General features: G+C 42.4%; 3 protein-coding genes across 7 annotated transcripts; 2 read left to right on the top strand and 1 right to left on the bottom strand.

Annotated features, from left to right (window-relative positions):
* The first annotated feature begins 55,090 nt into the window (after nt 1-55,090).
* On the top strand, nt 55,091-94,902 carry myt1b (myelin transcription factor 1b). Of its 2 annotated transcripts, XM_062392541.1 has the most exons (22): nt 55,091-55,338; nt 60,632-60,738; nt 66,832-66,886; nt 68,574-68,604; nt 70,904-71,334; nt 72,296-73,483; nt 75,077-75,211; nt 76,098-76,188; nt 76,431-76,547; nt 78,929-79,143; nt 79,738-79,925; nt 82,361-82,618; nt 83,186-83,340; nt 84,603-84,665; nt 85,048-85,116; nt 85,586-85,648; nt 85,967-86,047; nt 86,677-86,898; nt 87,902-87,993; nt 88,080-88,183; nt 89,387-89,530; nt 89,647-94,902. In XM_062392541.1, the coding sequence occupies exons 2-22, from the start codon at nt 60,736-60,738 to the stop codon at nt 89,788-89,790; spliced, it is 3,849 nt and encodes a 1,282-aa protein (XP_062248525.1). In that variant the 5' UTR covers nt 55,091-55,338; nt 60,632-60,735; the 3' UTR covers nt 89,791-94,902. The 2 variants fall into 2 exon arrangements, with proteins under 2 accessions (XP_062248525.1, XP_062248526.1); XM_062392542.1 differs by lacking the exon at nt 85,967-86,047.
* Nucleotides 94,903-100,460: 5,558 nt separating this feature from the next.
* Nucleotides 100,461-109,604, top strand: LOC133956707 (protein-L-isoaspartate O-methyltransferase domain-containing protein 2). The gene is made up of 7 exons (XM_062391972.1): nt 100,461-100,657; nt 102,428-102,588; nt 102,768-102,918; nt 105,031-105,133; nt 105,222-105,393; nt 106,926-107,049; nt 107,166-109,604. The coding sequence occupies exons 2-7, from the start codon at nt 102,433-102,435 to the stop codon at nt 107,681-107,683; spliced, it is 1,224 nt and encodes a 407-aa protein (XP_062247956.1). The 5' UTR covers nt 100,461-100,657; nt 102,428-102,432; the 3' UTR covers nt 107,684-109,604.
* Nucleotides 109,605-111,834: 2,230 nt separating this feature from the next.
* On the bottom strand, nt 111,835-118,627 carry LOC133957157 (kinesin-like protein KIF3B). 4 transcript variants are annotated; one of them, XR_009921189.1, is made up of 10 exons: nt 118,416-118,627; nt 116,340-117,821; nt 116,047-116,148; nt 115,292-115,414; nt 114,695-114,813; nt 114,455-114,571; nt 114,218-114,323; nt 113,569-113,777; nt 113,203-113,284; nt 111,835-112,670 (listed from the first exon to the last, which is right to left on the bottom strand). XR_009921189.1 is itself a non-coding variant. In XM_062392616.1 (9 exons), the coding sequence occupies exons 2-9, from the start codon at nt 117,738-117,740 to the stop codon at nt 113,278-113,280; spliced, it is 2,184 nt and encodes a 727-aa protein (XP_062248600.1). In that variant the 5' UTR covers nt 117,741-117,821; nt 118,416-118,627; the 3' UTR covers nt 111,835-113,277. The 4 variants fall into 4 exon arrangements, 3 of the variants coding, with proteins under 3 accessions (XP_062248600.1, XP_062248599.1, XP_062248598.1); XM_062392616.1 differs by having other exon boundaries at nt 111,835-113,284; XM_062392615.1 differs by lacking the exon at nt 113,203-113,284 and having other exon boundaries at nt 116,340-117,818; nt 118,416-118,626.
* Nucleotides 118,628-121,896: the final 3,269 nt, after the last annotated feature.

The following is a 121,896-nucleotide window of genomic DNA, read 5'->3' on the forward strand; positions in this document are numbered from 1 at the left end:
ATGAACAAAAGCGGTTTCAGAATTCATATGGACACCTGACCTAAAATATTGCAAACCTATATTTTTTATGACATTCCAGCCGACTGCCTGCCTGCCTACCTGGCTTATTTAAAACTCCATCATAAGATAGTTCATCACGAGAGGCCATCAGACTGTAACACATTTAGCTTCCAGCACAATGATGAGCTAACTGATACAGTGCTGCCATGCTGATCAGCAGGTTTGTTAATGTTAATGTTTACCATGGGCTGCATCTTAGTGTGTTAACATGCTTACATTTGCTAATTATCACGAAATAGAAAGTGCAGCTGAGGCTGGTGGTCCTTTGTTCACTTTGCTTGTGAGATGAAGAGCTGGATGAATTTGAAGTTTGACCCGATGACGAACAGTTAAATGAGACTACGCTGACATAAAATTAGATAGGTGAATGAATGTGAGAAAAAAATCACATTGACAGCTCTGGTATTAATTCATTTTAACATACTTGACAGTTACATTAATATAACAAGAGTATTCTGGTGTATAGTTTTTTCCCTTTTATATTTAATTGTAAGTTTCCTCGCTGTGAAACAAAGTGAACAAAACAAACAAGAAGTATTTTCCTAATGTGCCAGCATTAAAGATCCTGCACATGCTGACTCCACTGAGGCCTGCAGCTTTTCAAGGCTCATTCAGCAAAACACAGAAAACCTTTCTTCGACACACAAACAAAACACTGGAGTCCAATGAAAGCAGTAACAAGGTATTTAAACGCAGTGTTACATGAGGGAGACGGTTGTCTTTTAAAGCTGAGAGATAAGAGGGGTTTCTTGTGTAGGAGCACAGTCTCTCCTTTATGCAACGCTTTGGGTAAAAGTATTGTTGCCCATCTTTCCCAAAGTCTCACTGAGTCGACAAAGTTTGTTTATCTCCTCATTATGGATGTGAGATGTATCTCCCACCATGCAGCACACAGTGTCTTAACAGCCGCTTTGTTTGAGCTCAGGTGTCACACAAAGTTGTCTCATACATGCAACAGAGCGCCGCTTGTGACAAAGTGCAAACTTTTCAAGCAAGTTAGAGAATAGGCACTTTGATAGTTGGTTCTTTAGCTTGGCGCCTTCCTTTCTCAGACCAGGTGGGCGCCATTGAGAGGGAAATCTCTTCTCGGAGGGTGTAAGTTTGGGGTTGTAACTCATGAACGGGGCCGCTTTGAAAACACACAGGCTGCTGAGTGAGTGAGTTTTGCAGACACTGAGCTCTTTGCTGCCACGTTCTTCAGCCCTCATGAATAATTCTGCAGCACTGCTTGTCACTGTCGTTGTTGTTGTTGTTGTTGTTGTCGGCTGTGGTGTCACTCCTGTCTGAGAGAGACGGGGGAGACAGAGGAGTCTTTACACTTCAGTCTCCTCTGCACTTCCTCTTTCATTCACAGGCAGAGGAAGCGGTCGGGCTGTGTGCTGTATGGGAGAGAGAGACAGAGAGAAATCATGTCTGCCGGTGTGACATAATGGCCTGTTTGTGCCCCCGGTGCTGGTTTGAAGGAAGGAGGAGACACCGGAGAGGCAGGCAGGGAACGAGCAACAGAGGCTCTAAGTAAATAAAAAACTCTTTCCCACTTGTTTTTCTATCTTTATGTCCAACAAAAATGTGATTATTTGACAATTTGGGAAACAGACTAGTTAATTTTCTCTTTGAGATTTAATTAATGAAGAGTGAAACCTCTCGTTTGGGTCTTTTCAATGTGAAGCTGAAGCCAGTGGCTGGATATCTTAGCTTTGCATAATTAATGGAAACAGGGAGATACAGTTAGGCTATATCCACAGATGAAAATGCATCAACCCTGCTGTGGATATTCCTGGCGTCCACACTAATCTGTAGTTTTAGAGCTGCTGAAACAGAGAAGTTTGGAAATGCAATAGACACTGACGTAGACACGCACCACAGCTTGGATCTTTCGGTCACAACTTAACTCTTGCTGATTCGTCAGGTTCCTATCACATTTCCCCTTCTATCAATAAGATGAGTGGTTTGTGATATATATGCGCTCCACATGCAGACAGACAGATGTTTGCTTCCAGACATGCACGGAGCTCACGAGATTCTCAGGAGCATTGAGGAGCTTCGAACACGCAAAAGACACAAAAATGACTTATATTATTATGTGTGCAGTAATGCATTGCATTGCACATATATTATTATTCTCCATTCTTCTTCTTCTTCTTCTTCTTCTTCTTCTTCTTCTTCTTCTTCTTCTTCTTCTTCTTCTTCTTCTTCTTCGTCTTCTTCTTCTTCGTCTTCTTCTTCTTCTCTCATGCTCCTCCCGCAGTTTTTGTCGCACATGCACATCTCTTTTTTCATCTCTAATTTCCTCAAATGCGACTTCTAGCTTTGGACATGTGTTCAATTTGTGTTTTTCTCAACCTTTTTCTCCACCTTCCAGATATTACCTTACCCACTCATATTTAGAATATTTGTTGGCCCTTTAATTTTGGGCTGATTAGTGTAAATTATTGAACACCTAAAAATATCATTATATTGCACAAAACTACATTATAATGTGTGTAAAGTATGATGAGCTGATTTGGGGTGTGTTGTGACTGATAAGCCTTCAGACCCATTGATCTAGTTCTCAAAGTGCACTTCCTGTATCGTGTTTCATGTCTCACTGGTACCAACTTCAATCTGTTGGTTCTGATTAAGTTATAAGGACCAGTGTCTACCAGCAGAAAATGAGCTCACTATTCCCAATAATGTTTGCATCAGTGTGTGATCACCTGGAGCTGAGAATGGTGATGTTGTTGTATTTACTTGAGGAAAAGCTTTCGATGTTTATATCACGAGCAGATCCTCCTCCACAGTCAGCCGTGATGCACCACCATGTTTCTACAGTTGCCTGGAATGGAGTAACCAAACAGAAGCCTTTTACTTTCCAAAGTTACCTGGTTTGGGTTGTACCCAGTATTTGAATCAAATGAGGACCTCTGCAAAGTATAAAATAAACAGAAAATAGAATGAATAAAGAGATTAAAGTATTCATTTTGTTTTTGATAAGTTTGTAATTCAAAAAATAGGTTAAGTGTAAGTTAACTGCCATTATTAGTCACAGTAGAAAAGTTAAAGTAACTTTGATTAAAAATGTAATAATTAAAAATCATAAGTAATAAAATGTATATAATTTGCAAAAAGGACAGTGGTCAAGATCTTTAATAATTTACTTCTTAAAGTATAATAATACACATGTTGTAATGTGGAAAGTGTAGGGTTGTCTCATCACTCATTGCAGTGTATTGTGTGGTTGCAGTCAGGGGGAACCCTTTAATACAACCCCCCCTCCAAACATCACTCACTCTCACTCACAAACACACACACGTTCGATCAGCCCTCTCTCATTCATTTTGTCCGGCGTTGTGTTCACTTTATTTCAGTGGTGTACTCACTGCAGTGTGTGTATTTGTGTGTGTGTGTGTGTCTGAGAGAGAGAGTGTCTGTCTTGTGTGCGGGATAGAAAGGGGGTTGAGCCTCTATTTGCATGTAAATAGCTAAACGCGCCCGTCCTCCGCTGCGGGGATGACAAAGAGCATTCTGGGATTGCCTGGGCTTGTTTGTCATCTGTCAGTGGAGAGGAGGAGAGGACGACGGTCAGCATGGTCAATACAACCAGAGAGAGAGACAGAGAGAGAGAGAGAGAGAGAGAGAGAGAGAGTTGTAAATGGATTCTCCATCTACAACAACTAAACAAATCAAGGACAGAGGATAGACAGCAAACTCACTCTCACTTCCTCTCCCTCTGTTTATACACCTCTCTCTCTCTCTCTCTCTCTCTCTCTCTCTCTCTCTCTCTATCCCCCCTCTGTCTTTCTCACCTCTTAATTCAAATTTTAATTCTTTCCTTGACCCTTTGCCCTTCTTGACTTACTGTCTCTGTCATTGCTTTATGCCCCTCACTCACCAGCTCACTCTACGGCCCCCTCCCTCCCTCCCTTACATCCACACTCACACTTGCACTCACTCCCTCCATCATTCACTCTCTCCCTGGCTCCCACACCCCATGTTCTTCCATCGCTCCCGCCTCTATCTTCCCCATCTTTGTAAATACTTTGCCTTCCATCTCTGCTATTTCCCATAACTCGCCTCTACACCCCCCTCACTTTTCTCTTTCTGTCTCTTCTTCGATTTCCCTGGTGGACTCTTACAGTAAACTGCCTGCGTAATTTAAATGCAGTGCCTTCCTTTCAAATGCATGGAGTGCAGGACAGGAGGAGGGATGGCAGATAAAAAGGGGAAAGGGGAGGGGGAAGCAATGAATTCCATTATTGCATATATCGAAACGGCTTAGAGCACAGGCTCTATGCATAGAGGCCTCAATAAGCCAAACTGGCTGACATGAATCATACCATCTAACATTTTAAAACGTCTTAAATGTTGTTTTTGAAAAGTTTCTGTTTGTTCATTATTTTGTGCTGTGTTTACATCGCCTGGGCAAGAGGACTCACACTGTGTTAATGGTTTTCAATATGTTTGTGTTGGGGCCATTTCAAGAATAAACACACAGGACCAGTAGACCTTAGCACTTCCCTTCTGGAAGGGAACCTAAAGCCTTTTCCTTACGAGGTAAAACTCACTACTGAGGTCCAGGTTAAGGTTAGTGGTGAGGTGTTTAGTGGTTATGATTAAGGTTATGGTAAGGGTTTTAGTTAGGTCGTTCACAGTCAATGGATGGTGACCCCCCCCCCCCCCCCCCCCGCACATAATTTCTAACTATATATTATTGGCACTATCACCAATCTCTGCACCTTAAAACCGCACGTAACTCTCTTACTGTATATATATTGTTGTTCGATATCGTTGTTGTTTTTATAATGTTGTTTTTATATTGTTGTTTGTACAGTGCACCAACCGCACCAAGGCAATTTCCTGTATGTGCAAATATACATGGCAAAAAATTCTGATTCTGATTCTGGTTAATCCTAATAAGGATAGCTACGGAAACTGAGTGTGTTTGTGGGATCAAGCGACCCCTCTCCCATTATTGATCTGGATTCTCTATCTTGTCTCAACAAATCTGTTTCTCTTTGCATCTGTTTTCTCTTTGATGTACACGCTGCCCCTAAATAACACACATCCAGCAAATGAAGAGGACTTTGCCGTTTACTGTAAATAACTAGATGATTTTGTTTTTTCCCCCGCCGACGAGCATTGGCTACTGTTGCATCTTGTGTTGTTTTGATCACTTCTCTCGAACCTTCTTCCTCCTGTCTTACCACTGCATTGTGGCATGGTTTTGAGTTTCACTCTGCTCATTCATCCTTTCCTTCATTCAGTCCACCTGTCTGCCTTCCCCACCAGCTGCTGCTGCCTCCTCACCTTCTCACCTGTTCCCTCATTAGATCCCTATAGTATACACCTCATTAGCTCCCTTTAGTTTACAGGTATGGCCAGTCCACTTCTAGCTGCTCTCCACTACGTTGTCTTTGTGCCTTAGCTTCCTCTGCCTGTTAGGATCCTGATCATGTTTTGGAATTTACCTGTGTTTTTAGGATTATGTCTCATCCTGAGCCTTTGTACTTTGTTTGTCTGCTTGGATTTTTTATCCTCGTTTTATTTCTCGGCAAAGACTCTCTACTTGTACTACTGAGTCGTGCTCTTGGGTCCCTTTCTGAGAACCGTGACAGCAATGTATTAGTGCAGGATCATTCATTTTCTTCTCAAAATGTGTTTTTCTCCCTTAAGGACTAATTAGCCTTGTTGCAACTGCAGGGCTGAACAGGCATAGCCGAGGTTTACTCATTATTTATGACACTAACTTTTCCTGCAAAACACTGTTTCTTGTCGAACCATATCTTTTTTGCCAAAGGAGCTGATGTATCAGTGGGACTGTGGCTGCAAATGAGCAAACTCTTGTACCGTACGAGTGCAGGTGTAGATCAACAACAGCTTGTGATTCAACCCTCTTTCTTCGCAGACGCAGAATACATAATATCACACAATCTGGGTTCATTTTTCTGTTCTCATAGGTTTTTGTCAATCAGACATGGATTCCGAGAACTGGTCGATTATTCAGACTTGCTAGGACAGAGAGAGACACAATGCTAAATTAATCATATGAAGTAAGAGGAGTGCAGAATCATATAATCCATCATTGATGGCTTTTCAAATTTAATTAATTAATTAAATCATTTATTAGGCTGAAAGTTCTGCCGGCTCTTTTATAAGCACACAATCCCAAGAAGTTTATAAGTGAACTCCAGCCAGACAATAGTTAAGCCTACTCCCAAAAAGCCATTTTATACATGTTCAGCCAACATTCTTCATATGAACACAAATGTCAGTTTTCTTCTTAACAACCTTCTTCTGTGAATTCTGTAAGAGCTGCAAGTGAATAAATGACATAAAATTAGCTCCTACATGCTTTAACATAAACCATCAATAGAATAACTGCACATATAATCATTCAGAAGCATACGAAAAGCTAAATAACTAACATTAACACAACATTTACTTTAGCCATATTGATTTACTGAGAAAGCTAGCTAACGGGTTTCTACTTCCATATGAAGCAGGTATGCTGTAACAGTAACTTTGATTTGATTTGGAGCCATGTTTTTGACCTTACAGATGTATGTAGTGTTTATATTCTGAACTCTCATTTCAGTTTTTGGTAAAAGTGACTAAAGGCGTTTTCAGACATTACCGAGCCCCATCATATCATGTTTGATTCTTTATCAACTGCTAAATGAGGTTTAATAATCATTCATGTTTAACCCATTAAAGCTATTCATGTCTGACTCCATCATGAACATAGACTCTTAAGCTACATTCAAACATGTACCGAAGGTGAAGGTGAAAAATGAAAAAACTTAAGGAAAACAAATAGCTCCCTGTGAAAAAGCAGTGTCATACACGTAGAAGACTATGACGTAGATGTCAATAGAGTTGTCGCGGTGCTGTAAACATGATCACGTGATGTCTGCAGTGGAGTTAATACGTCACTTCCTGCCTCTGTCTGCTGCACTCGGCAGCTCCAGCTCTTCCATGAATAATGCGTAGGATTTAATGCTGTGGCGAATGTGTCTATGCAGAAAACCTCCGACTGTGTTCTGCGTTTGTGAAAAGCAAACTTTGGGTTAAGTCAGTGGCCATTCTCCGGATTCTACCCGGACTTCATGTCTGAAATCGGACGAAATGAGAAGTATGTCAGGTTAATATGCCCCCTGATGGCATCATCACATGGTCATATTTACATGATCTCACCTCAGTAACACTCATCTTGTATGAGCAAGCCAAAGTTCCTGCAAGTCTCTCTCTCTCGCGCTCTCCCTCTCTCTCTCTCTCTCCCTCTCTCTCTCTGTGTGTGTGTGTGTGTGTGTGTGTGTGTGTTCACCCCACAGTGCCATGTGTAAGCCACAGTTGCCCCAACAAGCCATATGGTCCGGTCCTAATCTGAGCCTCTTCATGCTGATAGCACTGAGATTGACTTTTGTAATTAGATCCGATTTTAGGACACTGCTCACATTGACAGAGACCAAATGGGGCTGGGGGTGTATTAAAAACACATTTTGGTCAAAGCAGAATTTAAGGATAATTGGCAATGGAAAAATCCAATGTGTCCAAAAGAATGTTTTCATTGAGCATCAGCCTTTTGAGTGACATTTTGAAGTCACTGTCAAATTGGTCTTTTTGTTTCAGCAGCCTCATTTAAAGCATCGCTTGTGAATGAGTATTGACAGATGAAGCCCATTGTTGAAACTCAACAGCTCTCAGTCAGATCCAATAATCTAATGCCTAACAGCTCGGTAGCAGTAAACCTTCCCTCTCACGTGTCATGACCGCGGAGTGATCTCTTCCTGCCCTCCAGCCATCTTTTCATTGTATCTCCACCTTGATTGTTCCCCCATCTTTACAACCTCTGCAGTGAATGGATAGAGTTATATAGGGGTCTCTTCTCTTCTCTATCTACCTCTCTTTCATTATTTTTCTATCTTTCTGCTTCAGAATCACTTTCTCCAGCTATCTTACAGCTCAACTCGGCTGCCAGTCTCTTTGTCACTCTTTTTTACATCTACCTCCCCCTCTCCCCCCCTCCATCCTGTACTCTCAGCCCACCCGTCTCCCTCCTCCTTTTCTTCCCAGTATTTCTTCCAGAAGGGAAGTGCCTTTCTAATTACTCTAACCCTATTGTTGTAAACTTTAGCTAGAACCTCTCCGAGGGGGGTCTGTTGTCCCTGGATGGAGTAGCTTTCAGGGGCTGTAATAGCTTTTACCTCTGTGTGTGTGTGACTGCCACAGATTGATCAGACAACACACACAACACATTACTTGGCAGGGGCTGTCCACACAGGGCAGGCGCACAGGGAGCACGGGGAAGTGGAGGGGTGGGTGTCTGAGCTGCTGAACTGAATGAAGGGGAGAGAGGTGCTTGTGGTTGGGGGGTAAAGGCAAGGGTATCTGCACTTATCTCCTCGGCCTGCCTCTCTTTTTCTGTCCCCTAGGGGTGGGTGAGGAGGGTGAGTGTCGCCTGATCTTTGTGTGTGTCTTCGGGGGTATGATATGTTGCTGTCCATGTCAAAAGTCACTTCACCCCCCCGGGGTCTTCTCACAGTAATCCCCCGCGTCCTTCTGGAAGTTTTGCGTGTGCAGCGGTGCGTGCGTATGTGCATTGTTAGAAGTCGAGTCTTGGTTTCACCCTGTGTTTGAGAGATAACGACCCCTGGGCCATAAAACCAGTGCAAGAGAAAAGAAAACACACAAAAAACTACCCACAACAACAAGAGAAAAAACTTTGCATCTCATTTTTCTGGGCTGGCCCTAACAAGAGCAGACCCTCGGAGAGTTGTGGGCTTTGGCACTTGTCTTTATTGTTTTTAGGGCTGTGTGAGTGTCCCTCAATCTCGGGGGTTTTGTCCATCACCGATTCTCTAATACAATCAGCTGAACCACAGCTGCACCACCATGATGGCTAATTGCATCATGGAGTCAGTGATAAAGTCTGGAGTGGCCTGCTGTTCCTTTCTGGGAAGATGAGCCACTTTTTGTGCAACCCCCCCACCCCCATCTTTAAGTTTGGCAGGAAAGCCGGTAATGGGTTTACAGTCAGTATGTAGGGCAAAGTAAGATGTGGTGAAGACAAAAGGATGATGTCTTTTAAATACAGATGTCCAATGTTGAGCTGCCATGATGATTCCATGAACCGATACTGGACAATAAATAAAATAAACAATTTTCAGAAGCTGTTTTAACTTTTTAGTGATTTGTAAGTAATAATCAAATCAATTCTAATCTAATCTAGAAATATATAATATAATATAGTGGAAGTAATATCTTTTCTGTTTTGGATTGTTGCTCATACAAAACACGATTTTTGAAGAAAATAATATTTTGGTGCGAGTCTTATTATCTGTTTATTTCATTTATAATCTATGTTAAGAATGATATTTTTCTGAAGGTCTATCACTGCACTGTGAAGTGATAGAATTAAGTGGTAGAGAAAGAAACAGACTCAGCTCTAACGTTAAAATAGACTTTCTGTCAAGAATAATTATTCCTTACTGCTTGAGCCAATGGTTTCCAATCTTTTTGGCTAAAGCTAATTAAAGTCCACTTGAGAACCTTTGTCAGATGTTATAGCCTTAAAATGTAAATGAGTTGTGAGTAGGTAGGAGTAATAATTCCTTTTCAGATCGAATGTTTTAATGGGCGTCAGGAGGTGGAGATGTCTGGTATTTGACATGGAAATGCACAACTGTATCATTTGGTGAAACAGAAATATATCTTGACATGCAAATGTGTGTTTCAGAGTTTTACACTGTCTAACCATGTGAACCATCTTATAGGAGCTGTTGTGTAAAATTATCTTTTAAGATTATGCAACCGTGCCCTATATGTGTCATCGTCACAGCCAGTGTGTTGACTGCTGCATTATTACTGGAGCGTTAATGTGTAGGCAGAGTTCTGCTGTTGTACATGGTTGAGGTGGAGCTAAGTGTTACTACTTTGTAGACTCATGGGTTGTGTAATCTATATTGCTACATTTCCCCCATTTACACCTTGTATTAAAACGTGTTTTGGATGATCAGGTCAGAGTCCTGCACAGCTCCGTTTTGCACAACAGCCTCCACAGAGCTACTCACCGAAGGCAACCCGTTACCTGAAATTATCTTCAGGTAGTTGTAACCGGACCTACCCAGACCCGTTAAAACATTCAGCGATGACATGTCTAGCTTGTGGCACTTTTTTACAGCAGCAATTTAATTTCTGATTTCTCCAGGTTGCTATCAGATAGATTTGACCACATGAAAGTCCAGTTACACTGGGCGAGAGCGAGGTACATCCTGGACAAGTCGCCAGAGTACTGCTGGGCTAATCTTCCCCATTTTCAGACACGACTTTCGCAGAATGTTCGCACAATTGGAGTTTATCTTTCACTCTTGAACAAAACAGGAGATTTTACAATGTGTTCACAACAAGTCCCCAGAGTGTTCAGGTGAAGGGTGTTGCAGCAGGCAGAGGCAGAATTTAACATTATTGCGAAAATTGCGAAAATTGCAAAAACACTCTAGGGCTAGGGTGACACGTCGACACAATCAAGGTCATTGATTATGTAAAAACGTAGATTTGCGTAACATGCGTGACACCTCGCAAGGAGTGTTGCTGCACAACTGAAGTGTTTTATGGTTAATCGATTAATCTAACGATACATTTTTCGAGTTTGTTTTTTTAACATCTGAAAAACATCTCTCCGTGCTTTGTATGCAGCTTCTCTGATGGCTACCACCTTTTCTATTTGTCTTGCTCTATCTTATACATTTTTAGGTTGGTGATTTGAACTAGACAGAGTTATCCCAATTGGATCTCAATGTGGACAGTGAAGGGACATTAATACTAGGTGTAAATATAATCTGGTTAAAGTAATCTGGAAACCAGATTATTGCTAGGTTTAAATGCTGTCATACAGCACAAAGGTCTCATACCACTCTAGAATCTGCACTGCAGGATGCGTAGTGAAAGCAGGATGTGTGTCATTTCATAGCAGATTGTTTAACCGTCAAACAAGTTAAAAAAAATCAATTTCTGACTGACATGGTGAATTTGAGGAAATCATTGTGAAATATATTTTCGACAAAACAATGAATGTTTGGTAGACATTGTATTGACACATTCTCTGACACATTCTACTTCTCTGAGCACATATATTTTATTTGCCAAGTTATTCGAGTTATGCATTGTCACATAGCAACAGTAATGAATAATTCATGAATTTCTTTTCGGATCAATAAATAATATATATCTATTTAATATATAGTATTACAGCAATGATAATGAATGTTTGATGTAAAATATCCTTAATCTTCTGAAAAAATAAGTCGTGGTAGTAATGATAGTTTGATTGTAGGTGGATAGTGATAGTGATGAATAGTGAGCATGAGATGAGTTATAGATGGTGATATTCCATCCTGAGCAACTGGATGCTAACAGGCAGAATCAAATCAGGAGATGTATTGATTTGGTCAGGAGGGACAGGATCTGGTCTCCTTCTAATCATTGAGAAAGGAGAGCTCTTTGGCCTGTAGCATTTTTAATGGGGAGAATGGCCAATCGAATGGGGCACAGCCTCATGTGAAATTCATCCTTAATCTTTATGAATTATGAATTGAATTCTGTGGTCGCAGGAAAAAATGCATTTACATGACCCCTCTGATCAGTATTTCATGTTTTATGTGTTCCGTGTTTTTTTTTTTATATCTCTCTTCTCCCTTTTTATCACAGGCATTTACCTTTCTGTCCTCCTGCATACAGAATCAATACAATGCATACAACAGCTATATATATATAGGGTGCAGTAAAGACCTTACGCGTATGATTGTTTCATACATTTATATTGATATGTATTGTGATATTTTCTCTATATAATTTATGTGTTGCCATATTCGAAGTGTGTACAAATACTCCATGTATGCACATGTGTGTCTTCCATTATAGTCGCTCATCCCTGTTGAATCATGCAAGTCGGCAGGGGGAACTGAAGCCCTCTCCCTTTGGGCAGTATTTATGGCAGCGCGTGTAAAGGTATTTTCAGACACAAAAAAGGTGCTTTAAATTTCAAATGGGATTCTAGAGAGGGGTTGAAAAGGAGAAGAAGCAAATCTGTGAAGGGCTTCACACTCTCCACTCCTCCTCCTCCTTCACCTTTTTTCTTCATCCCCCCCCCCTCTCTCTCTCTCTCTTCCTCTCTCTCTCTCTTCCTCTCTGTCTCTCTCAACCTTTTCAAAAAGCATCTATATTCTCATACCAGGCTGTAGGGGCATGTTGTCATGTTGCTATGCTACCTGAATGTCAAACAGAATGTCAGAGTGATGGCACAGTGTGAATGTACAATAAAGATGGAGCTTCTTCTGACCAGAGTCTACTGGAAGGGAAAAAAATGGACGGCAAGAATGGCCATGCTAGTTTCAATTAATATAAGCAACTGTGTGGCTTGTTGTGAAATCAAATCATCTTTCTTTAATTTAAAAAATGTAATAGCAAATTTGTGTGTTTTTCCATTTAAGGGTTTTTGAAGCGGTCTGATAAAAAACTTGAGTTTTCAGTGATCAGTTTAAGCAACTTGTTTTCAGTTCTTCTTTAAATATTCGACAAAACAAAGCTAACAACAAACATCAGTGTTTCATTAATTTTTTTACTACATTTCATTTCATTTAGCTGACGCTTTTATCCAAAGCGACTTACAATAAGTGCATTCAAACCCGAGGGTACATACCAAGGACGACAAGAATCAAGAAAGTACAATTTCTTCAAAATAAAGCAAAACTACAAAGTGCTATAAGTAAGTGCCATTTAAGTGATACTAAAGTGTTAGTTTAAAAAGTTGTTAGTAGTTTCTTTTATTTTTTATTTTTTTTATTCAAGGTAAAGTCGGAAGAGATATGTTTTTAGTGTTCGGCGGAAGATGTGTAAACTTTCTTATTTCCGGATGTCAATGGGGAGCTCATTCCACCATTTAGGAGCCAGGACGGTGGTGTTTTTGATGAGTGTTTAGCTCGCAGTGAGGGAGCAACGAGATGATTAGCCGAAGCAGAGCGGAGTGAACAGGGTGGGGTGTAACGTTTGACCATGTCCTGGATGTAGACTGGACCGGATCCATTCACAGCATGGTACGCAAGTACTAGTGTTTTGAACCGGATGCGAACAGCCACTGGTAACCAGTGAAGGGAGCGGAGGAGAGGAGTAGTGTGAGTGAATTTAGGTTGGTTAAAAACCAGTCGAGCTGCTGCATTCTGTATGAGCTGCAAAGGTCGGATGGCAGTAGCAGGTAGACCTGCCAGGAGGGAGTTACAGTAATCTAGGCGTGAGATGACCAGAGCCTGGACCAGAACCTGCACTGCCTTCTGAGTGAGAAGGGGGCGTATTCTCCTGATGTTGTACAGCATGAATCTACAGGACCGTGTTGTTGCATTAATGTTGGCAGTAAGGGAGAGTTGGCTATCGAGTGTCACACCCAGGTTCCTAGCCGTCTGAGTGGGGGTTAACACAGAGTTGTCAAAGTTAATAGTCAGGTCGTGGATGGGAGAGTCTTTCCTTGGAAGGAAAAGTAGTTCAGTCTTGTCAAAGATAATCTTCAGGTGGTCATGAGAAATCCACTGAGAGATGTCGGTCAGACAGGCAGTGATTCGTGCTGCTACCTGTGTTTCTGATCGGGGAAAAGACAGGATTAGTTGGGTGTCATCAGCATAGCTATGGTAGGAAAAGCCGTGTGAGTGAATGACAGAGCCGAGGGAGTTGGTGTACAAAGAGAAGAGGAGAGCACCAAGGACAGAACCTTGAGGGACCCCAGTAGTGAGGGGACATGGTTCAGACACAGATCCTCTCCAAGTTACCCTATAAGTGCGTTTATTGAGGTAGGAAGAGAGCAGGGAGAGAGCAGAGCCTGAGACACCGAGGTCCTGAAGGGAGGAAATGAGGATCTGGTGGTTCACTGTGTCAAATGCAGCAGAGAGGTCTAGAAGGATGAGGACAGAGGAGAGAGAGGCTGCTCTAGCAGTGTGAAGCTGCTTACTATAATGTTTGACCTTCTTACTCTGACATGAACTGATCTTTCACTCTTTAGTCGGAGTCTGTTGCCTGTGAGAGTGACTTTCATGTGTGTGCACACGCAAATATTAGAATCTTAGATTTCATTAATTCTTGTTGAAACACTGAAACATCAACTCCAACTTGAACAACCCTCTGGAAAGGAAAAATAGATCTTCAATCCATATAAGGTCAGGTAGATTGATTTCCAAAATGTATTTTGTTTAGAGTTTCTAATATTCTGCCACCATCATCTATGTATATTGGAGAAAGTACAACCCCCCCCCTTTAACTTTGACCTCATTGATAAAACTCTTAAGTGTTTGAAATATACAAACAAACAAATAAAGATTATAAACATTTATAGTAAATGCGTTTCAATATCAATTCAGTAGTATAAAGATTTCAACATTAAGATTCAACAGCAGTGAAATTATGGTATTTCTTGCCAAGAGAATCGGAGGTGCTGCTGCTGCTCTGTTTAGTTACATACAAACTAAAAAAGACAAAGAGGACATGAAGCGTCTGGAATAATGGTTAATTATGTTCAAATTACATCCCAGCTTTCCATCGAAATACCTTATAACTGGAGATAATTTGATGGTGATGAGGATGATACTGATTACCTTAACATTAAGGATGATGGTTATTACCATTACCGTTATTTATATCCCTGATTCTCTTTATAAGTCCATTGAGCTCCTCACCCTACAAACCAATGCAGCTCCTATAACATTAGCCACATTTCATTTGGAATAATTGAAAAATTACCATAACCCATGGCTACTGCAGTTATTACAGTTTGGTGAAATGGCCTACAGAGGGGTTTGGGTGTTTAAACCTTCCTCAACCCATCGTCACATCCCATTTTACTCTTTCACCCCTTTCCTCCCAGCAGCTTGCCCTTTTCTCACCCTCCCCCAGCTCCTCTCCCAGCTACTATAACTGCCCAGGCTGGACCAGAGCAAAGGCTTCACTAAGAGAGATGGGATAGGAAGATGTTGAAATGTAGTACATGAACAGCTAGATGACAGGAAAGGTTTACTGATGGAGGTACAGACTGATAGAGATAAGGAGAGGTGGGTTGGTGGAGAGAAGGCTTGACAGTTAAAATGATAGAGGGAGCGATAGCTGAGATATTGGTGGGAGTTGGCTGTGGAGTCAGTGATGGAGTGGTGAGATAGGACGGTGTCTAGCCACTGGTTGTCGACATTTGTGTGGAGGGTGAGGAGACAAGATATTGTAGCGCATTTGGAATATATTTGACCTCTCTAAACGCACACAACATTTATAGAACGGCAGATTTATTGAGACTCTTCATAATGTTGTGGCTTTAAGATGGCCTCCTTTGTCACACTCCTTTTCTAAAAGAACCAGTATGAATTGGAACATCATGATGTACTACACTGGAGCGGTGCCCTAAATCCCCAAAGCAAAGTGTAGAATCCTGCAAAATGGATTCATGGCACCATTTTTCACATCCATGCCTCCTGAAGTAACATAAGCTGTTACAGTACTGCTCTGCACTATAGGCCCCAGTAGCTGCGTTAAATCGGACCACTAGAGGAATGGACTGAAAGCTTATTCTTCTCTGTGTGTGTAACATCTCCCTCTTACCCCAGACTAATTACCAACTCCTATTTCACTTCATGGACAAAATTAGAAATTTGTTTTTCAATCTTGTCTCAGCCATGGCATCATTGTTGTTGTTTTTTTATTTGTGGGGGAGGGGATGTGTGTTTTTTCTGTTGCATCAAGGTTCTCAATCTCATTTTCTGCTCTGAATTACTGTCTAATGAATGTAAGGTTTTGGATTTGGAGACAGGCAGACCAGCTAATGGGTTTGTTAGTTTGTTGAGTAGCATGCCACACTCATTATTGCTTTCAATGCTGTGATTAACTTGATTTGCAGAGTAAATCCATCGGAGAGAAGATGATGTGCTCACATATATAAATGCACGCATGCCTCTAATGAAATTATCCGATTTAATAAGTTATTAATATAGTTTGGGGCCCAGTTGGAAATAGAAAAGTGGATGGCTGAAAACACTAAGGCAACTGATGATCATGTTGTGATTGATTTAATTTCATTTAGTAAGGGAACATGATGTTACAACAGGGACTAACAGGATAAGAAAGTCAGTCAGGGACACCTCTGAGTTATATTATGCCACTGTCTTTCCTTTTCAAAAGCCTCCATACGATTTCCCATTACTTTTTTAAAGATTATTTTATGGAATTTCTTCTTTACTGGACTTGCTATAAAAGAGGTAGGAAGCAGTGATGGAGAAAGGAAAAAAATATTTGTTGCAGGATTTCACCTTATAGCTTTTACTGAACCTCAAGGCTATCACATATTGTATAATTATTCTATGACACAATTCTCTGTTTTTGGAGCTTTAAAAGTGAGAGAGTCACATAACAAAAGCTCCTGAGAGACAATTGAAGCATGCGTCCACAGAAAGTCTATTCTGGGCTGAGGTTTTGGTGTCGAAGAGAAACATCTGAAGTGAGTAAGATATGAGTAAAGGAAAGGATGAAGTCATTCTTTAATGTGTTTCCGAGAAAGAGACACCACACAATGACTATCACACCAGTAAAAAGACAGTGATGTTACGGTTACCAGCACGCTGTCAGGGACCAGGAGGAAGTGACAGTTAGCCGCTGAGATGAAACGATGATGTGGGCTTTGGACTCCTCTCTTTCATCTTCAGAGATACATCGGAGGGAGGTCCCTAAACGTCGCCTTAATGGTGACACCATGGCGATTATCAAGCGTCTCTGCTTCTTCGTCAGCCTCGAGGCTCTCATCAAAAATGTCAGATGCCTCCCGTGTTACTAGTCATCAAGAGAGTTACGGCAGAGAGGACAGCTGTAGAGAGAGTACCGCCCTTAAGGTTAGCCATCTGGATAGAGTCCAAGCCACTCTGCCTGCTCCTGCATTAATGTGTGTGTCTGTGTGTGTGTGTGTGTGTGTGTGTTTGTGTGTGTGTGTGTGTGTGCGCATGGGTCAAACAACTTACCATCATAACCAGATGAGATCAACCCACTCTACTGACATCATTTAGAAATCAGCTAGCTTAACTTTCCAAAGCTTTTGTTTTTCCCATCTGAGCATTACTGTGTCTGAGTCATGTTTATCTACCCCAGGGATTCTTCAAAATTTTCAGCAGACAGGCTATAGAAAAAATGATCTTTTGCTTTTTTCCCTGGGGTCATTTAAGTATCTGTACTTACGCTTTGTCCTTTCTCCCCAGAGACAAGGCTTCTGTATTTCTGTCTGTGTGTGGAAGGCATTTGTCGTGAACCATTTTGCTGACAACTGGCGCGTCAAAACTGGCCAAATTTTTTTTTCACCATATCAGACTGACGCAGATATTAACGGAGATATTAACGTATTAACGAGTAGTGGATGCTGATCTCAATCACAGCAACAAAATTAAAAGAATCACTTTGTGTTTAGCAAATACTAAAATCACAACTTTAATTTCTTTGCTTAAATGCTGTATTACAGAGCTATTACTTTGAAAAGTTATGAACTTGGGTCTGAAAATGTTGTTGATTAACCAAACCTTGAGGAAGCTGAAACATGCAAACACCATAACCACAGACCAAGCAAACAGCCCATTATAAACAGCTGGTTTAGAATCTAAACAGCGGGTTTAGAATGGGCACTGCACTAGTTTCTAAAAAGCTGTTTAACCCTTCAAAGATTCTATATGCAAATTTGACTGAAATTTTGGTTTTCAAACTGAAAAAATCTCTGTTCACAAGAGCATTTTAGCTCAGTTCCACCCTTACACGCCTGAAAACGCATATCATGGGACCATTCACGTACATTGGGCATGCGTGTTCCAGTATAGAAAGGAAGACATGCAGGTCCTGCAGATTGCTCAAATAATAGCTTGTCTCTTAATCATGTTGAATCATTGTAACGGCAGAATTTACCTGCACAACAGTTGTAAGCAAAGACAATATAGTATACATTTCTAATTGATTATCCATGTGTCATTCTTCACTGGTAATTATAAAAGACAATTAATACATTAAGAGACTCTGACAACATTATAAATCTCCAAAAGAGATGACGCACAATATCAGTTAGGCTTAATTGAATCCCCCCCAAAAAACATGGCACATACTATCAATATCTATATTGGAAAAAGAGCCAAAGCTGAAACAGTGTGTGTTCTGAGTTACCTGCAGCGATTCATCTTGCTGGACATGCTGATAAATAACACAGCATCATCTCCTGTTGGCTACTCAACTCAGCCCCTACAGCCTTAACACCTGCCTACCAGGAAGTACATGAAGGTCAGAGGGAGGTTCTGTGTGTGTGTGTGTGTGTGTGTGTGTGTGTTTGTGCATGTATACAGTATCTGATATGTTTGGATTTGGTTATGATTCAGAAACACATGTGTGCACCCACGGCAACATACAAACACTCCCTAAAAATTCAAGTTTAATGGGTAAAGTCTGGAGTGTATCCTCTCACCTGTCACCTCTCATTAGACTGCGACATGGCGACTGACCTTGTTCGTCTTTCCTTGGGCCGCTGTGCTGGGCTATGTGTGTGTGTGTGTGTGTGTGTGTGTGTGTGTGTTCATTCAGGGACCGGGGCCGTCTCACCCTAATGATGTGGCTGTGAAATCGGGCCGGAGCCCAGTGCCGTCTCTCATTACGCCCCTCCAAATTCATTTGCTACATCAGTTCTGCCTGCTCATGCATGCACCGCACGCCGCTCCGCCCATGTGGCTTTACTTGTACCTGCTGTTAGTCTACATCCAAGGCATGAGCCAAAACAGTTTGTGTGACACGGATAGGAACAAAATTACATGTTTAATTACACCTGATTGAACCTTAAGTCAGATTTTTAATTTTGACCCCTATGTATAGGTTATCCATGTTACACAGTTTCTGTTGGGTTGTATTAGGATATCATATCTATAGTATAGGGGTGTATCAATGTTAATGACCAAGTAAACTATCTCATTACATGGGTTTAATGTAGAGCTTCCGGGTCTGTGTGTTTCCTAGTAAAAACTGTGAAGACTTATGGACCAGACCTCTTCGTGATCTTGCCCAGTTGCTAGGTAACCAATGAAGACTCCAGGAAGTAACCTTTCTCTACCAAGAACTTGTCCACAACATAACCACCATAACATGTGAAATTGTTGCTCCAAGAGTTGGTAAGTCATCACCTTCAGAGGTGTATTCCATTTTGACTTTGGGACGGTGGACAAGTGGCAGAAACTTGGACTATGTGCAGAAAAGGTCTCTGGTTCGACTCTTGCTCGACTCCACGGAGTGAAAAAAAAAGACGAACCTGGATTGATCTGTCCAAAAATCCAAGAGTATTCTCCCTACCCTGTCTAGTGCCCCGGAGCAAGGCACCTTACTCCTTCAACATCTGCTCCCTGGGCGCTGTACATGGCTGCTCACTGCTCTGTGTGTCCTGCACCAGATGGGTCAAAGCAGAGGTTAAATTTCCTAAAGTGTGTAAGTGCATGTCTGTGCATAAATAAATGGATCTTAATCTTAATCTTAATCTTACAACTAGTAACTACCCTACTTGGCGCAGATGCTCCTGCACAATATGACTTAGATAAAATATCTGAACACTGCATATATCTATATCTGATGACTTTCTCAAACTGCAATGTAAATTGTGTAAATGGATTTCAAGAAGTGTCCACTGATCTTAGCTGGCTGGTGGTAGCTTCCCTTCTCCTCTGTCACATGTAGGATCCAGCCCTCGCTTTCCTCAACAACAAATGATAAAAGGTGTAAAAATTGTAGGAGAAGGAAGGCAGTGTCCTTGTCTTGATGGGGGATGGGATTGACAGACATACATATCAAGCATCTCCCCTTGTGACCTTGACAGGAGTGGTATTTTACTGGTAGTTACTGCATGTAGTCAAAGGAAAGTGTTCTGTCCTGCAGGGAGGCAGAACCTAGCAGGAGTCTGGATTCTGAGATATAAAGATGCCTGTGATGTGTCAACAATCACCTTTACTCTTTGCAAAAATACATTAAACATGCAGCAGGAATCTGACATGTGTTTGGTTGATATACAGTACGCTGTGCAAATGTCATAGGTTCTCTCCCTGTATGTGTTATCTGATCCACGTCTATCTTCTGCGAGTGTGTGTGTGTGTGTGTTTGGGTGCACGTTGCATCTGCCATTGCAGCAAACAGATGGTATCATAATGACATCATTGCACACTGGGGTTATGTTCTGCTAGGTTCGGAGCAGGGGGAAGAAATTAGGAGGAGGCATCAGATGAGTGTTTGTCAATTAATCTGAAAGGGACAAAATAAGAAGAAAAAACCCAAAGAGATTTTCAAAACACTTAGATTCAGTTTATTATACTGAACACCAAAGCGGCTTTTCACCTTGCCTGCCCGGCTGTTACAAATGTCAGCGCTCTGTTAACTGGACTCAAACCCCCCCCCCCCCCCCCCCGCTCTTTCTCTCCCTCTCCCTGTCATGTTTTCATTCATTTGTTAAGGGTGCCCTGAGCACCTGAGTTTCTCCTTAAGAGCATCTCTCTTTCCCCTCCTTTTTTCTCCCCCCTCTGTTCTCGAGCTCTCTCATCTTTCCGAGCAGGGAAGAACCTGTCACCGCAGCATTAGTATGCTCTTTTCATATTTGTGCCTCTCTTCCCCCCCCTCTCCTCTCTTTCCTCTCTCCTTTCCTCCCCGTCCTTCTTTTTTCTCCCCTGCAAACATAAAACTAGTTTATGCCTCTGACAAGAAGATGCCTCTAATCCTGAGGTTTGTTGGAGAGCAAACAGACGCAATTGGCCACTTATTATTCTGTGTAGAATTTTCTATGTGGGGTGTTTGTGGTATCCATGGCAACAAAGTAGGGTGCACATATCCCCTCTGTCACTGAGCAAAATGGGAGGGGAGAGGATGAAAAGAGGCGATAAAATAACACACTTACTGCGATGCACGGGGCAGGCTATAACCTGTTAGTTTAGTGCCTGTTGTGTGTTGTAAATGTGTGCCGCACAGTGCTTCACTGTGAGTGTGTGTGCCACTGATTGTCAAGTATATGAGGGTATATGCGAACCTGCATATAGCTGTTAGCCTTCACACAATCATATTTGCATTTCTCTGATTGCATACTTGTTTGAGTGCGTGGCGCCCGTGAGAAGGGCGAGTGAAAGGGAGAACGACACAGGTGTATGTTTGTGTCTTAATGCATGTGTAACCACATATAGATTCAGGTGCCGTTACAGCCGAAGCTCCTCTCCAGCTGTGTTGGATGGCCTGTGTCACGGGGAGATAATCGTCGCCATAACGAGTCTTTTCACATGCTCACCTTCTTTTTCATTGGCCCGCACAGGCCCTGCCACTCCATATAACACCATGGAAATCAATGAGAGCCAGTCGGAGTGGTGTGAAGATTGAGCTGCGGTCAAAATAGTTTACAATGCAAAAAAAACAAACACAAAAGTGAGGGGCACGGGGGGGGGGTGTTGTGTTGCTGGGGAGGTACTGCATCATGATTTCATATATTCGAATATATATCATCTGTGGCTGTAAAGATGTTCACACATTCAGATTCATGTTTAAGTGACTTCCTGCTTCTGTTCCGCTTGTTTTTTCTTATTAACATCTTCTCTTCTCTTCTCTTCTCTTCTCTTCTCTTCTCTTCTTCACTTCTCTTCTCTTCTCTTCTCTCCTTCTCTTCTCCTCTCTTCTCTTCTCTTCTCTTATCTTCTCTTCTCTTCCCTTCTCTTCTTCCTTTACTCTTGTTCATGGTTGATGTGTTGAGTTTTTATTAACCCAACAGTGCCTTTGCCTATGTTTCTTGAAGAGAAAACAGGGTTATTATTTTGAAAACAACCACAACATTTTCTCAATATCTATCCTAATCAATCAATCACAATCCTATCAATCTGACCTTTCTGCACATGCTTGATCAATAACCTGATGACTGGGAAAGGTTGGACTGGGGTGAGAGATCACAGGGTTCAGAGGTCATGAAGTGTGTGTGTGCGTGAGTACCAAGTGTCACCTCGCCCTGCTGGACGCCGACCTGGAGGTGTTACTTTTATTTTAAAGCCTCCAAACGCACACATTATCAAAGATATCAAGAGGTAGAAGTGTGGTGTGAGGACCCTCAGATCATAAAACTAAGTATATGAACAAGTCTCAATATCTGTTGGAGTCATTTCCAATTTCCAATTTTATCTCCGATTTGGGAGTTGTTACAGCTCCATTATGATTTTTTTGCCACAGTAGAAAAGTTTACGTAACTGTTGTGGGACATGCATTTTATGGGAGAACAGAAACAGTGATGAAAAGAAAGACAGAATCCTAAATATGACAACATGTCCACAAACAGCAAATCCTTAAGAAAACCACCTACAACCAGTATATATTACTGCAGGTTAAACAAAGTGCATCAAATTTCAAATTTCCACTTTTGAAGTAAAGTCGCAGTAAGAGTGAAACCTCTCTGTTTTATTTTCTGAACACAGGTGCCAACAGACTAAAGGCTGTGGAGAGACGCTGGGGAGTGTGTGTGAGCCGAGTCTTTTGATGAATATCAACGTGTGTGATAATAACCTCACCTAATAACCTAATCTGTTCATTTTAAAAGCTGTCTTATACATTCAGAACTCTGTAGGTGATGCTGGGTCAAATACAAACAGAAAGCAGGGATCTGGGCTTTAGCGCCTGTCTGATGTCGCTGCTGCGATTAGAGAGCACATCACATAGCCTTTGAATATGAAGTGTGACATGGTGAAAAATCTGACGGCAGCATTGTCGATGCTCCCCGGTGATTTCCTCAGCTGTCTCTCTTATCCACTCACTGCACAGCATGTTCCTCTCTATTTCTTGCTGTTCTTCTATTCTGTCATCCTCTCAGCATTGTAATTGGAGATTAATAGAACCATAAATCCTGCATTGAATGAATAGTAAATACCTGAGATTATTAATCATTAATTTGAATGAACATGCACACTGTAGTTTATTTTGATTCCTCAAACACCATCTCTTGAAGTGTCTCTTTTAGTCTCTTTTAGTTCACACAGACACAGTTGTCGTTGTCCCGTTCAAGGACCACGTTGTTTAAATAGGAAATGCACCTGTGCTAATGTTGGACAACAAACATTTGCTGTCTCCTATGTAGAGAAGGGTCCTCCGCAATAGCGATCTACCAAGGTTTCAACCCAGGCTTTTAAAGGCAATAGCATTTAGACTGGTTTATTGCATGTACTGTAAGGCCAAAACACACTCATTCTGGGAACTGTTCTGTTTCTCAAAAAATGTTAAGGTCTTCACCTTCTATGTAAAGTGCCTTGAGATAATGAACATTATGATTTGGTGCTATACAAATACAATTTAATTGAATTATTAATTAAAAGACTAAATCTAACCAAAACCCGATAAATGCTCTTGCACCATGTGCTTAAAAGTGCAAAGGTGTTGAGAATAGCTCAGCGTTACTGTATGTGTGATAGTCTGAACGTGGGTGTGTGTACATCACCTCCATCGGCAGTGAGGACGTGGCTACGATACTGTATAATCTTATGGGTCAGCTGTGACAGTTCACGAAAAGTCCTAACCTCTTTTACTCACTTTTGCACCTTCATTTTTCTTCAACAACCCAACATGAGAGTTAGCCTCTTTCATTCAATAAAGAGTAATTTATGTACTGAGAAATAACAAGTGTGTTGTTAAGAGAGATTAAGATAGATTATTCAAAAGAAATCATTATATTTGACTCCTGTCTACAAAACACTCCAACAGAGGAGGTTAAATAAAGCTGAATACTGCAACACAGCTAACAAGCTACATCAGGATCATGCCTGACTCCCAGCCTAACTTTACCCCAAATGTTCTCTCTGTCATCTCCGCGTGTCAAAGTTCAGCAGAGTTGAGAGAATCCACTGATCTTGGTGTAATTCATTGGAATAAATGAATGTGTGACCTGACCCTAACATATTGATCGGTCTTTTTGGTCCTTTAGGGCAGTAAGAAAGCTACAACCTACTACCGTTGCAGCTCTTAATTCTCTTTCTAGGTTAATGTTTAACAAGAATTACAAGAAATATATTGCTTCACTTTCTAACCTTAAGCTTTTCCCCTCCTGACTTGTAGCTGTGAAATACACAAGCAGCTGATCCAGTTTTGTCATTATACATCAAACACAGAATCTGAATCATTAGAGCTCAGAGCTCAGGAAACAATGCAAACTCATTTCCCCCAACCTGCGATCGTTGCATCTGGTGGCCCCATACCCTTATTTTCACCCCTGTCCTCTGCCCAAAACCACCCACTGATTAAAGCTGTGAAGTATCCTCCAACTCAGGACAGGAATCAATAAGTGAATTAGACTCCACTTTCAGCTTCCTCTCTAGCCGGCCGGCCCCGAAACCAGCTGCCTGGGATAATGGGCCTGGACATGGGGGAGTGTGGGTGTGAGCGGAGGGGGCTGGGGGACAAAGAGGCTTGAAAGTAGTGTGATATACTGCGGTGACGCGTAAGCACTACACAGTCAATATCTGACAGTGTGCAACACCAGCAGCGATGCACTACTTTAAAGCTCATTCATCTTTCAGATTTCTCTGTAAATAGAAGAAGATACTATAGACAAGCTAAACATCAGACTCTCAGCGACTCACTCACTAGTAAGAACACCACATTCCATGTTTTATGTGTGTTTTTTTTTTTATTTACTGTGGTGACATATTTCCCGCGAAGCACTTAATACTGCCGATCTTCCGAGAAATAATTTGTCCAGCAGCATCATAAGCGCTATGATGTCACTATCCTCTGTCCTCTGTCTGTTCACCAATTGAGTTTTTTTTTATTCTAAATGCCCGTTCTCTTCTGTCTGATCCAAAATGTCTGGAAAGACAATTATGGCTCACTTACCGCATGCTGCGGAACCCCTTCCAGAAAGCGTCTGATTTGGTTTTGTATAGTTACTTATCGGTAAAGCCTCTCCCCACACAATATTTACTTTACACTGAGTCCAGGGATTTTATTGTACTGATATTTTAACCACACATGTAAATTTGTTTTGGAGGGTGTATTTATTTATTTATTTAAAACCCTTGTCCCCCTCCAATCCTCAATGAAAATGTAAATTACAATTAAAGTATAGAAATACATCATAATTATATTACTAATAGTTATGATACAACCATTATTGTTATTGTTGTCGTTATTATTAATACTTTTTTAAAGATGGATATCCACAATGCAACTCCCCCTCCCCTTGCAGCTTTAAGGTCGCAGGAGAAATGAGGAGTGGGCTGCAGAGGTCTGGTGAGCTCACATTTTTTTAACTCCACGCCCCCTCATATCCTTTCTTCTCAATCTTGTCGTAGTCCGACCCAACCAAAGGTGACTCAGGTGACATCACTTGAGGACTTTTAACACACCTCACACAGCTCCCTCTGTTGGTCACTTTATTCATCCTTTTGTCCCCACAGGTGTGTTCCACAACACCGGGAAGTACACTGTCGTATAAAATCAGTCCCTGTAGGGTTTTCAGCCTTTAGACTCAGTGTGATTCCCCCGCAGAAGTAGCAGAATATCTCAATTAATTCAGAAAACCTTTTAGATTTGTGGGAAGGATGTAATGGTTAGATTTTTCTTCTGAAATGGCAACAACTATATCTGTGTCAGCTGACTCATTCTGAGAAGGGAGTACCTAAAAATAATACTTAGAAATGAAAACAATAGATCTAGTTGTAGGCTTGCTGGTTAAATTGTCCTTCTACTCAGTCTCTCACTTCAGCACATTTAACCATCAGGAAATTAAATATTTGCAGACAATGACTCCTCTCTGCTCTCCATCCCTCTCATATCGCCAGGACCTTTGTGTTTGTGTTAGCGCAGTGTCTTTCCCTCTGTTTGGCACCAGACCACTTGTGTTTGTGCCATACTCTTAGCGGGGGTGTGATGTCATATCGCAGTACCATGTTCTGCTGCCACGATGATGCATCTGCTGTTGATCTTGGGTTAACTAAGGAGCATGTTGCCAAGTCAGGCCTGAACAAATGGGATCATCACCATCATATAAACTGAGGGTGGGTTGTTTTTTTTGCACCTCACTGTTGTCACGAAAAGATATCATATCTCCTGAGTCAGATTTACAGCCTCTTTTTGAGCAATGACATTAATCCCATGTGCCTTTTTGGAATATGGCATTTTGTAATCACTTTTTTGGTACTTTATAACTAAGATGAACGCATCTTCATAAATATCCTCTGTAGCTCAGGGCTGAGCCGAGCTCTGACACAGTTGTCAGGTCGCACACTTTGTGTTTCGCAGCGCAGCGGAAAGGGGAGAATGCGCACAGCACACTTGAAGCTCTGTTGTCTTTCATCCTGCCAGTCAGTTTGTTGAGTCATTTCTTTTCATTCAATCCTGACTTCACAGTGATGAGATATAAAAGCTTCAGTGGGGCTGACATTCTGAAACATGCAAGCTGCTGATATTCTTGTGATCTCTCCGGCAACAAATGCAAAACATTGAGATGAGGCTGTGAATAGATGTCGATCAGCCAGCAGCTAGTGAACAGGTTACTCTGCAGTATGTCAGTTGGTGTCGGGCATTTCTCCACCGCTCAAAGCCTGATGTTTTTACACACATGTATTATATATGAAGAGAGATTCTTGAAGGCGAAGTGGAAACTAATCTTCCGTCTTTCCCTTATCGCACCTGACACACTTCACTTTGACTAAAACGTCAGCTTCCTTTAGCTGTTTTTAATAATACACCATCCATACGGCAGGAACGTCTCACATTAAACAACTGTACAGTGCATCAGTGAACCAGCTTTACAGTAGGGTGCAAATGTGTCTTAAAGACTTAGTTTGGAGTTTGATTTATTGGTTTCCTTACACAATATCTGATGAGAAGACAAATCATCAGTGGAGTTAACAAACACATGTTTCTCTTTATAAATTGCCCATTTTATTCTTTTTTAGATTTTCACCTTCTTGAGTTTGTCGCGGCTTTATTGTGCATGATCTGCTAAGTCACAAAGACTCAAATCTGTGACATAAAAACAATGTCAGACAGGACATCCGGAGGATTGTGTCTGAGCTTCCAGCAGAATTAGCCTTTCACACATGTAAACGCTCTACAAGTGCTTTACAGTACAGTTTGCAATTCACCCATTCACACAGTGCATCTATTAGCAGCACCTTTTGGTTCTGTGAAGGGCAATTTGAGGTTCAGCATCTTGGCGAAGGACACATCGGCATGCAGATGGGGAAGACTGGGGATTAAACTCCCGACCTTCTGGTTGGAGGACAACCGCTCTACCCCGCAGCCACAGCCTCCGCCAGAGGTAGGAAGTGACATGTTAACTCCGCTGAAGATCACATGTTTTTGTTTACAGCACATTGACACATGTGTCGGCTCTTATCACCAAGCTATCTTGACATCTTCGTTAGTGTCTTCTAAGTGTATGGATTTTTAACGCTGAGATATTAAAAGCTCAGAATATATATGCATGTTTTTTGTTGTTGGTTCTGTGCAGGATTTCCTACTGTGTTCTAAAATCAGCCCATTTGGACTTTCTGCTGAGCTTTTACAATGGGGGCTTGGTGGAAGAGACTTCAGCAGAAAAAAGTAACTGGTGATCATTTTATTTTTTAAGACATAAAATGCTCCTGTGGTGTGATCCAGGTGTCTGGATTAAAATCCAACTTGAAACAACATTATTTAAACCATGTTTTTAGCCTTAAAGTCCACTACCGGAAGAAGCAATGCTATCAGAGCTAGCAATGCTACAACGTACCCCATGCGTTCCATTGGGCGAGTGCCTGTGTTGTTTCCGATGTGTGCGTGTGGACATGACCGCGGCTCCAGAGGAGGATATCAGATCAATTTAGGTTAAAACCACAGTGTGAATTCCGCCGCTTCATACAAATGTGAATGTTGGGACTTACGGACACTTGGATGACACTATGGAGGCTAGTCGTGTTTTTTCCCTTTGTTTCTTTATGTTTGAGGAGTTGATCAACAGGTGCGTGAAGTGTTTTGTGAACTCAAACACTTTACCCAGCCCTCCATCAGCATAGTGGGGATTAGATTATGAGTTCATTAATTAATTGATGAACGTATGCACACACACACACACACACACACACACACACACACACACACACACACACACACACACACACACACACACACACACACACACACACACACATATATTTAGCATATTCTGCCACTAAAACACAAAATGAGTATAAATGTGTCACTAAAAAATCACTATTTCCCAGTGTTTGAGCATAGAGAAAACTGCACAACTATTGTAAGAAACTAAACTACATATCAGTGAGCTCGTATTAAAAGATTTATGTCTTCGATAGGAATCGGTAAGCTTGAACTTAGCAGCTAATACAGGGAAGTCAGAAAGTATTGTTAGAAGTAGTGACTCATGGTTGGATCTGGTCTTCCCATAGTATTGAAAATAGAAAAAATATTTCCAAAGACAAAGTAGTAGGCAGTGTTCAATCTAATGACGGGCAGCGAGGCCTCCAGTCAAAAGAAAGGTGACTGGAGCCACAATGAGCGTCTCACAGAGAAACGTGCTGGTCTGCGTCAGGTTGTGGATGACACCGGAACCTGTTGTTATGCTGTGAAGCCAAGAACACACACCTGACCCTGTGCAAACCTACCGGCCACTGAGGAGGACTTTGTGAAGGATGGCAGGTTGTGTTTGAGAAAACATTCTCTCCCTCCTCTGGATGACTCATGCAGGGAGGCCACAGATTGACTCACAGAGGCACCTAAAGCCTGGCCCCACAACACACACACTCACACACACACAATATTCTTTTTAAACTGTTTTTTTATCCCACAAAGATTTTTTTTAAATTTCTTTTCATACCTCTGCTGTGCCCTTGTGCAGTTGTATAAATAATGGCATGCATCAAATGTGTGCTCCTTACATGTTTGGATGCGCACACACACAAGATTGTGAAAACATGTCAATTTGGTATGCGGTTAATATGCAGTTGTCAAGTTTCCTAATAATTCTCTCACATATCTTTATTTGTGCATGTTAGCACTGCCTCCACTGTGGTGTGTGTGAAAGCTGTTTCCTTTAAGTGCTCTGTAATAGTGTTTATTGTGTCTCCCTGGGGTGTGTATGTATGTGTTTTGCCTTTTGCGTGTGCACAATATGTATAAGAGACTATAGCTGCCGAATTTTTATTTTCCTCTGTGTGTAGGTTACTTTTTATTTATGCAGTGAGGTGTATGTTTGAATGTGTACACACTGTGGATGTTCGTGTATGTGTGTGTGTGTGTGTGTTTATATATATATATATATATGTGATCATACAATGCATACTATTAGTTAACAAAACTCATGCACATGAGCACTGTGGTTGTGCGTTTAATCCATATCTGTATTCTGTAAGGTTGTTTATCTTGCCAGTCTTGTTGATAGTTCAGAGGAGGATCCATTGCTGCTGGCTGTTTCTCTATCAATACTTCTTCATGCAGCCGCCACCCCTATTAACACTTCCATTAATACTAGATCACAGATGGAAATCATCCTCTCACCCCGCAGATGCTTTTAGATTTTGATGAGCGTTTTTATTCAACTCCCAGGGAGAGGAGAGCAGCAGAGCAACTCGTTTTATTGATGGCAGAGAAAATCTGCCACCGCTTTCCCTCCATTGTTCCTCTTCTCACTTTTTTCCTCAGCACTCATGTTCAGTTTGCAGCCAGGCCTCAGTTTGGAAAAAAATTGCTCAGGAGGAAAATAGGGTTGAAAGGAAATAAAGAGGGCAGAGGAAAAGAAACAATGATGATTGGGTTGACAATGAAGACAAATCTGAGGGGGGGGGGGGGGGGGGGGGGGTTCAGGAGGAGAAAACAAGTATATTTGTCTCATTTGCATGCAGGCCTTTCAGCTCCTCAAACTTTTAATCTCTGCAGTTGCGATCCCCATGCGCGTACTTGACAGACAAGAGACGGGCTGTGCGGAATACCAAGTGGCTCTGCATGTTCATATTAGCGTGGCATGTATATGCACACACGCACACGATGGCTTGCACACATGCAAGCGCAAATCACCAGCGAGCACACAACACTTACACGCGCACATACATACTGATTCCATTACCCGACTGCTTGTCACTCACAAACACACATATTAACATTCATGCTCACACACACCTCCCCTCTCAGATAATCACTGGAATGCACAAACATACATGCATTCACACATAAACAGATGCAAATTCTCTTTCAATCTCGCAAAGGCATACAGATATCACATATATAAACTATTCAGACATGAGGCAAAAGCATTCTTATATGTACACAGAAATGCACATATTTAAAGCCTATCCTCGCAATAAGGGACACACACAGTGCTGCTCAAGTGTTACTGTATTGGATGTTCAAACGCATCCACACAAACAAAGACACACATTGTGCTAAATGATTTGTTTCCTCCTCCTCCTCCCTGATGCTTATGAATAATACAAGGTTCTCAGGGGAACTTTTAGCTTCACATAAATAAGAATTTAGATAGAAAATTGCATTATTAATCTGTGGCTTCTGGCCTGGCTTCTCCTGTAAGGAATTAATACAGTGTTGCAAGTTTGCAGCCTCACAGAAATGAAGGCCTGAAGGGCCAAAGAGTTACGAGGCAGCAGGTTTTAGAGTCGGGGGTCCTGGCCACAGCTGGTTTACACTGACTGATTTTGGAGACAGTGATCTTGCCACTGTCTAGATCACCAGGGTTAGGGTGTTGAAATCTTGCTTTGAACCAACTGCCAAGTAACAAACTCCCAAACGAGGCGATGTGAGGAGATCCTGCGCAGGATTCAGTTGATGACACTTCTACCCTGCGAACAAACAAAAAGAATATAGATATGTCTGGGAGAAAACTCAGTGTGCTACAAGTAGAAGACACAATAGAAGATGTCGAGAAGGTTTGTGGTGATAAGTTTCTGACAACGGTGTTGATGTGCTGTTAACAAAAACACGTAATCTGTGCAGCGGAATTTATATGTTACGTTGTGCCTCTGCCTGCTGTACCAGCCCTCACCTGGACCCCATTGTTCAGACAATCTCTGGAGGTCATATCTGAAAAGAGCTCATGCTGCTGGCGACTTGTCCAGGGTGTACCCCGCCTCTCACTCAGTATCTTCTGGGATTGGCTCCAGCTCCCCTGTGACCCTCAAAGGGTTAAAAGTATAGATATTGGATAGTGTTGGATGGAACACATTTTGAAATAAAAAAACATGTTCATATTTCATCCTTTCACTTTACTCAATCAATTTACTGTTCGTCACACATTTTCTTTCATTTAAGTTCAGTCAACTTTCATGTAAACAAACAGCACTTCTTGACAAACATGAGTTTCTATATATATATATATAATTGTTGATAAAACATGTCATGCAGTCAGATCAGGTGGCTTAGAACAGCTGCTCAGTTCTGTTGTAGCTCAGTTTGCTGTGTTTTTGTTCAGTATCTTTCTTGTTGATCTGTCATATATTTTCAGTTTTCTCAATTTCTTAGAAATATAAGTGTCCTCATGTGTAGCTGCCCAGTCCCTCTGATGCTGCTTCTCTACGTCAAGAGAAACTCAGGGAGGGTTACTTGGTTTATTTTGGCACCACACTGAGTTAAGGGTGAAATTCAGACTTGGTTTTAATCTGAGATCATCATGTGGAGTTATTTATCATGGAACCATTTGAATGCTAAAAAAACTTGCCCTCAGGGGCAGGAGGAGTTTCGGGTGTTTTAAGGGTGTATTAAAGGCCCAAAAGAAAACATTCCCGACACAATCACACCATAGCATTCTGGACTATTGGAACAAGGCACGTTGGCTCTATGGATTCATGTTGTAGTCTCCAGATGGTGACTCTACCATCTGCAGCCTCAGCTAAAATCCACATTCCTGACACCAGGAGAGGTTTCTCTTCTATTGTTTCTGTTCTTGGCTGACTGCAGTGGAACTGGAGTGAGTTTCCACTGCTCCTGTTGTCCCACGTCCATCTCAAAGCTGGACGTGTGGATCCTTCTGAGATGCTCTCCACAGTTGTAAAGAGTTGTTATCTGAGTTACTGGAGGTAATCGAAATTCTCAGGACATCAGCAGTTTCAGAAACACTCAGACCAACAATCATGTCACAGTGAAACTCACTGAGATCACATGCCTCAGTGCGCACTATGTAATCTTTCTTTCTTTCTTTCTTTCTTTCTTTCTTTCTTTCTTTCTTTCTTTCTTTCTTTCTTTCTTTCTTTCTTTCTGTCTCTCGTCTCTACCTCCTTCCCTTCCTTCCTGTCATTCTTCCTTCCTGTCGTTCTTTCTCTCATCCTTCCTTCCTTCCTTCCTTCCTTCCTTCCTTCCTTCCTTCCTTCCTTCCTTCCTTCCTTCCTTCCTTCCTTCCTTCCTTTGTTTGCGTAACATTATATGTGAACATCCTTTTCCGTCTCACTCCCCTCCAGGTACAGCACACGTCTACATGGCCTTGGCCCTCAGGGGCCACTATAAAGAACATGTCAGAGAAGGAGACCATCTCTATTTATATGTCTCACGTGAGTGGTGCCACACTTTTACGACTGACAGTCCCATTCAACCATAAAACTATACTGCCTTCATACGTGTGGAAATTGACATACGCAAGTGCACAGAGCCCTATATCCATGCAGAGCGACACACACTAGGCCTCACATATGAACATGTAATTTTCTAAGGCTGTTTCTGATAACAATGAATGCAATAAAGTTCACAACACCATGGAGAAGAAATGGGAGCCATGCATCTTTTCAGCACTGTACATTTTCTGCCATGTTTGATGCATGAACAAAGGCTCACTTGGTGTCAAACATCAAAACTGATAGGAAATGTTATTTTTCTTGGAGGTTGAAGCTCCCTTATTTATTAAAGGATTCTGTATCATCTTACAATACTTGCCTTATTTTTTATGTCTGATTACATTCGATCGCACGTATAATGAAAAACAATCAGGTCATTCAACAAACTACAACCTCAACCTGAGATATCCAGTAAAGGCTAATTGCATGAAAAATTTTATAAAAGTAGCACCACAGCTCTCAGCATCCTGACCTGGGTTGTGTTTAAAGCATCATGGCTCCAGATAGTGATGAATCATTTAATTAATGGTTTAATTACCCATTAATTAAATTAATATGTAAATTTAGGCCAGTCGACTGGTGCTCAAGACTTTAAGTTCAACGTAATCAGGATCATAGAATCTGTGACTAAACAATGACATAGGCCCTGTTTCCACTGTGCTACTAGACCCACTCACACCCACTAACAACTGGATTTAGTCTGCATTAACTCCTGGGTCAAATGACTCTGCAGTTATCGAACCATTCCCCTCGGATGAATTTCTTCCTCTTCTTAATTTTGGCAGTCTGGATGCTGACTCTGCACCTTTTCCAGCGTGAGGTTATGAGGTGTATTGAGCTTCCGGCTGATGGCACATAAATAGCCATGAATGTTTGTGTACTTGTTGTTTTTTACACAGCGGGAACAACGTGCAACAACGATTTTTTTTCCTTTGTACCGTGCAAGATGCAATGTTGGCATAACAGTGAGGTTTCTGTTGTGTTGGTTTCTGGTGGGTTTGGGACATCGAACATGACTCATCAGGGAAAAACATTAGCGAGGCAAACTCCTCTACTTGCAATGGGAAAGCATTTAAAACCTGCGGAAAAAAAAAAATCCTCATACCCAAAAGACAAACTAGTTTTTCATTGGTACCCTATATGGAAATATAAATATTTAAAAAAATGTGTCTTATATGTTTGTGTATGTGTGTGACATATCTGCAGTTCTATACAGTGCACTGTGGGACGAGGGCGGGGGGAGTCTTGTGCTCACAGACAGTAGTGTGCCTTATTAAGAGACACAAAGCCCTCGGCAGGTGCTCTCTCTCCCTGGCTTTGTGTCTCGTGCTCTCTGCTGTTTATTTGTTCAACTCCGAGAGAAGTCCCCTCTCTCTCTTCCCCCTCAGGGAAAACAAAGAGCGGACGCACAAAGGCGGCCCTGCCTCTGCATCCTGGCAGCAACAAAGCCAAGCTACACATGTCGGGGATGGCATGGCACAGAATGGCAGGTGTTCCATGGACGAGAAAAGTTGAAGCCAACTTTCTAACACTCCCCCCACCCCCCAACCACACACACACACACGTACTCTTGTATTCTTCCTTCTCTTGAAGTCAAAGGACTCAGGCAGTCAGTGCCGAGGTATAACCATTAACTAGCAGGGACAGATACGGGCAAGTAGGAGCAAGCATGTGCACATATATGTCACTGTGCAAATGTTCAGCTGACCCACCTGCCAGGGTCAGAGGTCAACTTTTTTGTCGTAAATTTATCAAACTGTAAAAAGTATAACTTTGACAATAACGTTCATACTTTTATACGTAGACTATTTAGCATAAGAAGAGATTTAACTTATAAAATGTCTGTACATTGACAGTACAGGCACTTGTTTTGGATTAACTTTACAATGGATCTCGATGGGAAATGAATTAGTGGAACAAGAACAGGGTATTTTCATTTAATTTGAACGTGTCACACTACAATCACTTTTTTTCTTTAACTTTCCTTCAAGGATAAAATCTGTCACTTATATTGTTTGCAGTCATTTCTATTGTCTGCACTCATCGGTGTGGTTGTTTATATGTACAGAGGTACAGTGTCTCTATTACCTAATTTACTCCACTCCAGAAACGTGTTACTTTGCTTGTTTGTGCAGAGTTTTCACCTTCATCTGCTGAGGAGAGAGAGTTTCTATGTGTTCCCCATAGACCTTGTTTTAACAACTGGATATAAAAGCAGGATATTGTGATACCAGCAAAAGTTTAGAGGAGAACTTTTGTCCTGTAGGGACTTGCACAAGTGTGATGTGGAAACTTGATCCTGGACAGTGTCACCTTGGTCAGTTGTTTGACTTTGAGCTTGAAAATATGAGCAAATTAGTAGAATTTAGAAAGAGTAAGAAGATTTAGACTTAAGTTTAAGACTTTGTATTGGTGTGATTTAAGTAACGTGAGTATTTATCAATGTCTGGAGGGCTTCTATAGTCCCTAATCATTTAATCTATTCGTATACAGTGTTAGAGATACACTTATTAGATTGTTGTTACGCTCAGGCCTTTTTTCATTTTCGCTATATAGTGATTTTACAAATATCGTGAAGAATAGTAAAAGTGACAAACTGGCTGGGCGATATCACAACTATTTCAAACTCTTACCTTGATTCAATTAATAGTATTATTTTATGTTTTCTTTTTTGACGTTGGCCTCATAGTTCTCTGACAAGTTCTGTTTTGGATATATTGCTGAACTATTAAAGTGGGAAATTATTTTGAATGAGGTGCATATTTTATTTTTACAGTGTAGCCTTGTGCAATGTGTAATACACATTGTAATATTAATCATATTACAGTGTTTCCTCTAGGCTTTCATTTAGCTCTGGGGGGGGACTATTCCATACATGTTTTTGCAGAAAGCCATCTTTTTTAAAAGAATGAACAATAGGACAAATTTAGAGCAAGTGCTTGCTTCTCATTGGCTGTTCCTGCTCAGAGCAAACATGTGATTAATTATGTGGCCACTTGAGAACTCTTAAAGGTTACTCCTACACTTTGGTGTTCATAGGAGTTTTGGTGATAAATGTGTTTTACTCTTCACTTTGAACAAATAACCTTTACTCCTAACCTTACTTAAATATTGTATGCAAATGTTGAACCTCATAACCATAACATATCACCATATAGGTTACCAGCACATATATGATCTAATTTGAACTCTGTGGTTGCTTTGTTGATAATACACTTTAATTAGGGATTTTGAACACTTGTGATTTAACACATGGACCAGAATGATATTCCTGGCATTAGTGCCTTGTCAATATGGACCAATACACCAAGGATCAATACTTTGTCAATATTTGTTTTCTGGCTCTGCATTTGTGAGTGTGTGTGTGTGTGTGTGTGTGCGTGTGTGTGTGTGTGTGTGTGTGTGGAGACAGGGCTGGTTGCCAGCTGTGCAATCTGTTCAGTAATCTCAGGTCTGGTCTGTACACACACTCCACAATCTGCTCTGGTAAAACTGTCCCTTCCAACCCACCCTGCATACACACAAACACACACACACACAAACACACACAGACACACATACACACGCGCACACATACACACAAACACACACGCACACACACACACACACACACACACACACACACACACACACACACACACACTTGAACTTCCTAAAAACTAAACCCGAAGACTGGACCTTTTGACCCTTGTTTCTCTAAGAATTCTGTAGATTTGAGGTAGATAAAGTCTGTGTTTAGATTGTTTAGATTAAAGCTGAGAGAACACACAAATTCACACATTTTAGGTCCAGTTTCAGTGCAGATGTGCAGCCTATCTCCTTCAAAAGCAAAAATCCACTGAACAATATTTCTTCGCAGTTTCTCGTTGTGAGTGCCCTCTCTGTCAAAGTATTCCTCAAGAATATTAAAATCACTGTTCGCCAAGCACTGCTACCTCCCAGGGGCTAACCCACTCTCTTCCTGATTCACAATAACCCTTATCAGCCCAATTTCCCTTCTCTCTTCCCTCGCCCATTTTAACAAGACGCCCTGTTTGTTGTTTAAACGGAAGGGCGAGAAAATTGGCCACTTTTGCCGCTCAGAAACTCCCGCAGCTGTCGGTAATCGCTGCATGTGTGTATGTGTGCGTGCGCGCTGTGGTAATGTGCAGTTGCCACAGTAGGGGTGTGTGGGGCGGGGGGGTTGGAGAGAGGGGTCATGGCGTGCAGTGGAGAAAGCACTATTAGGAGAAAATGATAGGCCTGTCCCTGAAACTCCATTACACACCAAACACTTAAAAAGACTGGACCAGCTTCATTACAGGGCAACATGAATCATGCAGCACTCACACTAGCAACTGGCCTCTCTCTCTCGCTCTCTCTCTCTCTCTCTCTCTCTCTCTCTCTCTCTCTCCCTCTCTCTCCCCCAGCACAACCTTCTGTTTAAACTGGAGGATCGCCAGGATAGAGGGATGGAGTGGGAGGGAGCGAGTGAGGGGAGAAAAACAGAAGAGGCTTCAGCGTTGCCTCGGGCCAAGCCTGTTTGCCTCAGGTCTGACAAACAGGAGGAGATGAGAGAGGAGGAGAGAGAAGAAGGAGGTGGGAAGGGGAGAGAAGCGGAGATAGGAGGAGTTGTGAAACGGCGGGGGGGGGGGGGGGGGGGGAGAGGAACAGGAGGAGGGAGGAGATAAAAGTAAATGAAATATGAGATATAAAAATGAGAGAAGGAGAGGAGTGACTTGCTGGGGCACACTGTCGTCTTCGTGATCAAATGAAGGACAGAAGTGTGACGTAAATAGTGATCTCTGTATGTGTTTTGTTTGTGTGTGTGTGTGTGTGTGTGGGGGTGTGTGTGTGTGTGTGTGGGTGTGTCTTTGTCCATCTGTGTGACTACACGCTTGTGTAAAAACAGCTTGTTAGCATTTTGATAAAGGAACAGTGTGTCTGTGATGTCCACTCTTGTCCCTATGTGCGTGGACATAGTGAGGAGCATGTGCTTTTATTTATTTGTGTGTGTGTCCGCGCCTGTGCGTGTCGCAGCATGCTGCCAGAGGGCTGGGGCAGTGAGCCAGACCCAGGGCACAGCATGACACTGGGTCCCGATGTGTGTTGTGACTGCCTCAATTACCCATCAGCCTGACAGAGAACGAGTGTAGAGCTGTGAACAGGGACGGAGGATTTCTTATTTTTGTGCCTTTTATCTCCTGCAAGCCGATGTTTTCAAACTCTCGAGTAATTTTTTTGAGCGTGCAGTTGTGTTCTCATCTTCCATTTCAGAGACGGTTACATTCAAAACTTCAGTACATATCAGTTTGCTATCTTTAAACCCTTTATCCCCAGTTCGCTTCTTTTCATTTTTTCTATCAGACTAATGCAACGCAATAGAGATTCATTTGATTCATTAAAGCTTTTACTCTCTGTTCCAAACTCAGAACAGACCTCATGCTGGGAAATAAACGGGAGGTGTTGAACACTACCTTCCCGGCAGCAACAACAAAAATTCCCTTTGAACAAGCAGGAGAAGATCTAATAGCCTCCCGTCGAATCAATCAATCAAAGCCTATTTATATAACACCTTTTGTACAAGTGCATGAGTATCATGAGAAATATTAAACAAACAAAAAATATAACCCTGACATTATGATAATAATACAGTAAATAAACCAGGCCAAACAAACTTATTTTTATCCATGTTTTAAAAATATATTTATATATATTCTAGCTTCTTTTGGAAGGATGCACCAGCACAGCATCTAACTACTAATTTGACAAATGTCATTCTGTCTGTATGGGGACGGTATATCTTGCTAACTGTTCATCTAATTCACCTCACACTTGGCATGCATATTCTTAGGGGTCACTGGAAGTGCAGTGAGGGGTTTGGTGTGATATGGTCATGCGATACGTTTAATATTAAGAGTAAGAGAAATAAACACCAGTGTGGCCAGTGCTCTGTAGTAGGTTGTGATACTGGGCATTGTGACTTCTGTGGATCAATTTGAACATGTCTTCTGCCACTTCAGATAAACTAGATCAGTGGTCAGTAACTGCATGTCAAAATCGTTGCCAGATCATTTAGATAATTTCCTTATTTTCATTTCCCCATATCAGACTGAGAAAGACACAGACGGTCCAGTGACGGGTGCTGATCTCTGTGATGGTAACAACATTCACAGAATCACTTCCTGTTTGGCAATTTGTCTTCAAAGCTTCAATGGTTCATATTGAGCTGAATTAAAGATCTTTTATTTTGGAAAAATTGGTTTGATCTTGAGTCTGAAGATTGTGTCGATTGCTTACAGACTGAAATAGCCGACATGTAATATATGAAAAATTTCTTGAGTTCAGTAAATAATTGAAACTTGTATATAAACCACACATGTGAAACGTATTGAAGCAGATTCAGTTTCATTTTTTTTTTTAAACTGACTATAAAATCTTGCATCATTGCAGGTAAACCAGGTAGGATGAACAAAATGTTTTCTAACTTCACTCTGCACCATAGACTGTTTGCACACAAACAATAAAAAGTGACAGTATATTGTAGAATTATTTGAGGAGGATTCACCTTACTTACTGACTTATTAACAAGAGGACAGAACATTAAAAACTGTCACTGCTTATTGCCAAAAGTCCCATAATGGAAGGTTCTGGTTCTGTGTTTTGGAATGACTAAAAAAGACAGAAGATATGAGGGGGCTTACTGGTTCATACAATAAAACCATTTTTGCATTTCTCCATGTAGAATCATATAGACTAATAACAGTTTTTAAACGGATGTAAAATCCAAACGGCAGTCAGTGTTAAGTCTCAAAGAAAGGTAGAATCAGAATGTGTGAAATGCAGTACTGATTTTCATACATATTATTTATCAGCTGCAGGGAATCGTGAGACTGAGGTTCAGCACATCTGTCAGTAATTCTTCTCCTTCAGATTATTATGAGCGTAACAATGCAATTATGTTTTCATCTAAAGTCATCAGTCTGAAACTCAATCAGCTGTCACAAAGACCCACACTGAAACACATCAGCTCAACTGATCAGCAATGCATTGAGCACAGAGCATGACAATATTTAGCACTTTGTGTCTAACAGCCATAAAAGATTGCAATGTAAGCTTGGTTTTACCAGAGGGGAGGTGGGGGTACTTATAGATCTTCCAAGGAGGTTATGTTTTCATCTGTGTTCCTTTGTGTGTTAATCAGTAGGTTTACTCAAAAACAGTCAGTTTCCATGAAGCTGTGTGGAGGGGTGACAAATTTCTATTTTGGAGCTCTGGGTAAATGCACAGATCCAGGAATTTCTATAAATTTTCTTTAACTTTGCAAGATAAGGCAATGTATACATGTGCACAAAACTAGTGCACATGTATTAGTTTATTGAAACCTCAAAAATTGCCAGTAGATATGTTACTGTTCAGGTTAAGAGTGAGCTGCTAACTACCATGCAGACGAAATCAGCTTTCAGACATGCACTGAACTCCGTAGGGGCTGTTTGTGTGGTCGCTCTGCCTGGCCCCCTAGCATAAAGTCTGCAGAAACTCTAGAGGAGCCGATTTGAGAGGGCAGCGGGTGAACCCCCTGATGATTCATCGCGAGTGAGTGGAGGGGTTGATGATGCTTCTATTACGCGACAGATATAAAAAATGAAACAATAAAAAAGAAAACAATCATCTGCGGATGAAAAAGCGATGCAATACATGTAGAAGATACAAACAGAGATGTCAAGACAATTTGTGGCGATATGGGCTGACATCCTTGTCAAAGTGCTGTAAACAAAATAAGTGATCTCTGAAGCAGAATAAAAACACTACATCCCGCCCCTGTCTGCCCCACCACCCCACACCTCAATCCTCCGGAGAATTAGTTTTTTGTGAACAAGCCTGTTATTCATGTGAGAGGAAATCCGGTCATGGATCCATCACATCTTTGCCACTAGTTGGTGCTTCTATCAGTGTCTGAACCCCTGTTTGTGATGCTTTGTTTGCTAAAGTGATTTTAAAACTTATTAGCAGGACTTTATAGGGAAGAGCAGCTTGTTAGCATGGCTCCCATTGTTAACATAGCTGTACCAAGTTGTTTGAAGCCCATAGCATATCAAAATGAAAAACCTTGGAGGCTATGCATACCTTTTGTGTGCATTATACACGTCCCCGCAATGTTTTCTCTTTAATTGCCACCATTTCATAATGATATGGCTGCAGCGGGAGAAATCCGGCCAACTTCAGTTATCGTAGATATCTCAATAAATTTGTCACCATCCTGTTGATGTGACAAGCATAGAGTTCAGCTTAACCACTGCCCTGCTCTGTGAGAGCATACTGTGTCATCCTGTGTGTCCCCTTCGCCCCACTCCTGACAATTTAGCTCCTTTATTTTTTTTTACAGCGTTATTTTCACCATGTTTTTAGCCAGACGATTAATTGATCATGATAGTTGCGTTGTTTTCGGTCAAATGTAATCAAGGCATGACCAGTTTATTGGTAGAGCATATTTAAACAATAAGGAAATTCAAAGATGATACAAAAAGATATCAAAAAGATTTACAAGGAGAATAGAAAACGTTGTGAGAAATGAGAAAGTAACAGTGCAGTGTTAGAAATGAGTAATTGTTTGATTTAAAAAAGGTATGGCAAACAGGAAAGTCTTAAATAAAGATTTAAGCAGACCTGCAGGTCTCTGGCAGCTTGTTCCAAGTGGCGCTTAAAAACTGAACGTGGCTCCTCCATGTTTAGCTTGACTCTGGTGACAGGAAGCAGACTGGTCCCAGATGACCTGATGGTTGGTCTGGATTGTTCATAACGTAGCAGTAGATCAAAAATATAGTTTTTCAGTGCTTTATAAAGCAACAGCAGGATATCAAAGTCAACTCTTTGATAGACAGGGAGTACGTGTAAAGATCTTTACCCATTTCTTGGTGTTAGTGATGATTCGAGCATCAGCGTTTTAAACTAGCTGTAAACCCGGATTTTACTTTAAATAAACTTTTGAAGTGGTCATTCATTATTCTATCTTGTTTTGTAAAAACATCATGTCATTGCTAAAACAAAAGAGTTGTTTGCATTGTTCGGCTCTAACATCCAGTTTTAATGATCATGTTAAGCAGAGGTAACTGAACAAGTTGCTTTTCTGTAAGGAAGGGGAGTCGCTTATTTGAATTTCTGCCAGGTAAAAAGTTAGGACACGTCCTGTGTGAGGAGTCTGTGGCTTCTGCGTCCGACAGGAGAACTTGACCGTCTGAGAGTTGTGAGAGTTTGGAAGCATCAACACCGAGTGGAGCGGTGAGTGTGTTTGACCAAAGAAAGTATTTTTCAGACAACTCTCTGAGACGTGTTATTACCTAAAAGATGGTCGAGTGAAAACACAGCTTACATAAGTGTCAAAGTGCTATCAAATTTCTTTAGGTTCACAGACGGCTGCCCACAGTGAAACTTTAACTTTAAGTTAAGAAAACATGTTAATTAAAGTAACCCCAAATTAAATGGTGTCCGTGTAAAGAAAAAATTTAATTAAAAATGTAATGTTAGCATGATGTTAGCATGTGTGTAGCATGTGTTTGATAGTCACGCTCGCTGTTCATACCGATTCAAAATGTGCACTGGGATTTGTTGCACACAGCATTATCAGTTTCATTTAACTATTTTGAGGTCATGGTCATAAAGGGGTTAGAAGAGGTTTGCAGAGGAGTTAATGTTGGTGCATATCCATCATGTACTTGTACAACATTTTCTGAAAAGTTCTACTTTCATAATTGTGCCATCCAATCCAAATTGTGCTTGGTTGTTTCAGCTTTCATTAATAAACCATTCAGTTTGTGTCCTTATAACTATTTAACTCCTTTCATTTTACTCCCTAAATGACGAAGTTGATATCCATACACTGGTACTCAGAGGCCTTCCCATTATTATATCTTAACGTATATTGAAGGCTTAATGATTAACTTTATTTGATAAACCAAATGGGCATAGCCTTATACATAGCACACGGGGCGGCAGTGGCTGAGTGGTAGAGCGTTCGTCCTCCAGATCACACCCCCGTCTTGCCCATCTGCATGCCGAAGTGTCCTTGGGCAAGATGCTGAACCCCGAATTGCCTCTGATTGGAACAAAAAAGTGCTGGTAATAGATGCACTGTGTGTGTGAATGGCACACTGTACTGTTATTTTCATGGGAAAATGTTGGTTTCCAATCTGCCAAAATATGGCAGAAATAATCCCCCTCTCTAAGTAGCCACTGAGGCTGGATAGGTTATATATTTACTCTAGTAAACTTCAACAGCAACAGCCTTTCCAAGCTTTTTCGGCTAAATTGCGAAACTTTTGTGATATTTATTTAATGAGATGCTCTTATGTTTATCTTCTTTAATAAGGGCTCTGATGATGATAACTCCATATTGACATTCGGATCCTCCTTGTTGAGCATGAAGGTGCTGTGCTCTCATTTTCCCTGCATCTCAGACTCAATGAAGATCCTCATCAAGGGAGAAGTTTTGATGAGCAACATTAGACACCCGCCAAAGGCTGTGTGTAATCTGTTTGGACTAGCATACGCACTTTATCCCAACTTCCCTATGAGTCTATGAAGCTCACAAACAGTGCATGATAGGTTGTGTGTGAATTTATTTGTCTTTTGATTGACAAGCTTTTTATTGCCCTGATAAAACTTTGAAGTGTTTTGGTAACAATAAAATTCATTGGCGCATAAACATGTATTGTTTAATGTCTTACTTTCCATACAATTCTGTTTTTATTTTTAGCAATCTCATATGATTCAATTAAAAGACTGATTTTAAGTAGTATTAAGTACGTTTTGTTATTCATTATTCCTAAACGATGTTTGTGTGTTTTACTTAAGATTATAATTTCATTAAACTAAGAAATAATTTATTTTAACTAATGATTTTAAGTGAAGAGGGCTAATGTAAACTTGAGTATGTGCTCTGCATTAAGGTTTTTAGTAAAATCCTCAGTATGACCCTAACCCTGACCACATAGTCTGGGTAAAGCAGAAACTTTTTGAATCTATGATTAATAAAAAATCTAACATATAATATATTAATTTACAGAATTGACAACGTTAAACATTTCACTGCACGTCAATGAGCATCCACAGCAGTAAACCTAGTTTAACTGGCAGATTGAAGTACATCCACCAGCGTCTCACAAATCCAAGACATGAGGCTGAAAACTGTGGCATACCAAGTCATCGTTGGCATTTAATTCTGTCTTACATGTTCCATGGCAAGTCTTCAAACTCTTATCTAAACCGTAGGACTCAGCTCCTCACAGTCAAATGGGAACATTGAATCATAGTTTGGTGAGCACTGTTTATGTTTGGGTGTAAAAAATATATTTTACACAGAAATTATATTATTTAAAAGGGTAGTATTTTCTCATTTATTTTTTCATCTATCTATTTTACGACTATCTTCTATCCATAAGCAAATGCCCAGTATAGGGCTTTGGAAGCTGGCACTCTATTCATAATTCCATGGGTGTTCATGTCAGGTGTATGTGCACACCGAGAAAGAACATTGCATATTGTTTGTTATGTCCTTAAAGTCATAAGAGCTTGAGAGCATTTGTGCTTTTTCCTCCCTCTCCATCACTTTTCCCTCCATTTGCCTCTTTCCTTCTCATCACATTTAAGGCTTAGCCATTAGGAGGAATAGGTTTGACACTGAAGTGCCTGCAACATGCATCACAGTCCCTTAGAGAGAACTGAGGAGACGACCACACATGCACTCAGTCTCTAGAGTGGGCATGAACTGTATTTTTGAGACACTTGGGGGACAATTGATGCGGCACACTGTGCAACAGATTATCAACATTTTTTTTTAATCTTGTGGCGAATCACAATGGAGGATTTGTTGTTTTATTAATCTGTCTAAAACTCACTGCAGCCATGTTTTATCAATGTCAACCGATGAGTAATATGTGAGCGCGTAGCAGAAGTGCACTGCACGAGGCTGGAGGAAAAAGATAAAAGATGACAGCATCGGTGAGCCGTCTTGAGTTGGGTTAGTTGGTTACTATGGATACCATACATATGTGCAGCAGCTCTTGACACACACACTCTGTCAGAGCCCGACCTTCTTCAGCCCCCCCTTCACTGTCATAACATCACTCACACCCGGCCCACTCCGAGCCACCTCCCCACCAACATAATGACATTTGCATACAGATGTCTCACTTGGGCTGATAATGCATGCGACATGTGCATGTGCGTCAGTGTGTTGGAGAGGGAGAATGTGTATGGGATGTGAATGTAATCAGCTGACATCTAAGTACAGGTTGGGGCTTGAAGGCAAAGCAGCATGTGCAACCTTGTGAAAAAAAATCCTCATTACAATCATTATCACCGTCATTATCACAAGTACAACTTCTTTAGCTGGAACACACACACACGCACACACAGACACACACGTACACAAAGTAACCTAAGCACTCTGAAAAGGGAGAGTTTGGGGGAGGAAGACAAGATGGAGGGATGGGTAAATAGAGGGAAAAAAACTCCTTCTAGTTTGCTGGAACAACTGTGCCTGGCAGACAGAAGTAAAAATGGGATTGAGTTAAACTCGTCAGGCCCCCGTTCCAAATCTGTTGCCCTGCCCCCAACCTCCCTCTTTCCCTTCTTCTTCTTGTAGCGTTTTCTTCTCTTGCCTCATGAAACAAGCCACCTACACTTTAGGACATCTGCTAAGCTGATTTTCTGGAGCTTAGCAGCACCACAGTAGTATCAAAGAGATTAGGTGAAACAACATCCAACTCTGGCTTTGTGCTGTGTTTCAATAACGCTGCGCTGTGCGACCGTGCGCGTGTGTTTGTGCCTGTTCGCCTCCAGTGCGCCTTTGCCAGCTTGCTGTGTATGTGCGTGGGTGTGTGTGTGTGTATTACAGTGCCATAAGTCACAGAGCTGGTGTAATACAGTTGGATCTGGAGTGTGAGCGCTTCTTTGCGTACAAGATTGAGAAAGCGTAACCAGAGAGCTGCTTCAGAGGATCTCTTAGTCTTTGTTTTCGTGCCAAGCCCATTATCACTGGAGAAAAATCATTTCCAGAAAATAAACTGTTATTTGGCACCGCTGGAAATCTACTAAATGTTGGAGTTATTTTTGCCCTGTGATGACTAACAATCATATATTTGCACTTAATGTGTTTTTACTTTGGTTTATTTGTCTTACTTACTGACTCTAGATGCAGTTTTCACCATGCATCACATGTTAATTTGTTTTTCCTCTGCCATACATTTAGTAATGAAAGGGTGCTTTATGAAGCGACTGCATTATGCATGCATGATGGCTAACGCTTAGTAACTATCCACACATGTAATTAAGTAGTGAAATGTAATAATGTCATTTATCCCTCTGGGTTTAGGGTTTGAATAATTGCTGCCGAGTCAGCCTACTGCGTATTATATTTGTGCGTGTATGTATATGTGTGTGTGAGTGTGTGTGTATGTGTGTGTGTGTGTGTGTGTGTGTGTGAGTGAATGAGAGATCAAGAGAGGGGGTCTCATTCAGTTTCTTTCTTTCTTTCCTTCTGTCTTTCTTTCCAGCAGCTTTTACTTTTTTGTGCTCACTAACTAGAGAAAAGAGAGTGGAGGGAGAGATGAGGAGAGGAGATGGAGGCTGGAGGAGGGGTGGGGTGGGATGGGTGTGTGTGTGTGTGTGGGGGGGGGGGGGGGGGTCATGGGGTTGAAAGAAGAAAAGAGAGCAAGCCAAAGAGCGTCGGGTGCTGTGTCAGTCTGATATTTTCCATAGTGACAGCTGGGCCCAGAAGCTCAGACCCTTTTCTTCTGGCACACAAAGCCCATTAAGTATGCCACTCGCTCAATGGCCCCTGCAGCCTCCAAATTGCTCCAAGCTCCTCCCTAAAGTGTGGCAGCCTTTGTCATTGTAATCAGGCCTTGTTTGTGAAGTGCTGCCTGTATTTACCGCTGCTCAGGGTGCATATTTGCCCAGCCTGCTGCTGCTGGGTGAGCACAGGAGGCAGAGCGAGGGGAGCGAGGCTGAGAGACAGAAGAGAGGGCTGAAAGATGGGCGGAAATGATAGAAGTTGAGCGCTGGAAATAAAAAAGAGGAGGGGAGAGGAGATGGGAATAGTTTGCAGGCGTCAGGGTAGAGAGAGAGTAATAAAGGATGCGAGGGTCAAGTGTGCAGAGAAGATGCGGCGCCGCAGGACAGAGGAAGGGAAGGGAGGAATTCAGCAGAGCAGAGGCCTCAAAGAATTTGACTCAGTGACTTTGGAGGGTGACGGGGGGTCAGGCGGTCGACCGCAGCAGGGGGGACAGAGTGTGAGACACAGGGGAGGAGTGTGAGGGCAAATTGCTCGTCTGGACTGCACGGTAGACGAGGAGGGGTGGGATGGAGGGGGCTCACTCTCGACTCCCTGAGATGTTGCATCATGGCTGCACATCGAGGGATTCATGCTTGATGAAAATTTAGAGGGGCAAAGTGACGGAGAGCTGCAGCAGACAGACAGAGGAGCGGAGCGATGTAATGCCTTTTGGCAGAGCTGACCCCATTCCACGTGTCACCCCACCCTCCACCCTTTGGGCAGGCCCAAGTAACGGATCGGGCTGGGTGAGCAGGGGAGGGTCCCCAGCGCTGACGGTCATCCAAAGTGGCATCCAGACCAAACTTTGTCTGTCTCTTGGCCTTTTCCACTCTCTCTCTCTCTCTCTCTCTCTCTCTCTCTCTCTCTCTCTCTCTCTCTCTCTCTCTCTCTCTGTGTGTTTGCCTGCCTGTGTGTGTATGCACCCTTTAAAATTTCATAAGTCCCACAAAAAAGAACGGAAGGAGAGGTGTAATATGTGAATAATGAAGAGCCAGGGGCAGATTAAAAAAATATTTTCATGCTACACCAACGTTGATTAAGTTAAAGTATAATTTAATTTAACAAGACTGTCTTAAAACAATAGTCAGGTGCCTACAGTCGCCGTAATAATTCCTAATGTTCACGCTGAATTTAAGAGACCCCCCTCCTAAAGTGCTTTCATTGTAAGCAGTCATAAACTAAATCCACTGTCCTAGTTCTGTGTAATAATACATTCCTAAATCACGCTGGAGCCTGATACTTCAGCAGCCTGAGTGTGTCAGATAAAATAGGCATTATATTCCAGTTCTTAACTTCAGAAAGGATATGAATAAGAAACACCGCCACGCATAAACAAATGAGAATTTTATGACACTGGAAAAAACAGAATTATTTTCAAACTGAATACATTGTGTCATTTGAAGATGTCAGAAGTACGACCGTGATTTTGTACAACATCATTTCCACAAAATCATGTTCTAGTCTAGTTCGATGTGGTCATATTTGAGTAAGTGTGATGCTATCCTTTGGTATGTTGGATGGATGTTTAAATAACTGAAGATAGACTTTTGTAAAAAAATTCCTGGTTGAACCTCAGTGTCTAATGGGAGTTGACAGATATGAGTATGATCACTATGCATGGATGTTAGAGAGAAAGAGACAGCAAGGTTGGGGGTGTGAAAGTGAGAGAGTGAGAGAGTAGTGGGGGTGGCATACAGCCATAGTGTTAGAAAGCTGATTGTTATCATGAGACTGGGAACAGCACTCTGATGTCCATCTGTGCATGAGCCCAGGATGTGGGCTTTTTTTCACACACATCCTCAGATAACGCAGTCTGAACTACTGTTCCACTTCCACTTTCTTTGTTACGTCAATCACAAATCTGCACATTTAATAAAGTGGAAAATTTTGCTTCAAACCGAGCGGCGACCCTTTTGTCTCTAGCAGCACAGTCAAAAGTTGTTCGTTTCTAAGATGCTGAATAGTGATGATAATGCGCCAGAGGGAACATTTAAGAGGACTTCTGAATAATGATGATGATGAGTGAAATTTCCATTAATTCGCTCACCCAGGTCCTTTTCTCAACTAGGTTCTGTTCCCTGCTCCTCACTTTGTGTGCGTGTATGTGTGTATTTGTTTAAACTTTATTGTCACCACCATCTCCAGGACAGCTGGAGGCTATGTCAGAGTTCAGCTGCTTGTTATACAGAGCCAAGAAAAAGAGGAGAGGTGTGTGTGTGTGTGTGTGTGTGTGTGTGTGTGTGTGTGTGTGTGTGTGTGTGTGTTTGGTCCTATCTGGGTAGGGGAACAGAAGGGTAGGGGGTGAATAGTAAAGTTAATAGGCTAATCAGAGCACCGTGCTCAAGAAGAATACAAGAGGCTGTCTGGCATCCTCAGATAAAAACTAACTGTGGAGACCCAGCAGTCCTCCTTCACAGCAACACCTTCTCTGTCCACACACACGCGTACACACCAAACCAATTTAATAGGCAGTGAATTCATATATATATATATGAAACTTTTCTTCATTTCACAGAATCAACAAGGATCTGAACTGAAATCTTTATTTTATATATATATGTGTGTGTATATGTGTTTCTGATTTATTAGTGGCACTGAAGCCGGGACGAGGAATTAAGAGAGATTTGAAGAGAGAGGGGATGTGGGCAAGTATTAGTTTAGTTTGCATTAGTGAAGTTAAGTTAAATTTAGTTTAGTTTAGTTTAGTTTAGTTTAGTCTAGTTTAGTTTAGTTTAGTTTAGTTTAGTTTAGTTTAGTTTAGTTTAGTTTAGTATAAGTTGAGTAGTAGTTTAAGTTTTAGTTTGGTTGAATGTCTTATTTAATTTAGTTTTAAATTTAGTTTAATTTTTAGTTTAGTTTAATTTAAGTCTAGATTAAGTTTTTTCTTTAGTTTAGTTAAGTTGAGTTCACCTTTAGATTTAGTTTAGTTTAGTTAAATTTAGTTAAGACTCTTATTATGGTTTTGTCCGACTCTTGGTATGGTTTTACTGGGCTCTCCAATGGTTTTATCATCTTAAAATATCTTTATTATTTTTTCACATTTTTTGTTTTGAACATGTTTCGTTGTATAGCCCCCCCATCAAATCTATGTCCTGCATTGTAGTGTTAGGCCTCATCCATACTAATATTTTCCTAATGCTTAAAACGCTTGTGTGGATGGACCTCCATGACTCATAAGATCCAATCAGGAAGTGATTGCAGGATTACGTCACAGATTTCATAGATCTCCGGCTCTACTCGTCTGTTTTCAAGGGCTCACAAACTCTAAAGCATAATCATAACTAATGCCTTTTAATACTTAAATATGTTAGTGTGGATGTAGCCTAAATTTTCTCATCTCAGCACTGGCTGACCATTGCCATTGATATTTGTCAGTGAGCCACAGTAGTCGGCTTTTTTCCATTACCTGTGGCAGGCCTGGCTGAAAACAGACTCTCTTCCGTCTCTTTTCATTCAGTTGTTGAATGTCGTTCAGTTAGTGTGGAACTAGAGACCAAAGCAAAATGTCCTATTGTTTCCAGAGCTCCACAGAGAAGTGTGATGGGGAATGTTAAACTACACTCAGGTGGTTTCTGGTTGTAAAAAACAAAAATATATTTACTTATGGATAAGGAAAATATTGGAACACTGTAAAACATAAGGCCTTTAATTCCTTTGAGCTTAATTCAGTGTAGTTTGATTACTCACAATTATTAAGCCTACATAAAGGAATAGAAAGAAACTATTCAAGCTTATAAAATAGAATTCGTGAATTAACAGAATTTTGTTTGGCACAGTTGTATGGGTAATTCAGTTTTATGGTACAAAAGTGAATTTAGTTTTGTTTCTCTCTGTTTAGTTTTGTGACGTAGTGAGGATGAGGAAGATTTCGTTTTTCAGAAATGTTATTGTTTATAAAGGTTCATACCTGAAAAATTGCATGCTATTAAACTAAAACAAATATCAAAGACAAAAACTAATTGAAACCATACAACAAACCTTCAAAACGCACTGAGAACTTTTTTTGGTAATGTGCAGTTCTCCTGAAAACACATAGAAAAAAACAAAACAATCACATCATTAAACATGTGTGAAATAAAACGAAATGAAGAAGAAAAGCAGTCGAATGTGTTGCGGTTGCTTTACCCCCCATTACATCTTGGAGCGATGGGGGTAATCGGAGCAAAGCAATTGGAGAGCTCATTATCTGGCAGACCATCTGCTATTGGGAGGGAGGAACTGTCTGTCTGTTCCAGACACAGGCACTCTGAATAGGCCTGGAGTTCCAGGGAAAATGTTCGCTCTAACTTACCTAAATTAGCTGTGCATCTGGTGTATTTGGTCACGTGGGCTCGAGGGGGAAACCTGCGGCGTAGACATGAGGGAAAGAAGAGATGTGGGGAAATATTGAATAAGTTAATGTTGGGTTGAGGGTGGATTATGTTAGGCTGAAAGAATAAAGAACCTTAGAGTGCTCTTCATTGAAACTGTGTTGCTAGTGTACTGTCAGTAGTTATGTATTTGTTTATAGTTGTTTCTTTGCAACACAGTTTTATTTCTGATTTGTGTGTTGTCACTGTGGACGCAGTTAAAATAACTTTGGATACAATACATACTTGTCTTGCAGCATCAGAGGGTCAGTAAGCCTTCGAATAATAGGACCTTTTAATATCTTTATTGTTATTTTGATGGCTGGTTTGTTTTGTACATGGAAGCATTTTATATTGTTTGGAGCCAAATGTTTTTATTTGTTTGAGTCAACAACAATACTAACAAGTAGAATGGATACATTTTTCGTTTGTTTTTGTTATTTGGGAATAATCAGCTTGAGGTACTGCCGATCTAAATAAGAGGTTTATAAATTATATAGTTGTTTTAGTAAAGTGATTTAATTCTTTAAATCAGATTCCAGGGGAGCTTATAGTGAGTGTGAGAAGTTGCGGGGCGCAGCAGATGCTCTTTGTTGCTGTTCAGCCCATTGTTGTTGAAAGCTGACACTGGAGCGCTGGGATTGGCTGCGACTCCCGGCAGCAGGAGGGCCGACCCCTCCCCTATTGGCTCCCCGGGCGTGTCTGTCAATTGTGCGTCCCGCCCCCTACCCGGCAGAGGGGGGAAGTTTGGAGTAAAGTTTGAGGAACTTTGTTTGGCGCTGGTAAAGTTGAGCGGCAGCAGTGTACGGCCGCTGCGGGACTGAAGAGAGACACAGGAGCACCGCCATCATGAAGCTGTGCCGCACTTTCCTGGGTTCGTATCACTCACTTTGTTTCCACTCGACAACTTTGACAGAGGAACTTACTGTTGCGGCATGTACGTGTGTCTGAGCTGACACTGATCTTCTTATTTCATTATTAGACTCAGGGCTATAGACAAATGTCATCTTAAGAGTCAGCAGCTCAGTTGAATTTCAAAATAAAAGTCGTTGTATTGTATTGAAAGAGGATTATAGTTGTGTCTGATCACAGCAGCTGTTAAGTGTAAAACTTGTCTATCTTCACACACCAACATCTTTAAGTCGTCTTGTGAACTTCTCTTACTGAAACTAAACTACCACCCCTGTGGTTAGAAAAAGGAAGAGAAATAATTTCTAGCCAGACAAAGGACAGTTGGTCCCTAGGGGACCGTGTGGCCCCGGTACCGTGGGGACAATGCCAAGCTGCGGGCTTATTAAAAAACTTTTTTGTTGTGTTAGTCTGTCGGCTTGTTCCATCTGTCGAGGGACTACAGGGGCCTCCCCCGGTCCCAACCTCAGCGCTCAGTCAGCTGCTGCCCCCATGTAATATTTATACTGGCTGCCTGCACAATGTAGCCAGCGCATATAGTCTGTGGTGACGTGAGCTGCAAAGAGCTGAAGGCCCCCGGGCCATCTGCAGACGGACTTTTGTCACAACAAGGGGAAAAGTTTCACCAGATGATAAACCGTCTGCTCAGACGTCATCCTCTTGATCTCACGTTACTCTTATTTAGTTCACTTCTCACAAGCCATGATTATAGAAGTGAAATAATTCTTTCCTTCTAGGTAACTAAAAAACGGTGTGGTTTAGATTTAGTTTGATAGTACTCAGATAGTACTTAGTTCACTAAAAAAAGTTTTGTTAGTATGGTCTAGTTGTTTTTGGTTGGGTGATCTCACTTTGTCACAACAGGGGAAGAAGTTTTCCTTTATGATAAAACGACTTAGCAAACCTTTTTAAATCTCACTTTACTCTTATTTAGTTTATTGATTACTGAATCGAGTTTTTAGATTAGTAGCAAACATAAGATTTTGTTTAGATTTTAGTATTTAAAAGAAAATCAGTATAGAAGTAAAATTGTTTGATATGATTATAGTGTGATTTAGTTGGTTTAAGTTTAGTGACACACGCTTATCATGATTAAAATAATGTTTTAGTTTTTTTAATCAGTGACTTCAACTAATGAAAATGGGTTTTATTTGATTTTATTGTGTTTTATTTAGTTTTAGTTTAGTGACACACAAAAAGCCTACACTTTCTCAGCTGTCAAAGAGTTTGTATGAGTTTCCTTCTTAAACATAAAAGCTAATCAAAGCCAAGAAGTCATAGCATTTATCTTAGTTTAGTTTAATTTGTGACAATTCAGGCCCAATTTAGCAGTAAACAATCTCCTTATTGAGGAACAAATCTTAAAAGTGAAAGTACTTGAGTTAAAGTATTACAGTAAAAAATTAAGATAATTTGGTATTACTAACATTTAAATAAATAAATTGATGAAGTGAAGTTGGTTTCTAAAACAGATTTGTGTAACTCCAGTAAACTGAAGACTGATATCACAGCTAATGAGGCAGATAGTTAGTGAGAACAGCGAGCAGACAAAAGCTTTTGTTAGTTCAACAATGAGCTGGAGGGAGGTTTTGTGTGTGTGAGTGTGTGAGTGTGCAGGCCTGAGAGGGCCGGAGCTGTCCGTGGTTCTGAACTCAGACAGACACGGAGGTCCTGCTCTGTGGAGCTGTCTGCAGTCCTGAACCCACAGTGCAACAACTAGAAGAACAAACAACATGAGTTGTCATCTTGAGAAATATGCTTCACTCTCTCTTTTAAGCTGACCTGTAGGCCTGACTTGACACACCCACACAGGGTCTTGGATTATTATTATATATTTATTTATATATATATATATATAGATATACACACACAGATATCCCTTCTTTTGTTTATTCAATTGTCAATACTGTTGTTGTGTGCGTCCTCTTTCTCCACGCCCACAGTCTGAAATCATACTGATGCGCCGTGCACGGCCGGTGATTGATTTCAGCTCCAATGCATAACAATGGGATTGCACAAAAAGAGCCTGCTGCAAAGAGATAAGAATTTAATAGAATTTCTGAAAGCTGAAGGTTGGGCTTTTTGAATATTCCCTGCGTACGCGGCGTGGAGACAGCAGATAAAGGATGGCATTTGTGGGGACTATTCTCAAATGGCTTGTAATGAATGGTTGTCATTTCCACTAATGGTTTCAAAACAGCGGAGCAAAAGCACGGTGTGAGCAACATTTGGGAGAGACTCCAAGTTTTTGCACTGTTCAGACCGGCTGTTTGTTGTAAGAGCTGCACTGACAGCCGGGCGTTATTCTGTCAAGGAGCTCTCAAAACTATCCACAGATCTCTGACTGACAGTGATCACTCCTCTGACAGCTCCAAACAAACCTCACAACCTGATATAAACAGGTTCTCTCTATTGCTGTTTTTTCTCCTCCAGTGATAATTCAGATTGATATCCACCCCCTCCCCTCCCCTGCGCGTATATCATTTTTATTTAAGCTCCCTCTGAGACTCAACTCTCTACCATATGCCGTTAAAACCCCTCTTTCGTACGCGGAGGAATTATCGGATGCTGATAACTGCACAAAAGTACTACATCAACTCCCAGTGTAAGAAAAAAGTGAATGAATTTCTGGAAGGTACCACTTTCCAGGATGTATGTGACTGTTGGATTTGGGGTGTGTGTGTGTGTTTGGAGTGGGGGGTGAAGGATGGATTACAGCAGCTTTAAACCCCATAATGCATTTGCGGAACATCAAGAAGTTGTCAGCGGGTGAAATGTATAAAATATGAGCTCATTGTGGTGTGTAATATTGTGTTGGCTGTGGAGCCCTGCAGGGGCTGTAGAGATGCTTCTCTAAACACCGGCTGTGATATGATATGATGTGCAGGAGTCTGCTAGTCAACGTGAGAAGTGTATTTTCATATTTCGGGTGAATGTTGCCATAGGAAAAAAAATCCAGTTTGTAGTTTGAAGTCGTCGGTTGTGTTGGCTCAGATGGTGGGTGTTTGTTTGAGAGAGAAAGATGGATGGAGGGAGGGAGAGGGTGTGAGTTTGTGTGTGTGTGTATGTGTGTGTGTATACATATGCCCATTGAGTTAGTGTGTAGTAAGGGGGGGGGGACCTGAAGCCCTGCCCATGTGATGCTGGAGGTTTTACTACAGCCTCCGTGATGTCATGGCAAAGGGCGGAGGCAGCAGATCGGAGGGGTGGGGGAGTGGAGAGGGGCTGGGGGGGGAGGGGGGGGTTACAATGGCTCACGAGGGAAAGGTAAGTCAATATTACGTTTTTTTTTCTCGCTGACAAAGGCAAATGAAGCCATGTTTTTTTTTGCTTACAAACAAGTAACATCTTAACGCCCTCGGTACACAGAGCCGTGCGCCGCCGATGCGCTGCGTTTAGGAGAGGTCGCCCGGACAGCTTCCCCATCCACTCCGCATTATTTACCACATCTGGACGTTTGGACCGGGATAGAGGATCGCTTTTAAAAAAACATTTACTCGGGATATTTTTGGGGGGTTTTAACAAACTACTTGAAGGCGACCGGCAACTCTTACCAAACAGAGCGAGGACGCAGCAAACCTCAGAGGAAATATTGTTGAAGGTAAACAGAAATGAACGCCGCTTATGTTTGGATTGTAAAGTGCAATTTTTTTGTTATGATTATTACGATTATAATTTTTTATTTATCGATCTAACACCTTTTTCGGTGTAACTTCGCTGTGTCTCTGGCCCCTCACATCATTTAAACGCAGCACCGACCGAGCGGTGTCTGACCGAGATTAGTGCTGTTTTTCACATTTTCATAATTTCTGATTCCTCCGGTATGAATGAAAACTTACACTCATCTACGACCTCTCAGCATTTTGACCTGTATCGATTCTTCCTTGAAGCTTCGATGTGTGCTGTGGCTTTATTCTGCTAGTAACGTGTGGGAACTATAGAGGAGATGCTGTTGTTTAGCCCTCAGAGGTTGCTCACATTTACGCTGACGCCTCGTAGTAAAGTGGGAGCGAACCAACTATGGCGCTTTCTCGGAGGCTCGGTGCTGCGCGGTGTTTACCCACCTCTCCGTGACTCTGCCTCTGTTGTGGGTATATGTTGCTTCATCAGCTTGTGTGAGGGGCTGAGGAAGACTGGGCCACGGTATATTCCTCTGAAAGCTCTTTACGCACGGAGTCACAGCCCGAGTGTCATCTCCTCACTGTACTCTAGTTTCACCTTCAGTATCTCCAGGTTTCACTGTACTGCTGCGCGCACTACACGAGCCATGGGTCGCTTTCTGGCAGGTTACAGTAAAAAGAGTTCGGCACCATATTGGCTTATTATGGGATTGGACACTGGGCGTTGAGCAGGACTCCGTCCCCTGTTTGTGCGTGCGTGCGTGAGCAAGCGCGCGCGTGTGTGTGTGGTTGCACGGACAGATGGATAGATGGATGGTGTGTGTGTGTGCTTTAGAGAGGGAGGGGTTGACCATTTGATCCTCTGCAGCAAAAAAACAGAGATGCTCTCTTCAAATGTCAGCCGCCTTTAGTGGTGCGCAGAGGAAAAAGAGTCCTCTGAAGCGCACTGGAAATAGAAAGCTCCAGGCAGCTGCACATTTCACTTGATTTTGAAGCAGTCACCTCGTCGGATTCAGTCGGTGTGGGGCAGAATATGAGCCCGGGTGTGTGTGCGTGCGTTTCTCTTTACTATCCACCCCTTCTTGTTTTGCTTAGATGGCCACGTAATGCGCTGTGTGTGCGCCTCTGTCAAAGCACCTGCGTCCTAAGATGGAGGAAAGAGATGAGGGATGATGATACGCGGTGTTATGTCACCCGTTCTCGGAGCCGCTGTAGTGGCCTGTGAGGCGGCTCGCTGCTCTGATGGGAAACTTCAGCTGCGAGTTGAAATGTTGGAAAACCACAGAGAGGAGGAATCAATCTGAACTCACTGTACATGCACTTCACTGTTTCTAGTTCAATACGAGCCACCTAAGAAATAACGGAGGCTTAGCTTTTCAGGCAAGAGGTCTTTTCATTGATAAATAAAGGGCTTTCTGTAATGATGCTGGATTTCTGCTGATTGTGATGTTTTGAAGACTTGAACTACTAAAATCACAGACATAAAATGTGAAGCTGCAGTTGTAGTTGTGTTTGAGGCATTTGTGTTTAATTAAAACTCATGAAACTGCACAGAGGGATCCTTATCTCAGAGGGTTGTTCTGCTGAATGTATAATGAATAGTTAGGTCAAACAGAAATGATAAGACACCTATTGTTTCTCCTCTGTTTACTTTTCCAGTGAAATGTAGCCTAGTTTCAGGGGATTACAGAATTAGGTTATTGATGCCTTATGCTGTTAGTGGAGGCGAAAGTAGAGGATAGAGCTGCGTTTTAGCACAGCCCCTGATAAGAAGTTGCTTCTGTTATTTTTTTCTTTTTAGTTACAGTGATAGGAGGAAACCTCTCTATTTATGAAGGCTTGAATAGCCCGTGGTGAGGACAGCAGGTGCCGGAGGAGAGAGCGCAATAAACATGTTGGAGGAGCAGCTGGGGCCAAATTGCACCCTTGTCATTCAAAGCCTATCAGAAATCTAAGGAATACAAGCAAAGGTCAGGGTTGGCCAGGCTTTCAATGGAGAGGAGGCATTTAAAATGAAAGCCTGGAAATAATGGATTTCATGCCCTGCATTAAAAAGGGAAGTAAATTAGACAGAAAGAAATGAAAATTAATTAAAAAGTAAGGAAAATCTGCAGAATAACATTACGCACAGGAGTGTTTGGAACATCACAACCGGGAGCCGTGGGCGGGGGGGTCTTTTAGATGTACCCTGCCTGACACTGCCGTTCTAGTTTTATTTGACCTTCAGGCTGTCATAAGAAAACTGAGGCTTGACACCGCAAGGGAAGAATTTGAGAGAATTCTTTTTTTTCCTACTTATCCAAATCCAATTCTGACATCTGCCAGATAATCCCCCCCCCCCGACACAAAGAAATCAGTGAGTAATTTAAGACTGTCCCGGCTCTCTGCAACTTTTGATTTCTCTGCCTCTTCAGTGTGGCTCTCTGTAATCACACAAAGTTGTCTCTAAATCCTGCTTAACAGGACCAGGGGTGTGCAGCTGGTCCCGGCCCTGTATGTACACTAATACTGTTACAGACAGTTCACCCTGGTATTTAATCTAACTATGGATTTAGACGTCTTTGTTCCATTGTCCCATCACTGTAAGCTGCCGACTGGTAATGGAATTACTTGAGACTAAACTTTGTTTTCTGCTAGGATAAGGTATTTTGTATCAGTTTTAAAGGCTAAGTGTCTTTATTTTTGGACTGATTCTATTTTCATTGCAGTGAACAATAAAGAGTTCCTAAACTTCGCCTCCCAGGAATGCAAACTTTATAAAAAAAAAAATTTAAAAAGAAAAGAAAAACCTGGTAGTGAAATATGATTATGTTTTAATCCATTCATTTTGTATTTGTCTTTCTCCCCCCTGGCCTCCCTCGCTTCTGATTAGCCGAACCTCCCTGGTGAACGGCTAATTGTCTCCTACTCCTCCAATTTTCACTTCAAAATAACGAGCTGTGAGTCTTTTAGGTGGGAATGAGCAGCATCGGATCAAAGAATAAGAGAGCACATATCCTGAGCAGACATGGCTCAAATTTGTTTGTTGTTTCGCTTTCACAAGAGGAAAGATCCACGTGTTCAGCTTTTTATTTTACATGAAACAATAGATGAAAGTATAGAAAGGAAATTCTCCCTGCACCTCTTGTGTGATTAATTAACTGCTCTTATAAACCGCAGAAATCCGATATATCATGCAGGTTGATCATGTCCAGATCCATTTCCTCTGTCTGTGGCAGGAACAGTGGCTCAGGATTAAACAAAGTGAGCAGGGTGCTGACACTGGGCCTGAGGCAGCATGTCCTAAAAGACCACTGTTATATATTTGGCATAAATGGCATATTTAGTAAAGGCCCTCAGCTCCCTGTCTACCAAACTAACAATACAGGATGGACACTCACTTCACTTCACTTTAAAAGAGGGAAGAAAAGTATCAAACTGAAGATTTAAAAAAACGAAATAAAGAAAAAAGTGAGTTTGCGTGCTTGTGTGCATGAAGATCCAGTTAGCTAAGACAGAGACAGATAGAGATAGAGATGCAGACGAACAGTACTGCTGCTGTCATCACTTTTTTGCAAGGGGGGGCGGTGTTGAAAGTTGATAAACAAGCAATTTCCAAAGAGTGCTGGCAGGGCACTGGCAAGGTTTGCATGAATTGGGCTGAAGTAAGGATGGGCGTGGGGGTTGACGGAGGAGGGAGGGCGAGGGGGGCATGGAGGATACGGGTTGAACTGCACTGGGACCCTCTCGGAAACGGACGCGCAGCCTTTTGTTGTCTCGCCGAATGGCACTGCTTTTAGTGTGGACTTTGACTGCTCTCTGGGTTCACGCACAGGACAGCATGTGCAGGTAGAACAGCTCCCACTGAAAATATGCACATAATGGCAGGGAGGAAATAAGATGGACAGATGCATCTAGCACCCTACAAAGGCCAGGGATTCAAGTGAAAAGAGTTTTGTGTTTTGCCACCTACCACGACTGATTACAAGATATTTCAAAGAGATACATCACGGCAGTCATTTTAGATTCGTAATGTTCACTACATTAGTCAAAATTCAGATGATTAGAATGTTTTGCTTTGAATCTCCACTGTATGAATTGAGGATCATTATTGCTGCTTCGTATTACAATTTCAATAGAGTGGATTCAGCTAAACCTTGGTCCGTTTGAGTGTTATTTTCTCTGAGATGTTATTGAGGATGGACGGACAGGCAGCCCGTACAAAAGGGGAGTCACTATAAACTCAAGGGCACTTCCTCTTTCATAGCGTTCTGCTGCCTGCTGCAAAGACTCACACAATCCATACAGCATAAAGGTGAAAGCTAAAGGGTATGGATGTGTATATATATCCGACATAGAATCAGGTTTCACTGTACCAGCTCGGCAGTGCGCAGAAACAGAGTGGAGAAGAGAAAGAGAGCGAGAGGGGGGCAGTTGAAGTGTCTGAAAGCTACACTAGTTGAAAAGTTCAGCCTTGGGCATTCATAGGGACACGCGCCGCACTCACTCTGAACTCTAAAGGGACGGGACAAATATATGTGCACCTCCACTCACTGTTTGTTTGAACACTCCGCCATCGCCAGCATCTCTGACAGCAGGACGAGCGGGGAAAGGGATTTGTAATGGATTTAGTGTGTTTCTTCTGGCCGACCAGGGAGGTGAAGTGAAGCACTATTATCCTGATGAAAAAATAGGGGCAAGAGAGAGGGGGAGAAAAAGAGCTTTGATTTATGCATGATTCATTATTTACTGACCATTCTTCACCCCTTCTCCCCTCGCATCACCCATCCCCCTCATGCTTATATGCAGCCTGAAAAGCTCGATAAAAATGTGCAAATTTGATTGATTCTAATAGCAGACTGACAGGGACCCCAGCTGGGGCACTTAAGCATACCTCTGTGTGTGTGTGTGTGTGTGTGTGTGTGTGTGTGTGTGTGTGTGTGTGTGTGTGTGTGTGTGTGTGTGTGTGTGTGTGTGTGTGTGTGTGTGTGTGTGTGTGTGTGTGTGTGTGTGTGTGTGTGTGTGTGTGTGTGTGTGTATAAAGCATACACACTCTTAGTTAATAAAGGAGTGTCTGCAGTATGCTCGAGTACCCCGTCCTTCCCTCAAAGTAGCACCCCCACCCTTTCCGTCCTTTATCCAAACCACTGCCCCATCCGTTGGTGCTGATGATTTCCTATGACTACCCCCCACCACCCCACGCCCCAGACCCCCTTTTTTATTTCTTTATCCCAAAATCTCCCCCTTCCTCCTTGTTGACTCACCTCCTTGTTTCCTCTCTTTCTGGTGCAATAGAAAATGAGTTTCGGGGCGAGCTGGTGAACCAGCGGTGGACACGAGGCGAGAGGACCAGCAGCCGCTGTCAGGCCTCCCAGAGACTGCAGAGCCGTCGACCAATCATGGTGAGTGACAAGGCCCTGCAGCCCATCCCCCCTCCATCCCTCTTCACTACCACTCACCACACCCCTACACCCCCTTCCCTGATTCTGCTTCCTGGGCATTTCCCCAATCCCTAACTCAGCGGGGAAAGTGAAAGAGGGTGGAGGCAGAGAGAGGAGAGGATGGAGAAAAGAGGCAAGCTGCGTGTGCATTGGGGGGAGAAGGGGGGTTGGTTGATGGCCAAGCTGGACAGAAAAACATGAATCAAACAGCACATCAAATCTCCCGCTTGGCCCATCCCATCCATTGCCTCAGCTTAGTTCAGTTTAGTTAAGCTCAGCATGGCACAGCTCAGCGTATTCCCACTGCTGAGTTCACTTCACTTCACAAGACCTTTTTTTCTATTGAAACACAATGAAAAAAAAGAAACTCAAAAGGATGTCCTTGAGCTGCTCATACTTTTTTGTCCATGATATTCCTCCTTATCAGCAGAGTAAAAAAAGCTCTCTTCCACCAGCTACTTCCTTCTCCTTTAACACGCTCTGCCATTTGAAACCTGTCTCAGCTCCTTTCTGTCCTTCATTATAAAACCTTTGACCTGAATTGCCACATTTTCAAGGTTATTTATATATTCTAAAAAAATGGGGCCTTTTTTCCCCTGTGAAATCACAATGGAGAGTTACCGCTTGAAAATCTGGGCAAAACATACTTTTTATTATATATCATAATATCTTATCCAGGACAGAAATAAAGCTAATGAAAATATATTTTGAATACTTCAACAGAAAATCAGCAGATATGCATCTTTTCAATATACTGAGAGTGACTGCCATTAGCAGGTGACAAGGACATGGAAGCTGGCGGAGAGGCGGTGGTCTAGTGGCAGAAACTTGGACTATGGGCAGAGAAGGTCTCTGGTTCGTCTCTGGTTCGTCTCTGTTTCGACTCCACGGAGAGACAACAAAAGATGAACCTGGATTGATCTGTCCAAAAATCCAAGAGTCTCCCTACCCTGTCTAGTGCCCCTGAGCAAGGGACCTTACTCCCTCAACATCTGCTCCTGAGCCCCGTACATGGTCGCTCACTGCTCTGTGTGTCCTGCACCAGATGGGTCAAAAGCAGAGGTTAAATTTCCCTACCTGCATGAGTGTGCCTTTGCATGTGTTTGGGACTAATAAATGCATCTTAATCTTAATCTGAAACAGCCAAACCCACCAAAATTTACTCCATGGCTATCAACAATAGAACAAGTTACACTTAAGACAGAGTTGGTAAAATAGCAATCTACTCTAATTTAGTCGAGAACAGGCAATAGACAAATAAAGTCAATAAGTGTGTATGTATGGAAGATAATAAGCAAATCATTGCATAAAGTAACAACTGAGAGTGTGACACTCAACAAAGAGATGGAGGGATTGAGGGGAGATTGAAAGAGAGATGAGTGGGGGCGGTGAGGCAGGGGGGTTGTTTTCCCCTGGGCCCAGTAAAAGTAGTTTTGCTTCCCCCCAATGGCTCGGGTTCATCTGAAGAGATGACTTTTATTGATTTGGTTTGATTTCTGCTGCTGACAGAGCTGAGGAGAGAGAGCCGTTGGTTTCAAACACTATATCATGTGAAGCTGCTCCCTCCTGTTTGGCCTGACACTTAAGAGACCTGCCACACAATCGTATTATTATCTTTTTAGACCTGTAGTGAAACGCAGATGAATGAAATGGACTGAAGATAAGAGCTAAAAAGATGGTTAGTTATGAACACTGGAATCCCTTCGCGGATGACACGATTACGCGGTCACACACACGCAGTCTTTTTGCATATCAAGCGAGGAACACGTCCCCTCCCCTCCTCCCTCCTCCCTCCTCCCTCCTCACTACTCTGCTCTGCCTCTTGTGAATTATTAAAGTGAAACTGAGGAAAGGCTCGCTGTGCGCTGATCCAACATGGAGGCCGTGCATTCATGGTCCGCCTGTCGAGGGAGATGTGCAGCGTGCCTGTAATTGGCAGCTGCTGTCCGCAGGTAATATTTTGAGATGTCAGTCTTCGTCACTGGTCGTGAGCACTACTCTCCAACTCATCTCCCCACCTTAACCCCCTCCTTTCTTTATCTACTCTTGTAAACCTGAAAATGAATAAAAGAGTAATTTATGTGCACCAGGGGACGAAGGGTGACCTTCTCTCTGAAGTCATTGCCCCCAGCCAGCCATTTACATAGAGCTGTCAGAATGCAGAGCAGAGCCGAGGCCCTCCTGCACCGACCGTTGCACACAAAGAAGGACATAATTGATAATGTACAACACAGCCTGTAGGGAGGAACTGCGTCTCCCTCCTCCTCTTCCTCCTTCTCTTCCTCCTCCTTTTTCTCATTCATCTACTGCTCTCCACACCACATTTCACACTAGTTAAACCCCAAGACACATTACATACGGTTCTTTCATAGACACATACACACACCTAGACACATTTCCTCCTAGTAACGTGTAGGCCTACCTACATGCACCATTCTACATGGACTGTTCCCGGAGTCTAATTAAAAGACCACAACAAGGACATGTTTTGAACATACATTTAAAAAGAGCCATTTGAAAGAAATAATGGAAATCAGGTAAATGAATCCCTGCCTGTATCACTGGCTGTGACTTTGTGTTCATACACATTTAATGAGCTGGAATTGAGAAAAAGGACAGGGAGAAGAGAACTCCGATGTGTTTACCTATTTAAATGTGCGTAACTATGGTTACAAAAACATGAAAGCAATGGGTGCCCTTTGCAGTCAAGGTTTTGATTCATCTGATGACTATCAATGTAAAGAGGAGGCAAAGGAGGGAGGATGAAAAAGTGCAGGAGTAGCATAATAGTATATCAGAATTTCATGAAGGAGAAACATGTGCTTTAGTCTTATTCAAATGCACACACACACACTTCTTTCTCTCACACACATATTCTTAAACACACGCTCCCCCGTGTTTTCCTTCCCTCCCCGGTCATATTCAGTCATGTAAAATATTTTTACATCCACAATTTCTAGAATTCCACCTGCTTTAGCATTTGATTCATCAACGTTTCGCTTTGATTACTTCTCACCAGATTTACAAGACAGTTTTTAAATACATCAACATTTAGATGTGCAACTACAATTTGCCACAGTTTTTACTTCCACCACTATCTTTCCAGTGGTGGTGGAAGTAAAAAACACTATCTTGATAATCAGCACAGAATTTCAGTCAATCTTCAACATTCCCTGGTGGGCTGTTTGAAGCTCATCTTTGTCGTACATTATATAAAACACCCGGCTGTTGGAATAATGGTCAGATAAAAAAAGCAATTTGAATGTCAACTGCTTTTAGAAAATGTGATGGACATTTTCCATCATTTTTTTATGGCATTTCATGGACAAAACAATAAAAAATTTTAAGTACAGAGGTATTATCTGCAAGATGTAAATAGGATATCAGACGATAGATGATCCCACACAGCCCTGTCAACACCACCATGTATTTCACACATTACTTTTAGCTGTTCGCAACATGTATCTGTTGTTTTAGCTAAATACTTTTTTTTTAGGTATTTTAGGTATTAGGTTACTTTTAGCTCTGTATTTCAACCACTTATCCATGACATTTAGCAAACTACTTCACCTCTTCACTCATCCATGAGCCATTTTAATGCTTTATCCGTTACTTTTAGCAATTTATTTCATCCATTTTGTCAATGAGTTTGAGCTAATTTAAAGCTTTATTCATAAACCTCAGCTTTAACAGTTTATCCTTTAGAATTTCCTAATCCTTTTAAATGACTATGTTTAACTTTTAGCTTGAACCACTTATCTATTAAATTTAGTTAACTGTTGCACTGTTCACTAGGTGTAACCAACTTAGGATCAACAGTTGTTTATCTTAATGGCTAACAGTTTCAACTTCACTGGAAGCTTGCTAATTAGTTTTCATACATTTTCAACACACAGTGCTCAGATGCTACAGCTGACTCAACATGGATTTTATTAAAACCATAATTTCATCTTTATTTGTTGTAAGCTATTATTTGTTGAGCTATATTTTACAATATTTGGACATATACCCTCAAGCAACTGAAAAGTATCCCTACAGTAAAACTGTCCTTAAACATAAAAATATTGACTTATTGGTATCATTCTCCTACAATATTTTTGAGCAGCTTTTCAACCATGGACAACATCATTCACACATGCTGAGTAGTTTAATATTTAAAATAAATAATGTTTTACGACGAGCTTTGTTATGTGATAGATGTAGAGTTGTACTTGTATAAGGCAGCAAAAAAACTCAAGCGAAGTACAAGCACCTCAAAATTTAACTTAACTTAATGATAGCACTTAGTCCACCACTGCTCCATTCACACATACCCAGAAACAAGTGCAGACTGTAATGTAAGGAAACAGACGGTGTGGAGGGGAATACACAAACACACACATTGACTGGAAACTCTTCACTGCGCACTCATCCGCTCCTCTTCCCACACTGAGCGCTGTGAGTGGAGCACAGAAGGAGTCAACTGCTCCCTTCAGGCAGGGCACAAAGCTGCTGCTTGTTGCTCGACCTCCACATTAACAGCGCTCCATCAAAAGAGTGGAGGCCGGAGTGGCGAGAGACAGAGAGGACAGGGAGGACAGGCCAGGATGGTGCAGACCCACACAGGAAGGGAGGGGCTCGGGCCTGCACCTGTACCTCCGGCCAAAAACTAGATGCTAATGAATGAAGCCTACCCTCCTCGGGGCTAAAAAAAAGAGTAGACCCCTTAACAACAACAGCGTGCTTCATCTTCCTCTCATCCCTCTTTCTCTCCTTCTTTTCATGAGTAGTCTATTAGCAGGAAAGGGGCACTGCCAATTAGAGGAGAGAGATTGAGAGAGAGGGATAAAAAGAACAGAAACAGGGACCCCCATGTTTGAATCCCACTGTGGCGGTGCCAACTTGACTATACAGAAGCAACAAAGCAGCTAAGTGCCAATGCGTGGGGAGGGGGAGGTGGTGTAGGCAACCGGGGGGATAAAGAGAGTTTTGCGGGGAATATGTGTGTGTGTGTGTGGGAGGGGGGTCACAGTAGGGAGGAAGTGCGAGTCAGAAAGAGAGGAAGAGGGGAGACCTGTAGTATAAAAAACCCTGAGTCCAGTAATCAAAGCTAATGGCTCCATTGTGTCTAAAAAGCATCTGATAGCTCTATAGTGCACTGAGAGCAGCACTGAGCATGGAGAAGTAGTGCTGAGGAGGTGTGGCCAGTGTGTGTGTGTGTGTGTGTGTGTGTGTGTGTGTGTGTGTGTGTGTGTGTGTGTGTGTGTGTGTGTGTGTGTGTGTGTGTGTGTGTGTGTGTGTGTGTGTGGGTGGGTGTGTTTGTGGGTGTGGGTGTGTGTGTGTGTGTGCTATCGTGCTTGCTGTCTACTTCTGGCTCAGCTTTTATGCCACAAAGGAGCAGGTGTTAACCCTGCCGCATGCACACACACACACCCACACACACACACACACACTCCTCCGTAAAAGGGTTATTACAGTGGCTTTTTAGCGGACTGTGTGTTTTTGCTTTATTATTATTTTCAGCATATGATTGTCACTCCCGCTGCTTACAGGGGCCATGGCCTCTGTGTGAGCGCGGCCGTTTGCCTCTGCACAGCATACAATCATGTGTACCACTCAGGTGCAGGAAATTACAGGGAGAGTGATCGGACGTGTCGGCCGAGGGTGGGTGTGTGTGTGTGTGGGGGGAGTCTGAAAGTATAGCTTCAACAACAAGGTTTGTTTTCCCTTTCAGTTCCATGCAGATTTTATTTCTGTCTTTATTGTGATGAAGTGAGCAGGGCATACACCTCTGTGTTTTTTTTTCCTGGGGTGACAGGAAGCAACGGGTGAGGAGGGGTGAGGGGTGGGGAATTAAAGATATGATTGTGTCAGTGTTGCCTTTCTTGTAATTTGATTGGTACGTGTTGAGTGAGGGCTTTTTGTTTCAAAGCAGAGTAAGAAAAGGACGATTAAATACGAGGGAATAAATTGACAGCTCTGATGGTTTATTTTCTCTCTTCTCTCCTCCTCACTGCTCTCTTCACTCTCTCCTCCTCTTGTGCTCCCTCTTTTTCTCTCTTCTCTCCATCTCAGATGAGTATTGAGGGTGATGACAAGCGGACTCGCACTCGGTCCAAGGGAATCAGAGGTGAGTGTTTGTCAGTTCTCTCCATCACTTCAGGCTCCGTCATTTAAAGGTTCCTACTTGTAGCTGTCCACAGGGGGAACATCCAGCCTATCACAGAGCTGACATAACAACAACCATAACCAAACATGCACAGGTGGACCATGCAAACGCCACACAGGAACATGCAGGTTCAAACCCAGAACATTCTTACTTTGAGCTAATGGTGCTAACCACTACACGCCCCACTCCATGGTTCAGATTCAGGCCTTAAGCTAAAAACCTGGAGATGGAGATAGTTGAAACTTTCTATGATTTTCACCCAGAACACTGTTTCATCAGTTCTCATCAGACTTGCGCTATTTCTGCACTTCATACCGAAGCCTGCAAGTTAGGGACCAATGCAAGGTTGCATGTTATAGATTCATATCAATATCTCTCTCTCAATTCATACCAACTTTATTTACATCTATAACTCCTAAAATCATGGGATATGAACCAACAAGATACTTACCACCAAATTTACAGATTTTGCAATGAATAATATATATTATGATGATAATATTATTCATTGTTTTACTGTTTTCGAAAATCTTCATTATTTGGTTAGTATAGATATATGCCTCACACATTTAGGGAGTGTATATAGTGTATATAAGACTACTGTACATATTGATTTATGGGTTTTTCTTTTTGTGTTTTTATGTGTTCAGGTTTTATATAATGTGATGTGTGTGCGTGTGTATTTGATGTTTAGAAGCAAGACAGCAGAGCTGCAGTTCACAGGGTGTTCAGAAAGACGTCCAGTCATTCCAACTGCATGATGAAAGACTGAGAAACTGAGATTCTGCACCAACATGTGATGTGTGTGTGTGTGTGTGTGTGTGTGGGGGGGGGTGTTTATATCTCTGTATACTTTGTGTATCTTGATACCCAGGGTCCTTCTGACATAGGATTAATGCATGTGATATCGGAGCCCAAACTGAATTCTCCAGGATCGTATTGTTTTCTCGTTTGCTCCAAATGAAAATAGGATATTTCGCCAAACTCATACTATTGCTCGACTCTCAATCGATGCCTACAGTCAGCCCAGAGAGTAGTGTGTGTGTGTGTGTGCGGCTGTATTGTTTGTGAGCTGGGCTTGATTTATGTTTTGAAGGCAATTACAGTAAGTTGTTCCTGAAAGAAGTGCTGTTTTCTACTGATGAAGGCAGTTTTCCTTTTAATTTCATTTTCCCAATTATGATAACTAAAGTGCAACGATTAATCATGTTTTATTGCTGGAGTCTGCATATAATTGTCACTTTTTCTGAACAGCACTATGCAATTTGGCTGATATAGGTTTTCTCTTCTGCGTGCATGTTTTTGTGGGAGCCTGTGTGTGTTTCTGTGTTAGTCCCACAGTATGTTTGCACAGGCCAGCTCTTATACTGTTTGTTTTGTGCTTGCCTTTGTGTACAGGCGTTTGAATGTGTGTGTATGTTTGCATTTAGATATGTGTGTGTTTGTATGTGAGCTCAGGAGTGTGTAGGTTTTTTTTCTTCCTCCTGATCATGCAGTCAGGAAGCCTCATGGGATTTGTATGCATTTGTGATTTATTGATCTGAGTTTCTTTTAGCAGCGCAGCTGTCTTAGCAGTCGCTCACCTTTGTTCTTCCCCCCTGTGTCTTTCTCCCCCCCCCCTCTCTCTCTCTCTCCCCATTTCTCTCAGTTCCTATCGAGCTCATTGGACAAGAGCTGAGGTAAGGAAACACCTTCATCTTTGTGCAAACCCCTTTCATAAACGCCCTTTATGTGCACCACAGAGTCCCCCCCGGCACTTGTAGACTCACTATCACTACTTCTTTAGATATGCTGTATATTTTTATTTATCATCATCAGCACATCTCAGCTTGTGGTCATTGCCTCCAACAGGCTGGTATTGATTTCTCACAGTCCTTCGCTATTTCCTGCTATGAGCACATATAGCAGACGCAATCAAAAGGGTGTATGATCTTTTTGCAATCCGATCGAAGAATACAGCATGAGGAGAGAAGATGGTGAAGGGCGATTATTTAGTTCCTCTTTTCCCTCCACCTGATCCTCTCTCTTTCCCAGCCAGCCGGTGGCTTTCAGGGCCTCACCGATCAGGAACCCCATTGTCCTCTCTCTTCTGCCTCCTTCTAAATGTTTTTTTTTCATCCTCTCTCATTTTGACACACTTCACCTTTAAGCATTGATCTGTGCTCAGCACTCCGAAAAAAGCCCTTTCAGTGTCTGGATAAAGAAAAGAAGCAGTATGGAGGCCAGAGAGCATCTCATTTAAAATGCAAATGCTGCATTTTTTAATAAGCGAAATTAATAATTAGGATAATTGGAGTAATAAAGGGCAATTGCTGGGGGAAGTTAATGAGAATTGAAATGAGCCGTCCTGAGGGGTCATAGCAACCTGAATCAGAGGGGAGACAGAGAGAGAGAAAAGAGGGAGGGAGAGAGACCTGATGATGATGACTGGTGAGGAGAGCAGAGAAGGGGAAATTACAGCAGGTCTCGGCTGATCCTTATCCCTCATAGTAACAGGATATAGGGCAGGGTTGATGAACGACACAAAATATTATGTTCTCTCCGGCTTGATGCCACCTGCATTCATGCATTATGTGTGTCTGCTAGAAGGACGGGGGGATACATATCTCTTTGCATGTGCATTTGTGTGACAAGTGTGCCCAGCTTGCATGTCTTTGCTCTGCTATGCTTTGTTGTTTATCTTATTTTACGACTTTTATTGCCTGTGGTTATCACTGCTTCTGCATATGAACTAAAATGCACCATGTCTTAAACATATCTCTAACCTCCATCCATCTCATCCAGCTGCCCCACCCTTGGATGCAATGGCTCTGGCCATATCAGTGGGAGATACTCACGACACAGAAGGTAGGGCAGATTGAAAACCCACCCTCTGTCTGTCCTTCTTCTCTGACTCTCTGTCCTGCTCGTCCTATCTGCCCAAACTGCTTCGTGGAAGATTTCACATTTCACTTTGGTTCTTTAAAACAATTATCGGATATTTATGGAAACATTTTTATTTGCTGAGAGTTAGATTTTAAGATTCAACACTGCTTGCATATCTGAAGCTACAACAAGCAGCAATTTAGAATGGCAATAAGGCCATTGTTCACGTTTTGCACCTGAAACGACAATTAGCCCTGATAACTAGCTAGTTTTTCCTTTCCTGCAATCAATTCATTACAAATAAGGGGAAGAAAAAGAAAGGAAAATATTAAAAAAGATTAGAAGAATGCCTTAAAGACGTACATAACTTAATTTACATCAGATCAAAAAGAAAAATTATAATCGGATTTGTAAGAATTACATGCCACTTAATGTCAGGTGACATAAAATCCACACAGCCTCTAAATCTGAACCTATATAAGAATAACGTTTTTGGTGCGCAGGAGTGAAATGTGAATTCTCCAAGTTAGTAATCAAGCTTCATTCTGCCTCCTCCATTCCTCGTGTGTGTCACTTGCCCCCAGAGGCGCTTCGGGACTCGGGGCGGCTCACTGACTTGTGACTCCTCTTTATTGAGGGGCAGATATTAGCTATCTGTTTACATATGTTTTCGGTCAGGAGGCAATTTCAGATGCACTTTGTTTATAGATCGTCCCTCAATCTCCCTCGGCATCTCCCAGGTGAGAGTAAGAGGGAGTTTATTGGATTTCACCCTCCACTGCCTTGCCCGCCCGCCTCTCCATACAAGTTGTTCATTAAACGTTCCAGTCAATTGGCTGAGATTGGTTGTGATGTCTGGGTGAACAGCATGGCGCCCCCCTTAGGCCATAAGTGTCAACTCAAAGTCTCTGCTAAAAGAACCGCTCCCTCCTTCTTCATGTCGGAACACACTCACACACCCTCCATCATGCTGCATGAACTCACTCATGGACATGAAGAGGTGCATGAGGTTAGAAGTGTTAGTTTATGTGTGTGGTTTTCTGATTACAACCCTGATTCTGTTCTTTCTGTTTTTTTTTTACCTCATTCCATCCCGTCATTGTCTTCCATCAGTATTCTCGGTTGCCCCATAGCCAGAAAACGCCGTTTGGAGGAAGCAGAGCAGGAGCAAGAGCAGGAAACAGAGCGGCCTGCTTCCAAGAGGAAGTCCCAGCCCCTGAAGCTGACCCTGGACGAGGGCTTCAGTGCGGAAAGTGACGCCAGCAGCGAGGCCGAGGGTGAGGGAGAAAAGGATGGCGAGAAAGCAGCAGAGACCAAGGAGGAGGACGTGCAGGAGGAGGAGGAGCAGGAGGACAGGGAGGCAGTTGTAGAGGAGATAGAGGCAATGACGGAAGACCTACCACAGGACGGACAGACAAATGGACAGGAAGTGGAGATGCAGAGTTTACATGATGAGGAGGACGGGAAGAGGAAAGAGGAAGACACATATCAGAAAGAGGAAGAGACATATCAGAAAGAGGAGAACACAAGTGCAGCTGATGAAGGTAGATTTTTCTCCCCGTGACACCAATCTTTCCTCTATGTGAGGAAAAGTCTTCTACAACTACACCTGACAAAACTCTTATATTTACATCCTTTTCCTATGAAGCCAGCTAGTGCTGAAACAAGTGGTCAATTAATCAGTTAATCATTTCAATTTAAGTCACTGGTTGCCACTTCTCACATGTAGACATTTGGTGTTTACAGGCCTGTCACTGTTAAATAAAAATCTTTGGGTATTGATTTTCACAAAAGTCAAGATATTTAAAGATGTCATGGAGTAGTGATAATTATCTGACCAAATAGAGGAATCTCCGTCTGTCCGTCTGTTTGTCAATATTCACCTGACAACCACCTTAATCTTGGCGGGTGTGTTGCTGAGCAAGTACAGTTTCTATTTTTGATGAGCAGCTGTCAAGAAAATATACACCTTCCATTGATTTTGCACGGTTTAAACTGTCAACTGCACATAGCCTTATGTTTATCAGATTTATTGGCACTGCACTAGTATTTGTAAACATAACATAACACTTTTTGCATGTGAAATGTTGTTGTTAAAATTAGCACTGCCTGAGAGACCTAACCCAGGGCGAGAAAGTCCCACAACCCCACACACCATTTAGTATGCAATAACATAACATATCAAGGATTTGCAAGATGTGAAGGCAAAGCAATCAGTGAGATCAGTGGGGGTTGTTGTGTGTTACCTACCAGAGTTTGAAAAACACCCACAAGTTGCAACAAGTTCTCTGAGTAGATCAGTAATATCGCAGGAGGTGAGTTGCCATTCCTCTCAATGAGCTTCATTCTGCATCTCAAAGCTCTGTTGCACCTAAACACACTGTCCCAGTAGCAGTTTTGATTTAATTGTGAGTTTATATGGAAGCCCGTGATGATAAAGATATTGCTGACAACATCGTCAGTTCACTGCATGACTCACTGACCTCTTCCTCTTTCTTTCCACAGAGGAAGAGTGTGTGATCATCGAGCACGAGCTCAGCTCAGCGCCACCTGCACCCCAGGAGTGTCAGGTACCTTCTCAGAGCGCCAAAGAGGGGGACAACTCTCTCCTCCACGTTGGCAGAGTTTCCGACAACAATGCTCCAACTGTGGCCATTCAGCAGGCTGTTGCTATGGAGATGGAGCAGGATGTCACGGAGGCAGCCAAGTGGTGTGAAGAAGTAAAGGACAAGCAGGAAGAGGGCATAAATAAGGGGGAAGAGGAAGAGGAGGAGGCGGCACAGAGAGTTCAAGTGTTGGAAGAGTCATCTGTTCTGCAGAAGGAGGCGGCTGATGTGAAGGGAACGGAGTCGGAGGAGGAGGTGGAGGATGAGCAAGAAGAGTGCGAAGACAGGAGCAACCACGTGAGCCAGGAAAACCCAAAATATCAGACTGCTGATGTACCCCACCAACAGATAAATGATGAAGATGAGGAGGATGAGGAGGAAGAGGAGGAAGAGGTGGCAGTGCCAGCACAACAGAGGCAGGACACTTCAGCTCATCCAGAGGAGGATGAGGAGGGAGATGAAGAGGACCACAGGGACCATGTTCTGCCAATTTCTGATGTGCCAACTGCCGTCCACACCATAACCAGCACCGCAGCAGCTCAGGGAACACACATCGAGACTGAAGACCACAGGGCCGGGCCACTGGAGGACTACAGCTCACACAGGACAAGTCCACTTGATAAATGTGACTCTCAAAGACCAAGCCCTCTTCACAACTATAAGGACAGCCCTCCTTTAAGCTACAGCTCCCACAGGGCCAGTCCACTGGAAGAATACTTTCCAATCCCAAGAGTTGAGAACTATAAAATACACAAAGCCTCGTCTTCAGCCTCTCCTGACATTATTGAGGTGGGATCAGATAAGTCGGAGGAGAAAGACTACGATGACATGGATGGGGACGATGAACGTGATGACGAAGACAGCCTGTCACAGCGCTCCACGGTGACAGACGAGTCTGAGATGTTTGACATGACCCGAGGAAACCTGGGCTTGCTGGAGCAAGCCATTGCACTGAAGGCAGAGCAGGTGAAACCAGCTGGGCCCAGAGAGCTGCTCCGTGCCCCAGATATACAGCACCAGAGATACTTCACCATGGATGACAGGCCCAAGCACCTGGACGTCATCCGCAAGGGCTACTTCAGCAAAGGTAGGACGAACAAACAAGAGAGGAGGGCAGAGCTAACACTAGCACGAGACATGACGTAGATAGTACGTCTGCTTTATTTTTTAAAACCACAGTGGCATCACATGGACACGCTTCTTCACCGCATCACAATGTACTGTGTGAGTTGTAGAAGAATCAAAAATAAGACAACACAGCAGCAACAGAGTAAAGGAAGTTACAGATGTGACTGGTTTTGTCGAGGTACTCTATAGGTTAATTTGTTAACTTGTTAACTTGGTGATTTGTAACATTTTTCATATGGAGTGAGTCAAGCCAAGTGGTCAAAAGTAAATGTTTGCACCATAATGACAGAAGCAATGACTCCTTATTTTCTTCTTAGAAATCTGTCCGAAATGATATTAGTAATCACAATTTATAATCAGCAGGTGTAGACATGCAAAACCACCTGTGCCGTTCTTAAATGTGGTCACATGTGCAGTGGGGGTAGAGAACATGTTGCTTTAAACCAGTACAAGGGGGCATGTGCTGAACTTAATGTTGAAGGTAGAGTGTACAAATAAACACAGAGCAGTGTGTCGAATAAACAGCGATGAGTCACCGAGCCCCGTTTAGATCCTCCCTTCTCTCAATTGTGTGGGGATGAAGTGGTTCCAGCTGAATAGACTTCCATGAAGAGCGGAGAGGAAGTTCTTGAGTAGAGATTGAGGAGGGACGGCAGCGAGAGAGGGAAGGGGACAACGTGACGGCGAGAAAACAAGAGGGAGGGAGGGAAGGGAGAAAAGGGAAGAGCGCAGGTTGTTCCACAGTCAGAAGTGGAGTGTTTGTTTACATGCTGCATGTGTCCGGGCCTTGTGTTTCACACTTGGCACTCTGCCCACTTGTCATGCTCCTCACAGTATAGCAGTAGTGTGATTACATGCCTGGTAGTGTTGCCCTCGCCTTGGCCTCAGCTCCCTCCTGTGGCGGCGTTCCTGTTCTGCTCAGCACTAATTAGGAAATGCATGTCTCGTTAACATTCAATTTGAAGGCCAATAGAGCATCACACCATCCTCTTGCTCCTTTTCCCTCTCTCCACTGCCACTGATACCGGCTGGCCTACCTCCAACAATAGCAGTAGGGAGGACTAGGTACCTTTTAATTAGGTGTAAATTATAGACTTGTCATTTCCTGCTGATTTGTTATTTGTTGTTTTGTTGAAAAAAGCTTCCATATGTCCTAGATTTTGGGCTGAGGCATATACAGCAACACACACATCACGTTTAGACCAATGCACAAAACACCTTTTGCATTAACAGAGACACATAAGGCATGAGGAGCAGATACAGATGGTGTTGCCTTTGTACAGTTGTCTGAAATATGTCTCGATTTCATGCTCAGCCAAGCAGAATGTTTGATGCCATTAACCATTTGCTTTTGTCCTTCTTATCCACTGCTCATTCCACTCTCCTCTTATCTCTGCTTCTTTTTCTCCGTCCCTCTTATCACTCTGGTTTCCCTTTCGTTTCGTTTCGTTTCGTTTCGTTTCGTTTCGTTTCGTGTCGTTTCCTCTCCTCTCCTCTCCTCTCCTCTCCTCTCCTCTGGCTTTCTGCTACCCTCTCATCCTCCTTCCTCCAGAGAGCAGTAGGCCAGAGAAGAGGGAGATCAAGTGTCCCACTCCAGGGTGTGATGGGACGGGTCATGTGACCGGCCTTTACCCCCACCACCGCAGCCTGTCAGGCTGTCCGCACAAGGACAGGATCCCCCCGGAGAGTGAGTCCTTTTCAGCTGCTTAGAAGATGAAAATAAGCACAGAGAGAGGGAAAATGACAACAAAGGGCAGTCTGACATTGATGGAAACCCACTGCTTACCTCTCTTCACTGTAGCGTTAGACACATAAGTACTTTAATGCCAGTTTACTTGTGATTCCATGAGGTTTTGAGGAGCTGGTGTTCTGATCCAGGCTTACTGAACCAAGGTCGCCTTGGCCTCAGAAACTCAGCTTGTGCTTGCAGTGCACGAGCAGTAGCTGCTACAGTAAAAATCTCATGTTAAGGCTAATGTAGAAGTTGACCGCTCAAACACATTGACCTACTAAGAAAATTTCACAAATGTTGGATTTGGTTGACTGATTTGTTTCACTAAGAATAAGCAGAGAGGATCTGCAGTGGTACTATGTTATAACCGCCTGGCCCTATAACTCCATGTGATTGTCAAGATGCTTCCTACATACATAACAGAGGTCATCCATCTGTAACCATGACTACAGCTCCAAATCAAATGCAGTCCAGTTCTCTGCTATTTTCTCATACGAGTCACCTAATAGGTCTGCTGGTATTTAGGGTACAAAAGCAATTAGAGAATAATTATTGTATTTTTAGGGGCAGGAAATAATTTGTATTTATATTTGTATTTCATTTAAAACAAAAGAAGAACTTGTGAGAAACATTAAAAGCTTCTGCCATACTCGGTTGTCTCACCATCCTCTGCCAATTAGCGATGGACTGACAATCGAGAATTTACCAACAGTGATTAACCCAGTTGACACTACAAGATTTGACACATCTGTGTGGAGGAAATGTTGTAGTTTTGGTGTAAAGTCAAACATTGTGTATTTTCTCTCATCGTGTTGTTGTGTGTGCTTTGTCTTCTTCTCAGTTCTGGCGATGCATGAAAATGTGCTGAAGTGTCCAACTCCTGGTTGCACCGGTCAGGGCCATGTTAACAGCAACCGTAACACACACCGCAGGTATTCACACGTCACACTATGGTGTAGATCTGCATTTGAGGTTGACTCTGTATTCCTGCAAATATGAGCGTTGTGCGCAGAATATGTATTCCCCCTTTGTGTAATTGCAAGCTCAAACGATACACACACGTATCCCGGAAAGGCGATGTGTCAGTGGACATCAGTGTGATGCAGAATTACGTAGTCAGCAACATGCTCCCGTTTTAATATTCATCTTTATTTATCCTCCTCCTTCCCTCCAGTCTTTCCGGATGCCCCATCGCTGCTGCAGAGAAGCTGACTAAGGGCCACGATAAGCTGCCTCTCTCTCAGCCTGGAAGCGAGCACCTGAAAGGAAGTCCAAATGACAGAGTGCTAAGGTGGGTGATCAGAGAAGGATCCAAACATGACTTCAGCACTTGACAAGCATCAAGTCCGGAGGTTATCTTATGGGTCAAAAATCTACTTGCATTATGTTAAAAATAAATGTACAGCTTCTACTTTATATATATATATACATATTTAAAATGTCCTTTACCTCAAATAGACAACCATTTATCCATCCATCCATCCATTATCTATTTGCCTTATCCTTTGATGGTCATGAGAGGAGCTGGAGGCGGGGTACAACATGGACAGGGCACCAGCGTATCACAGGGTTGACATAGAGACACAAACAACCATTCCCTCTCACATTCACACATTCTTCAATTTAGAGTCTCCAATTAACCTAAACCCCAATCTGCGTGTTTTTGGAATGTGGAAGGAAGCCAGAGAAAAGCAGCTCAGACATGAGGAGAACATATAAACAGCACAAAGTAAGGCCGAATGTGGGATTTAACCCGGGAGCCTTCTCGCTGTGAGGCAACAGTGCGCAGCTCCACCGTGCTGCACCCAAATAGACTACCCTTATATGCTAATTAGCTATTAGCAAACACCATATAGGGTTTTTCCTCCGTTAGCTGCAGTGTCAGTTGCTGGAACACTTTGCTGGAGTGGAAACTGTTTCTGTGTCAACAAACAACCAACATGATTAGTTTTAGTGCTGCATTAACTGATATGAGGGAACTGGGGATAGTGAATAAATAAATCATTAAACGTTTGCCAAAACCAACAAAGAATAATAATTATATTGGATGTAAAGGACATGTAAGAAGCTTTTTGAACCAACTGATTTGTCGGTGTTTATAAGTACAATAACATTACCTTTTACACTGCATTTATATTATCTAACCACTAATATGAATAATGGACATATTGATGCTTTTGACTCGTACGATAAGCCTTTTGTCGCGGGGCTCTACAGCTTCAATATTAAATGACCGGGACTAAAAGGAACAGGTGAACCTTTCACCTACATAAAAGCTGTGCCTTCCATCCAAGCCCCACACAGCTGAGTCCTCTTCAAGGACGGCCACTTTACCACAGATGGAAACCACAGAGACAATCCTCACCGTGGTTACTGTGCACCTCATGACCAGGTGGTGCTGGCCCGTGAATGGCGTCAATATAACGAGACCGGCTCGAAGCATCCAGTCTGGCGGTCTAATCATTACTATCACCTCAAACACTGAGATCTCTTTATCTCCATTCATCTCCGCAACAGGCCAGGCACCGTGATCACAGCCAAAAGAATGATAATTAACACAAACCAGACGCTGGTATTATGCTAAGTCGGCACTCCTCGTCATTGGTATTTTAATTAGTAATGCAGCCGATAAGCTAATTATGCAAGTTATAGGGGCATTTGGGGGATAGAAAAAATAATTGCTTTCCTTGAGGAAAGCCTCATCAGTGGTCAGACAAAAGCATTGAGGATTAAAACATAATAAAGCTTGCTTTGTTTTTTCCTCCTCACATTGTTATTAATAGGAACTTGGTCGTCTGTCATGTATGGGACTGAGGAATTCCGCTCTGAATCCATATTCTAATGGAATTCATGTTGACTTAATAAAAAGGCCCCTGTGATCAGTGGTGGAAAGTTTTGTCCGTTCCTTTAGAAGCCCCCTTCAGAGCAGCTCTGTTGTGAGCATGTATTATTGGTGCTGCAGCGTGTAGAGCCCCCCCCCCCCCCCCCCCCCCATAGCAGTGTGACTACAGGCCGGGTCATGTAGCTTATTAATGAGCGTATGGCTGGATACCAGTGACTGTGATATGGGCTTCAGTGGTATAGGAAGCAGAGGGCCAAAGAGGATTCAAGTCTCTAATATCACGGGGGGGGGGGTCGAGGGCACTTCTGTCTCTAGCCCCCCCACCAATCACCGTGCATTCCCTCTTTTCTCTCCTCTCCTCTCTCTGCCTTCTCGCCTTCTTCCCCTGCCCTTCCGTCTCTCCCTGGTCTATCAGTGGATTTATGCCAACAGGTCTGACAAAAGACCAGGCTCTCCAGGAAAACGAGAGGGCTTAGAGCTCATAAATTCCATGCTGTACAACATGCAAATGTGCCCTCTGCTGATAAGAGAGCTTTTAATCCCGCTGCACTCCTGCTAAGTACACCGTTGCCTCTATCTTTACTCTCTCTGTGTTACTCTACCTCCCTCCCTCACTCTCTTGTTCTCTTCTTCTCCTCTCTGTTTTTTGTTTCGATTGTGTGACTCTTTATCGCATCAATCCTCTTTTATTTCCCATCTCGCATCGACTATTCCATTTTATTCCTTTCTATTCCACTTTCTGCTGTAGTTTGTCTTTAATTCCTTGGCCATGCTTTTAATTTTTTATTTTTTTCAACACCATGACGTTCTCTCGTTCTCTCCCCCCACAGACCCATGTGCTTTGTGAAGCAGCTGGAGGTTCCACAGTACGGCAACTACAGGCCCAACATGGCACCGGCCACGCCTCGTGCTAACCTGGCCAAGGAGCTGGAGAAGTACTCCAAGGTAAACTTCGATTATGCAAGCTTCGACGCACAAGTGTTCGGGAGCCGCTTGCTTGCTCCAAAGATGCCCATCAGCGAAACCTCGCCCAAAGCCTTCAAAAGTAAGAGGGGAACATTGGTTTCTTTTGTGGGGTTCTGGTTGGGATGCGACTAACTGTGGATAGATTTACATTTTGAGAAATATTGTTATATAATATAAGAAATAGATAAGGAAAAAATAATACATCATCCTGGGTGTTATATTGAGAGATTAACATCATTCTCATGTCTGAATGCTAAATACGACGAAACAATCAGCAGACAGGTAGCTTAGCACAAAGGTGGAACAGTTATTTAAGGGAACAGCTAACTCTTCTATGTTGCTGGACTGTTTCGTGCCTGGCACAGTGACTTTATTTTAAATCAACCTGCTAATTGCTGAACTTTATAGGTGTCGGTGAGTCATCTTCAGAGTCTGACTGCTTTGTTTTTCTTTTGTTTAATGCAAAGTTGAAATAATTCAAGAGCAGTATGCTCGATAAAGGTTAATTATATATAACTATTAGGTTCCTAGTAATTACTTAAACTATATCAAGTTTGTATGGTTGTGCTACCAGCAATCACCATTATTCAAGTATATATACCTAACTTTCTTGTTTATTTATACATTATTATCCTATCCTCTGATCTAAAATGAACTTTCTGTCCCACTGTAGCTAAGCCCTCATTCCCCAAATCCTCCTCGCCCACACTCAGTCTCCACGGTTATGGAAAGAGCTCCGGCCTGGCCTACGACTACTCCCATGATGCTGAGGCCGCTCACATGGCTGCCACTGCCATCCTCAATCTGTCCACACGCTGCTGGGAGAAACCCGAGAACCTCAGCACTAAACCCCAGAACAAGGTAACCAGACTGCACTTATTCTTCTAAATGTTTACTGGTGCAGTGCCTGTTTTAAACATTTCTGTTTGTCATTTTCTGATCTCTCAACAATGTGTTAAACCTCGAGAGCTGCTTCAGAATTATCCCTTGTCCTTAGTGAGTCCTCCTCAAACAGTTCTACATTATGCTCTCACTTTGTATTGTTTGTGTGTAGAGCTTTTTTTATAAACATGGTGATTATAAAAAAGTTAAAATATTTCGCATTAATCCTACCTGGTTTATCTACAATGAAGATTTAATAATCAATGTTTTTCATAGACTAAATTAGGTTTGAATGATTGACTCAAGCAGTGTTATTTTTTCAATTGACACAATCTTTGAGTTTACTGCTTCTGCTTCTTATAAAGTGTTTTATCAACAAAACACAGTGCTTTTACTTTGTCTACAAATTGCTGAAGAGGAAGGGGTTCTATGAATGTTGTTGCTTCTGCGGAGATCAGCACCTGAGACACTGGACTTCCTCGGACTCTTAACAATACACAAACACGAAGTGTGAAGCAAATAAGATGAATGTTTGTTGAGATTTGCAGTCGCACATACAAACAGACAGTGAGACATTTGTGAAATTAGTAGGTAGATTACTGATTGTATTTGAAAAATTGAAGACCATGAAATAAATCCATCATCACCTATCAAAAATCTACTTGCAGGCGATTCCCATCAGTTATATATGGAAGATTTGTTGTAAAGTGTTACCCTGTTCAACTCTCCATAGCTCTCATAGGAAGAGATTATTAGCTGATTGTAGTGCAGATTGAAACATTGCAGGCCACAGCTGGTGAGATGAGAGGGGAGAGCTCTCCTCTCATCTCCTCTTCTTTTTCTCCCTCCCCATCAGCTCTGCATGAATATATCATCAGGAGGCATTGGCTTACAGCAACAGGATGGTGTTGAGATGCAGTTGCATCACCTTTCCCGTTCTCTTTCATCCTTTCATCCCTCCATCCCACACACTTTTCATGTTGTTATTGAATTTGGCTGTCTGCCAGTTCCCTGGATTACTTCTCCACCAGGTAGCCTTTTTTCATTATCTGCCGGACAGATCTCTCACTCTCCTTCTCCACCCCACCACTCTTTTTTCATTTTCTGTTCACATCTCTTTATACTTTCTTTTATCTTCTTGTCCTTCTCCCTATGCAAGTATCACTGCTTCCCTCTATCACTCTATCATTCACTCCCTCTCTCCCCTCTCTGTGCACAGGAGGTGTAATTGGAGCAGCACTTTCCCCCATATTGTGATTTTTAAAAGCCTTTTTGCCTCACAGAGGAGAGAAAGTGACTGCTTCATCCTTTTTCGATTTCCTGACATGGTTTTAGGAAGATAAAAAGTGAAGATTAATGTCGCTGGCAGCACAGCAGAGCAAGGTGTTATTCAGTGAGGCACTGATCCAAGAGCAGGCCTTAGCAGCACAGTCTTACAACATAGAGTAACAGGCGACTGATCTTGAATCGGAGCCAGTTTAAATCCAATATTGAAACATTGGAACACTGAGCTCATCAACCAGGGACTTTTCTGGGAACTGTTCCCATGTTCTCTCCTCCTCCTTCTAACCCTTTGATTTTTCTGGCCCTTGACCAGCCTGTACGAGCGCCATTTTAGATGAATACTGAAAACATGGCTCATCATCCCCCCTCTGTGTGTGTAAATCTGCCAGCACTATGATAGACCATGGAAAGATGAACCATGGTTGTTGGTGCTGTTGGCAAAGTTTTACTGGAGTACATTAGCTATCATTAATGACATGCTTAAGCAGCGAAGGTGGTGCTGCGCTTGAGTGTGTTGCACTCAAACTGGTGCATGATTGTGCCAGTGCATGTTTGGATACAAGCTTGGGGGCAGTTTTACAAGCAGGTGAATGTGGGTGGGTGGAAACAGAAAGAAATCAATCATTTCATCATGTGAACGTTTAGTTGTATCTGTATCTAAATCCATGCCTGAGTGCACCTGTGGGTTAGGTGACATTATGACTCAGAAAAATAAAAAATGTTGGTGTGTTACTGCATGTGTAGCCCCACAACGATTTGCTGGAGAGGATGATTCAATTACTTAATAATTAATAAATGACACCCAGTGTATACGAGGCTCTTTCTCAAACACACTGAGGTCCATCGGAGTTACTATTTTGTGTATGAATTTCAACTTAGTCAGCAAGCTCCTGTTAGGAACAACCAGGGTAAAATGGAGGTCTCTGTGGGTTGAGACATGCTGCTATTTAAGACAAAAATGCAAAAGAAAATAAGAAAGCTACACAGCCTACCCGTCTAGCCAGCTAAATGGGTAGATTGGCTCCTGTGACTTGCCAGCATAAGGTTCATTTAGAAGAACTAACCATTTTGGTCCAAGACGAATAATTATGATGCACCCAAGTTAAGAATATCCTGCGTTGTCTCTCCAGGAATTGGACATTGAAGTGGATGAGAATGGCACCCTGGATCTGAGTATGAAGAAGCCTTGTAAACGAGAGGGCAGTCTGTCCGCCACTAGTCCCGGGGTTCGCTCTCCTGACCCTTCCTCCTCCTCCTCTTCCTCCCTGCATCACGGTGGAAGTAGCGGGATGACATCACCGAACCTGCACGGCTACAAGCAGGAGGAGTGGGAGGGACCTCTGGATTACACCAAGCCCAACCGCCAAAGGGAGGATGAAGGGGACGAGGTCAGTACAATTATACTCAGCAGAAGAACAAGCTCCAAATGTAGTGTTTCCTCTCATAGACACAGAGGAAGTATTGCAATATAAATAACATCAGGCAAAATTGCCCCAAAGCTTTTTGAATACAAAAGACCTAATTGTTTACATCACTTTGTCTTTGTTTGATACCCGTGCCTTATTTCCTGTCCCTCTTTCCTCTTTCTATTACTCAGTTATTTCAGTGAAATGTGAGTTACTGTGCAGTGAATACATTGGCACTGTGTAAAAGAGGTGGTGTGTCAGGTGCATTGCACCATCCTAGCTTTGGCATATGCTAATTCTTACTCCTTTGAACTTTTTCAAAAGAAATATAAAGGGTCTTGAATTTAAATTTTTTATGAGGCCGTTCTGCATTTGGAAACATCACTTGTCTACAAAAGAATGAAGGGGATCAGATCAGAGACTTGTGTGCACATTGCAGTTTGCAAAGTTTCTTCTTCTTGTAAACAAATGTGCAAACTGTTGTGAGAAAGCCCAACACAACCCAAACGACAGCACAATGACAGTGAAGGTGTGGTCTACATTTTTCAGATGGAGCACACTGGCCACTCATACGTCTCTTCTGACCAAGAGGACTGCGACATGATGCAAGACGGTCTGGAGGAGAGGAAGTACCCGGGAGAGGTCACAACCCCGAGCTTCAAGGTCAAGTTCCAGCCCAAGGATAGCAAGAAGGAGCTGCTCTCGTAAGTAGCCAGACCCAACAAGGCAAAACAAGTCTACTGCCACACTCACGGCTCTGCGCTTTGAGCTAAACAACCTCACAATGACAATTCTAACATGTTAATCAAGTGTAATGTCTACCAAGTTCACCAGATAGGCTGCATATAAAGATGGAGGACATGACAGCTCCTTAAAAGTGAAATCCGATCCTTTCGATTGACCCCTTGTGGTTGACTGCAATATGAGTCATAAACTTTGCTTTCTCCATATTTTGGGAAAGTTAAATACATTTTTTCTTAAAGATGGTTTCTGCCATTTTAAGTAGTTCTTATCACTCTGATGTATGTCCAAGTGTTCATTTCCCCAGTGAGTTTGGTTTTAATTTGTTTTTTAATGCTCTAAAAAACATAATGATTGACAGCTGAGTCTGACTCCTGATTGGTCAATGTATCCGTTGAACATTGATACTGTGGCTCCATCCCCTGATCTCTACTGTGCAAAATCTGGCACCAAATTACTTTTGGCACATTTGGCGCAGGATCTCATCATATCCAGTATATTTTGGCTTGATTTCAGGACAGTGGGAGGAAGTGGAGACACGTCGTCCATATACAGTCTATGTTTTCTCACGCCTAGACTATTGTAACTCCCTCTTGGCAGGTCTTTAACCTAAATTCACTCACACTCCTCCGCTCCCTTCACTGGTCCGCATCTGTTTCTAAACATTAGTACTTGCGTACCGTGCTGCGAACGGATCGGGTCCAGTCTACATCCAGGACATGGTCAAACGTTACACCCCAGCCCGTTCACTCAGCTCTGAATCTCCCAATCAGCTTGTTGCTCCCTCACTACGAGCTAAACACTCTTCAAAATCACGACTATCTGCCGTCCTGGCTCTTAAATGGTGGAAACGAGCTCCTCACCGACATCAGTAGAGCAGAAAGTCTACATATCTGCCACCGCAGACTAAAAACACACCACTTCCGACTATACCTTGAATACAAGTTTAACCTAACAATTTAGTAGCACTTAAATGGCACTTACTTAGAGCACTTTGTAGCTTGTGGCTTTCTTGAAGAAAATTGGACTTGTTGTTCTGGGTTTGTACCCTCATGTGGATCATCTTGAATTAAAGCATCAGCTAAATATAATGTAACGTTTTACCATCTGTTAGCATACTAACGTTGGCAGTCAGCACAAATTACAGCTTGATGTTAAGTATTTGGTCAGAGAGCAGACTACTGAAGAAACACTTCCAATCCTCTGTCTTTCTCACGCTCTCCAGGTGCCCTACACCTGGTTGTGATGGCAGTGGTCACATCACTGGAAACTATGCGTCTCATCGCAGGTATGCACCATTACAGACTTATTTTGGTGACACAATACACTAATGCTCTATATATAAACTCTGCTCTGCTGAGACTCCTGTGCACCTGAGTCCAAAGCGGGCGCACCACGGCTAATTCAAATATTTTATTTGATCCTGACATGCCAGAGGCAATAATGTAGCGTGAGCCTGGGAAGCAAAGGCAGTCATTGACTTTGATATGCATCAGTAATTTACTTCTTGCTGTCTGTCCTCTTCTTCCTAAATGACCTTGGTATGCCTTGCATTCTTGATTTCTCTTCACTCATGTCTCTCCCCCCCCCCCCTCTTCTTTCAATCTGTCCACCCTGGCTCTCCTCTTCCCCTGCCTGTTCTCTGCTCCCCTGTCCTCTTTCTCTCTCAGTCTGTCTGGGTGTCCTCTCGCTGATAAGAGCCTTCGGTCCCTCATGGCGGCCCACACCCCTGAACTCAAGTATGTCTGCTCTACACCTTCACTGTCCTGCTACTGACACCGTCCAGTGGCACAGCGCTTTATTCTGCTGACGTTAACTTATCTTTTGTTGCTTGTTGCTGCCTCCGCTGCTGCTTCTGCTGCATCTGTCATGGTGTGGGTTTTTTTTCTGCAGCTGGCTTGGCACTATGCTTGCTTTCACTTCAATCACTTCATGTACTGTAAATGCAAAATGGAAGTGTAATTCTGTTGTGTAGCTCTTTACTAGACACCATGCTTTTCACGGCTCACTATAGACAGATACAGGACGTGTTTCAATGGTAAAGAGCCTGAAAAGATATGAATGAGACAACCATACGTGTGGATAAATAAATCGGTACAATATCTCTCATCTATGTAATGCCATTTTTCCCAGATACTCCATAATGAAATATTTTGTTATAGTTTTTTCTCTTAACCTTGTATTAAATGTCACTCTTCTCTTTCCCAGATGCCCCTCTTTAGGATGTGACGGCTCAGGTCACATCACAGGAAACTATTCCTCCCACAGAAGGTAACAAACAGAAAACACCCACATGCACACACAAAAACGCATACACATGGACACACATACACACAGTCAGTCAGAGAAGCCTAGTGACAGTTCATGGTAGAATTAGACAGGAACCACATACTCACACTTTTCCACACCATTCCATGATCCTATTTTCGGACCATTGTAGGCGTTTTTGAGTGGATTTGGTTTGTAATTTCGATGAACAGTCTCTGTAAAATTATTCTTCCTGATAATGTTCTCTGCGTTTATCAAGCAATCACTTCACCAGACCTTTTTTCAGCCCAATGTTATCAACTCCATACTTTCTGTTTTCAGTATCTCTGGGTGCCCGCGTGCCAAGAAAAGTGGAATTAAAACTCCTACCAAGGACAACCAGGAGGACTCCGAGCTTTTAAAGTTCGTACCGCTCAGAAAGCCATAATATCTTCTTTTAGCGAGACTGACGGTAAAAGTAAAATGCAATAAAAAACAAAGGGAGACAGAGAGAGAGTGAGAGTGAGAGAGGAAAGTCACTGTGAATCATATGCACAGGTAGTGACCTTCCCCCGTAACTGAAACATGCAGGCTCTTACTGATGGGAAAATACTCTTACTTACAGCAGATACTGACTCTGAATCTAGTTCATGTTAGAGTATCATAGAGTACATCATCAATACATAAGAAATACATGGGCTTCATATTGCATTTGCACACAAACAGTAAATTCAACAGTGTGTTGATAACTGCATGTGCTAAACCTTAATAGCTCTTTCACAATATAATTCATATTATTAATAATATTATCTATTGCCTATATAATATCCCAAAACTAGTTCTAATTTTTAACTAGATAATGAATTTGGCCCAATAGAAAAATATATATAACATAAAAGTTTATTCTAATATTTGAATCTTTCTCCACAGTTTATATGTTTGGATTCCCTTTGTCTGACCCTTGTCCCTCTCGCTCTCTTTATTCCTTTTCCTTGCTGCATCTCCCCACTCTTCTTCTTCTCTTTCTCCATCCTTTCCTTTGCTCCCTGCAGATGCCCCGTGCCGGGTTGCGACAGCCTGGGCCACATTAGCGGGAAGTACGCCACACACCGCAGCGCCTACGGGTGTCCACTGGCAGCCCGCAGACAGAAGGAGGGTCTCTTGAACGGCACCCCCTTCAATTGGAAGGCCTTCAAGACAGAGGGGCCGACCTGTCCCACCCCCGGCTGTGATGGCTCTGGACACGCTAATGGAAGCTTCCTCACACACCGCAGGTAAGCGCCCCTCAGAACTGCCTCTTCTATATACAGATTCTGCTATTTTGCCGTTCAAAAACAAACAAAATATGCCGCCATTGCATGTTGAAACTGAACAACATCAGCTAACATGTTGGCCCCCCATTTTGAGCATTCTGTCCTGCCATGCCGACTCTCCCATGTACACAGAAGTTCAATTTGGCTCAGCGAGTAGTAAAGTTTTCCGGATTAAGATAGAAAAACATTGTGTCCCCCATTCTGTGTTTTTAAGTTTTTATAACAGAGCATTGAGGCAGAATAAAGCCGCAACATCTTGCTCACCCCAACCGGTCGAGGCAGATGGTCGCCAACATTGAGTCTGGTTCTAGAGGTTAATACCTGTTAATAGGGAGATTTTTCTCTCGCGAGTTCTCATTGTGTTGGGTTTGGGTTGGGTTTCTTTTATTTAAGAAACTTCCATGTCTGTGTTTCTGTGTCACATATGTTAATTTAGAGTAATTAAATTAATTTGCTGACAGACATATGAGAGAATTACTATCATGTCGATAATAAAGTACAGAGCCAGAACCATTAGTGTCTTACCTTGAAGAGAGCAGTGTACAAACAAGTAGCTGTGATTTGTGTTACAACAGGATATTTTGATTAGTGCGATGTAGAAGCCTTGATAAGTTTATTTGTGAGTGCCAGAGTCACGGTAGCCATTTCCACATTATGCTAAGCTGCTTTCTGGCTGTAGATTCATAGTTAATGTCTGTGAAGATTGAGAGACATCCAGGTCCTGGTACCTTCACAAGTTGTAGAAGCATACTTGTACAAGCTAAGAAACACATATGATGTCGTCTCTGTGAGATTCCGCTTCTTTGAGTCATACATCTCTCATCTCATCTGATGGAACGCTTATTCAAATCAATCTAGGCTGTTGCTCTGCTAACGTGCTGCTCACACTGGTCCACTGCAATATATGTGTGGGTTATTTAGAATAGTACATTGACCCCCTCCCTCCATGTGTCACTGTCTCCAGCCTCTCAGGATGTCCCCGAGCCTTATTCGCCAAGAAGAAGGCCAAGTTCCCCACAGACGAGTACCTGACCACCAAGTTCAGAGCCAGTGATGGTAGGTTGGACTTAATCAGTGTGTACCAGATTCTTGCATTGTGTCACTAGAATATGAACTGACCAGACACATTCTTCTGTATCTAGTTTTGGACAACGATGAGGACATCCAGCAACTCAACAAAGAGATCAACGACCTCAACGAATCCAACAATGAAATGGAGGCTGACATGGTCAACCTGCAGACTCAGGTGAGTCTAGTGTGTATTTAGAGTATATGTCATATGTGCGACATAAAGTACTGAATTCAGTCAATTTTGTTAAAGCTCATTTGTTATATTTTTCATCTATTATAAAGACAAAACATTTCTGCTCTGAAATAAAAGGTTACATTTATTCTCAGTTTAATACACTCAGGGATTTAGCCACTACTATCTTACTAACTATCCAATATGACCAGAAGCTAATGTTAGCAAACCTTAGGTGCTGAAAGTTAAATTTTCAGCCTTTAAAATATCCCAAAATTGCAACTTGTAGCCAATGTGATAAACATAAATGATATGCTTGTTTAAAGGATAAGTTACCAAAAGAACCCACATGAAAGATGAAGAACCAGCAGCCAGTCTATGTAAGGCTCTAAAGCCGGACATTCACTCTGCTTTGACCTGGATTTTGTTGAGTCTGACTGACATTCTGCCCGTTGTTTGCCATTGGGTGAACAGGGGAGTGCAAGGAGCGACTGGCTTGTGCACAGTTGAAGCAGTGTCAAGAGTCGATTCCCAAAAATCTGCACCTTCTCCCAAAGTGCGTCTCTGCAAAATGGCAAAACACAATATTAGGAAGAGTAGATTATGGCTGGAAGCGATTTCACATTGAAAGAGAATAGGAAGGAGAGAAAGGGGTTCTTAAAGGACTGTAGCTAGTGATCAATTTACAATATTGTGACCTCAAACGTAGTTTTCTTTCTTTCTGCAAAATAGCCAAACCAAAATACCCACGTCTTCCAAACCACGTATGTCCAAATGCTGATGAAGAAATTCGGACCGGCCAGTGTGTTCACGTAAAGTGTAATTTAGCAACTGCATTTCTAAAGTTGCATAGTGAATGGCAAACATTAGCCCCTGAGCCCACTGACAAGCTCACAAACACATAGGTTGACATAGTGTTTAGCAAACATTATTCAAATAGGTGGAAACAGTTCAGCTGAGGACTATTTTCAGTTGTTTAACAATATACGTTAGTGCTTCAGTGATATTTCTGGCCGTGGTGTACTTGGAATTGAGGAAGATGTTGCCTATGTTAGTAGCATACAATCCTCATTGGTTATGATCTTTAAATGGAAGTTGTTGACCAGAAATATAGAATATCACCAGACCTTTCTAGTTAAAAGGCAAGTTGCAACCGCTAGCCTAATGTGGTACCACTGGGAGTAACCCTGTGGCCCTGTGTTGCAGATCTCCTCCATGGAGAAGAACCTGAAGAGCATCGAGCACGAGAACAAGATGATTGAGGAGCAGAACGAGGCTCTCTTCATGGAGCTGTCTGGTCTCAGCCGCGCCCTGATCCGCAGCCTGGCAAACATCCGCCTGCCACACATGGTGAGTTGCTCTCCCCATTTGAACTGCTTGAGGGTGATGCTCCTATTTTAAAAAAGCGTGTAGGTGTGTGTTTCCCTGGTATTCCCTGCTGAGATTGGTTGTCATTTGCAACACAGCAGGAGCCAATCACCGAGCAGAACTTCGACAGCTACGTGAGCACCCTGACCGACATGTACACCAACAAGGACTGCTTCCAGAGCCCCGAGAACAAGGCTCTGCTGGAGAGCATCAACAAAGCTGTGAAGGGCATCAAAGTCTGAAACTCAAGACACACACACACACCACACGTACGGAGGAATCGCAGACTGTCCGGAGGCGAGGGAGCGTGACGGAGGAGAAGATGGAGGGATGGCGAGATTAAGAAAAGAGATGTTGAAATACTCTTCAATATAATGAAAGATGATTCAAAACAAAAAGGGAATCCAGGTTATCTAAATAAACGGCAACTTAAAAAAAATCTACCCAGGGAGCACTCTCATAGAAGAAAAGTGATGCGGACCAAAATCCACACCATGCTGCTGCTGGGATTAAGAGGATGGAACAGATCCTTCAGTCAGGATGGATGGATGGAAAAGAAGAATGAAGTTACTGGAAACTGTATCTGGGGGGGGGGGGGGGTGGTGGGGGGGGGATATGCTGTATGTTTACCTGTTGTCTCTTTTGTGTCCTTACCTGGTTTTGGGAGTTTTAACTGTTGCACAGCCGATCCGTTAAACGCACTTCACATCTCCAAAAACACTGCGTCGCTCACAGGAGCTCGGAGACATGAAGAGGAGGACACACAGATGAGTTGAGCACGAGGACTCTGTACCATCCTGCAGCGTTCTGTGCAGCCGGTGTGTTCTGGAGCCGAGCTCTCTGGTTCAGGACCACACACGCACCCCAGCAATACGACGCACGCACCAAACTGACTTTGTGTTCGCGTTGTGGTGTCACCGTGGCAAAGACGTCAACAGGTCACGTCGACTCCGTTTTGCGGGGGAATTCTTCAAGTAAGGTCATGAGACAGATCCAGGAACAGTGTGGGTTCTTTCCTTTTCAGCTCATATCATGTTTTTTATGTAAACTGAAACGATGATAGTGATAGTGTGCGCACATTCTAAATTCAGTTAGTCATATCAATAGTATTTATCAACTTAGGAATTGCACTTCATTTCAATTAATAGTTTTGTGGTACAATAATTATTGTTATATATGAATTATTTAAACCTGTGAGCATTTAAATTGTAACTTATTGCCATTTATGTTATTGAGGTTTATTTATTTGAAGCAATCTATTTATTATTAACTTGGTTTTGTAACAGACACAAAATTGCATCTTTACTGATTATGGTCAAAGCAATTTGCAGATGTCTTGCGTCAATATTTTAAGAATCTATATAGATAACTGACAAGGCATATATTGTTTTGAGTACTTTTTGAAAACCTTTTTAAGTGCAGATGTTTTATAACAGACAAAGTCTTTTGATAATTTTACAAAAAAAGTTATTTTTGTTATTTTTGGGTTCTTTGTTTTTCTCCCGTTACCTTGTGTTTTTTCTGTTGCCACTACATTCAGAAACCCTCTGCTGAGAAAAAAGAAAAGAAATTATGTATTTATTATTTATTTAATATGAAAGAAATTGACTGATATGGCTGTATATTTATTTTGTTATTTATGTGCGTGATGTGACGGTTGAGTGTGAGTAGTCTTAAAGATCCACTGCTAATATTTAAATAAAGAAACAAAATCAATACAAATACTGTTTGATTACTTAGGCTTATACCTAGAGACATACCAGCAGTAAGGATTGTAAGGACGGAAAAAAATGACCCGACAAAAGCATCACTGCTCTGTTGCTATTTGGTCTTTGTGTGTTTGCTTTTGTCAGGTTATACAAAACCAAGAAAAAAACTACTACAACAACAAGAAAAAAATCCATAGATTTCAAAAATGTTACCTCTCTTAAGCGCTTTGTAGCAGCCGACACTGGCTCACCCAAAACCTCTGTAATGTACCATTGATGCTGAAATTATGCTTTTTGATTCTTTTTACTTATTTATTATTTTCATCGATACAATGGTGCATATATAGAGCTCTTTTCCAGCAGTGTTTTAGGCTGGATCTATGGGTCTCCAACACACACACACAAATACACACCGATGTATCCACTATACTGTAGGATGGCCTCCTTTGACAAACTTCTATCAGATAAACATACACACCCTTGTAGCCTTACTCTAGATTTTAATTTTTTGATGCACAAAGTGCCACTGAAAAAAGAAGAGAACTCACTTTCTTTCCTGATTCTTCGCATTTCTGCAATGTAACAGTGTCTGGTCCCAGGAAGACCATGGCATCATGAGAGTGGTGATTGTTTCAGATGCCTTTATTTCTCTGCCAAGATGGCCATACGTACACTATATATACATTCTGTATAAATAGATTTTAAAGATGCTATATATATGAATATAAACATACATATATTTTTCCAGTGTAATTGTTGACTTGCTCTTCTTCTCTTGTATTACCTTGTCAAAAGGATCACTAGCTGTCTAGAAGAGATGTGACGCACGTTATCAAAAGGAGGCAGTTACACCTTATTTAATATCACTAAGACCTGCTCAACTGTGGCTTTAAACAAACCATTCAGACAAGCTGAAGGCAAAGAAAGGCGTTGTTGATGATAGATTACAATACTTTGGAAGTGTTTTCCTTTCCCCCCCTTTTTCTTTATTTGTCTGTCCTTTATCCAGAACTGTCAAAAAAACATCTACTGTATGTTGTACTACTGAATCTGAGAAATGACTGTCAATTTGAAACTAGATTGTTGGCTCTTTGTTCCTAAGTGTCATGTGAGTTCATGTATATTAAAAGATGCCTCTGAATAATGTTCTGCACATAGTATTCGGGCGACATTGTGCAGTTATTGTATTGTTAATGGTGAGGCCTCACTATGAGCCCATTCTCTAATGTCAAAACCAGTCAGTAGGAGACTTTAGTGTGACCTGCCTTTCAGTGATCCGTTGCAGCTACTGTGGTGTACAGTATGATACCTGTGTGTAACGCTGATGTCAAAGGCATGTTGTAAATGTTCTTTTAGCCAATGTAGAATGAAAATCCTTTGTGCACTTTCTAACTGTTGAAAATGCCAGCATTTGATTCTCGACTTGGGAGATGCCCCGTAGATCACGGGCAATAGCAAGTATTCACCCATGGAGGGCGCACTACAAAGCATTGTCTCACCTGTGTGTTGCTGTTCATGTAAAGAACAACCTGTGTGTTACATCTGCTAGAGACATCTCTTTGATTCAGGGGGTCGAAAATGTAGATAAAGGAAGTTGTACTTTCTTCTCCAAACAAACAACAAAAACCAAAAGAGAAACGGACAGGATGCAGAGTTTGGTTCTCAGGTGACTGGGAGGGGGGGCATAGGGGGTCTGCTGAAGCAGAACAGAGCAATGCCATAGGTCAGCCAGTCAGCTGAGGCTAGAGGCGATAGCAGCGGCTGGATCGAGGCCACGTGTGAAATGAGATGAGTGTGTGGGAGTTGGAAATTGATTTGCCGGGCTACACAATCTCCCCCATGTTTCAGGAGGAGGTGTTTGTTGCATAAATGTGCGTCCATCACTCAAAAGAATGTCAAAGCTTTTTATGACTTTTTGTGCCCCCCCCCTCAGGTCTTGTGTAACCTTTCCTCAGGAAAGATAGTTTGGATGCATTTGGTTAACGGGCGAGCATATGCTTCCTCTCTTGAAGAGCATGAGAATACGACTGCAGAGGGCGTTAAGACTGTGAATATTCTCCTATCTCATTTGATATGGCATGACCCCTTTTAAACTGCTTGATGAAATTGTCTACTTAGTTATATAAATGAACAACATTGAGGCCATGAACGCATAGCATTTTCAAAATAATAAATTAAAAAAATATTGTCAGCCGAGAAAGCAAATGCAGCCTAGGGTTGGTTCTGCGCCCACACACTGTATGTTTTCTTATTTACATAAAAGTCCTGAGTGATGGAGTGAGGAGCTTTATTATTCTAAATAGCAAAGAAAAATTAAAAAGGAAGAAAAGAAAGAAGAGAAACAGGGCCCAGTTTCCCCTTAAGCACCTGGAATGAAAATCAATTTATCATGACAACACTTTCAGGGAAAAACCAGTCCAGACCAAAATCCAGCTGTGCATTTAAGAGTCGGGGTGGGGGAGGGTGGGGGCACATCTTTGCATCCTGGTTTCGTGTTAGGTTCAGATGTAAGGTCCGGACGTGTGAGTAGAGCAAAGCAGTCACACCTTGACTCGTGAGAAAGAAATATGAAGTGGAGTGGCACTTTTGATCAAGCTGAGCAAAACCAAAAGCCCCCTCCCTCCCGTCTCCCCCACCTCCCTGCTGTAGTTTCAAGCTGTGTGGTCTTATCATGTGTGCCTTTCTCACTCCACTCATTTCAAGATATATATACATATATATGGTGTGTGTACACTCTGCAAACCTAGTTCAAATACTGCAGAAAACATTTGGTCTGGATCTATGTCTCTTTACGGGGTCGCCGGTGGGTGGGAGGGGTATATATGACATTGACGTGTCTTTTACATGCAGGTAAAGGTCCTTTTGTGACAGAGGTACACAACAACAAGCTTTTGTTAGACGGCTAAAGAAACTGTGATCTTACTCTTGTTGATTCAGGTGACAAACTGCATGGACTGTTTCTGTGAAGGAATCTGAAGAACATCACCACCATCATCATCATCCCTAGATAATGCATCAGTGCAGGGCATTATTTTGAAAACAGGTGGAAGTCTCTGTATATATTTGTATTAAGAACAAACAGTGTTATTGTTGTTGTATTGAAGACAAGTTGAAAATGGTTGAAATAAAAAGGAAAAAAAAAAATGTATGTGACAAAGAAAAAAAACAAAAACACAGCCAAGGGTTGTCCTGCTAGCACATTTTTACAGAGATGAGCTATTTTTACTTGTGATTTTCTAGGCAATGATATTGATATATCCTTTTACGAAAGTACAAGACTTCCAAAATTACAAGCACTTCCACAACGATAGATTGTATGGTCAATTTTGTTACTTTTGTAGATGTGGTCCTTCCTTTGCTACTGCACCATTTTGTAAAGTGGGACAGGCCTTGGCTGTGTGTTCTCTGTTTTTTTCTTGAGTTCTTTAGTTTAATGTTTTTTTAGTGTTTTTTTTTTTACTTTTTGGGGAGTAAAACACTGTAGATGGGCCGAATTTGTGACTGTGTGTTTGTGTACTTGTGTACATGTTCCCCTGTTCCTGTGTCAGTGTTATAAAGCAGAGAAGTGATGTCAGTTATTGTGGGGGTATGAACCATTTTAAATGTTCTCTATGAAAAACACAAATAAAGAATAATAGACAAGGAGCAGTCTGCGTCTCTCTCTCTCTCTCTCTCTCTCTCTCTCGCTGTCTCTCCCTCTTTCTTTCGCTCTCACACACACACACACACACACACCCTCTCTGTCTCTCAAGCCCCCTTCTCTCTCTCTCTCTCTCTCTCTCTCTCTCTCTCTCTTATACTTGAGGACCAGTTTGACCATGTGTGTATCTGTGTGTGTGTATGTACTTGTACTAGTCGTGAACACTTGTCAAGCTGGTTCTCATAAGGATAGGTACAGTTGTGGCGGCTGCGGGGGTAGAGCGGACATCCTCTAACCAGAAGGCCTGTGGTTCGATCCCAGTCTTCCCCATCCGCATGCCAGTGTTCCTGGGCAAGATACAGAACCCCAACTTCACCCTGATAGAAAAAAATGCTGCCTAGAGGTGTGTGTGTGAATGGGTGTATGGCAATAAATTGGACTTAGTGCTTTGAGTGGTCATCAAGATTACAAAAAAGCGCTTTATTAAAAAAGGAGGTGTGTGTGTTTTCAAAATGTTAACACAGCAGCCTGGGGACATGTTTGCAGGTATCCATTTGGTTTTAGATTAAATTTAGGTCAGAATTAGGTTCAGGTTAGAGATTTGGGTTTGCTTGTGGCTTTTTGTTTGACTAAGAGTCTTTGGAATGTATTATGCCATAGAAGACGATCTTAAGGGTAGAAAGACAAACAGCACCGATCAATTAAATTGCCATCCTGGCCCTAACAGCAGGGCATTTGCATGAGTAAAGTGAAGTACAGGCACATGCTCTGCACTGACGCACTATGAGCAGGCAGTCAGATAACACACACTGCCCTCATGACTGGTAAACAAAATGGGGGACATGAGTGTTCTGCTAACATGTTCAGTTGTTGCATGTAGTTGTGGCGCCGCACTGACATCTGCTGGACTATTTAGAGAACATGCGTGTTGAGTACATGCAACGAGTTTTCATCATCCGAACTCTGCTTTCTGCATCTGTTGAAACTTTCTTTTTCTCCTTTTCCTGGAGCGAACATCCCAATCCCCCAGAGATTGTGAAATTCTCACAGCTCCAACATGGATCTTTCATTTCAACTTGTATCATGGTCCGAGACTAAGCTGCTCGTGAAAAATTAGCACTTTTTCTACGCTAATACTACTTAGCCTTGGTTTAAAAAGTTTATTATGGAATATGTAGTATATAATCAGAAATCTAAAACCATAAAGCCATTAAAATTAAATCATGGTACAGGAACCCTCTTCAGGACAGGGCCTCAAGATGAAGTGAAACAATAGGAGCAATCTAAGGCACTTAACACCAGCAGATGTCACGTTCTTATGATGCAGTAATAACATTCCGGTAATAATGAAGACGACTTCAGCCTACATCAGAATTATTTGTTGTCATGAGTGAGTTCTCCTGAACAGTTCTACAATATATTGTCACTGCTATGGTGCAGAAAGAATTTAGTAAACTTGTGTTCATCCTACCTGGTTTATCTGCAATAATTATTGTATTTTAATAGTTTTCATAAGATGAAACTGAATTAGCTTTATTACTGTTCAAGTGTGTGGTCTATATTAAGTTTAAATGATTTACTGAACTGCTTTTATTAATTCATAGATTGCATGTTGGCTACTTTAGAGGTCTGTTAAATGACAGAACTCACAGAACACACAACAACAAAACAAACGTTTTGCTTTTAATTAGAGGAGAAATTGCCAAAAGGAAGTGATTCTGTGAATGTCCCAGCCACAATGAATATCTGCACCTAAGACACACGAATTGTTTTGACATGTGCTTTGACCCAGGTGTTGACCACTGCTGTAGTTTATCTGAGTCCATAGACTGATGGCACACTGACTGCTATAAAAGCGCTGGATTCCTGTTTATTCAAGTATTATTATACTCATATTGTACAAAATATCACATGCCCTCATCGCACCAAATTTGACACTGCACTTCCCTGGGACTTTATCAATACACAAGAGTTAGGCCAGAAAAAGATTGAAGTGTTCCACATACAGACACACAGATATTTGTGGAATTATTAGGTAGATACTTTTAAATGGATTTATAATGTTGAGACATTTGTTTTTACTGTACCTTTATTCTATTTTGTTGGTAGGTTATAGTTAAATACATATCAAATCTTTACTCTGTGTCAGGTGAGCAGTAACACTGATAAACCAGTGAAGACTGTAATGACTCTATCACTTGGGCCTGCCCATCTTCACCCCAGCCAGCTTTAAAACTTTCGATTGCCATTGCTAAATCATCTGCTTATGTAAGTTTCTCTATGTGCCTATTACCAGCCTGTAGCACCCTTATGTCTGTGCCTGTCTGTCTGTTGACATTTTTTGATCTAATATTACATCTTTTGGAGAGATAATTAAGAAATGTTTCATAAACTCATCTTGAGGCAAAGGTGCTGTTGTCAGATCGGTGAGAAAAACAACCCATATATACATTTAGCTTTTGATTAATATTCTTAACTGTATTTTAATCTATGTACAACAGAGGACCAGGGCTAGGCATTATTTCACCATAAAATAGAAAAACTGTTAATCTAGGCTTTTTAATCAGGGTTGATGACTTGTCTACTAGTTGTCACCTGTTCAACCAAAGAAGAAAGTTACATAGTACATCATATTGAGCAGCAGAAATACAAATAAACACTAGAAGTTCAGTAAAGTGATAATGTTTACAAAGAAAATAATGATGAATAGTTTTTATCTAGTCAACTTCCTAGCAAAGTGCAGTAAAAAGAGAGCCACATTCTTTTTTTTACAAAAATGTGCAGTGGGTTGGCAGTGACCAAACTTTGCTTTTAAGACAGCATCAGTTCTCCTGGAGAACTTGAAAGAGTTGTTCTGTTGATACTTTATTCTCCTCTTAAACGACTTTGTTCTGACTGCGGCTGCAGGTTTGGGCTCGTCGTCCTGCTACACAATGAATTCAGGGACCGGTCAGATTCCCCACTGATGCTTCTGTGTGATTGACAAAAACCTAGAGGGCCTAAATCATATTTGCACAATGCTTTATATTATTTATTTCCTATTTGCAACCGTTCGACTGGTATATGCAACCCACTGTGGGACCCTGACCCCCCGACTGGAGGTATTCATGTATCATTCATATTGCTTTTAGACATTCCAGACTTTCTCTGTAGGGCCTTCATCTCCGCAGCAGAATTGAAACATTACGTCCTGCCTGTCTGCTGTAATGAAAGGCTTAAATGAAAGGCTTAAACACTCAATGACACAATGGCACACTACTGACGATGTGTCTCGTGCCTAGTTGTCCACAACCCGATTCAGGTCAGGATAACCACACATAACTCTGAGAACCCCCACCTCTCATCATCAACCCCTCTCATCAACATGGCAAATCTTTTGAAAAGTGCTCAGCAGCTATTGGCATGAGGTACAGACTTTAACATCACTTTTAAATGTGCAGACAGGGTCGATATAAGGCCCCTGATTTCTAGTCTGAGGCATACTGACCAAGAGAAGGCCTGTTTCCCACTGAGGCGCCTGGGCACCATTAAGGTCTTAAGATTTTTTCAAAGCTTCTTAGAGCACACAGGCTGACGTTAAGAGTAAGCTCAATATGGAGGACTCTGATTGTCTATTAAAAACAACACCGTAAACCTACACAAACATAACGAAATCCTAAAATATTGGATTCATAAAGCTGATCACCTGTGCCTGTGTCTGTTTAGTGCGAACATGTGGGCCGTCGTTTGTGAAAACCTGGTGACACGAGCAGCTCTTTGAAAAGTGGTGCGCGTCTATTTTAGGTATAACGGTAAAGGTGCATGGCGCGGAAAGAAAGGCTGAACACAAAGTTTGAAAGTTTAATGTCATTTATTATTATAAACGATTGAGTTGCTTTAGACACAAGACATGAACAATTATAATGAAATGAAAACGTATACATATGTTTTTCTCAGAAAATGAAATCAAAGTCATCTCAACGTCATTATGACATTCATAACTTGCTTCAATTAGGGTGGAAGGCCCTATTGTATTTCGAAGGATTTGTATTTCCCTTTTGAGGCTTTTTCAGGGTCTAGACCTGCTCAAATTGTTACCAAAGTTTGCAGGGAATTCAAAACTCAAATAGTAGCCCAGTTGTATCATGTATCATGACCAGACAAACAAAAAAGTTCAGAGCTGCGATTGGAATTAAATAATATATTTCTTTAAATATGTAGAGTTGACAAAGATATTCACATCACTCATGCTCATGGTGACCCTTACTGTCTGCATGTGAACTTTCTGAGGATTTAACCGTAGAGAAATTGAGACCATAACTGAAAAGTCTTGTTATTAAAGCATTCATAACTTACTCTAAGCTAAACCCTTTTAAACAGCATTTATCACAAATAAATCGTTAATATGTCACCTAAGGAAAGGTCTTATTCCGAAAAATGTACAAGTTAAAAGAGCAAGCCATGAATGCCATACTGAAAACTGAGCTTATTTTACATGTGATTATCTAAACATGGCTACAGTAAAATGTTCTGAAAGTTGACATATACACAGGAGGGTCATCATGAATAAGAGTGACGTGAAACTTCTTTGTCCACTCTTAATAATTTAAAATGACTATTTTTGAATTCCATAATGAAAATTGAGAAATTACGCCGGGCTCACACCGGACGTGGAAGCGACGCCGAAGCGAGGCCAGAGCGCTAATCCCTAGCGCGCCGGCGCTTGGCTGTTCACACCGGGCGCGGTAGCGACGCCGAAGCGCCGCTGTTATCAGCCTGCAGTAAAAACGGCATTTAATATTTTTTTTCAAGCATATACTTACTTGTTGCTCCAAAAGTAACTGCAACAGCGTCCCAGCATGTGTCCTTTTTAGTGTTGTCTTTATACAACATGTTCCAAGGATCATACAACTCACTGTTCTTCTCCACTTCAATTATTAATTTAATGTCATCCATGTTGAAGAACTTCTCCGCTGTTTGCTCCGTTAAATGTCGGGTGTCGAGGGTAAATTACGTATTCTCCACTCAAACCTATGTGGAGAATACAGAGCCCCCCTCTCTCGTTTTATCTTTATGACTGCTTGTGTGGCTGTAGTAGTGGATGGGCAGAGGGGGACATTTAATAATGTGGTCGGTAAAAGTGGTAAAATTAAAACTCCTGGACAACAGAAGGTGTTTACAAAGTATGGGATGCATATTTGGTCATTTATATCATATAAATTATGTCGTCAATATCGTTTAAGATCGTTTTTCAGTGTGTTTCCTGTCGCGATACGCTCGCGTCAAGCGGAAAAAAATAGACTCGACGCCGAAACGATCGCTGCACGGCGCTAGGTAGCCGCGGCGCAACGCTACGCTTCAGCGTCCGGTGTGTTCAGCACAACGATTTAACATGGGAGTGGATGGGAGCCAGAGGATTGGCGCTGCGCTTACGCGTCGCTTCCGCGTCCGGTGTGAACCCGGCGTAGTCTGAGGCCACGTCGAGCTCCAACCAATCACCAGTCTTGTTGCTAAAACCTCATCAGCACGGTCAAAGGGGGTGAGTCAATCAGAGGCAGCGGTGTGGGCGATTCCTCGCGCACAGAACGTGGGCCACGCTCCCTCCTCCTGACCGTTATCTGTGCGTCCTTTGCGTGTGACGTCAGAGCGTCAGCTGGCTGAGTGTTTACATCCAGCAGTTGTGTTTGTGACGGACCCTCCTCTTGCTCCTCTTCCTCCTGTGTGCACCAGCAGCAGCTGAGAGGCGACGCAGCGCAGACAGACAACACCTCCTCTCCTCAGGTAGGACTGAGCTGCCGGGCCGCAGGAGAAGCCGCGGGTTCGCTCGTTTTAACAGCGACGCAACTCCGCTGTCTCCATTCTCCTCTCGCCAGCCTCGCGGACAATGCGGTAGCTACCGACGGCGTTGACCTTGCCGCGGTGTGCCAGAGGACCAGCGGGTGTACCGTGTTGTTCCTGGTGGCTCATAGAGCCCCACAGTGTGCTTTGTGCTTGCTGTTCAAAGTGGATCACCTGCGTGGCGCAGACCGCCGCGGCCGCAGCGCGGAGCGGGCTGTGGACGTGTGCGCAAAAACCATTGACTGTTTATGAAGAGGGTCACACTGAAGCCACAGCTCAACTCGGACTCCACATAGCGAGACCACGTCAGCGACAGACCAGACATGGAAAATCCGTGAAACTGTAAATGAACAGCGAAGCTCTGATCTTAGTGTTTACAGGAAGTGTGTTCCCTTCTAAACCTCGCAGTTTATCACAGAGCCACTCACAGCGCCCCCTGCAGTCAAACTCTGATAATACTATCCTAAAGAGGGAGCAGGGGGCTCACGCTGGATTTCGTTCCACCTGGAAATTGGCACATCTTAAATACATTTTTTGTGCAATGCCCATATTCACAAAATAATATAATATAGGGCTTAACAAGATTCGATATCATCTGCGCTTAACCCTCCACTAGAGTGAGGACATAAAAAAATCAAAGGAAAAAAGAAACTTCAGAGAGCTCATTTGAAGGATCCCTTAGGGCGGACAGAGGTGCAATAGATGTCACGTATAGCAGAGCAAATCAACACAATAACAATATTTACAATATTAATAAGAAAAAAAAGTGTTGAATATAAATTGAGAGGTGTATCAGTGTTTGAAATATCTACACACAAGGAAAACCGAGATGAAGGGAGCAGCAATGATAATATAGAAATATTTCTACTTTAAGAGACTTTAGGGACAACACGTACGCCTGAGTTCTGGGAGTGCGGTGTTCCAATGACAGGCTACTTTAACTCATCCAAGTGCCCTCAGAAACTCAGGAGGTCCAGACATTTGAATGCTCATAGAGCTTTGTTCTTTTACTGCCTCATGGTTGTGGCCAGCATTTGGCCACCCTGTGATCTCTGTCTGTGGTGTTGCTTTTGACACGTCTCTGAACTACAGCTACAGCAGCAGTCTTACCTGCAGCTTTGCTCTGCCATCGAAAGCCTTCTTTAGGTCTCCAGATTTGGCTGAGCCGGTGCACACAGTGAGCCTTGTACGATTAATAATGCCAATCTATACCACTCCATGGTGTTGGTCAAATCAGACATGTTTTTGCGTTTTAAGTTATTGTTATGTAGTTCTTTATGAATATGTTAAAGGTTAAAGGACACATGTGAAAATGTTGTTGCATTTGAGTGCAACAAATGATTGATTTCAGTATTGAACATAATAGTTAATAGTGAAGACAGTTTAATTGTGTTCTTCTGTGCCAAGGGTGATGTCTTCATACTGATCAAAACCTTTAGGTATTTCCTTTTCTGAGAAAAAGCTCTGAAAAGGACGTGAATAGTCTTCGGATTTACGTGCTGTACTGTTACATCTGAAGTTTTGGAATCCTGAAATGTCCTTTCAATGATAAATTTAGTTTAAAAGCAATTGAACAAACAAAGTTAAATTAAAACCAAAACAGGCCACTATGGAATATACAGCTCTAACGTAAAGTGTGTGTGTTCCCTGGTACCTGTGCAGGTCGCAGAATGGTCATCACTGTGTGATAGTGAACCTTCTCTTTGTATTCAGTCAGGATGGGTGGAGCTGTGAGTGCCGGCGAGGACAACGATGACCTGATTGACAACCTGAAGGAGGCTTATTACATCCGCTCAGACCTGGTGGAGCGAGCTTTTCGAGCCATCGATCGGGCAGACTATTACCTGGAAGAATACCGGGACAACGCTTACAAGGTGAGCAAATTTGAAGAAAAAAACCACCACACACACACGGTCCTCTGTTTGTGGTAAAACTCTGGATTTGTTGGTCACTGGTTATTCATTATGTTTTTAAAGGGAACAGCTGTGGTGATTGTGATTGGCCGTTAGATTTTATGGGTGTTAATGGAAGCGTATACTATTGTGCTGGTTAGGACTTGGCATGGCGCCATGGAAACATCCACCTATCGGCACCGTGTATCTACTCTGAGGTGATGGAGGCTCTGGATCTGCACCCCGGCCTCTCCTTCCTCAACCTGGGCAGTGGGACTGGCTACCTCAGCACCATGGTTGGCCTCATTCTAGGTATGTTCAGCATCCTTTATTTCAACCAATTTCCTCCATGTGCAGGGGTTTTTATAGCTTGACAAAGTGGAGCCCACCACCCTCTCAGAGCTTACGTTTTGTTTTTAAGTCAGTTTGTGACCATCCTTTAATTGACTGTTTGGGGGTTAGAACATTTGTTTTAGGGTTAAAGCTGTCAACTTGAGATCACATCACAAAAACCACATGTTAGTACCAGTTGTGTAGAGGGTCTTGTGTGTCTCCGTCACAGTCTATAAAAGCTAGGTCTAGTGTGTTACTGTGAAGGTTACAGGTATACACTGATGCACTGATCATTGGGCACTATTTTTACATTTTCCAATATAATTCCAGTTGATTTGTTAATAGTAATATTTTTGCCAATAATGAGGCTGAACCTGCAAGTTAGTTCTGCAGTCAGTTAGAGTTCTCCACAGCCACAGTCCACATGACCTCATAAACTCTACTTCCACATCACCTTCCAGCATTGGGCTCTGAGAGCCCGTTCAGACCTGGTATTAACATCTGTCCTGAGTGATCCAATCAAAGTGGACAGTACATGTGTGAACGCATCTGAATGTGTCCTGAGATCCGATCCCTCTGTGGTTTGAAGCTGGGCTGGGACGACTGTGGCAACATTCTCGTGAAGTCTCAGCCTTAGTGAATGAGTGAAGAAGTGCCTTGAGATAATGTATGTTGTGATTTTGTGCTATACAAATGAAATTGAATTGAACTTTTTTTTTGCTTTGTAAACACAAATGCCCCCTGGGCCACATATGAAGGTCCGCCTACTCATCTGACGTCCTCTGACCTACTACAGTTCCACAATGAATCAAATGTATTTTTATGATTCTCAGTCTCCAAGCAGCGACGGACCACGTCAACAATTTCAGCACTGTCAAGCGCATAATGATTCATATTTTCTTTCAAATGGGTAAAATTGAAGTCCATAGCAGAGCTGTACACAGCTCATTGATTAATTCAGCCCCTCCTGACTTTGCACGCTCCCTTGCTTGCAGCAACACACACAGACACCCAACCACATTGACAATGGACACATCTGTAAATTCAAGTTATGTAAAAACTACATTATTCAAATGACATGCATGATTGTCTGCATATTTAGCAAGATCCAATCCCAAGTGGTGACAGGTGACACATTCAGGACAAGTTATTTGCTAACATACACATTTAGAGCTGCCCACTTGTGACTGGATCTCTTAGGATGGATGTTTTTCACCTGGTCAACAGTCTGCCTTACCTGGGGATGGGGGCTAGAGATGGGCTGTGCCTGTGGCACTGAAAAGACTTTCATTTAAATATCCCCAGGCTGCTGTCAGCGGTTTCTCCTCCTGGCCCTGAAATAAGCTGCAAAATAACACGTCCAATCCCAATCACAACACTTCCTTCCTTTTTAAAACAGTTGAAGATGTTTTACTAGCTGTCCTAAAGGATCCATGTCCTTAACTTAGATCCCCTTAGTAGCCTGTATGCTCTATTTGTTTGCTATTTCCACTATGTTGCATTATTAAAACCAAGGATTTATAAAATTATGATTTATAGTAAAATATATTTCAAACTCATCTGTCCTGAGAGATCCCAAGTGGTCGGTGCTAAGTACAGGTTTGAATGCACCTTAATGCATCCCGGGCCACATATGAAGGACCAACTACTCAGATGATTTTCCTGACCTGCTTCAGTTTATACCTCTATGGTTTTAACATATTGTTATTGTTGCTTCTCAGTGTCCAGACATTGATTTGTTTGTAGCCCCGACACAATTTCCTTCTTCACAGCTGCACACATTCATTCATATAACCTCTTGTGACTCCGCTTGCTCTTTCTCACACACACACAAGCACACACAGTCATCACACTCAGTTGAGTTTACAACATCTGTAAACTCAACTGAGTAAAAACAGCATCATTTAGTCTTCATGAACACAACAGCAGTCTTTATTTGTCTATAGAGTGGGGAAGAGAGATTGGATCACAAGCTGACCACTTGTGATAAACACCTTAAACAAAAGGGTAATGACTCATAACATACAAGCATGTGTCTGTGTCCATGTTAATGTGGTTCAGTTAAAACTTTGGACTGTGTTGTGCCAACAGGACCTTTTGGGGTGAACCACGGCATCGAGCTGCACGCAGATGTGATCGAGTACGCTTACCAGAAGCTCGACTCCTTCATCAAAACCAGCGATAGCTTTGACAAGTAGGTCTCCGTTCTTTTCCATTTTTTTTTTTCATTTTTCCCCCCTGGTGTGTTTAGTGTTTTCCATTGTTCCTGTGTCTCTATTTAGGTTTGAGTTCTGTGAGCCATCCTTTGTTGTGGGCAACTGTTTGGAGATTCCTCCAGAGAGCCGTCAGTATGACAGGGTGTACTGCGGTGCTGGGGTGCAGAAGGAGCACGAGGATTACATGAAGAACCTGCTAAAGTTAGGGGGCATCCTGGTGATGCCTCTTGAGGAAAAGGTTGGTGTACCCCTCTCCCCGCAGCAGATATGTATTTCTTAACATGTGTGTCAAAGTGATAACTGCTTAAAGTCCCCCTTGAATTCAATCAAGCTGCAGTAAATGTCACACTCCAGAGCAGGACCGGCAGCACTCCTACAGCTCTTGGCGAAAAATAATTATACCGCCCCTCTATTTGCAACGTAGCATACCAGCATACCAGTCTTGTTGCGTTGTACCGCGGAGGTAGTTTTTACCGTAAGCGACAGTGGTTCCTCATCCTTACCAACACTCTCTGGATCAGTGTTGTGCCAGTTCACACTTAAAATGTCCATAGTTCATTCAAATAAATTTGAACTATGAGAGCAGGTCAGCAGGACAGTGGAGGGAGGTAACAGGAAACTCCAGCACGACACAATCCAACCTTCTGATCCTGAAGCAGCAGTGGACCAGAGAGAAACTCTGTGATCTCACTGTGGGTGTCGCTCTGAGCGAGTAAGTGGGGGCGGCACCCTGGCAGTCTGTGTGTGTGTGTGCTGTCTGGGAGGACACACGCAAACATTTTCTCCTGCTCCTGGTATTTCACATAATGGACTTTATGAGGATGACAAAAACCAACGTTAGCGGCGTTCACTCCAGCGAGAGTGTTCACGTTCATCATTTGTAAATTGTTTCGTTCAGTTTATGCGCTCATGCACAACACAGCCCGGGATCAGTATATTTTAACAAGGAGCCCCTGTGACCTTGGAATGCTTTCTCCGTCAATAGGAACAATCTTTTTAATGCGGAACCAGATCATTCCGGTAGTTTAGACATGCTGCAGTAAGATTTTTTTTTTTTATCGCATCCTTTATCGCCCGATCGGTTTTCTTATTGCATCAGCAGCTTGTCCCGCCTTTACAGCCGTCGCCTAGCAACCGAGCTACAGGCAAAAAGGTGTTTGGTTGTTCACCATTATCTGTTCGGTTGAGTACTTTTATTTAAAAGTTAATTGACTTTTTCATCACCCTTGCTGCCACCAATACCACTGAAACCACATCCTTCCACCAAGTTTTGTTCCGTTCAGCTGTTTTTGTGTTATCCTACAACGTAAGCTTCATTCAGGATTTTTACTTTTTACTGTCTCGTGTGTGCCCCTCAGCACAGACCGTCAGTAGGCAATCACTCTGTTGGTTGGTGAATGTATTGTATATCTACTTCATTAGAGAAGACGGTGAAGAGTGAACATTTCATAAAATCACACAATCTGTAGGACTGGCCTGAAAAGTAGTCGATGAATGTCTTCAAGATCAGAATCTTCAGATCGTCCGCACATATATTATTGTTATTTTCTGTTTGATATGTGCTTCTCTTTGTAATATGTTATTGCCTTTTATTGTTGTTATATCTTGTGGACAGTGCTTAAAACTGTAAAAACCAACTGACCAACTTATGGAGCATACACACCGATGATATGGACTCTAGATGCAAAGCAGTTTGTGCAAGTCTCTGTGAACAAATCCATTGAGAAAATAATTAAAGTAAAAGGTTTCATCCTGTCATACGTTCTGCAGTTGACCAAGATCACCCGTACAGGGGCGAACAGCTGGGAGACCAAGAAGATCATCTCTGTGTCCTTTGCTCCTCTGGTGCTGCCTAAACACAGCACAAATGGCAAACCCAAGACTGTCCCCCTGCGTGAGTCCCATTTCAAGCTTTATTTACATTAAAACTACAGCTAATTATGAATATCATGACATCTGTTAATAACTCCTGGGTCTTTTTCTGCCTTCTTCTGCTTCTCAACCATGCAGCCAGGTATGAGGTACGGACGTTACAGGAGCTGGCTCGTATCTGCATCCGCCACACCCTCAGAGTGACCACAGATGGAGGAGACAACCAGTCACGTGGCCAGGGCTCCTCTTTCAGCGTGGGTCGGGGTCTGGCAGTGGCTGGACTCCATAAGTACGGCCCTCGCTTCAAGCGCCGGCGCGTCCACCGGCGCCACTGCAACATCCAGGTGGTCGCTCCCCTGGACAGCAACAACAACCAGGGAGGGAGAGTGGCAGACGAGGAGGAGGGGGCGGGGGAGAGGGAGGCCAGGCGGCAGACGAGAGGGAGCAGGAGGGGGTTGAGAGGAGCGGTGGCGGAAGAAGAGGAGACGGTCGTGGAGGAAGACGAGGAGGAGCAGGAGGAAGAGGAGGAGGAGGAGAAGGAAACTGGGGAGCTCCTGCGACCCCAGCCGGTCGTGAACATCCTTAGGGAGAGGATACTGGGCCTGCCACTGCCCGAGCCTCTGAAGATGTACCTGCTGTTCTACCGAGAGAAATGAGCCACAGATGTGGGGACCAGAGAACAACCCAGCAGGAGCTGAAGCCTCTGTTACAGCCCCTGCACAAGGCAGGACAACATGCCCCCTACCCTACTGACACCTTGCCCCACCATGGGTCTCTCTCTCTTTCACCTGTCTCCATCATCCATTTTCTGTTCCCGTTTCCGCTCTGCCTCCCGCTGTTCGTTACCTCGATTAGTAGACCTTAAAGAGTCAGTTACTGTGTCCTGGGGAGGGGTGCGGGGAGGCTATGCTACTCCGGGAATAGAAATGAAATAAGTACGTACGCGGTTTTCTGAATTAGCCCTGCAGCTCTTTGTAACTCATTTAGTCAAATCATCACTGCCTAACAGCAGCTCTACAGCCCACAGCAGCCTGAGTGTCCTCCGTTTATAAGAGGGGAAGCCAGTTCGTGCTGAGAGGGAGCTCCATCATTGTCTACAGTATCGAATCAGACATTGCTACAGAGTTCAAACACTGCAGCAACAGACAGAAAGAGCAGCTCAGAGGGCGCAGGGTTTCACTAGAGGGAGCTCCAGCTGTCCCCCCAGCTGGATGTCGATTGTACAAGGTGTGTGGAAGCTGCTTTGTCCACAGGAGGAGGTGCTGTAATGTCACCTAATGGGTCTCGTTGTCATTTCTGAACAGAAAGATGTAGAGTAGCGTAAGGCTCAAGAAATTGTGCATTCAAAGTTTGGAGGATGTGAAAAGTGATTTTTCTCTTTTGACTTTATTGAAGCTGCAGCTCGTGACCACGATGGCAGTTGTGATTTATTTTTGGTGATTTCAAAACAAAAAGAGGGAGCTTTACCTCGAGCCCTCTTCACTTAGATCGTCTGCTTTTTGAAGGCGTCGCTTCAAGCATTTCATGAGATCAGTTAACATTACAGAAGTTCAGTTTTCTCTTTTTCTATGCACGTGTTTCATTGTACGGGCGTCCAAATCATTACATGTCTTTCTCTACATCCCAGTGTGTTCTCTGAAACCTAAGAGAATGACCAGAAAAGATTGCTTACTCACTTATATTCCAATCTACATACAGTAAATAAACCAGCATGACGATGACACAATAATTGTTTTCGATGATAACAGTGTCCAAGTTTTCTCTCACTGTGCTCACCCATTTTTCTTTTTTTTGTAAAATCTTGATTTTTGAATTTTCTGGACTTGAAGTGTTGTGTACATTTTGTAAATGTGTGTATGTTTTGTTCTGTGAAACGCGAAAAACATGAAAATACTTCGACAGATAGTACAAGTATCATATAATTAATATTTTCTCTCGTAGTTTATAGTTCGATGGGGCATTATTCCTTTGTACCTTTTTGCTTTTGTACAAAAGTTTCCATTCCCTTCTGTGCCAAATTGAGGTTGCATGGACTAAATTCTTGAAGAGTGAATTCTTAAGGACACAGCAAAACATTCGGAAGTCCTTCATTTGAAGAGAGAAGCTGACAGTTTGTTGGTGTCTTATCATTTCTAAAAACTGCTCATCCACCATTCAAACAACCTTTCCATGTTCTTGTGAAGCATCAGATTTCTCCCATTTCAAAGTTTGTATGCTTGTTGAATAGCAGAGTGATCTTTACAGCCTGTTATCATTAACATGTGGATGTGACAGGAGGGATTTGAAATCCAGCTGTATGTCCCTAAAAAAAATCCAACACTGACTGAATGGGAGGATTGAGTTCAGAAAACAGGCCTGAGAGTAAAATTTTGCTTCACTGCTGCTGGGGTGTGTATTTAAACCATTCCCTTTTCAACATTGGTACCATTATGTTTGGTTGTTGTGCAGTTGTATTTCTTTGCTGAATGTAAGCGATCATGATATTTTTGGCACTAAACAAGGTTTTGGTGCAAATGGCTTGTTTTTAAAACTGAGCTGTATGATTGAGCTGACAATAAACTCCATTATATAAAAGAACGTGTAGGTGGAAATTAACTCATGAGTTTGGTGAAGGCCCCATCTGCTGTTTTCAGTATGGATCCATTCACCTCTTGGTCTAACAAGAAAATAAGCTTCAGAAGATTTATAAATGTGGTTGTGAAAATGAATGGTACTTAAGGAAACTATTGAAATCGGTACAGTAGACCGCTGGTAGGTGTGACATGTGCATTATCATGAGGATGGAGCTGCTGCATGGTTGTGAGTGAGACTTCTCGTTGAGCTATGTGTACTGTTGCCAGCAAATAACCATATAAACAATTCACTTTCACACCCACATTTATAAGACAGGGCTCAGGTGAAAAAAATTGCCTTTTTTGGTTTCCAGAGAGAATGTTCTAGGGCACTTAACTCTCTCTCACTGGAAGGAAGAGTAATCAATAAGCCAGTCGAGATAAAACATGTGGTTTATGTGATTTGTGATCCGGTCATCCGGAGGTGGACAGCTCTGAGGACATGCGTTCATTCCTGTCATTAAAATTTGATCATGATCTCAGATCAGATCTCACCTCCCAGCTCTGTTCAAACAAACACGTACGTCATATCTGTTCATGAAGAACCACCTATGTTGTTTTTACCCAGTCTGAGTACACAAGTGTGTGTGTGTCGGCAAGTGCAAGCGAGAGAGGTAGAGAGATGAGTCAGAAAGATTCAGTCATTATGTGGTGATGGTCACAAACAAACCTTTCGATTAATAGTTAAACTGAAGTGGATCAGAGGACGTCAGCTAAGTAGGAGGATCGCTATCTAATCTGAGTGCTTTCACACCTGAGCTGTCCACTTGTGATCGGATCACAAAACCAACCGTTAATAGTGGGTGTGTACGGGGTCACAGAGGTGAAGCTGGAGATTCCTCGTGTCTGAAGTTCGGCCTGTGACCTGAGCATGGATCATCAGTCACCCATTCACCAGACGCTTCAGATTCAACAGGGGAACTTTGCTGGACAGATGAATCATGAAAAAACTGAACGGTGACGTTATATCTGGTGATGTAGCTTTTAAACAAGAAAACTCAGATGGTTGAAAGGACGATCTGTATCTCAAAGTCTTGCCTTTGGGGGGACAAAGACGGCCAGGCTGGAAAAGCATATAGGTTGATAAACCTATGTTTTTTTTGAATAGGTAAAGGTAATGAGCCAAATACACCAGCTATGTAACATGATTTTGATTTTAAATGACACGTTATTTTTCATCTTTTCCCCACAGAGAAAAAAATGTGTTGCGACAAATATGACGAAAACCGCCCTAGCAACCACATTGAAAGCTTTCCGTGCAAATCATTGACGTCTAACCATAACATCAGGAAACATTAGCCGCTGTGCTAACATGCTTGAAAAGTCGTTATACAAACCTTATGGAATTCCATCAGCTCCATCAGATGTCACAGACGTCTTCTACTCGTCTGGTTTCTTCTCCGTGCACAATCAGCCGGATCATTAGGATTACAGCCCATGCTTGGGGTACCACAACATTTGGAGCCGGTATTGTCGAATCTACACAGCCTTCTCACTTGTGTGTTACTTATATATGATGACGTAGAAAGTGGTGTCCCAGTTCCTGGGGAAGATTTCCTAGCCCTCCCGCCTTGTGGCTTCGGTTGGAGGGGACACTTGATATCAATGGGTAAGGCCAAGAGAGAGGAAATGGGACAGGCACTCTCTGTGCCTTTGAGATGACCCTCACTTTATACAGGAGCCCATTCATTAAGGAAGCACCAGTACCCCAAACCTCACAGCAACAATTTTTTTCTAAATGAAAAACTTGTCACATTAGTTGAGAATTGTGCATCAGACTGACAATCTGTCATCTGCAAATTTAATGGCAAAATCTTAATACAAAAGTCAATTTAAAATGACTAGAAATAACTAAATGTAAGCATAACTTGCAAAGTAAAATTCATCAACTTTTTGATGTTCTTCCACCACGTAACCCCAGACAACGTTATGTCAGATTAGCAGCAGGTCTGTTTACAGCACCACAGGAAATATTGGGGTGATTTTTTGCTAACCACCTCCAGTCTACATCTTTAGTGTCTTTCAAACACCTCTCGGGATAGTTCGGGGTCACAGGTCTCTTGTCCTGATATTTTGGGGTCAGGGGCTTAAAAGTTTAGGGAACACCCGTGTTAAGAAATGAGGGAACGAACAGTGTGTAATAAAATCCATGTTCAAACTAGTTAAGAGTCTGTGGAAAAGAACATGGGGCTGAATACAATTAAAAGCTTTAATACCATGTTCAGGTGTTTTCCTTACAAAAGGACATGAGGGCCACAGTTGACATCATTGTTAAGAAAGTCATCATCTAAGAAATACATGCTGCCATCTTATCATTGAGTTGTCTTTAAAAATCTAAAGCAACTAAACATGTAACAGACAGAAGTGCAGCAGCAACCGTCATTTGGCTACAACAGCATCGTCAGCATGAAAGTTGGTCACTTAAATCGTATGGAAGAAATAATGAAGCTCGAAAAATAATCTATTTTACAGAAATAACAGGATAAAAATAAAAATATATATCTACATCTGTATATATAAATTAAGTATTACAATAAGTAATACACACACACACTGACACAGCTACTGACAAGTGCAGCACAGCTGTCTTGTCCGTCCATCTTTCACGTCAAAACCTGGAGAGAGAAATTTATGACATTCATAGCAGCTAATAGCAGTGTGGAGTGATGTGAGGCTTCAGGCGTTTATTGGCTCACACTCTGGATGAGTTGGTTTAAATCTCCAAAGGAAAAAGCTCATGACAACAGTTAATAGTGGTGTGGCTACAGTTAAAACCTTCAAAGCAGCATTAGTATTAAAGTTTCTGTAACGTTTACAGCCTCCCAGATTCTGTAGTAAAAAGAAGAAGACTAAAACCAAACCCATCTCTCAAAGTTGAGAGGTGCATGAGAGAGGTTGTGGTAGTGACAGTAATGGCAGAAGCGGTCACTTGGGCACCAGGCCGCGGCATTGTGGGTAAAGAGGAGATCCTGGACTGGAGGGGCTGAAAGGAGACGTTGGGGTGCCCGACATCTTACCAGTTCTGGGTCGACTGAGGGACAGAAAGCAAAAACAGAGAGGTGAACAGATTGTGGTTGTTGAGGAACTCTTAACACCACTATATACTATATCTGTGTATATATAACATTACATCTGTACACCATTGGGAGAGTCGGTTTCATTCCACACATACTCCCTTCTCTCTCCAACTAGTACCAAAGGTCAGGTTATAGATAAAGGACCAACCAACATTACATTGTAGTGTCTACGTTTAGTGACTTTCATATCTAACTCTGGTGCTCCAGACAGAGAGGCACCAACGACAACTCTTTTGCCTATTTCACCAGTGGCTAGACATAAGGACACAATGGGGTTTATGAATGCATACTTTTGACTTAAATATCCAATAGGATTTGAACACCTACATGTTACATAGAGAGTGACAGCAATTCTAGCCATTGATGGATGTGCTGTTAGAATGGGTGAAGTAGAGGGAGATATATGTGGAAGCTGTGGGAGACATCTTCAGACTTGGGGCTGACAATTACTCATGTTAATCTGTTAATGTTTGTATATTGTTCCACCTTCTGGTTTCCTTGATGCATCAAGTCTACATTCAAATCTTCTGCCAGACATCAGCCGCTGCCTGAGCTCAACTTTCACCAGCTTCCAGAACACGTCCATAACAGTGGGAATAACAGCAAAGGTCATGGATCTAAACATTTGGACTTTTAATAAACATGTTATATATTTTCATTTGTTTCAAGGATCTTGGATTAATGATTAATCCAAGATCCAGCTAAACTACATGACAAAACAGTAAGCTCTTTTGTAATGTTGTGATTTGGTGCTACACACAAATTGAACTGAATTGAAAATTTAATTTTTAAATAGGTAAAACATTTGGTATTGACAGCTGAAGGGGAGTTTACAGGTAACGGTTAACTTACCCAGACTTTTTTTTTAGGCTGGAGATGGCACTGGCTGGTGGGGTTGGTCCTGAAGTGCTGTAAAAGCCAAAGGCATCTACCTGGATCTCATCCTCATCCCTGAGAGCGTCCCTCAGAGCTGCTGCCACCGTTGGGGCGATTTCCGGCTCCTGATAGTCTATAGTGGTCCGTGTTGGAAGGTCCATGTCCAGTATCTGGATGTTTTCAGCCTGGCGGCAGAGAAGCACAAGATATATGTAAATGTTTGTAATCGGAGAATATGAGGATTCACTTCATCACTCACCTGCGCTTCTCGTTACCTAGACAATCACTCATTTCCTTGCTTGTTTTTTTATAATCCTCATAACAACATTAAGACCTTTAACTCAGTATCTTGTGATGTTGCCTCATAGTAGATCTGTGCTACACTCTTTGCCTCTGATTATAAATTTATGTATATGAAGTTTACGTCTAACTATGCTGTTAAAGCTGCCTTCAGTGTGAGGTTTGTATCGATTGTCTGCACATGTAGGTTCAGCCCTTGTGGTGTAATCTATGAAACATCTGATGAGGATGAAGAATGTACAGTCACTGTGTCTGTAGGTTTTTTATGCGTGGAGACATTGAATATGTTCATCAGTGAAACAGGTGAAGAGAAGGTGCTGCTTACTTTGTATCTCGTGTCAGGCTTCATCGTAATGGCGACGCGAGCATGGTGACAGAGAGGCCTCCTGTAGCCCACTGCAGACAGAGGCCTGGTCCTCATCGGCTGATCACTGTAGCAGACACACAAAGTGAATTTCACATTAGGGCTGGGCAATATGATAAAATGAGATGATAGAAAAACACCTTTATTGCACTGTGTAACAAATCACTTTAAACATGCTCGGAATATTGTGTAACATACTCCTCTATACGTGTAATGGGCTGCATTTTCCAGTGCTCATCCTCTTCATCAATGTAAGCTCTGCTGACTATTTTGTTCTTCTCCTCAAGTGGAATGAAGTTCTCAATGATCTGATGTCTGAAAGATAAAACACAAGCAATTAGCAGGAGGCAGAGAATGACAGCAAGACACAAACACTCAGATTATGTTCATCATGGATATAATGCGGATGGCCAACATTATGATATGCAAGCTCCTGACTTGAGTTTGAGGTCCCTGGTGAGCTCATTCTGGGTCTGTTCAAGCTCCTGACGCTCTCTGATGTGTGCCTCCTGGATGTCGTGGATTTCTGCCTTCACTGCCTGCAGCTTGGCAAACAGCTGAAGCACAAAGGAGGAAAGAAACCAGGGTTTCAATGATGAGAAGTATATTTTCAGTCTTACATTACATTGTATTTAGCTGATGCTTTTATCCTAAGCAACTAAATTCGGTGCATTCAATGACTTAGAATTTGGCTTAAACAGTGACTCTCATGAGGGTATGAAATAATACTGATCATCACACAATGATCAATACTTTTATTAATGAGCTAAATCTCTTTTCAGAGCAGTGCATTCATCAACTTCTTGCACACACACACGCACACGCGCTCAATTTCTTTCATTGTCTGCATAGCCCAGCTACTGTATGGGTCTATGTTGGCAGAGACCTACGCTTTTACAAATAAAGAATGAATATTTATGCTATCAGCGAATTTGTATACTGAATAAATGCATTGATTACAGTGAACAGGAGTGGAGATGCATGCAGAAAAGTGAGTGTGAGTGGACGAAAACAACAGTAGGTTGGAGCTGATACCTTTTTCAGCTTCTTGGTTTTGATGTCGACCTCCTGCTGCAAAGAAGTATAGGTCTCCTTCAGCTCCAGAGTCTCCTCGTCACGACTCTCCATCTCCTGCTGCATCTCTCGCTCTCTGTGTTTCTGCAAACACGCATTTTAGACTTCAAACCACAGTGCTCTGTGTGGGATCAGGCTACACAGAGGTCCTCAATTTTACACACGAGAAGATAGAGCGAAGTTTAAAATAGTTGCTGTGAAAAAAATAATGCCACAGGAAGAGACAACAAGGAAGAAGACTGACGACTGCATGAGTGTTATTGAGAAAGTACATATTTCACAAGTCAATCAGTGAATGCTTTTCACTGATTGACTTGAGCCAACTGCTATCACCATATTAGTCTTTAGTCTTTGTTCTCCCTGACTGTTGTCATGTTGGTGTCAAACAACAGAAAAGGATCTCAGACCAGGTGTATATGAGGCTTAACTAAGCTATTGTTAAAACATGCAATCAATCCCACCATTCCATTGAAACATCAACATTCTCATCCCACCAAGTTCTCCTCATGATGCATCATTGCTTTACTGTAGAGCCATATTCCTACATTTTGTGTCATTGAGAATGTGAGCGTGAATGTGTCTTTCCAGGGTGTACTCCAGCTCTCGCCCGATGTCAGCAGGGTTTGACAGCAGGCCTTCTTGTAACCTGCCATCATATTGTTGTTGACCTGAGACCTTCAAACAGTTTACCACTACTTTTCAGATGTTTGACATACCTGTTCAGCGATTTCATGCCTCCTCTGCTGCAGCATTTTCTGTTGCTCGTTGGTGTGATCCACTATGTTCTTCCCCCCAACCAGAAGCTTACTCTCCATCGCCTGGATGAGGAAGAATAAATTGATGATAACACTTCAGATCACACAGGATATAAAAAGGCAATTCCATCTCACTAGCAGAAAAACATAAAACATACAGATCCATTGGCCTGTGTGTACATTTTAAACAAATCTATGCAACAGTAACATTCTATCTGGACAGATACAAACCCTGTCTAGAAAAGTCTGCCTACCTTAACTTTAGCTGTAAGCATCTCTCCAGCCTCCCTCTCCCTCCTCAAGTCTTCCATTTTCTTCTCCTTCTTCTTGAGTAGCCGAACTTTCTCCTCAGCCACCAGACTGTGATCCTCCATGATGGCCTTCCTCTCTCTCTCCAGCTTCTCCTGCTGCTCCCCCCAATAATCTCCTTTGTCATCTCCATCTTCATCATCATCCTCTGTCTCTCCTTCCAGATCCTCACCATCGCTCCCTTCCCCCGCTCTCCTCCTTTGCTTCCTCTTCTTTTTTTCCCCTGAGCGATTCTGCAGCTGTCCCTTCAGCCTGGCGATCTCCTCCTGAAACTCCCTCAGTAGTGCATCCTTGGGGTCCTCATTGATGCGTGGTTTATTCTTGATGTTCTTTGCCCTGTTGGAGTAGCGCAGTGTTGTCAAGGTCTCCTCCATGTTGTAGGATGCCGGCCCAATGTTGGCAACCATGACGGTGCAGGCATTGCCCCCCAGGGAGTCCTGCAGCAGACGGGTGAGTTTTGAGTCTCGGTAGGGGATGTGGCTGCTCCTGCCATCCACCAGAGCTGATATGACGTTCCCCAGAGCAGAGAGTGACAGGTTGATCTTTGTGGCTTCTTTAAGCCTCTCCCCCTGAGCGCCAGTCTTGGACTGCCTTTCGCTGCCGGCTAAATCTACTAAGTTCAGTTTGCCAACTCTGATATGGTTCTCCCCGTCCACGCCCAACTCACTGCACTCAACGGTGATGACAAAAATGGCGTGAGATCGGGAGCTGTGTTCATTCATGTTCGTAGAACCCACAGAACGATTCTGGTTGCCCACGTTCATGACATGCTCGATCTCTCGCACACTCTTGGTGACAAATGACGACAGGTCTTTGACATAAACGCCCGTGTCCGGCCTCTCCCTCAGCTCAAGGCGATGGGCTTGGTTCTTGGATAGCAAGTCTTTGATCTCCTCCTGGTAAATTTCCAGATATGAAGCTCTCACCAGGTACTGCTGATTCTGGGATCGTGAGATGTGTGTGAAGATGTGCTCAAAGGAGTTAGGGATCACCCCTCTCTTCTCTGGATCATTTCTCACCCCCTCCATTGTGTACGTCTTCCCTGTACCCGTCTGCCCATAGGCAAAGATGGTCCCATTGAAGCCAAGAAGAACTGAATCCACCAGTGGCCTGAAGGTTTCATCGTACAGATCTATTTGTTTGGAGTTCCAGTCGTAGACTGAATCAAAAGTGAAGACTTTGGGAGTTTCGCTGGCTGAAGCTTCTCTGGGGTTCCTGACCACAATCTGGCCCAGTTTCACGTCCACAGAGACGACCCTTTCAAATTTGTTTGCCTGTTCTTTTTCATTCATTGGGCGACATCGGACCACCACCTTCACTGTCTCAGGACCCTTGCTCTTGGACATGGTGAGGATCTGCAGCTCACACGTCTTCCAAGTGCAGTGTCAGGAACAGTTGGCCTGTAGAAATGCCCTCATCAGAATCTGCTGGAGAAGACACATGCAATGCTTAGTACCAACCTTCATGAACACCTCGATAAAACACACGTTTACATACAAACTGGAAAACCGGCTCAAATGCATCAACACTAAACTATGAATAGACTTTAGCCCTGACATCTCTCCTGATGCTAACACCTGTGTTGCAGGTCAAAACGTCCATGGTTTGAAACTCTATGAGACTGAGCATAGCATTAGAACTGTTGGTCTTAGTCTTAGTCATTAAACAGGAATTAGCTCCATGTCCAAGACAGCAGCATTTGCACACTGCTCGGACTAGTGAACGCCTCCACCCTAATTTAGCTCAAGTTAGCTGGTTAACCTGCAGCTCCAAGCTGCCATGTAAACGACTCTATGGTGGAGCTTCAGGTTGTGAAGTGGCCGCCTCTATGGGGACTCCACCAGCCGGAACATGTCGATAACCGACGCGTTTTACAGAACCTGTCCAAGTGATGCTAGCACGGCAGCGGATCAGCTAACCGACGTGAGCTAATGCCAACGACAACCCACAACAAGACTACAAGACCGGCCTAGCAACGGCAAACACAGCGGTAACCTCCGCTACAAGTCTGCTAGCATTACCTGGCTAACGCTGGTGGCGAGGACCAACATGGGTTCAACACATCACCCGAAAAAAATTAAAACCCGTTGGACTCGTGAAATAAAGCAACACAAACACAACTTCACACCACAGACACACAAAGGTCGTTTGGCGTTCAGAGGAGAAGACCGGGAGGTAATCCGTGACTCCCAGTCACCGCTACTCATCATCCTGTGCTGGGCTGGGTTGCCAGGTTTATCCTCCACATCCCCCAATATTGACTAAGGTGGAAAAACATTACACCAAGTATATATTAGTGTCCAGACGCAGTATATATATATATATCACAATTAATAACATAGTAAAATTAGACTTGTTATTATATTTATACATGCAAACTCAAATGCATGCATTATGAACAACACAAATTCCAAGTATTCCAACTTATCTGGCAACCGAGCGTCTCCAAGTTTATCCCACAAACCTGAGTATATTTAAGGAAACTTAAAGAAATCATCACATAAGTCAGGATAAGGATTAATCCATCAAAGTTAAGAACAATCAAACGTTTTCCCTTTCCTTTGGAGACTGAGGAAAGACATCACCAGGCCTGACACTGCAGATGGAAGTGAGAACACAGAAAACATCAAAGGTGTCTATCCCTCTCCAAGAGGCCTACCTGAATGGTGGATTGGCCTGCCTCATGAGGAAAGGGTTTCTAGAAATCTATTTCATGATGCTAATAGTATAATTGTTTCAGTAAGTGGTCTTTTTATCCTGGACATTTCTGCTTTAGACAAGCACAGATAAGACAGACAGGAAATACAGGATAGAGTACGACTCCTAAACCCCTCAAGGCACTGTACTATGGGGTGCCGTTTGTAAAGCAGCTCACAATGAAAATAACAGCAACATTTTGTCACATTTAGCTTCAAACCATGTGTAAAAAACTGGTGTGGATTTTTTAGAGTCACTTTTTTGCACATTTACAACAATATTTGTCAACTTAGAGATATTTTAAATATTTAAATCTAAATATTAAATGTTACACTTAAAGGTTAAATGTTAAATCTAAATGCTAAATCTAAATCTAAATCTAAATCTAAATCTAAATGTTAAATTTAAATCTAAATCTAAATGTTAAATCTAAATATAAATGTTAAATTTAAATCTAAAGGTTAAATCTAAATCTAAATCTTAGTATTAAATCTAAATGTTTCGGGTGAAACTAAATATTTAACTAATATGCAAATTCAAATGCCGGTAAAAGGAAGTAACAAAATAAGAGCTCTAGGAGGTCAGAGTTGCCTCTTCAAGAGTCTCATCTTCCTCCAGATAAACAGGGCTGAGCAAACAAAGATAAACAGGGACAACAGAAAATTCAGCAGAAAGCTCAGAGAGAGCGAGAGAGACTTATATCAGAGGTTCATAATGTAAATAGACCAACATCTACACTGCTGTATTTCTATGAAGCCCAAACAACATCTTACACAAATTCTGCCACATTATAAGGAAACAATTGTCTCGGGTCCCCTGCCTGGCCCTGCTGCTCTCTGTCTCCAGACATCTGGCCTCACTGTCCCTGGGTGCTGAAGGCACTGTACTCCGCACTACATAAAGAAAGGAGGTCAAAGGGAAATATTTTTGTAATGATGTTAATCTCATTTTATCTAAGTGCAACTTAACCCTGATTCCATCTTTTTAAGTGTGTTTCCTTTAAAAGGCAGCCTTTAAGGATTTAGGGTGAAGCAAAACTGAATTAGATGAGCTAGGTTTGAGAGTTGCCTCTCCCTTTCAGTACAAATGACTGAATTGTGCTACTAAGCTCAGTCTACACCTCTTATAATGACTCAGGGGCGTTTCTAGGATTGAAAGAAAGGGGGGCCTAGCCCCTAAGGATGCCGAATGTTTGCACACCAATTTTTTTTTTGGGCTCATTTGGGGCTGCGGATATCCATTGTTTCAGACAGTTCATAGATTGGTTCAATCAGAAAGAGTGTGATTTTTCTCTGTATCTTTGCTTGCATTCATTCAGTATAAGATAACAGACATTTTCTAACAAAATAGCTAGCTAGCTAGCTTAGTTTAAGACAAACACAATCAAGTAACACTGTAACACTCCATTTACGCTGATTCTGTGCAGCAACTGTGACTCTTATTCTGAAAATATCTGAAAGTTAGATGCTTACTATTGCTATTTGATCACCAGCCATAATGAGGTTACTCTCCTCCGCATTACACAGCTTTTGGGAGCTAAGTTCAGGTGAAGGTGCCGATACCTGATGAATTAAAGGAACAAACTTGCACTTGGGAATCCGTGAATCTTCAGCTTGTAAAACAGCAAAACCTTAGTCTGAGTGGAATAAATACTGAGAACAAATGATTCCATTTTAGAAATTGTATTCATTTTTTTATAAATGTGGGGATAACAGGAGCACCTTAAGAAATCTCATTGCAAAACTTTAGACTTAGTAAAAGCTAGGTCAGGCCGGAAAATCCCTGGCCTGAAAATTATTATGGGGGTACCTGCCCCACAGAGGATCAATCAGCGCAGGTGAGAGCTGTTAGCTGATTGGTCCTCACACTGAAAAGCGAGTCACTTTGTGTTTGTGTTAAGTTTGTGTGTTCACGTGTGTGGTGTACAATAAATCATGTTAACAAGCAAACATTCCGTTTCTGGCTTTGTGTGGGAGAGCCCTGTGGCATGCACCACCGCCACACTGACATTTGAAAGTGAAGCTATCGGAGTAACATCATCCACCTATTATCTCCTGAAGAAGGAAGAGATGCCTGCTCTGAAAGAGGAGAAGAAGCCAGGCTTTTTGCACAGGCGTCTTCTCAAAATGGAGATTATTGATATCTCAAGTTCAGGATCTCTTCCAAGAAGGGAAGACATTAGCATATCTGGAGAAGGCCACTTCTTACATAACTCCTTGTAAATGTCCATGTGAAATAGTCTTTTAGGGATGTAAGGTGAGTCAATGTCTTTGACCTCTGCCCATATTCTCTCCAGCAGATGATGCCTTGTGTCATCATCATTACAGGTCAGCTTTGCCTTGTTATAGATTTGTGTGACGAGCTTGTCCGAGAGAACACTGACATACATTTTATATTTGACCTCTGCCTGGATCTTTTCAATCTTCTCCCTGGCCCGCCTGTCTGATGATCCTGAGTTCTCACGTTCTTTGCCGACCTCTGAGGATGAAGACTGTTTCGAACTTTTACTCCCACTGCTGGTGACCACTGCTGGTGTTGACTGCTTAGATATTTTCTTCCCACTGCTGGTGACCACTGCTGGGGTTGACTGCTTCAGTCTTTCATTCCCTCCGCTGCTGACTTCTGAGGATGAAGACTGCTTCGAACTTTTACTCCCACTGCTGGTGACCACTGCTGGGGTTGACTGCTTCAGTCCTTCATTCCCTCCGCTGCTGACTTCTGAGGATGAAGACTGCTTAGATATTTTCTTCCTTCTGCTGGTGACCACTGCTGGGGTTGACTGCTTCAGTCTTTCATTCCCTCCGC

Source organism: Platichthys flesus, chromosome 7, assembly GCF_949316205.1.
Source record: "Platichthys flesus chromosome 7, fPlaFle2.1, whole genome shotgun sequence".
NCBI classification, from domain to species: Eukaryota; Metazoa; Chordata; class Actinopteri; order Pleuronectiformes; family Pleuronectidae; genus Platichthys; species Platichthys flesus.

Excerpts from the sequence above, each read along its gene's own strand:
- myt1b (XM_062392541.1), top strand. Across the intron at positions 66,887-68,573 it reads TCGGTCCAAGGGAATCAGAG|TTCCTATCGAGCTCATTGGA; the intron begins GTGAGTGTTTGT and ends CATTTCTCTCAG. Across the intron at positions 86,899-87,901 it reads AGCTTCCTCACACACCGCAG|CCTCTCAGGATGTCCCCGAG; the intron begins GTAAGCGCCCCT and ends CACTGTCTCCAG.
- LOC133957157 (XM_062392615.1), bottom strand. The coding sequence starts at position 117,740 with ATGTCCAAGAGCAAGGGTCCTGAGACAGTGAAGGTGGTGGTCCGATGT. Across the intron at positions 116,149-116,339 it reads TGCTTACAGCTAAAGTTAAG|GCGATGGAGAGTAAGCTTCT; the intron begins GTAGGCAGACTT and ends TTCCTCATCCAG. Across the intron at positions 115,415-116,046 it reads GGCATGAAATCGCTGAACAG|AAACACAGAGAGCGAGAGAT; the intron begins GTATGTCAAACA and ends GCGTGTTTGCAG.
- LOC133956707 (XM_062391972.1), top strand. The coding sequence starts at position 102,433 with ATGGGTGGAGCTGTGAGTGCCGGCGAGGACAACGATGACCTGATTGAC. Across the intron at positions 105,134-105,221 it reads ACCAGCGATAGCTTTGACAA|GTTTGAGTTCTGTGAGCCAT; the intron begins GTAGGTCTCCGT and ends GTCTCTATTTAG. Across the intron at positions 107,050-107,165 it reads ACCCAAGACTGTCCCCCTGC|CCAGGTATGAGGTACGGACG; the intron begins GTGAGTCCCATT and ends TCAACCATGCAG.